The sequence below is a fragment of the Daucus carota genome, chromosome 9, assembly GCF_001625215.2.
Source record: "Daucus carota subsp. sativus chromosome 9, DH1 v3.0, whole genome shotgun sequence".
In the NCBI taxonomy this organism is placed as follows: Eukaryota; Viridiplantae; Streptophyta; class Magnoliopsida; order Apiales; family Apiaceae; genus Daucus; species Daucus carota.
This window is the reverse complement of record NC_030389.2, coordinates 31,797,797-31,927,187: the sequence shown is the minus strand read 5'-3', so window position 1 is coordinate 31,927,187 and position 129,391 is coordinate 31,797,797. Positions and strand designations below refer to the sequence as shown.

Genomic DNA, 129,391 nt, shown 5'->3' with positions numbered 1-129,391 from the left:
TTAGAAAGAATCCTGATAGATAGAGTGGGATTAGTTCGACTGATGTTCTCTTCAATACATTTAAGTGCCCATATCAATCCTCAGGATTCAGCCTTGTGCAGTGAGGCCTAGAGCAGTAGAGCTCTTTGCGTCTCAACACTTATGATCTTTTGTCGCGATCAGTGACCATTATTTTTTTTACTTGACTCATTTCCTAGATTGCCAGCAGTCATGGCGATCGCCAACAAACTTGAGACAAGATTAATGTGTTTGCATAAGTGAATATGCAGTTGCTCTTCCAAGTTTGATGCAGAGGTAGGTAAGGTAATTTCCAAAAATGACAAAAAAAATATCTATGAGCTTAAGTTTTTGATGAAATTAAAAGATGATTCAATTTTTTTAACTTTTGCGAATTTTTTTAAAATTTTACATTAAAAATATAATCAGATTCTGATATAAGGATCCGCTCCAATTGATTTCCAACCTGAATGACTTGTTTTTCAATCTTTTCGGTCTTGGTTCCGTAGTAGCAAATCAAAAAGATTGAGAAATAGAACCATCTGATTTGATTCGTTCTCAATAGCCATTAGATGATATGCTCCTATTATACTCGTAACCAACTATGTAGCATTTACACCGAGAATTAAAGTATTGTATACGTCATTAGTCCGATCCTTTATAGGAACTACCCGTAACAACAGACTCGCTATTGATCCTGCTTTACCTTAATTGTTATTTGAACAAGTTAATGCATTATGTACTTTTAAATAATTATGTTCAATAATAAATAATATAAGAAGTATGATATATAAGTTCCTCCATTATCTTACGAAAAAAATTATAAAAATTTAAATCAACTCCGATAAGTAAAACTTAAATCAATTCCGATGAGTGTTTTCTAAGAAACCATAGCATTACTTTTTGTTGACATATATAATACCGGAAGTCATGTATGCTTTGCCACAGCAGCAAGTGCATGCAAAGCGAAATGTTGGTGATCAAGCTCATGCATAAATCGTTATTGCAGATTTCCTATTTTAGTCTGAACTCTGAAGCTTAATATATTAATACACAGATATGAGATTGTGAGAATGGTGTTCATGGTTGCTCATCATCTGTTGATTTTGTAGGTGACAAATTGATGCCTTGAGGAGATTTGCTACATTTCTCATTATTTACCATTATAATGTGAGTACCCATGCCCATCCAAAACACAATGTCACCTTAAATCATTCCCTTTAGATTTCCCATCTCTGAAGGGATACTTCAATCAAGATTGTTACTTGAGAGATCAAGTATTCGAAGGTCACTTTGGTTGCAGAATGAGGTTGATGCTAGTGAGCCAATTAGAGAGTTGTTCAAAAGACGAGCCACCACCAAATGATGGACAAGAAGAGGATGAGGATGACCTTGATGAAAAAGAGGAATGGTTCTTGTGGACAGGAGTGTGGATTGGATTCCCACTGGGCTTGATTTCATCAGTATTAATAGCATTTCTTGGTGGGTATTTTGTTATACCGATAACAAAGTACCACTCGATTCACTATAGGCAAAGATGAATGCAGTGTGTCATCTAGCACTGGAAGCTCTTGGATTACATTGCTCAGGTTGTTATCTTTGTTCCAAAATAAAAACATTGTGGGTTGTAATTATATTATTGTAGTTTTCCGATTATATTTTCAATGTAGCTAAAATATTTTTAAAAAAAACAAAAACAAGTAACATCATTCTTGTCTCATCTCATTTGTGATTTTTGTTGTTTCAAATTAGAACAATGCATTCAAAGAAAATATTAATAATTATGTAAAATATAGAAATTAAATATTATTTCTTTCATTAAAATAGATTGATATTATTTATTAAGAACATAATGAACTTGGTTATTATAAATAATTTCAACAATCTAAGAGTCATGGCTAAAGTTCCGCACTTTAAAAGAATTGTATAGTATGATTCTCTATCTTAAAATTTATTTAGCATTCAATAGATTACGCAAAAAAATTATCTAAATTAAACCAATATAAGACAATGAATATATGCCTATATGATAATATTAATTCTAGCACATTATCATAAAGTGTCATTAATCTAAAAAGGGTCAAAAAATTTTACTAAATCTCTATCGACATTATCAAACTCACAAATTCCAATGTACAACTGTACGATTAGCATCAACACTATTGATGTTCTTAATATTAGAAATTATCAAATTGGGATTTTGGGTTTGATAATTCATGAAGAGTGTCTGTGTAGTGTAGTTTATCATCTTTTTTTAGAGGACAAAGAGTGCTTGGATTATTCATCTTCACAAGCCTGGTTGATATATATAAGTAGCGGAGATAGTGAATTAGCTAATATATCCTTCTTTCACTGGGTCCAAATGGTTATCATGTTCTCTTTATTAGCAATTCAAGGTTGGCATGTTTGATGCAATGAAAGATGTTATATTGGTGTTTGTGTGAAAGTAGATAAGTGAGCAAATATAGTAAAAATGTAAGATGTAATATAGGTGTGTGGAAACATGTCCTTTTATCGATCAGTTTTAAACAGATCGGTATTATAATTGATGACGAAAACAATATTCTTATAATTGCCAATGGAGTATACTGCTGAAGAATATATATGTATGGTATCATTGCTTAAATGAATCAAATTTAATGACCACAATAATAATTATACAACATCAAACCTCAAACTAAAATAACCAAAAAAAAAACTGAAATCAATTGCATTGTAATCTTGCATCTAGAATATTAAAATGTTATAACATAGATATAATTTGCAACAAGGTGAAATTCTTATTTTTATAGAAAATGAAAACATAACAATGATAAAGATATTAATTTCAATCCATAATTTGAAGAGATATAGATCTCTCTCCAAAGACAACAAAATATGGGAACGACTAAATAGATGGAAACATAGTCAATTTAGAATCTTGAATCTATAGCACTCAAACAAAAGGTGCCTCAATGAACAAAAGGATTTTTATAAATTACTACATCTAGAACCACATAACTTACGGTGGTCATTGTCCGCACTGTCCCATAATTTATGTCGCCGTTCCATCTGCGCACCATGGCGTTGAAAAGGGTAGGTAATGAGATAGGGGAAAAACAAGCCCCTGAAATAAAAATCAAGTCAAGAAATTCTTCGGATCTTAAAAGTCTATTCGGAACTTCCGAATACAGATTGATAAGATCTACCAGCGCGACCGTGCCAAATCCACGAAGAACATTAACACAAACACGATTCAACATTGAAAAGCAAATTATCCAGTTTATTAATTCCACTCCGGGTGGAACATTTAGTGAACCCACAGTCGGGACAGATTGCCCTCTATTGGGTCTATTTCTCGACCCACGACGATGTCCACGACGTGGGGCTGAAGAAACTCCTCCGCTGTTACCCATCGCAACATTAACATTTGACATATTTGATGAACACGAATGAAGTTGGAAAGTAATTTGGCAGCGGCGGATCAAAATAAAAATGCACTTATATAGACAGAGATTTAGGGCAGGGTGTTTTTACGGTTCCTTGAGCCTAAGATTTTAAAATTTTAATTATTTATTATGTATTCATTTTTAGTTTAATTTTTTAATTGCCCTATTTTGTGGAAAAGTGAAAGAAAAATAAAATTAGTTTAACTCATTGAGTCATGTCTAAAATATAATATTTACATACTTTTAAAACTATTTAATATAAAATGTGTGTAAATTGCTAGATGATATGTAAATATGATATGTATAATTGTACTCATAAATGTATTATCTAACAATTTACACATTTTATTTAAAATAATTTTTTAAATATGTTAAAATTTTATTCTTAAGCATAACTTTATGAGTTAAACAAATTTTATTTTTCTTTCATATTCCCATTAAATAGAGCAATTAAAATATTAAATTAAAATTGAATATAATAAATAATTAAAATTTTAAAATCTGAGGCTCAAGACATCATGAAAACACCCTCCCTTGTATCTATTTTTTATATATGTCCATTTTTCTTTTATTCTGTTGCTGCCAAATTACTTTCCAACTTCATTCTCATCCATCAAATATGTCAAATACTAATATTGTAGTGGGTTCAGAGGACTTTCTCAATCCAAGCGTCGTTGACATTCTCGTGGGTTAAGAAATATACCCAATAGAGGCAATTTGTCCCGACATTGATGTAACTCAATGTTCCACCCGAAGTGGAGTTAATAAACTGGTTAATTGGCTTCTCCATGTTGAACAATGTTTATCTCAATGTTCTTCAAGGATTTGGCAGGTTTGCACAAGTGGATCTAATCTATTTTTATTCGGAAGGTCCGAATAGACTTTTAAGATCTGAAAAATTTCTCGATTGATTTTTATTTCAAGGACTTGTTTTTCCCTATCTCATTACCTAGCATTTTCAACGCCATGGTGCGCAAATGGAACGGCGACATATATTATGGAACTGTGCGGACAATGACAATTGTAAGTTATGTGGTTCTAGATGTAGTAATTTATAGAAATTCTTTATTCATTGAGACACCTTTTCTTTGAGTATTATAAATTCAAGATGCTAAATTAACTATGTTTCCATTTATTCAAGCCATCCTTGTGATTTTGTTGTCTTTTGAAAGATTTATATCTCTTTAAGTATAGACCGAAATGAATATCTTTATTATTGTTATGTTTTCATTTTCAATAAAAATAAGAATTTCAGCTTGTTTGCAAATTATATCTACGAAATAAAATTTTAATATTCTAGAAGCAAAATTACAATGTAATTTAATTAAATTCATTTTTTTGCTTATTTTAGTTTGGGTTCAATGTTGTATAATTATTTTGTTGCAAACAATGATACCAAACATATTCTTCTGGCTACTCCATTGAGAATTACAATAATATTGTTTTCCTCATCAACTAAAATACTGGGCGTCAACTGCAATACGATCAGTTTAAAACTTTACTGTATATATGCTCATTGTATCTGCTTTCACAAAAACACCAATATAATATATTTGATTGTTTATAATAACCAAGTTCATTATTTTCTTACTAGATAATATCAATCTATTTTAATAAGATAAATCATATTTAATTTCTATAATTTACATAATTATTAATGTTTTCTTTGAATACATTGTGCTAATTTGAAATAACAAAAATCACAAATGAGATGATACAAAAATAATATTCCTTGTTTTTAATTCTTTGAAATATTTTAACTACATTGAACATAGAATCAAGAAATTACTATTATATTTGAATAGACCCTTTGATTATTCGAAAATAAAGTTTTTATTCTCTAAATGCAAGATTGCAATAGAAATTAAATTAAGTTTTTTTTTACTTATTTTAGTTTGGGATTCAATATTTTGTGATTTTGTGGTTACAGAGAATGGTTGCTAGCCTAATGACACACGTAATGACAAACAAGATATATCTTTTTTTACATTAAATATTGTTTATATTTGTTAATAATTACTTATATAACTTGACCTTTGACAAATTAGATATATCTTTTGTTTACATATAATATTGTATATATTTGATAATAATTATATGACTTGGCCATTTATCAAACCTAGATATTTTAGTTAAAAACAAAAATCCTATAAGCGGCCCAACTAAAAGTCTGATAGCCAGTTCTAGACTTCTAGTATCCAGATTCATTCAACTTGAATTTTAATCACCTAAAGCATGCATGCAGATGGCATAACATATATATTAAATTTTATTTATGAGATCACGGAAAAACAAACAAACAAACCACATATTCCCATTTTTGTTTATTCCAAACCAATTGGGTACCAAATAATAACTCTGCTTATGCATGTACTAATAGGAGTGAAGTTGATTTTCACTAGGACAGAAACAAATCATGATGCAATTAGTATAATAACACAATGATTTAACTCTGAATTAACAAACTAAGGAAAACAAACAAGATAAATGAAGGAGCAAAAACATGTTACAATAGTAGCATGTTACGATAGTATTGTACTTACGTAATAGAAGAGGAACAGTGTCACAAGCTTCCAAGTCACAACCTTACGATAGCTTTCTTTCCATGCAATAACAAATACAATGTGTACTTTTATAACCATACTAATCTGTTGGACTTAAGTTACATGTCGTATGATTTCACATATGGCTTATGTCTACATAGTACCTTAGTACCAATACTGATTTTCAACTAACTGAACTCCTTACTTGTCAAGTCAAGTCCATGTTTTCACTACTATATTTATAAGCACCTTAGTTCATAGGACATGACAATTAAATATAGTTCCCTCTATGCTGTACAATAAAACATGTTCTAAAGCAAATAAACCACTCAGTTATAAAGAGGAGATTAAAATAATTTTATTTTTATAAATATTTGTGTGATCCAAATGTGCAGACACTAAATTCTTTAGAAAGTTTTTTATGGGGTTTGAGCATGAACTAATTTGGGAAAAAACATATACTGGCTGCCAATATTTTATAAACAACAATATGATGACAAGGAGTATATGAAATACAATTACTCTAATTTATTCCAGAACAAAGACGAACACATTTGGGATTTATCTATACACATTACTTGTGTTCTTGATGATTCTTGAACATGCACTTTATTTAGGACAAAGAGTATACAAGTTATCAGTTTTATTAATAAATTCTGAACATATTACTCACTTATGGGACAACAGTTGCTAAATATAATAATTGTATGTATAGAGAGTATATGAAATCTGTTACCTTAAGCCTGAAGGCCGAGTGATGGCAGCACAGTTATCATCCAACAGATTAGTACATAGGCTTAACATCCCTGTGAATAAAAAGTGTTATTAGCTTTAGTAATGTGCAGATAAGGCATCCATCTTGCTGCACCAATAAAAATATGAAGTAATATTAAATTTTGTACAAAATGCCCCCTTGCAGTTCCAACACAATATACATTGATCAAATAAGCCAGGACCATTTCATTATCCCCTTCGCGCAGTAAACCAATTAGTGACACGAAATGTCTGTGCCTAGAAATCATTAGGATAAAAAATTTAAGGATCAACAAAGAAACTAAGAATCATTAGCTTCAAACTAAAAACCACCCAGGTTCAGTCATTCCATCACAGCATTACAAACAATTCTCTATTCAACACCAATCATTGGGTAACACTCAATTTTACCAAATAATTTCCAGAAACAATACATTACCTACCAACCTAATCAAACAATCACATTAATATATATCTAAAGAATATAACCACTTACAATACTACCAAAAAAAATGAAAATGAAGAGCACGACAATACAGTATTACATGGGTTCTGTATGTTGATTCGATCACATTAAATAGGCTTAATGACCTTTTAACCCTCGAAGTATGGGGTGATGTACCGATGCGGCCTCAAAGTTTGAAAGCGTACCTTTCGACCCTCAATGTTTGTACGTCGTACCTTTTAACCCTTTTCGATTATACCGGTATAAATCGGAGGGGTAAAGTAGAGAATTCCTAATTTGGGTTAAGTTTCAGCGTACCATTTAAACCCTAAAGAATACAAAACCACTAAACACTAAAGTGAGCTCGAGCTGCTGGCGATTAGAAGAGACAAGGTGCGATTTGGTGTGGATCGAAGTTGTAGATCGTGATGGCTAGCATTAGCAACAGCTCCTCTGGTAATTTCTTAACCCTATTTTGAACTTGAATAATCTGATTACCCCCCTGTAGATGCATCAATATCACATAGCTTTTGTTTTTTCTTTATGATTATCTTGCAATGTTTATCTCGTGGTTTTGTGATTACAAGGTGATGATTGTATATCGTTGAGTCTGTTCCATGGGGGGTGTTTAAATTGGGTTCCCGTCACCGAATATGTTGGGGGAAAAGTGACTGTGTACCATTTTAGAGACCAAGATGATATTAACATGGAGAGTCTGAGAGAATGGAGTAAAGCTCTGGGTTACGGGGGATTGAGGTGTCTTTATTATAGGATTCCTCAGAGAGAGATGGATGGGGGGTTGGTTTTATTGAAAGAAGACAAAGACGTAGAAGATATGTTGTCATTTGCTATGGAAAATGACAACAAAATAGATGTTTATGTGCAACATTCTAATCAGGAGTTTGAGGAAAATTTTGGAGGGGTGAATGATGTAGCTGAAGATAGGGTGAGTGGGGATGAATTAGATGACTCTGATTTTGCTGAATCAGATTACTCGATGACTGATGATGACATGCTATACAATGATAATGTCGATGGTGGAGTAGAATGGGTTGGTGCATTGAGGGCTGGTTTGGGATTAGGAGAAAAAGTGGTGATGCATCCTGAAAATGAAGAAGAGAGTGACAAGGACAGTGATGAGCTTGAAAGCTTGGATGGCAATGATTTCGAGGATGAAGTTGGTGGTGAAGGCAGTAGAAGGAAAACATTTCCAAGCTATAGGGATACAGAAGATCCAAAGTGGACAGTTGGGATGGTCTTCACTGATCACAAGCAATTCAGACAAGCTATAGTGAAGCATTCAGTTAGTGAAGGGAGAGTGATAAAGTTTGTTAAGAGTGACAGAACAAGAGTGAAGGCTGTGTGTAAAGCTCCATGTCAGTGGACTCCTTTTGCCTCTCTGAACTTTAACAAGACCATGCAGATTAAGAAAGTGGGACCAGGTAAATTTTGAGGTTATTTCTGTCTTTTTACAATGCCAACTGTTTCACTGCATATTATATTGATGTTGCTCTTCTCTTTTGACAGAACACACATGTACTAGAGAGCAGAGGGGGTTACCTCTAATAAATTCAGGATTCTTAGCAAGGGAATATCTTGGAGAATTCAGAATCAACCCCTCTTGGCCAATAAAAGCCTTCCACAACAGAGTTTTGAAAGATCTGCAGCTGGATGTCAAGCATCACATCTTGAGAAAAGCAAGGAGAAAGTGTATGAAAATCATCAATGGCACCCTGGAAGAGCAGTTTGCAAAGCTGTGGGATTACAAGACAGAGCTTCTCAAAAGGAACCCCAACTCAACAGTTGTGATTGACATTGAGCCAGGTATTGTGTTTAATTAGTTGACTTTAGAATGCTTTCTGTACAACTTTTTGTAATTCCAGATCTGTGCTTGTAGGGGCTGCTGGAGTGTTTAGAAGGATGTACATATGTCTAGGAGGACTGAAGCATGGCTTTAAGCTTGGGTGCAGGAAGTTCATTGGCTTGGATGGCTGTCACCTAAAAAGTGCTTACAAAGGTCAGTTACTCTGTGCTGTGGGTTTAGATGGGAATAATTGCATGTTTCCTATAGCATATGCAGTAGTAGAGGCAGAGAGACTTGATTCTTGGAGATGGTTTGTTGCTTTACTTGCTGAAGATTTTGAAATAGGTCTAGGTGATGGTTGGTCCTTCATTAGTGATAGACAAAAGGGGCTATTGACTGTAGTTGAGGAGATGTTACCCATGGTTGAGCATAGGTACTGTGTTAGGCACCTACACAATAATTTTAAGGGTAAGTATGGGGGTAGAAGTTTGAAGGACAAACTCTGGGCTTGTGCTAGGGCAGCTAACATTGAGGCTTTTGAGGTTGTTATGACCAATATTAAAGAAGAGAATGAGGGTGCTTGGAAATGGTTGACAGAGGTCCCATTTCATCATTGGACTAGGTCCCATTTTAAAACAGAGTCAAGATGTGACCTTCTGTTAAACAATATGTGTGAGAGTTTCAACAGGTGTATTTTGGGGGCTAGGGAGCAAGGTGTCCTAATCATGTTAGAAATGATTAGAGAATATCTAATGAGGAGGTTGCAGTCCAAGAGGGATGACATGGTTTCTTGGGGGGATAACAGATTTACTCCAAAAATCTACAAAATTATTGAGAAAAACAAGAAACTGAGTGGATCTTGCTACTCCACATATGCTGGTTATGATGAATTTGAAGTCACCACATTTACTGGTTCCAAGTATGTTGTCCATCTAGGAAACAGGACATGTGGATGTAAGAGATGGGACTTGTGTGGCATACCTTGCCAACATGCCATAAGTTGCTTGAATAGGCTGGGATACTCTGTGGAGGACTATGTTGACAAGGTGTATACCACAAACAACTACAAAAAGGCTTACTCTGGAATTATCTATCCCATGAATGGTCACATGATCTGGGAGAAGAGTGGTTTAGTGATGAAACCACCAACAGTTGAGAAGCAACCAGGGAGGCCCAAAAAAAGGAGAAGGCCAAAGATGCCAGACATGGTTGAAAAGGAGAGTCAAGGTGTGAAGAGTTTAAGCAAAAAGACTCAGTTGACTGTGAGGTATTAATTTTCTGTATTTCTTGCCATTTCTGTATTTTATGCCAATTTCTGTATTTTTTGCCATTTTCTGTATTTTTGCCATTTCTGTATTTTTTGCCATTTTCTGTGATCTTCTGTGATTTTTAGGTGTGGGAATTGCAAGGCAATTGGCCATAACAGAAGGACTTGCCCAGAGCTTCATCCAGTTGAGGCAAATTTTGAAGCTGATGCTGCAACTGAGGAGGCAAATGTTCAACCTGGTGCTGCAAATGAGGAGGCTACAGATGGGGAAGAAGATGTGGGAACTGCACAGGAGGCAATGGAGTATCCTGACCAAGGACCACCATTGACTCAACAAAGTCAAGATCTTGAGGCAAATGAAGCTGAAGAAGAGGGTGAGGCTGCAAGTGAGGAAAGTGAGGATGATGAGACCCCTCTGGCAGTTGCAGCAAAGAAGATTAGACAAATGAAGTTGAGGACATTGGGGTTGACTACAACCAAAGATTCCCCTGTCATGGTTGCAGCTGCAAAGTTGAAGACCCTCAAACAGATTATGGATTCAGAAAAGCAACAAGAAAAAACTGTTGCTGAACAACAAGCTCTTGAGATGGAGGATGCCAGGAGGAAGACTGTAAAAAAGGAGATGCAACAGAGGATTGACAAAGGGAAAATGCCAATGCAAACCTCTCAGGTTGAGCCAAGGAGAAGCACCAGATTGTTTCAGAAAACTGCTTTCAGCAAATTCACAAACACAGAGGATAATCCAGTTGTCCTTGATGAGCCTGAGGCTGAGGCTGAGGAGGATACTCTACAAACCAAGGAACACTCTCCACCAGTGCAGATAAATTCTTACACAGGCCCTATGAAATTGGGGAAGAAAAAGCCTCCACCAGTGAAGCAATTTAAGACAATTGTTGGTCAAACAGAGCTGAAGTCTGCACCCTTCTTATCACATGGAAGAAATGTGATCACAAAGAGTTCATTGGCCAAGGCTCTCAGTAATTTGAAGAAGACTTATCTCCCAGGTTCAACAACAAAGGAGAAGGATACACAGCAGCCTTGATTTCTTTTAAGTTTTCCTCTATGATATTAAGTATGTAATGCTATGACATTTGCTACTTTGACTGTTTTCTGGACTATTTTATGTAATGCTTTTGGGGATGTTTTTTAACTTCATCTTTTGCAAGTAATTTAATGTCAGACAATGATTTTCATTCTACTTCTTTTGTTTTTTTTTGCACAAGAAAGACAAACACACACAGTTATGATACATATATATACATATAAAACATCAAGGGCAAAGGGGTGTGGCGGGAGTCGTCCAGAATTTTGGAGGGAAACAAGGGGTATAATGTCATCTCTGTCCCCTCCAATTTATACCGGTATAATCGAAAAGGGTTAAAAGGTACGACGTACAAACATTGAGGGTCGAAAGGTACGCTTTCAAACTTTGAGGCCGCATCGGTACATCACCCCATACTTCGAGGGTTAAAAGGTCATTAAGCCATCTAATTATTATAGCTACAACTTGCTATAATTCTATAAGAACGAAGATAACAAACTACACAAAGTATTTTATGAACCGTGCTAAATATTTGTAATAGTCCAGGGGCTTTAAGTGCCAGATAACACACTGCATTTATCTATGCCTATAGTGAAGTGAGTGGTTGTTGGATAAACTAATATTATGGAAGTTGAGGAGTGCATAAAGTATGGTTCATAGAATTAAGGAGATGTATCTGAACATGTATCTTTTATCATTCATGTATTTGGTTTGTATTCTCCTATTATATAAAGGAGACAAAAGATTGAACAATGATAACAGAAATTTAAAAAAAACCTCTTGTTCCTTATGCTGTTCCACACCTCACACACTGAAACATATACACAAACTCTGATATACACAAACTCTGATTTACATAATTACAACAGCTTGGTATCAGAGCACTACAAACATGAATAACTCTTTTGCTGTTCCAAAACTTACCAAAGAAAATTATAGCCACTGGTGTATTCGGATGAAAGCTTTGCTTGGATCACAGGAGGCATGGGAAATTGTTGACAAAGGATACGAGGAACCAGAGAATGAAGGAGCGTTGAATCAAGCGCAGAAAAACAATCGGGTTTTATATAAAAATGCCCACCCATTTCGTCAAAAAATCTCACCTGACCCACCCAAAAAATTTTGGACTCATGTAAGCCACTATAAACAAAATATATATCATCACTATTCATAGCTCTTTACTTAAACATTTATAAAAAATCAACCGTTTGTTTTTTTACTACAAAACCACTTTGAGTACTTTGATAATAGTCCCTAGTATTTATCAAAATAATTTGGAAATTTCTAAAGCAACATAGCTAGGATGATCATATAACTATATCTATAACTATATATTTTATTTAACTACATGGCTATGTTGCTTTAGAAATTCCCAAATTATTTTAATAAATATCAGGAATTATTATGAAAGTACTCGAAGTGGTTTTGTAGTAAAAAAATAAACGGTTAATTTTTTATAAATAATTAAGTAAAAAGATATGAATAATGAAGTGGGTAAAATGATATATATTTGGTTTATAGTGGCTTAAATGAGTCCGAAATTTTTTGGGTGGGTCAAGTGAGATTTTTTGACAAAATAGGTGGTCAGTTTGATATAAAACCCAAAAACAATCTGGCAAAATCTCGAAAACAAGATCAGCAAGCTCTGTCTATTATACATATGGGCCTGGATGAAGGCATGTTTGAGAAGATTGCATCTGCAACAAAAGCAAAGGAGGCCTGGGAGATTTTGCAGAACAATTTTAAAGGTGTTGACAAAGTAAAGAAGGTACGATTACAAACTCTACGTGGTGAATTTGAGTCTTTACATATGAAAGATACGGAATCAGTCCTGGATTACTTCACGAGGGTTTCCTCTGTTGTAAATCAAATGAAGAATTATGGAGAAAAGATTGAAGATGCACGTGTGAATGAAAAAATATTAAGATCTTTGAATACAAAATTGCAACTTGTTGGAATCTCTATTGAAGAGTCAAATGATATAGAGACCATGACTGTTGATCAACTGATGGGATCTCTGCAAGCATATTCAGAAAGATTACTAAAGAAGGAGGAGACAGAATCTCAAGTATTGAAAACTGATGTCTCAGTTGAAGACAAAGATAAAGTCCTATATACGCAATACAGTAGAGGAAGAGGACGTGGACGTGCAAAACAGTTTTTTACTCGAGGCAGAGGACGAGGTCCTGTAAACAACAGATTTGAAGAGAAAGTGCAGACAAATCAACAAAACTGGTGTGGTCAAGGACGTGGCCGTGGCAGAGGTGGAAGATCATATTCTGGAAGAGGAAGCAGATCTGTAGAATGTTACAATTGTGGAAAGTTTGGACATTATGCCAAAGACTGCTGGTTTAACAAGAAGGTTGAGGAAAATGCAAATCTAGTCGAAACGGAGGAGCAACAAGACAAAGGTGTTCTACTAATGGCCTGCAAAGGTATGATTCCTGAAGATGATATTATGTGGTATCTTGATAGTGGGGCCAGCAATCATATGACTGGCCTCAAACATCTCTTTACTAATCTGAAGGAAGTAAATTCTGGAGTTGTGTCATTTGGAGATTCTTCGAAGATAGAAGTAAAAGGAAAGGGTGAAGTATGTTTTACTAGAAAGGATGGCAAACGAGGAAAAATTGAAGATGTGTATTATGTCCCTGACATGAAGAATAATATTCTGAGTCTTGGACAGCTAATTGAAAAAGGATACTCAATTCTTATGGGAGATAAAGTCATGTGCTTGAAGGACAAAAATGGCAGGACAGTTGCTAAAACTGAAATGTCTCCAAATCGAATGTTCAAGCTGAATCTGAAGAACATACAGGAGAAATGTTTACAAGCAAAATCAGAAGATACAGCAACTTTATGGCACAAGAGACTTGGCCACTTACACTATGGTGGTTTGAAGGAGTTGGCCAACAAAGGAATGGTTCATGGACTACCAAGCATGGATCATACAGGCGGTTTTTGTGAAGATTGTGTGCTGGCAAAACAAACAAGGAGTTCATTCCAGAAAAAGGCGACTTATCGTGCTTCAAAGCCTCTCGAGTTGGTGCATACGGATATATGTGGTCCTATCACACCTGGATCATATGGCTCCAAGAGGTACTTCATCACTTTTATTGATGATTATTCTCGAAGAACTTGGGTTTATTTCTTAATTGAAAAATCTGAGGCATTAATAGTTTTCAAGAAATTCAAAGTGCTGGTTGAAAAGAAGACAGGAATGCAAATCATGGGATTGCGTTCTGATAGAGGAGGAGAATATACTTCAAATGCTTTTACAGAATACTGTGAAGAACATGGCATTAGAAGGTTCTTAACAGCCCCTTATTCACCACAGCAGAATGGCGTGGCTGAACGGAAAAATCGAACAATTCTAGACATGGTTCGATCAATGTTAAAGAGCAAGGAACTGCCAAAAGAACTCTGGGCAGAAGTAGTGCAGTGTTCTGTTTACATTCAGAATCGCTGCCCACATTCAAACTTGGGGAATAAAACACCTCAAGAATTATGGAGTGGAAGGAAGCCTACTGTCTCACACTTGAAAGTTTTTGGGAGTGTGGCATATTCACATGTTCCTGATCAGAGGAGAACAAAGTTGGATGATAAAAGCAAGAAATATATTTTTATTGGCTATGATGAGAAAACAAAAGCCTACAGACTACTTGATCCAGTTGCTATGAAGGTTGTTGTGAGTCGAGATGTGAAGATACAAGAAGATGATGTATGGAGTTGGAGTAAAGCACATGATAAGGAAACAACAGAAGATGATATTCAGATTTCTACGATTTCAGCAACAAGTTTTGATGCTAAAAATGAAGAATCAGATGAGGATGAGCCGAGAAATCCTAGAACTTGAAGTTTACAAGATATATATATGAACATGGTGAGGTGCACTTAGTATGTTTGGTGGCTGATGCAGAAAACATAGATTTTGGAGAAGCAGTAAAAGATAAGATGTGGAAAGCAGCAATGGATGATGAAATTAAAGCTATTGAGAAGAACAAAACCTGGGAACTGGTGGAACCTCCAGAAGGATGTAAACCTATCGATGTTAAATGGGTTTATAAGAAGAAACTAAATGCACAAGGAGAAGTAGAAAGATATAAAGCGAGGTTGGTAGCAAAGGGCTATCGACAGAAGGCTGGAATAGATTATGATGAAGTTTTTGCACCTGTAGCAAGGATGGAGACAATAAGGCTGCTGATCTCTCAAGCTGCTCAACACAAATGGCCTATTTACCAGATGGACGTAAAATCAGCCTTTTTAAACGGCAAGCTAGAAGAGGAGGTGTACGTGAACCAGCCACCTGGATATGCAAAACCAGGTAAAGAAGGAATGGTGTTGAGATTGTTTAAAGCACTATATGGTTTAAAACAGGCGCCACGAGCTTGGAACACTCGCATTGATGCCTACTTTAAGAAAAATGGATTTGTTCAATGTCCATATGAAGCTGCTCTTTATGTCAAAGAAAGACGAGGTAATTTACTATTCGTTGCACTTTATGTTGATGATCTTATTTTTATGGGCAACAATGAAGAGATGATTAAGGAGTTTAAGAAGGAGATGACCCAAGAATTCGAGATGACAGATTTGGGTTTGATGAAATTTTTTCTTAGAATCGAAGTAAAGCAAGAAAAATCAGGAATTTTTATATCTCAAGAAGCGTATGCTAATTCTATATTGAAGAAGTTCAGAATGGAGCACTGTCATCCAGCAGCAACACCCATGGAATTGGGTACAAAACTTTCTAAATTTGAGGGAGGAAATTCAGTGGAGGCAAATTTATATCAAAGTTTGGTTGGAAGCTTGAGATATCTTACATGCACAAGACCCGACATTGCATATAGTGTTGGAATTATGAGCAGATTTATGGAAGATCCGAAACAGTCACACTGGAAGGCAATTAAAAGAATTCTACGTTATATCCAAGGAACAAAAACTCTGGGATTGTTTTATTCCAGAACTGAGGACTACAAATTGCAGGGATATTCTGATAGTGATTGGTGTGGAGATGTGGATGAAAGAAAAAGCACATCTGGTTACTTGTTTTTTATGGGAAACACTGCCTTTACATGGTATTCTAAGAAGCAGCCGATAGTGGCATTATCAACCTGTGAGGCAGAATATGTAGCAGCCTCTCACTGTGTTTGTCATGCTATTTGGTTAAGAAGGTTACTTAGTAATTTGAGAATTCCACAACAGAGATCAACTGAAGTTTGCATCGACAACAAGTCTGCAATTGAGCTTGCCAGGAATCCAGTGCATCATGAAAGGAGTAAACACATTGATGTTCGATTCCATTTTATTCGGGAGCATGTAAAGGAGAAGAATGTGCATTTACGTCATGTTGCTAGTCGAGATCAGGTTGCAGATGTGCTCACTAAACCAATGTCCAAAGCCTTGCTGGATGCTTACAAAAGGATGATGGGAATGAAGGATCGCAAGGAATTAGTTTAAGGGAGGAATATGTTGGATAAACTAATATTATGGAAGTTGAGGAGTGCATTAAGTATGGTTCATAGAATTAAGGAGATGTATCTGAACATGTATCTTTTATCATTCATGTATTTGGTTTGTATTCTCCTATTATATAAAGGAGACAAAAGATTGAACAATGATAACAGAAATTAAAAAAAAACCTCTTGTTCCTTATTCTGTTCCACACCTCACACACTGAAACATATACACAAACTCTGATATACACAAACTCTGATTTACATAATTACAACAGTGGTACTTTAATGTTGGTATAACAAAATATCCACTAAGAAATATTGTCGACACTGATGCAATAAAGCTAAGCGGAAATCCAATCCACAGTCCTGTCCACAAGAACCAGGGCGCTTGTTTACCATCACCATCATTATCTTCTTGTGCATCACCTGGTGTTGGCTCATCTTTCCAACATTTCACCCTGATTTGCATCCCACATAATCCACTATTGTTAGCGAAATGACTCAGATCATTCATCGTGTCCATTTGTCCACCCCGTGGTATCTGGCCACTTAGCTTGTTGTTACTCACATCTAACACAGATATCTGCTTTAGCTTTGTAAACGATTGTGGAATTGTACCAACGATATTATTTCTTGATAGGTCCAAGGTCTCTATACTCTCAAGATCCCCAAAACTTTGTGGTATGTATCCAGAAAGTTTATTATTGGAAATATTGAGTAACTTAAGGCCCTTGAGATTCCCTAATGAAACTGGAATGTCACCTGACAGCTTATTGCTTGACAAGTCCAGGAAAGAATAGATATGACGGCTACGACTTGAGATACCTTGTTCAGCATTTTTCCAGTTCACTGTCAAGTCATTCATCTCAATTACAGAGGTAAACATGCCAGTTAATAATGTAACTATAGACTCAATCCAGTTTACCTCTATTTCATCGATACGCATACTTATTAGAAAGAAAGAACCGATGTCAGTCATTTCTACTAGATTTCCCAACTCCGAAGGGATACTTCCAACGAGATTGTTACTTGAGAGATCAAGAATTCGGAGGCTACTTCGGTTTTAAAAAGAGTTAGATGACAGCGAGCCATGCACAGAGTTGTTACGTAGACTCAAAACTTGAAGATAGGATAGTTGGGAAATAAATTCTGATAAATCACCGATAATGTTGTTGTTATGGAGATCAAGATACTGAAGTTGATTCATATTTGTGAGATTTTTAGGCAAATTGCCAGAGAACTTATTTTCCCCTAGTGCAAGAATAGTCGTTTGTGCACAAAATGACTGGGGAAAATTACCTGATAGTTCATTAGAGGAAAGATCAGCATAATATAGTGAACATTCAGGATCAAAAACTGGGAATGTGTCGGTGTTTCCAGAGAATCTGTTTCTTGACAAGTCCAATATCATTAACAGAGGCATATCTCCAACTGATTTTGGGATGGCCCCCGAAAAATTGTTTCCCGAGAGCATCAGTACCCGGATCTTATTAGCATCACCTACATTTTCTGGCAACTCCCCTGAAAAATTATTTCTCGAAAGAATCAAAATTGATAAACTTGTAGATTGGAAAAGGCGAGATGGAATTTTACCACTAAGCTTGTTACGTGACAATAATATACTTCCAATTTCCATCTCAGCAAGCCAAAGGGGGAATTTTCCAGTGAGTTGATTGTCGCTCAAGTCCAGATATCAAGATTCTTTTGAGTGGAAATCCATTCAGGAATGTTTCCAGAAATTAAACATGATCTGAGAGAGAGATGAGAAAACATATAATTGGGAACTAGCTTGAGGTTATTCCAATTCAGTAAGTTTCCTCCTAGATATAAATTCTTCATACTCTCCATATCAAATAACCAGGAAGGAATATCTCCAGAAAGCATATTATCTTCCAGCTGAAGTGTTTCCAATCTGCTCAAGTTTCGTATCGATGGCGGGATTAATCCTGTGAAACTATTCTTGCTCAACGCCAAAGTGAAAATGTTGGACAAGCTTCCAATCTTACTAGGAATCTGGAGTTCCAAATAATTATTCCTCAAATCCAATAATTCCAGTCCCTTCAAATTCAAAACTGAATCTGGAATAGGACCCGAAAATTTGTTTTGACTGACAGAAAACTGCCTCAATTTTGTTACATTTCCAATCTGTACAGGAAGATTTCCATCAAGAAAATTGTGATCCAACATCAGTGTCTTCAGATTTCCAAGCTTGCCAATTTCACCACTTAAACCACCCTGTAATAAATTTTCACTTAAATCAAGAAACTGCAGAAACCTCAAGTTGAAAAGTTCTGGTGGAATCGAACCATTAAAGTAATTGCGACTCATATCAAAATGAACTAGTTTTGTGAGGTTAGCCAAACCGTTTCCAGGGATTTCACCTTGGATATAACTGTAAGAGATATCAAGAAACGTTAAGGATCTAATGCCATAAATGGGGTCCCAGATTTTTGTACTTGGTAAGAAGTATCGAAAAAGCAAGTGAAGACCTAAGGTGTAGAGCTGTAATTTCATGTGAATGCAAACTACAAACAACTCTAGTCCAATTACAACAATCAGAGTTGGAATCCCATGACTCCAAGCCTAAGGATGACGAGTTTGAGGTGTGGTACATATCGAGCAAGTTGGATTTGAACTGCAGAAGGGATTTTTTTTGATGAGCAGGACAAGACAAGCATGGAACAAACATGAAAATCAAAGACAAGAGTAGTTTGATCATGCTTAGCGGCTTGGCCATTAGTTTGATCATGCTTAGCGGCTTGGCCATTATTGTGCTAGTTTTACTTGTTCTGGTGAAATGGAGCTGGTTGTTCTAAATTATAAGATAGAATGTATGAAGTTTCTCAGATGCCTCAGGTATTATTCTTCTCTTAATTAAATCATTATTACAATCTATAACCAAGTAGATTTTGATTCAGCAATCTTTGGAAACATAATGACTGAGAAGTATAACTTGAAAATCTGTACAGAAGTGAATTAAAGTACTCCTGTCATTTTCATTGTTTCATCAGAATTTCAGTGTATACTCTTCGTAATTTTATATCCTGCCTTTCTTCTTCAATAATTCATTAATTGAAGTGGCATGTCACTGCCGTGACAAACAAGGTACTGGAGGCAATTAACAAGTAACACCTTCATCTGTATCTGCTTGAATGAGATTCAGAAGTCTACTGAGGAACTAAAATTAATAGAACAAATACAATAATTTCATTCACTATTTTTTAATGTAGCTTTATTGTGCGTCCCTGTACGCTACTATAACATTTTTTTGTATTTTTTTTTGAATATAATCGAACTTGCATTAACGAATCGAATCCAACTCTAAAGCATGAACAAGGAAATTAGGAGGAGTAACGCACCACTCCCCTACGTCTGACATAGAACAAGTAGCTTGTGCGAGCACATGAGCTACATTATTCGCAGAACGATAAGCGAAACTAAATAGCACCGGACTTATTTGCTTACTTAACTCGGCACAATCTATAACATTTAATTAGGTGATAATCAGTTAAATCGGTGAATCTTAGAACGGTGCCTTTAGAAGCTCTCCTTTTCTCGCTGATTCCGATACATCCCGACGTTGTGCCCTTGTATACGTTCTGCAACATATATAATGCAGTGCCTCTATTTCTGATGTTACAGCAATTAAAAGAAGTATATATACCGGCTTTGCGGTTTGTATTTCTTTTTCGCAATGGAAATAAATAAATGTATCACTATCGAAGGTAGCATATAACATCAAAACCTGAGTATATATACTTACAATTTCATTGCTATGTTTTTATCTGAACTATAACAACTTATGTAATGTGCAGGGGCAGAATTAGGAATCTAACATGAAGGATTAAAATGAATAAAAGTAGAAGCATACCGATTTATTCGAGATATGCTCAATTTTCTTTGATTAAATAAAATGAGTCAATAATCTCTGCAACATCAATGGTCTCCACAATCTCTTTTTTGATATACACTAACAAGTAATTCCTGAGAAATTAATCTTCCATTCCTCTTTAGAGACTTGTTTTCACAATTTTCATAGCCGAAAAAACTTGTCCAGATGTTACAGTAGTAGATGCAGGAAGAGTCAAGACAAGCCGCAATAGTCCATCAACTAATGAATACATGTTCCGTGACATAAATTACCAAGAGTAGACAAATTCTTCAAATCTAGATGTATAGGAACATCTAACCTATGTTACCATTCTTCATTCTCATGCTCATATTAACTGATGAGATTGAGAAGACTTGAATAAATTAAGATTTAAAGATTGTAAATAGTGTGTATTAGTATTTAGGAAATGGGTTGTATAAATTTTCAACGTTCTGCATTTGCTACTTTGATAAAACAATTTTTGTTTAATAATTATTAAACTATCTTATATATCTATTTTATTAACTATAAAGGTTAATTAATTAAATGAAGAATTTACATCTAAGTCTAACCAATATCACCTCTTATATACAGTGGAATGACTTGAAGACGCAGAATGATTAGAAGAATTTTCTTCTTCATACTGAAAATTTTCTTAAACTGGTGAGCTAAGCAGTGTTCCTTTTAATCTTAAAGCTCTTTTCTTGATGATTTAGAAACTTCAGGTTCTAGAGCTGTAATTATTATCAATTTCGGCTTCTTATTTTTAGTGGGATGACTCCTGGAGAATGATTTGAAGAAACTTCTGCACAGTGCTACTCACTATGAAGGTTTTCATAAATTGTTAAAGCCAAAATTGACAAGGTAAAAGAAGATGCCAGATTTTGATTTTTTTTTAAAAAAACCATCAATGTTTGGCGGTTATTCATAAAAAGTGCTATGCGTAGAAATTGGTTCTTAACATATAGAATATTAAGATTTTGAATTCGGCGAATAACATTGTACTTTATTTCTTTAGTTACAACTTAATTACAATGTTATTTTTGTAGAAAAATTACATCCCAAGCAATATAATTTATTAAGGGTTCTAAAAATTTATAGTGATCTAAGAGCATCTCCAACAAGCTCTTTAAACAAGCTTTTAAATCAAAAAGTAGAGAGCATTAACAAAATTGTAGCTCCAATTGACTCTTAGAGGCTCTTCAAAATCTTAAGAGCCTCTTCTCTCTCCTCTCTTTTAGGAGTCTACAACCCACTCTTAAGTTATATTTTATTATAAAGTAATACAAGGACCCACTTTCTCTCTCCACTTTTGTATTGTACTCCTATTTAATAAAAGTAATTTAATAGTAAAATATTGTTTAGAGAATGAATATAAAGAGTGTTGTTGGAGATGAATGTACATTAAATTGTTAAGAGTCAATTTTTTATATTATATTTGAAGAGTGGTTTAAGAGACTACTGGAGATGCTCTAAGCGCTTTATGTGCTCGACAACACTCTGCTTTATTTGTGCCTCTATCGGATAAAGTGGTACTTACGTGTTAATATAACAAAGTACTGACTAGAATGAAATGAAACCAAGGGGGGGGGCCAGTAATCTATTAGTGTAATGACAGTTAAGGTGCGAGCTAGTAACAGATTTAATTAAAAGTATAAATAGATAAATAATTATTAAAATCAACATTATATTACATTAAAGGGTATAAAAAGATTGTGAACAACAGTTTGGTTTCATTGTGCCTATAATGAATTGAGTAATTTTGGTGTTGGGAGAACAAAGTAGCCACTAAGAAAGGCTGTTAATACTGATGAAATGAAGCCTAGAGGGAATCCGATCCACACTCATGTCCACAACAACCATGGCTCATCTTCATCATCATCCTCATCCTCTTCTTGTGCCTCTGGTGTGATCTCATCTCCTGAACATTTCACCCTGATTTGCATCCCACATAACCAACTGTTGTTAGCAGAATAAGTCGGATCATTCATCGTGTCCATTTGTCCACCCCTCGGGATTTTACCACTTAGCTTGTTGTTACTCACATCTAATACTGATAATTGATTTAGCTTCTGAAATGATTTTGGAATTGTACCAGAGATATTGTTGTTAGAAAGGTCCAATGTCTCTATACTTTCTAGATCTCCAAAACTTCGTGGTATATATCCAGACAGTTTATTGTAGGAGAGGTTGAGTAGCTTCAGTCCTTTGAGGTTTCCTAATGAATCTGGAACATCACCTGAAAACTTATTGTTCGACAAGTCTAGTAAAGTATAAATATGTCGGTTATGACTTGAGAGACCTTGCGCAGCATTCTTCCAGTTCACGGTTAAGTCATTCTTTCAATAACAAGTTTTCCAGTTGAAGAATCTGCAATTTCTTGATTTATCTTATAATTCACTGAAGGGTGGTTTAAGTAGTGAAGTTGGCAAGCTTGGAAATTTGAAGACTCTAAAGTTGGAAGAGAATCGGCTTGATGGATATGTTCCTGAGCAAATTGGAAATCTGACAAAGTTGCAACACTTTTCTATCAATTACAACAAATTTTCGGGGCGTATTCCAGATTCAATAGGGTATTTGAAGGGATTGGAAATATTATACATGAGCGAAAACAGTATCAGTGGTTTTATACCTCCATCAATAAGTAACTTGATCAGGTTGGAAACACTTCTGTTGGAAAATAATAGGCTTTCGGGAGAAATCCCTTCAAGTTTATTTAACATAGAGAGTCTCAAGATCTTAAATCTTGGAGGGAACACATTAACTTGGAATAACAATGTCAAAATAGTTCCTAAGTGTATGCTTTCTCAACTCTCTCTCAAATCATGCAAATTTTCTGCAGACATTCCTGAATGGATTTCCACTCAAAAGAATCTTGATATATCGATCTGAGTGACTGTAATTTAACAGGAATATTTCCTATATGGCTTGCAGAAATGGAAGTTAAAAGTATACTTCTGTCGTGTAACAAGCTTACTGGTTCAATACCATCTCGCCTTTTTCAATAACAATTTTTCAGGAGAGTTGCCAGAAAATATAGGTGATGCTAATAACATCAAGGTACTTATGCTGTCTGCAAACAGTTTTTCCGGGGCCATTCCAAGATCCATTGCTGATATCCCTCAACTAATGCTATTAGACTTGTCAAGAAACAAATTGTCTGGCAACACATTCCCAGTTTTTGATCCTGCAGATTGCTCACTCTTTTATGTTGATTTGTCCTCTAATGAACTTTCAGGTGACATTCCAGTGTCATTTTGCGGAGGAACCAGTATTCTTGCACTGGGGGGGAATAAGTTTTCTGGTATGTTGCCTAGGAACCCAACAAATATGATAATGCTTGAATATCTTGATCTCCATGACAACAACATTACAGGTAATTTGCCAGAATTTCTTTCCCAACTATCCTACCTTCAAGTTCTTAGTGTACGTAACAATTATCTACATGGCTCACTACCAACCAAGTTGTTCTCCAACCAAAGTAGCCTCAAAATCCTAGATCTCTCAATTAAAAATCTTGTTGGAAATGTCCCATCGGAGTTGGAAAATCTATTTGGAGGTTGGGCTTTATATGTAAGTGGACCTGATATTGATAATGAAATGGAGCTGAGCTGGACTGAGGGCACGATTAAATCCTACAGGGGCATGTTTACTTTTACAATAGAAATCAATGACCTTACAGTGAACTGAAAGAATGCTATACAAGGTCTCTCAAGTCATAACCAGCAGTTCTATTCTTTGCTAGACTTGTCGAAGAATATGCTCTCCGGTAATATTCCATCTTCATTAGGAAAGCTCAAGTATCTAAAGCTACTGAACATCGCCAACAACAGGCTCTCTGGATGTATACCACAAAGTTTTGGGGATCTTGAGAGTATAGAAACATTGGACCTATCCAACAACAATATTTCTGGTACAATTCCACAGTCATTTATGAAGTTAGATGAACTCTCTGTGTCAGATGTGAGCAACAACAAGCTAAGTGGTGAAATCCCGCGGGGTGGACAAATGGACACAATGAATGATCCGAGTTATTTTGCTAACAACAGTGGGTTATGTGGCATGCAGATCAGGGTGAAATGTTCAAAAGACGAGCCACCACCAAATGATGGACAAGAAGAGGATGAGGATGACCTTGATATTAAAATATTTTTAAAAAAAATAAAAACAAGAAACATCATTCTTGTCTCATCTCATTTGTGATTTTTGTTGTTTCAAATTAGAACAATGCATTCAAAGAAAATATTAATAATTATGTAAAATATAGAAATTAAATATTATTTCTTTCATTAAAATAGATTGATATTATTTATTAAGAAAATAATGAAATTGGTTATAAATAATTTCAACAATCTAAGAGTCATGGCTAAAGTTCCGCACTTTAAAAGAATTGTATAGTATGATTCTCTATCTTAAAATTTATTTAGCATTCAATAGATTACACAACAAAAAATTATCTAAATTAAACCAATATCATAAAAGACAATGAATATATGCCTATATGATAATATTAATTCTAGCACATTATTATAAAGTGTCATTAGTCCTTAAAGGGGTAAAAAAATTTACTAAATCTCTATCGACATTATCAAACTCACAGATTCCAATATACAACTGTAAAATTAGCATCAACACTATTGATGTTCTTAATATTAGAAATTATCAAATTGGGATTTTGGGTTTGATAATTCATGAAGAGTGTCTGTGTAGTGTAGTTTATCATCTTTTTTTAGAGGACAAAGAGTGCTTGGATTATTCATCTTCACAAGCCTGGTTGATAAATATAAGTAGCGAAGATAGTGAATTGGCTAATATATCTTTCTTTCACTAGGTCCAAATGGTTATCATGCTCTTTTTATTAGCAATTCAAGGCTGGCATGTTTGATGCAATGAAAGATGTTATATTGGTGTTTGTGTGAAAGTAGATAAGTGAGCAAATATAGTAAAAATGTAAGATGTAATATAGGTGTGTGGAAACATGTCCTTTTATCGATCAGTTTTAAACAGATCAGTATTATAATTGATGAGGAAAACAATATTCTTATAATTTCCAATGGAGTACATTGCTAGAAGAATATATATGTATGGTATCATTGTTTAAATAAATCAAATTTAATGACCACAATAATAATTATACAACATCATACCTCAAATAAAATAAGCAAAAAAAAAAAACTGAATTCAATTGCATTGTAATCTTGCATCTAGAATATTAAAATGTTATAACATAGATATAATTTGCAACAAGGTGAAATTCTTATTTTTATTGAAAATGGAAACATAACAATGATAAAGATATTAATTTCAATCCATACTTTGAAGAGATATAGATCTCTCTCCAAAGACAATAAAATATGAGAAAGACTGAATAGATGGAAACATAGTCAATTTAGAATCTTGAATCTATAGCACTCAAACAAAAGGTGTCTCAATGAACAAAGGATTTCTATAAATTACTACATCTAGAACCACATAACTTACGGTGGTCATTGTCCGCATTGTCCCATAATTTATGTCGCCGTTCCATCTGCGCACCATGGCGTTGAAAAGGGTAGGTAATGAGATAGGGGAAAAACAAGCCCCTGAAATAAAAATCAAGTCAAGAAATTCTTCGGATCTTAAAAGTCTATTCGGAACTTCCGAATACAGATTGATAAGATCTACCCGCGCGACCCTGCCAAATCCACGAAGAACATTAACACAAACACGATTCAACACAGAAAAGCAAATTATCCAGCTTATTAATTCCACTCCGGGTGGAACATTTAGTGACACCACAGTCGGGACAGATTGCCCTCTATTGGGTCTATTTCTCGACCCACGGCGATGTCCACGACGCCGGGCTGGAGAAACTCCACCGCCGTTACCCATCGCAACATTAACATTTGACATATTTGATGAACGCGAATGAAGTTGGAAAGTAATTTGGCAGCGGCGGATCAAAAGAAAAATGCACATATATAGACAGAGATTTAGGGCAGGGTGTTTTTACGGCGCCTTGAGCCTAAGATTTTAAAATTTTAATTATTTTTTATGTATTCATTTTTAGTTTAATTTTTTTTGTCATAATTTCTAGTTTAATTTTTTAATGGCCCTATTTTGTGGAAAAGTGAAAATAAAATAAAATTTGTTGAGCTCATAGAGTCATGTCTAAAATATAATATTTACATACTTTTAAAACTATTTAATATAAAATGTGTGTAAATTGCTAGATGATATGTAAATATGATATGTATTATTGTGCTCATAAATGTATTATCTAACAATTCACACACATTTTATTTAAATAATTTTTTAAATATGTAAAAAATTTTATTTTTAAGCATGACTTTATGAGTTAAACAAATTTTATTTTTCTTTCATATTCCCATTAAATAGAGCAATTAAAATATTAAATTAAAATTGAATATATAATAAATAATTAAAATTTTAAAATCTGAGGCTCAAGACATCATGAAACACCCTCCCCTATATCTATGTTTATATATGTCCATTTTTCTTTTAATCTGTTGCTGCCAAATTACTTTCCAACTTCATTCGCATCCATCAAATATGTCAAATACTAATATTGCAGTGGGTAACGGCGGAGGACTTTCTCAATCCAAGCGTCGTGGACATTCTCGTGGGTTAAGAAATAGACCCAATAGAGGCAATTTGTCCCGACATTGATGTCATTCAATATTCCACCCGAAGTGGAGTTAAGTAATTGGCTTCTCCATGTTGAACAATGTTTGTGTCAATGTTCTTCAAGGATTTGGGAGGTTTGCACAAGTGGATCTTATCTATTTGTATTCGGAAGGTCCGAATAGACTTTTAAGATCTGAAAGATTTCTTGATTGATTTTTATTTCAAGGGCTTGTTTTTCCCTATCTCATTACCTAGCATTTTCAACGCCATGGTGTGCAAATGGAACGGCGTCATATATTATGAAACTGTGCGGACAATGACAATTATAAGTTATGTGGTTCTAGATGTAGTAATTTATAGAAATTCTTTATTCATTGAGACATTTTTTCTTTGAGTATTATAAATTCAAGATGCTAAATTAACAATGTTTCCATTTATTCAAGCCTTTCTTGTGATTTTGTTGTCTGTTGAGAGATTTATATCTCTTAAGTATAGACTGAAATGAATATCTTTATTATTGTTATATTTTCATTTCAATAAAAATAAGAATTTCAGCTTGTTTGCAAATTATATCTACGAAATAAAATTTTAATATTCTAGATGCAAGATTACAATGTAATTCAATTAAGTTCTTCTTTTTTTCTTATTTTAGTTTGGGTTCAATATTGTATAATTATTTTTGTTGCAAACAATGATACCAAGCATATTCTTCTGGCTACTCCATTGAAAATTACAATAATATTGTTTTCCTCATCAACTAAAATACTGGGTGTCAACTACAATACGATCAGTTTAAAACTTTACTGTATATATGCTCATTGTATGTGCTTTCATAGAGACACCAATATAATATATTTCATTGCACCAAACATGCTAACCTTGGATTGCTAACAAAGAGAGCGTCATGACCATTTAGACCTAGCGAAAAAAGGATATATTAGCCAACTCGATCAATTATCTTCTACTACTTATATATATCAAGCAGGCTTGTCAAGATGAATAATCTGGACACTCTTTCTCTTCTACAAAAGAAATGATCAACTACACTTTACAGACACTCTCCATGAATTACAAAACCCCAATTTCTAATATTAAGAACACAAGTTCTCTGGCTTTGATAATGTATATAGAGATTTAGTAAAGAATTTCGACCCTTTTTAAGATTAATAGACCAATGACACACATCTTATAATAATGTGCTAGAATTAATATTATCATATATTCATCATCTTTTATGATAATTGTTGAATTCATATTTTGCGAAATCAAATGAATGCTAAATAAACTTTAAGACGAGAATCAAATTCTACAATTCTTTTAAAGTGCCGAACCTTAGCCAAGCTCCAACATTCTTGATTGTTTATAATAACCAAGTTCATTATTTTCTTACTAAATAATATCAATCTATTTTAATAAGAGAAATAATATTTAATTTCTATATTTTGCACAATTATTAATGTTTTCTTTGAATACATTGTGCTAATTTGAAACAACAAAAATCACAAATGAGATGATACAAAAATGATATTCCTTATTTTTAATTCTTGGAAATATTATAACTACATTAAAAATAGAATCAAGAAATTACAATTATATTTGAATAGACCCTTTGATTATTCTGAAATAAAGTTTTATTCTCTAAATGCAAGATTGCAATGGAATTAAATTAAGTCTTTTTTACTTATTTTAGTTTGGGATTCAATACTTTGTGATTTTGTGGTTACAGAGAATGGTTGCTAGCCTAATGCCACATGTAGTGACAAACAAGATATATCTTTTCTTACATAAAACATTGTTTATATTTGTTAATAATTATATAACTTGACCTTTGACAAACTAGATATATCTTTTGTTTACATAACATATTGTATATATTTGATAATAATTATATGACTTGACCTTTTATCAAACCTAGATATTTTAGTTTAAAAGAAAAAAATCCTATAAGCGGCCCAACTAAAAGTCTGTAGCCATAGACTTCTAGTATCCAGATTCATTCTACTTGAATTTTAATAACCTGAAGCATGCATGCAGATGGTATAACATATATATTGAATTTTATTTATGAGATCACAGAAAAACAAACAAACAAACCACATATTCCCATTTTTGTTTATTCCAAACCAATTGGGTACCAAATAATAACTCTGCTTATGCATGTACTAATAGGAGTGAAGTTGATTTTCATTAGGACAGAAACAAATCATGATGCAATTAGTATAAACACACAATGATTTAACTCTGAATTAACAAACAAGATAAATGAAGGAGCAAAAACATGTTACAATAGTGGCATGTTATGATGGTATTGTACTTACGTAATAGAAGAGGAACAGTGTCACGAGCTTCCAAGTCACAACCTTACGATAGCTTTCTTTCCATGCAATAACAAATACAATGTGTACTTTTATATTAACACTATGGTGCTGATAGCATGTTAGAACAAATATACTATACTAGTTCAGATAGCATATAAGAGTAGTGAAGTTGTAATATTTTTCTCTTGTGTGTTATACAAGCTCAATGTTCATCCCTATTTATGTGAATACAAGATGTAGGTTACATAAACTTGACGAGCCAAAAGTCGTGGACTTGTAACTTGTAAGGACATGGACTTAAGTTACATGTAGTTGAAAGATCAAAGGGTAGAGCTTTGAACATTCTAGAGTCATCCCCTTGTATACATAATAATAAGTAGAGTCATACGACATGAGAATTAAATTTAAGATAGTCTGTATAAGCACTTGGAGATAATTTAGCCTAAAGTAGGGGGTTTTCGGGGTCGGGGGGGGGGGGGGGGGGGGGGGCAAAAGACAATTAAGTATAGTTCCCTCTACACTGTACAATAAAACATGTTCTAAAGCAAATATTAAATCAAATAAACCACTCAGTTATAAAGAGGAGATTAAAATAATTTTATTTTTATAAATATTTGTGTGATCCAAATGTGCAGACACTAAATTCTTTAGAAAGTTTTTTATGGGGTTTGAGCATGAGCTAATTTGGGGAAAAACATATACTGGCCGCCAATATTTTATAAACAACAATATGATGACAAGGAGTATATGAAATACAATTACTCTAATTTATTCCAGAACAAAGACAACACATTTGGGATTTATCTATACACATTACTTGTGTTCTTGATGATTTTTGAACATGCACTTTATTTAGGACAAAGTGTATACAAGTTATCAGTTTTATTAATAAATTCTGAACATATTACTCACTTGTGGGACAACAGTTGCTAAATATAATAATTGTATGTATAGAGAGTATATGAAATCTGTTACCTTAAGCCTGAAGGCCGAGTGATGGCAGCACAGTTATCATCCAACAGATTAGTACATAGGCTTAACATCCCTGTGAATAAAAAGTGTTATTAGCTTTAGTAATGTGCAGATAAGGCATCCATCTTGCTGCACCAATAAAAATATGAAGTAATATTAAATTTTGTACAAAATGCCCCCTTGCAGTTCCAACACAATATACATTGATCAAATAAGCCAGGACCATTTCATTATCCCCTTCGCGCAGTAAACCAATTAGTGACACGAAATGTCTGTGCCTAGAAATCATTAGGATAAAAAATTTAAGGATCAACAAAGAAACTAAGAATCATTAGCTTCAAACTAAAAACCACCCAGGTTCAGTCATTCCATCACAGCATTACAAACAATTCTCTATTCAACACCAATCATTGGGTAACACTCAATTTTACCAAATAATTTCCAGAAACAATACATTACCTACCAACCTAATCAAACAATCACATTAATATATATCTAAAGAATATAACCACTTACAATACTACCAAAAAAAATGAAAATCAAGAGCATTTACATGGGTTCTGTATGTTGATTCGATCATATTAAATGTGTAAAGCATAAGAAGCAGATACATAAAGATTTTGCGATTGGAGCAACCCAAGCCAATTACCTGCAATATCAGAAAGGCGGGGGTTTATGTGTAGATATACAAGGTAACCGGCGGTTTTTGTGATAAAATTTGAAATAGGCGCCCATGCATATCTGGAGGGTAGACAAAAAGGGTAAAAACAAGGACAGAAGTGTCATTATATACTGAATGAATTTGCTCAACCTAACAGTCTTGTTCTCGTATAATAGAATTAAGATTATAGATCCAGATTGTAAACAAGTCAAACAAATTTGGGGTATTAATTGTTAAATTGATATAAACGGCTCATGACATAGTTGACAGGTTTGCTTGCTTTATTTACGAATCTACAAGCTCAAGTAACTCAAATATCCAAAAACAATTGTGGCAACTTCAGTAATGACCCCAAAAATTTGCTGGTGTATAAACTTAAGCTCATTAAGACAACAAAGAGAATGAAACTGAGACTGCAAAGTTACAATGTAAATATTGCAGTAAAAATGAAACAACAATGTGAAAAAATTATAAAGGCCGAGCCACAAAACCTCTAATGACCATTTTCTCTACCAATTCTTCATGTTTCTTTATCTGTCCTGCTTTTCTCAGCTGCTGCAAAACCATTTCATACACTGCCTCACTAGGCTTCAAGCATTTTTCTTCCATCATTTCTCTGAAAAACTTGTAAGCATTATTCCAGTGTCCCATCCCACAATATAGGGATATCAGAATCCTGTAAGTATTCACATTAGGCTCAATCTCACCCTCGTCCATCTCTTCTTTAAGCTTGATAACCATGTCAGCAGACTTAGAATCAGCAAACATCCTCATCAGTATATTGTATGTCACTGTATTAGGCTTACACTTTATCTCTTTCATCCTCGCAAACAACCTGTGAGCAGAATTAACATCCCCTGCTTTCAAAATACACCTAAATATCGGGTTAAATGTAGAAGCATTTGCCTCACACCCTTTTCTGACCATTGTATTGATAACCTTAACAGCCTCATCCCGATTCTCATCCCTACAATGACTCTCTATAAGAAAATTATAAGTAACAGTATCGGCAGCACAAGATAGCTTCCTCATCTGATTATACACCTGCAAAACCTTCTCTGTCCGTCCAGCCTTGACATGCACCCGCATCAAATTATTAAATGTAATAGCATTCGGCTGACATCCCGCATCAATCATCTCCGCAAACACATCATGAGCTCGCGTAATCTGCCCACACCGACACAACGCATCAATAACAATACTATAAGTGTAAACATTCGGCTGAATCCCAACCTCCTTCATCTCACTAAACACCCTTTCAGCCTCTGAAATATTCCCCGCCCTGCACCACCCATTAACCAAACTAGTATACACCACAACATCCGCCTCAAACTTCCCCTTCAACCCATCAAAAAACTCTTGAGCCTCAACCGCCCTCCTCTTCTTACAAAGAATCGAAACAACATTAGTAAACGCAATCTTATCAGCCACACACCCATACTCCCCCATTCTATTAAACGCAAGAATCGCCTCACTAGCCAACCCCGCCCTCACATACCGCCTAATCAAAACCGAAAACGTCGAATTCGACACCTCAATTCCATTCTCCTTCATATCATCAATCAAACCCCACGCCACATCAAATGCGCGCACCTTTCCACAAAGGTCAATCATATCATTATAAGCATCACTACACTAATTTATCAGCCCAATTAAAGAACGCGAGAGTCTGGCTAAAGGGGATACCGTGGCGGGGGGACCCGCATTTGTGGATGACATGGCGAATGACGTTGGGAGAGAGAGAGATGGGAGAGATTTGGGAGAGATCGAAGGAGAGAGTGGGGAGAGAGAGATTGGAGGTGGGGTTGGGGTTGTTGCGGTGGTGGGTTTTGATTAGGGAGTGGAGTTGGTCTGAAATTAGGGTTTCGGATGGGGAGAGATGGAGGATGGGTTTGATTAATTCGGGTTCTTCGAGAGTTTGTAGGGCTGGAGAGGTGAGTGTGGAGAGAGGAGAGATGAGGTGGGAGGGGAGACGTAGGCATTGCTTTGACTTGATTATCATGGCCGCCATGGTAGTAGGGGGAGGAAGCTAGCAACCAAAATGGATACCAAAAATAGTGTTAGGATTGGCGCAAGGTTTATGGTATAAAACTTTTTTAATATTTTTTTTTTGTTACGAGGAACATAATTCATAAAAAAAATTATCGGGGTCTTTTAAGTAAATTTAAAATAAGTATTTCTTGCATAATGTAAAAAAATTGAATATACCCTTTTCTTGAAAAAATTATATAATTCTGAATATAAGTATTTTTTGGATATTTAGACAATATCATATTTAACGCCTAAAAAGATAATCAACTAAAAAGATCTCGTTAAAATTTTGTAAGAGTAAAATTTAATGAGAAAAAAAATCTAAGAATAAAAAATAATGTCTTGAAAAAATAAATACATCGTTTATAGTCAAAAGATAAAAGTGGAAAATGGCCGGTTTGGTTCGTGAACTAATACCGGTTTTGAAATGAAGAATCGGTTTAGCGTCTTATGAGATTAAGGAGTATATTAGATTGAGATTTTAAAAGATTTTAATTCATTTATGAAATCAGAGTGTATTCAGCTTGGATTTTATAAAATGTATCAAGATTGTGGGATATTCAATTTAGATTTAAATTACACATAAAATTTGGTGGTATTTCATTAGAATTTCAAATTATATTTTAAAATTTGCTGACATTCAATTGATATTATTTAAAATTCACTAAAATTTGATGATATCAAATGTTAATGTATCTTTTTGGAATTTACAAAATAATAGATTTTGTGAGATTGTTCAATGTATTTTAAGAATTGTGCTTAAATTATAAAAACTCTCATCAACTTTGCGATATTTTATCAAGATTCCGCATAAAATCATAATCAGATACGATCCATTAAAAAAATTACTATATAAAATTTATTAAAATTCAGGTTGAATACACCCCTTAAAATATTATTTATGTGTTTGATGGTGTTGTAATGACTTTATTTAATTTTAAACATTGTTATGTTATTAATTATTTTATTATATTATATAGAAGTTTATAGATATTTTTAATTATTAACATTTATTTGTACATATAAATATTCGTACCATTTTTTCATACTATTTTTCTATGAGCATTTATATTTGAGCAAAAAAAATATATAAAGTATTTTTTCATAAACATTAAATGATACTCTGTCCGTTCCTTTTTATTTGTCATATTTCTATTTTTGTTGGTCAAATTGACTAATTTCTTACCAATGATTATAAGTCACTCTTTTATTATTTTCAAAAAATATTTCTGGTGACATTTTTTTTAAATTTTTTCAATTTGATAAATTTTTATAAATTTCAGTCAAACTTTGGTCAGTTTCACCGGTACAAAACCAAACGTAACAACTAAAAAGCACCGACATGATTGTTATAATCTTAGAAACTTAAACTTTCAACATTTTATGAGAGTCGGCCGCTCCATCTTCTTCTAACCCTAGACGCCTCCATCTCCTTCTCCGCCTCTTCTATCCATTCCTATCTGTCACCTTTCATCTCATCTCAATTCTCTAGCCGCTCATTCTCCATCCACACAACACCTCTTCTCTTCTTTTCAATTTTCAATCGGTATGTTTTTTCTTCAATAAAATCGAGTTTTGTTCCACAAAATTCGGAAAACTCATTTGGGTTCTTCGTTGTTTTCTGTCTGAGTCATTATTTGTGTGTTTGAGAGTCTCGCTTTATGCGACGTGTTTATGTTGAAAATGAATTTTACGGTGTATTGGGAGATCCGGAGGACTCGCATCAACAACACTTTCGATAGGTCGATAGCTGGTATCCGGCAGGTAGACTCAATCCAAGAACCACCAATCTTGTGACTCTTATACCGCCGCGACTCATCAGTTCCTCATCTTGCGGGACACGCCGTCCGACCACCTTTGTCACTTTGTCAGAAAGACTTTCGACACAAGCCGTCCAAGACCTCCAATCGTAGTTCTGGAGAGCCTCCCCACATCACACAACTGCAGCCCGCAACCCCAAGACCTCCAATCGTAGTTCTGGAGAGCCTCCCCACATCACACAACTGCAGCCCGCAACCCCGAGATCAACTTCTTAACCTGGCTCTGATACCACTTGTTGGGCCGCGCAACACCCGTGAACTCCGCATTAGTATGATATTGTCCGCTCTGGGCCGTGGCCAAACCCGCACGGATTTGCTTTCGGGCTCCTCCCAAAAGGCCTCATACTAATGGAGTTCTTTGGCTGCTTATATTCAAGATAAATCTTCTTTATCTTTCCGATGTGGGACTTGGGTTGAACCCACTCAACAGATAGCTGGGGTGCGTTTGGAAAGGTAGTGAAAATCGCATGTACTCACCTCTCACAAAATATATCTGTTCATAACATGAGGCCAACCGAGTCCTCTGAACATTGTACTATCTATGAAATTATTGTGAGGGTCAATAGTGAAACTACTGATTTCAGAGGAGATGCAGGTTGGATTGCACAAGAAACCATCATCTTAATTTTAATTTTCAGAATATTTGTATTCAGTTAGTTAAGCAATCTGAAACAAAGCGCCTGGTTGCATGATCAATTTGGAGTTTGTCCCGATTGAGTCTCTTTCGTATTAATGAAATCTGCTCTAAATTTTGGGGGGCAAAAAAAACTTTCTAACGTTTTTCCGGACAAGAACACGATTTGTTAGTACACCTGATGTGGTGAATGGTGATGCATGCCTCACCATTCTTATGTCTGATTTTATGTACGGGTTCCTTCAGTTTTCTGGATTCATCTACTTGCGTAATTTCGTCTACTTTGCCTAATTCATTTAACGTATAGCTCCCCGAGGCATGTTAAATCAGTTAAACATGCATGAAATAGTAATCTACTTGTAATGTGATAAAGCCAAATTTGACAACCTAACCGTTAGTTAAACCTAATTTATCAAGTCCGATTTTCGCAAACCATGCTATAAATACTTCCATGGTCTATCTCTAACATCATCCTCAACATCTTTACATATTTGGTAAGACTAATGGCAAAGGTTGCATACTTAGCAGTGGTATTAATGGTGGTGGTGGCGGCTCTTATGCTGGTGAAGCCGGGTGAAGCTCTAACATGTGGTGCACCCGAGGAACAGAGAACAGGAGCAGTCTGCAATGTTTATACCAGAGGTGATCAACCAGAGCCATCTGGTGAGTGCTGCAATGCGTATAGAGCACTACGTGCAACAGCCAAGACACGAGCAGAAAGGAGACAATTGTGTTCTTGCGTCCAGGAAGCAACTTCACAGAGCAGATATAATCGTGGTGCTCCTGCTAATCCTGCTGCTCGTATTCCAAGATTTGATTCTCTGTCAGAAAAATGCGGACTTCCTTTTCTATTCTCTGCTGATCCTGAATTCGATTGCAAAACGTAAGTGTCTCTGATCTGATCGTTTCATTAGCTTCCCATAATATAGGCTAAGCTTTTTATCTGTAAAAGCTATCCACAATAATACAGTAGTCGATATGCTCTCATGGATTTTTATTTTGCTTTCTTATGCAGAGTAAATTGAGGTCACTTTCTTGCATGGAAAAGCAGTTGGAGGACAAACAATAATGCTATAAGTCTATAACTACTTGTATTTCTGCGCTATTCATAAATAAGAGATAACTATATGTACGCGGGTGTTACAACACAAAGAAAGAGTACTCAACCAAACTATTCAAATAGCTACATGAATAAAATATATATACACACATTGCTACATTTCTCTGTGCTCGACGGTATTACTATCATAAACTCTAACTAAATAACTGTGTATATATACAATGGGGAAGATTCTGTTATATATTGTTATTTGAGAGATCAAGAATTTGAAGTTTACTTTGGTTGGAGAATGAGTTGGGTGCTAGTGAGCCATGTAGAGAATTGTTATGCAGACTCAGAACTTGAAGGTATGATATACAGGAATGTCACCCCATAGTTCATTAGATGAGAGATCTACATATTATCTTCTAGCTCAACACCAGAGTGGAAATGTTGGACAAGCTTCCAATCTCACTTGGAATCTGCATCTGGAAACGATTATTTCTCAAATCCAATATTTCCAATCACTTCACAACTTGAGTATCCTCAAATCTTCGAGCTTGCCAACTTCACTACTCAAACCACCCTTTAACAAATTACGACTTAAATCAAGAAACTGCAAGAACATTAACTGAAATAGTTGTGCACGAATTGAGCCATTAAATATGTAGCTTAAGTTCTTAATTGAACAAAATTCAACTTAATATGCAATGCATACGTAGGTAAAATAATTTCCAAAATAACAATAATATTTTTATCTGTGAGCTTAAATGTTTGATGAAATTAAATGATCATTCAATTTTGTAAACTTTCCCAAAAAATTTTAAAATTGTACATTAAAAATATAATCAAACACCAATATACACCTTTTGGAATTTTCATAAAACCACATCTCCTAAATCTCATAATATACACTCAATTAATCTGATAAGATCCACACGTATTGATCTCCAGCTATCCAATCGTATTGATTTTCCATCCTCAAGTGCATCATGTACTTTTGGATAATTATGTTTAAATATAAATAATATAATAAGTGTGATATATAAGTTCCTCCATTATCTTACAAAAAAATTTATAAAAAATTAAAAGTTTTTTTTTTGAGAAATCATAGCATTACTTTTTACTGAGATATGATATTGAAAGTCATGTATGTTTTGCCAAAGCAGCAAATACATGCAAAGCCAAATGTCACTGATCAAGCTCATGCATAAATCGTTACTCCAAATTTCCTAGTCTTGTCCGAAGTATATTATATTAATACACAGATATATATGAGATTGTCATAATGGTGTTCCTGCATGTGCTCATCATCTGTAGATTTTGTGGGTGTAGATTTTGTGAGTAAAAAGAATTATTTTAGAGGCTATATGCATGCATGATATTCTTACGCTCATCGATCACGACCCAAAAGGTGAAGACATGGAAACTTTGCTCCGGATGGCCTGCACCACTGACAAGCAATCAGCTTCAACTATCACCCGGTTCCATCTGTTTGACTTGATCCAGCTTAGGGCCTCCTTCATGGCCATTGCCTCTGCCAACTCTGGAGAAACAACTTCGTGTTGCAGCAACGACCTGTCCTGAATCAACTCTCCCCGATAATCTCTCGCAATCATTCCCATACCAAAAGCTAACTGATCTGTGAAAGTTGCCGCATCAACTGTTACCTTGATATTATCCAACTGTGGTTTAACCCAAGAAGTAGCCTCGTCCCCGACAAACTTCGAGAGCAGTGCGCTTTAATGAATATTATAAGTTCAAGATAACCAATAATTAAACATTCAAACGAAAAAAATAAGTTTGAAATTATACACAGGGTTGATATGATAAAATTACTCGGCCTTTCCATTTTTATGCACTCTAGAGTCTGGAGTTTGGAGAAACATGTGCTTATCTTTAGTAATACCCAACTCTACTTCACAAAATTAAGTAAAACAGAATGATGGCCAAGCCACTAAGTTTTATCAAACTTGTGCCTTTCATTTTCATGTTAATGTTCATTCCATGTTTATCTTGTCCTATTCATCACAAACAGTCCCTTCTCCAATTCAAATAAGTTTTTTACAGTTCACATTCACGTGAGATAATAGCTCTCTGCACCTTGACAGCATTATTGAGCCTTATTTACACTTCAATAGTGTGGCAAATCCAAGAATCTTTAACCACATTAGCATCAGATCCTTGATGATCCTTAATATATCCTTTAATGGTATAGAAGGGGACATTTCAGGAGAAAAGTTGGCTAATCTTATTAGATTAGTTCACCTTGACATGAGTAGAAACAAATTTAATGGCTCCATTCCTGCAGAACTATTCCAAATAAGGTTTCTGCAGGTTCTTGATTTAAGTGGAAGTCGGAAAGCTTGCAGATTTGAGGACATTGAAGTTGGATAAGAATTTTCTTGATGGAAATATTCCGGAACAGATGGGGAATCTCACAATTAAAGTTGCAGCAACTTTCTATTAACCAGAATAAATTTTCGGGACCAATTCCAGATTCAATTCTGAATTTGAAGGGGTAAGAAAGCTTGGATTTGAGGGATAATAATTTACGGATGCAGATGCCAAGTGGGATTGGAAACTTGTTAAACATTTCCACTTTGGCATTGAGAAAAAACAGTTTCTCAGGTGTGATCCCTCGATCTTTACAAAACATGAGCAAGTTAGAAACACTTATGCTCGAAAGTAATATGCTTTCTGGAGAAACACCCTCCTGGCTATTTGAGATGGAGAGTTTGAAGAATATGTACATTGGAGGAAATAATATGATTTGGAAAAACAGTGTTAAAATAAATCCAAAGTGTATGCTTTCTCAAATGTCTCTAAGATCTTGCAAAATTGAAGGAGACATTCCAGGATAGATTTCCACAAGAAAGGATCTTGATATTCTCGACCTGAGTAATCATCAGCTCACAGGAAGATTCCCACAATGGCTTGCTGAGATGGATGTTGGAAGTTTACTACTGTCAGATAAAAACCTTATAAGGAAATTTGCTACATTTCTATGTGCTTGACAGCATTACAATCATAGAAAGGTCTAATGTCTAAGGACTCTTATAAGGTGTAATATAGCTGTTAAAACTACGGCTTACTCTTTGCCTATGGTGAATAGAGTGGTGCTTTGATGTCGGAACAAGATATCACTAATAAGATGAAACCAAGTGGGAACCCAATCCCCCCGGCCTGCCCACAAAACCCATGATTCCTGTTCACTGTCGTCACCCTCTTCGTGTGCATATAGTGTTAGCTCATCTTGTGAACATTGCACCCTGATTTGCATCCCACATAATCCCCTGTTGTTAGCAAAATATCGCGGATCATTTATCCTGTCCATTTGTCCACCTCGCTGGATTTTACCACTTAGCTTGTTGTTACTTACATCTAATAGGGATAGTTGCTTTAACTCCATAAATGATTGCAGAATTGTACCTGAGATATTGTTGTTAGATAGGTCCAAGGTCTCTAAACTCTCTAGATCCCCAAGATTTTGTGGTATATGTCCCGAGAGTTTATTACTGGACACGTTGAGTAGTTTTAGTCTCTTGAGATTTCCTAGTGAAGCTGGAATAGCACCTGACAGCTTATTCTTCGACAAGTCAATCAATGAGTAGATGTGTTGGTTATGACTTGATAGACCTTGTGTGGCCTTTTTCCAATTCACCATCAAGTCATTGATCTTGATCGAAAAGGAGAATCATTCCTTTTATATTTCCCGACTCTGAAGGGACACTTCCAACAAGATTGTTATTTGAGAGATCAAGAATTTGGAGTTTACTTTGGTTGGAGAATGAGTTGGGTGCTGGTGAGCCATGTAGAGAATTGTTACGCAGAACTTGAAGGTATGATAATTCAAAAAAAAACTCTGGGAAATTACCTGTAATGTTGTTGTCATGGAGATCAAGATATTCAAGACTCGTCAGATTCATTACGTCCTCAAGCAAGATAATTAACTTTCTGGAATCAATACACTCCTGTTAGAAAGAATCTTGATAGATAGAGTGGGATTAGTTCGACTGATGTTCTCTTCAATCCATTTAAGTGCCCATATCAATCCTCAGGATTCAGCCTTGTGCAGAGTGAGGCCTAGAGCAGTAGAGCAGTATACAGTGGCGGAAGGAGCCATGTGGTTGGGGGTCCGCTGCCCCAGCTTAACTCAAATATAATTTTTTTTATAGGTCTCTTGTGGATTAATGTTGTTTGTTACCCCTTCTTTAAAAAATAAAACAAATTGCGTATACATTTATAAATCGTCGCATAAAACTGACCTAGACCTGCTGCTTTATTCACATAAAACAAAAGTAATACACACTAGAAAAAGTAATACACTCGGTGAAAAATGAACAATATACTGAAACATAAAGAGGTCGATTAATTAGTAGTATAAATTTTCATCTAATGAAAGTTAGATCATTACAATATTATGTGTTCTCCGTACTACCGGATAGTTTACGTTCACTATTTGCACCGATTTTGAGACTCCCGTAAAGTATAGTTTCATAACGTTTTTCTAATTTATTTATTTTTTTAAATAAAAGTTTAAATATCAAACTTTTATTCAGGAAAAAAATTTAAAAAAAATATTATAGAACTAATTTTATAAGAGCCTCAAAATGTGTGTCAAAAATTAACGTAAAGAACATGCGGTATAGAGGGAGTATTTACATAGCGCCCCTTTCTAGTTTTGCCACTGGCAATATAGCTCTTTGCGGCTCAACACTTATGATCTTTCGTTGCGATCAGTGACCATTATTTTTTTTACTTGACTCAATTTCCTAGATTGCCAGCAGTCATGGCGATCGCCAACAAACTTGAGACAAGATTAATGTGTTTGCATAAGTGAATATGCAGTTGCTCTTCCAAGTTTGATGCAGAGGTAGGTAAGGTAATTTTCAAAAATGACAAAAAAAAATATCTATGAGCTTAAGTTTTTGATGAAATTAAAAGATGATTCAATTATTTTAACTTTTGCGAATTTTTTTAAAATTTTACATTAAAAATATAATTTTCTAATATAAGGATCCGCTCCAATCGATTTCCAACCTAAATGACTTGTTTTTATGTAACATTCACACTGAGAATTAAAGTATTGTATACGTCATTAGTCCGATCATTTATAGAAACTACCCGTAATAATAGACTTGCTATCGATCCCGCTTCACCTTAATTGTTATTTGAATAAGTCAATGCATTATGTACTTTTAGATAATTATGTTCAATAATAAATAATATAAGAAGTATGATATATAAGTTCCTCCATTATCTTAAAAAAAAAGAAAAAAATTTAAATCAACTCCGATAAGTAAAACTTAAATCAATTCTGATAAGTGTTTTCTAAGAAACCATAGCATTACTTTTTGTTGACATATATAATACCGGAAGTCATGTATGCTTTGCCACAGTAGCAAGTGCATGCAAAGCGAAATGTTGGTAATCAAGCTCATGCATAAATCGTTATTGCAGATTTCCTAGTTTAGTATGAACTCTGAAGTTTAATATATTAATACACAGATATGAGATTGTGAGAATGGTGTTCATGGTTGCTCATCATCTATTGATTTTGTAGGTGACAAATTGATGCCTTGAGGAGATTTGCTACATTTCTCATTATTTACCATTATATTGTCAGTACCCATGCCCATCCAAAACACAATGTCACCTTAAATCATTCCCTTTAGATTTCCCATCTCTGAAGGGATACTTCAATCAAGATTGTTACTTGAGAGATCAAGTATTCGAAGGTCACCCTTACAAAAAAAAAGGTATTCGAAGGTCACTTTGGTTGCAGAATGAGGTTGATGCTAGTGAGCCGATTAGAGAGTTGTTACATAGACTCAGAACTTGAAGTTCAGATAATTGGGAAATATATTCTGGGAAATTTACCTGTAATGTTGTTGTCATGGAAATCAAGATATTCAAGATTTGTCAGATTGGTAGGCCCTTAGGCAGCTTGACAGAAAACTTATGTCGCCTTGTGCAAGGATACCTGTTAGTGTGGAAAATGACACAGGATGAGAGATCTACATAATAAAGTAAGCCAAAAGGATTAAAAACTGGAAACAGACTTTGGAATGAGCCCAAATTTGTTTCCAGAAAGCATTAGTACCTTGAGTTTCTTAGCTTGGCCTATATTTCCTGGCAACTCCCCATCAAAATCGTTTCTTCGGGGAGCCAAGAATCATAAATTTAAAGATTTAAATAGGTGATAAGGAATTCAACCAGTAAGGTTGTTATCTGACAGTAGTAAACTTCCAACATTCATCTCAGCAAGCCATTGCGGGAGTCTTCCTGTGAGGTGATTGTTACTGAGGTCGAGAATATCAAGATCATTTCTTGTGGAAATCCATCCTGGAATGTCTCCTTCAATTTTGCAAGATCTTAAAGACATTTGAGAAACAATACACTTTGGATTTATTCTGGTTAATAGAAAGTTGCTGCAACTTTGTGAGATTCCCCATCTGTACCGGAATATTTCCATCAAGAAAATTCTTATCCAACTTCAATGTCCTCATATCTGCAAGCTTTCCAACTTCCACTTAAATCAAGAACCTGCAGAAACCTTAAGTGGAATTATTCTGCAGGAATGGAGCCATTAAATTTGTTTCTACTCATGTCAAGGCGAACTAATCTAGTAAGATTCGCCAACTTTTCTCCTGTAATATCCCCTCCTATACTATTAAAGCAGATATTAAGGATCATCAAGGATCTGAGCTGTAAATGTGGTCAAAGATTCTTGGATTTGCCACACTATTGAAGTCTAAATAAGGCCTGATGATGCTGTCAAGGTGCGGAGCTATTATCTCACACGAATGTGAACTGCAAACAACTCGTTTCCAATCACAGCAATCAAAACTGGAGTTCCATGACTCCAAGCCAAAAGCCGTCGAACATATTCAGCATAGAGAACTTAAACCGGAGAATGTACTGTTTGTGATGAGTAGTGCAAGATAAACATCGAACGAACATTAACATGAAGATGAAAGGCACGACTTGTTTGATCAAACTTAGTGGCATTGTTGTGTTTTACTTAATTGTGAACCGGAGTTGGTTATTTGCAGAGGGAAGAATGTGTTTCTTCAAACTCCAGAGTATATAAAAATGGAAAGGCTGAGAAATGTTATCATATTAACCATGTTGAAGAAATTTAAACAAGATAAAATCTGAGAAAAATACTAAGCTTTGTATTAATCTCTTTTCTCTCTCAAACTGAAAAACTATGCAAGCTATCACATATATACCAAGTTATACTATCCTACCCTCTGAACTTGTCAACTAGTAGAAACAAAACAAAGCAACTGCCTAAAGACAAAAAAACTGCAGAGTCAAAGAACAGCTCTGCAAACAAACAAAGAAGGCTAACATACACTTGCTACAAATATACAAACACAAGACAAAAGCAACTAAGTAACTATGCTATTTTCTACAGCCCCCCCTCAAGTTAGACTTGGGCTGGCAGGAACAAGTCCTGACTTGAAGGATAAGAATTTGTGAGGACCTTCTCCAAGGGGTTTAGTCATTATATCAGCAAGATGGAGAGAGGTTTTGATGTAGATAGTAGAAATGAATCCTTATCAAGTTGTTCCCTCACATAATGACAGTCCAGTTTAAGGTGTTTAGTTCTTTCATGAAATACTGGATTCTGTGCTATATAATGTGCTGCTTTATTGTCACAAAAAAGAGGGATGGTTTTAGGTACAGAAACATGCATATCTTCAAGAATCCCATCCAACCAGACTAATTCACTAGTAGTGTGAGACATACTTCTGTACTCTGATTCGGTTAATGACTTGGACACAGTCTTTTGTTTCTTAGTCTTCCATGAAATTAGGCTCTCTCCCAAGAAAATACAATAACCTGTAAGAGATCTTCCACTACAGGCACATGTTCCCCAATCTGCATCACAAAATCCTGTGATTTGCAATTCTGATGTTGCTGAATAAAATAAACCCCAATCACTTGTTCCCTTTAAATAGCTAATCACATGTAAAGCAGCTTGTAAATGAGGCTTCCTCACAGCTTGCATGAATTGGCTGAGTTGTTGTACCGAATAGGAAATGTCTGGCCTTGTCAAATTTAAATATAACAATCGTCCTATAATTCTTTTGTACCGCTCCGGATCTGTTAACAATTCTCCTGTAGCAGTAGAAAGTCTAAGACCCTTTTGCAAAGGGAATCGACTTGCTTTGCATTTATCTAATCATGTATCTTCCAACAAATCAAGTATATATTTTCTTTGATTTAACATTGTTCCTTGAGGGCTCCTGGAGACTTCAATTCCCAAAAAATATCTCATCAGCCCCAAGTCTTTGATTGTAAAAGCTCTATCAAGTTCTTGTTTCAATATTGTTATGCACTCCTCATCATCACCGGTGATGATTAAATCATCTACATAAACCAACACCATGATTGTTTTTCCATTCTGAACCTTTCTAAAGAAACAATAATCTCTCTTGGATTTTCATTCCAAAATTTCTTAGAAACTTCGACAGCTCCATATTCCATTCTCTGGAGGCCTGCCTAAGCCCATATATACTCCTCTTTAACTTGCACACTTGTCCTGGTTTGGCTTTTTTGTATCCTTCTGGTGGTCTCATATACACTTCTTCCTCCAAATACCCATGTAAAAACGCATTATTAATATCGAGTTGATGCAAATTCCAAACTTGTGTAGTAGCAAGAGCTATGAGACTTCTTACGGTGGTGAATTTTTCCACAGGTGAGAAGGTGTCCGTATAATCTTTTTCTTTGATTTGTTTGTCTCCCCTTGCCACGACCCTTGCCTTCAATCTTTCAACTTCACCATTTCTTTTGTACTTGGTTTTGAACACCCACTTGTTACTAATTGCTTTCTTTCCCTTTGGCAAATCTGTCAACTCCCAAGTAGCATTTTCTTCAAGAGCTTTCAACTCTTTATCCATTGCCTCTACCCAACCTGATTTTTTACTAACTGCTGTGTAGTTACATGGGTCTTTTATTTGAAGACATTATTAAGAGAGCTGATGTATTCTTCTGAATAGGCACTTCTGTCATATTCAATCAAATCCGTTCTCTTTGACATGTTAGCGGATTCTTCTTTTCCTGGAATCTTGTAGACAAAATCCTTGAATTTATTCGGAACAGATGATATTCTTGTGCTCCTTCTTCTTTCATGTTGTTGTTCAACTGGTATATCAATTAAAACTGGCTCTTGTATTTCTTCTTCTTCGATCAATATTTCCCTTTCATCTGAAGTTCCTTCATCCAACAAATCTGAATTTTCCCAAAACATCTCTTGTTCCAGAGCTTCTTCTTGTTGCTTCTGTTTCTCAAGTTGCTCGTTATTCAGTGGTTCATCATCTTCTTGATTGCTATTGATTTCTTCTATGGGTTAATTATCAATTAGGGCACTCGCTTCACATCAATATATCATTCGGGACACTCTCGAATTTTCGGTCTCATTTGAAATACTATTTTCAGAAATTGTATCAGTCTTAAAAGTAAAAAGTTAAATTCGAAAACAAATCGATAGTTTGAGATGCGTTTCTCATGGGGATTTAACACAATAGGCTATAGAGATTATGTAGGCACGATTAATTGAATTTCTGCGTTCAAAAATGGCTATATATGTATTATTAGGGTTCCTCATAACCCATCTTTTTCATCATCAATTTTACCCATTTTTTTGACACGGAAATTCAATTAATTATACCTACATAATCTCTATAGCCTACTGTGTTAAAGCCCCATGAGTAACACTTCTTAAACTGTTGATTTGTTTTCAAATTTAACGTTTTATTTTTAAGACTGATACAATTTCTGAAAATGGTGTTTCAAATGAGACCGAAAATTCGAGAATGCCCCCGATGATATATTGGTGTGAAGTGAGTGCCCAATTTGATAATTAATTATTTCACAATTAAAACTTCCCAAATCCCTTTTTTTCCTTCCTTATTTTCATCTGAGATGAGAAAAGGAAATATTTCTTCCTTAAAAACTACATCCCAGGTCACAAATATTTTTCTTTTCTCTAAATCAAATACTCTGTAACCCTTCTGATCATTTGCATACCCAACCAGCACACATCCTACTGCCTTATCTCCAAATTTGTCCAATTTTCTATCTGTATTAAAAGCATAACATAAACAACCTATTATCCTCTGGTGTTCATATTCAGGCTTCTTTTTCAGTAATCTTTTATAAGGTGTTTCCCAACCTATCACTGCGCTAGGCATTAAATTAATCAGATGTGTTGCTGCCTTCACACATTCTCCCCATAAATATTTTGGAAGTCCAGCATATATCCTTAAAGTTCTCGCAGTTTCTATCAAGTGCCTATGTTTTCTTTCGACCCTTCCATTTTGTTGCGGCACGCCTACAATACTTCTTTGATGCATTATACCCCTTTCATTGAACATCTTTCTACATTGTGATTGTAGCACTTATGTTCTATTATCACTTTTTAAAGTTTTAAACTTTACTTTAAAATGATTCTCCACATAATTGAGAAATGTAAACAAGATATCCTTAACTTGTTCCTTACTAGATAACATGTGAGTCCAAGTGGCTCTAGTATAGTCATATAATATAGTAAGAAATTAATTTTCTCCTGTAATACTTGGAATCTTATATGGCCCCCATAAATCCACATGAACAAGATCAAATATATTTTTAGCAATAGCATTACTAGGCTTAAATGGCAGTTTATGATGCTTTTCTACACAACATGCATCACAAAAGAAATTCCTTAAACCATCTGAATTACAAAACTTGATGTGCCTCATTTTGGAGACCGAGCTATGTCCTAATCTAGCATGTACAATATAAAGTTTTACAGCTGCATTGCACATAACTACATTATTACTTTGTCTCCAAAATCTCATTACTCCAACTTGATTCTCTTCATCTTTTGCAGCTTCTATTCTATAAAGCCCATTTTCCTCCTTTCCTCTCCCAACTATCTCCTTAGTTGAAGGGTCCTGTAAGATACAAATTTTTGTATCAAACATCACATTAATTTTACTTGTCTTGATTAATTTACTAACTGAAAGTAAATTATGATTGAATTCATCAATATAGAGCACATCGTAAAGTGTCAATCTTCTAGATAATTTAATATCACCCATCTTATCAACAATCTTAACACTTCCATCCGATAATCCTACCTTTACAGGTAAATCCAAACTTCTTAAATTATGAAAGATAATCGTATTTCCACACATGTGATCAGATGCCCCTGAATCTATGATCCATGTATTTTTATCATAAGATTTGACTATACTGACTACATTAGAGGCCAAGATTATACCTGCAAAACTAGCCATTTTGTTGTTGTTGTTTCCTCCTGATGCTTGTTGTGTATTGAACAGCTTCATCATTTCCTGCACTACTGCTGAGACTAATTTGCCATCTGGTTTCATCTCTTTTCCGCTATCACTTCCATATCCCATCTCCAACGGATCATCTTGTTCATACTCAGGCTCTTCTCTTCCTACATTAGCTGCATATTTCATGTTTCCTCCGTTTGTTTTTCCTTTTTCAGGGTTTCCAAACCATTCCGGGTACCCTATGAGCTTGAAACATTCATCAACAGCGTGCCCCGTTTTCTTACAGTGGTCACACTATTTCTTCATTTTCATTTCTTTTGTCTCTCTTTTCTGTGAGTTCAAGATATGTCTCCCTTGACTCATTCTTCCAACAGCAAAAGCGCTAGATTCTCCAACACATTGATTTTCAGCTACTTGTTTTTGCTTCTCAGCTTGTTGCACAAGGTGAAAAGCTCTATTTAGAGTTGGCAATGGCTCCATTGCCATAATGTTCCCATCTATATTTTCATTTTTCTTATTTAGTCCCATTACAAAGTCTATAACTTTGTTCCTTTCTTGTATTTCTATGAACTTTTTCAAAAGCTCACATGTGCATTTCTTCATTGCCTCACATGTGCATTCTGGCAGTCCATCTACATCTTGTATTTCATCCCAGATCTACTTTAGCTTGAAATAATACTCGGAAACATTCATGTTTTCTTGCTCTAAATTTTTAACTTGTTTCTTCAAAGAATACAGGAGTGGAGCATTTGTCTCTGCGTACCTTTCCTTTAGCTCATTCCATAGCCTCTCAACAGAGTCTATATAGGTGAAACTATTAGCAATCTTCTCATTCATAGATCTGCAGAGCCAACCTCTTATCATGTAGTCATTCCTTATCCAGAGTGGATATTTTGCATCATCTGCCTGTGGTTTCTTCACTTTACCATCCAAGAAACCCAACTTGTTCTTGGATCCTAAAGCAAGCTTTATGCTCCTGCTCCAGTTGAGAAAGTTATCACCATTAAAGATGACATTCCCCAACGGTATATTTGCATTATCTGAGTTTGCCAGAAAGAGTGGATCTGAATATCCATTCTCATTTCTTACTTCGTTATCTTATGTAGCCATCTTGTTTCTTCAATCAATTATCAAGAAATTTGAGATATACTCAAGTCATTGAACCTCGCTTTGATACCATGAAGAAATTTAGACAAGATAAAATCTGAGAAAAATACTAAGCTTTGTATTAATCTCTTTTCTCTCTCAAACTGAAAAACTATGCAAGCTACTACATATATACCAAGTTATACTATCCTACCATCTAAACTTGTCAACTAATAGAAACAAAACAAAGCAACTGCCTAAAGACAAAAAAACTGCAGAGTCAAAGAACAGCTCTGCAAACAAACAAAGAAGGCTAACAGACACTTGCTACAAATATACAAAGACAAGACAAAAGCAACTAAGTAACTATGCTATTTTCTACACATATGTATAATTTTAAACTTTTTCTTTTCATTTGAATGTTAAATTATCGGTTATCTTGAATTTATATTATTCACTAAAGCAAACCCATACCATAAACACGTTCTGAGGCCTCCAAAGAAACAAGATAAGTAAATTTCAAAAGTGAAGATAGGATGTTGACAGAAAATTAAAACAGAGTGTCATTTCTGAAGTCATGACTACTAATATTCCTAAATCAGGTTGGTTAATAATTATCACATATGTCAAATACAAGATTTAAACTTTTGATGTCAAGTAATAAAGACGAACTAGCGTAGAAGCCCGTGCGAGGCACGGACCGGTCATTTATAAATTGATTTATTATTATTTTTTGGATTAATAATTTAATTTTTTTTATTATATATCAATTTTATTTGATTTTTAAATATCTCTTTTAAAATAAATTAATAATATCCATGATATCTGATTCAGCATGACACACAAATATTCATATAACTTGAATTGGCATAATAGAATTGGCACATGAAAGAAGTTTACACAATCATTTTTTCATTATGTTATTCAACTAAAACACATTTGAACGTGTCCGTAAATGATAAAAATTATAAGCTCTATTCGCATGAATCATATAAGCAACCCATTGAATGGTAGGATGGCTAAAATTGATTAATATTTTCATATGCTACTATGATAAAAAAAGATATAAGATCGAACACCGTGAGACATGCACATATGAAAAGATATTTATATGATACAGTTTTGTAGCAAAAATAAACATAATACTTGGTAGGCCTTCCTCCCTCTCACTTCCTCCAGTAAATCTCTTCATATATATATATAGGCTAATGATCAAATAGAAACCACTCTTAAAATAAAAACTAGAAACCAGTTTCCCTACCACTATTTATAACTACGGATATCACTAATTTATACTGCACTAATCACTGTTTTTATAAAGTATGCAAACAACGATTTTTACTATCAAAATTGAGAAAATCTACTTATCTAAACTATTGATAATCGATTATAGATGATCAATTTCATCCGTAGGAAGGTTCTTGGAGGTAGGAAGCCGCAAGAGAAGTTGTATGATGATGGTAAGTAGTCGTTAGTTTTGTAAGAAATGATGGAAAGTGTATGTGACTATTGGTGATGATAGACAATGGTGGTTAGTCATAGAAACGTCTGGTAATGGTGGTAAGAGGTCCATTATTACGATTTGAGTGAAGATGATAGTCAGATACGTTGCATATATGTGTATATATATATTTATATTTGCGAGATATGCTATATATAAATTAGTGATATGTTATGTACAAATTAGTGATTTCTGTAGTTAAAAATAGTGATAAAAAACTGTCCAGAAACTGGTTTCTAGTTTTTAGGCTAATTTGGTTTCTATTGGAGTAGGACTCTATATATATGTATCTTATTCATTAGTATGTTACAATAACTATCTATCAATTATCGGTTAATGATACATTATTATAAGGTCGGTCGATTATTTATCAACTGTTCATTTATTATCTTATCAATGGGTGTTTATTGATATTTTAACAGACTATTTTTAACAATTTATATGTGATTATTTGTTTAATAGTCGACTGTTAGAGTATGTTGTCTAAAATCCATTGGCTTGATCGATAACTTGGTCGAGTACTCGTGCTTTGGATGCTAACTCGATATTTAGCCTAAGTCGAATAAAGTTCGACATAACTCGCGTAAAAATTGGGGCAACGTGGATTATATATTAAAAAAAAACAGATTAAAAAAAAAAGAGAAAAGATCCCAGATAACCTGTAAAGTTTTTAATGAAAATTTATCATATAATACACATCTTTTTTTAACAGTTTAATCTCTAAAATTAGTTTATAAATACATGCAAACTGTTTAAGTAAGTACTTGTCGATTATTTTGAGTATTTATTACTGATAAGATTATCGAGTCAAATTAAAATTCACTTTTTAGAACATTAGTTAGCATTTAATGACTTGCCACTCGAGCGCCAGAGTTTAGTTTGAACACCATCACTCTGATGATAATATTTGAATCACATGATATACTTGGTATTTTTTTTTACTCCCACTTTTTCAATACACCATGTAACAAATCTATGATTTGTTGTAAAATTTCGTTATTACAAATTAAGATAAAATTTCAACTTAATAAATATGGTTGTACCATTACATATATGAAAACATATAAGTACGTACATACATATTATATGTACATAAATAAATAAATAAATACATACATACATACATACATGTAATTAAAAATAAGATTCGTAAACAAAATCACTCTGCAAAAAGTATAAGAGCTAATTAATTACTATATTAGAAACATTAAGTTAAATCATAAATAATTTAAGATAATCGCACATGTAAAAAATTTATAATTTTTTTAAATAAAATGGGAATCAAGATATCTTAATTTATCAATTATGATTGTAGAGAGTTTACATGAGAGTTTAATCATATATCTAAACTCCAACTCACATAAATTTATTTTGTGTAAAGTAAATAGCTACATTAACATCTAATTTAAGATAATCGCACATGTAAAAAATTTATAATTTTTTTTAATAAAATGAGGATCAAGATATCTTAATCTATCAATTATGATTGTAGAGAGTTTACATGAGAGTTTAATCATATATCTAAACTCCAACTCACATAAATTTATTTTGTGTAAAGTAAATAGCTACGTTAACATTTACTATTTCAATTCGTTTATAATGAGTGATCATAAATAAAGGACAACTGTAATTAAAATGGATATTTACTATGTAAATGTGTTAATTACTAACACTTAATGTTTTAATACAATAAATGACCCACCACTTGGTAATCTTGTAATTACATGTGACACAAGGGTATAATGGAGATTTCATCACCATTTTATTGGCTCATTTTGCCCTTGGTTGCCATTTAATATATAGAAGTAGATTTACCAGTGAATTGAGAGGTCACTGGCGAATTGTATAAATGATACTGAGAAGTGAATGGGTTTACACTTAAACTATAATCTACTACGTTAACAAGCGCTTAACTAGTTGAATTATGTACATTATCATCATAATACGCCTTTAAAAAGCAATCATTATTCGTATTAAATTTTGTTCACTTCTTGAATAACCCTCGGTGTTTTTTGGTAACACCACCGCCAATATTTCTTCAGACAAAAACTCTAAATAAAATTTTGAAAATATGATAATTAATTTCCTCCATTATCTTGAAATAAAGATTAAAAAAAAACTAAAATCAACTTCTAAATGTTAAGAGATTGTATAGGATGAATTGCACTCCATTTTATCTATTTTTCTACGATAAATAATATCTAAAGTCATGTATAAAGTATACTTCATGCAAAGCGAAATGTTAAAAAACACCGTTCATGCTCACGCATAGTCCGTTGGTGAAGATTTCTGTAGTCTGAAGTACGATGTATTAACTAGTCTTAGCCTCTTAGGTGCCTTAGAAGTCGAGAAATTACTTCATTTGTACTCTCAATTCTTTACATTATTTTTGATACGTTTTTTAGACTCATTTAAAAATATAGTTTCATAATATATTTTTTAATTTTTTTTGCTAAATAAAAGTTTGATATTTAAACTTTTATTCAAAAAAATATATAAAAAATGTATACTTTATAAGAGATTTAAAATACGTGCAAACGCGCGGCAAAAAAAAAAAAAATTACGTGCAAACGTATACATAATCTACCTAGGTTCCAGAGGGACGGAGGGTGTATATTTGTAGTCTGTGTGATTGCTATTTGCTACTGTCCGTGTAGGCTGTAGCTACAGAACGTGGCCTCTTGTCCAGTTGTTCTAATGGCATCACTCTCACTAACATATCTAGGGTTCGATCCAGTCTCCAGATTTTGAAACATTATGAAAGACTTATGAGCTGGAGTTGGATCTCTACGTTTTAGTTTAGTTATATCATTAAGCAAATGTAACACCGGTCTGCCGAAAATGGAGAAGTTGAAATGGAACTTCTGTATTTGCATCAACAACCCCAATTAAACTCACCACATCATTATGTACGAATTTTATGTACACAATTTTGTGCACCTACCACTACTCAGTATATTAATACACAGATATGAGATAGTGAGAATGGTGTTCATGGTTGCTCATCATCTGTTGATTTTTGTAGGTGACAAATTAATGCCCTCGAGGAGATCTGCTACATTTCTCATTATTTACCATTATATTGTCAGTACCCATGCCCATTGAAATCACAATGTCACTTCGAATCATTCCATTTAGATTTGCCCTCTCTGAAGGGATACTTCCATCAAGATTGTTACTTGAGAGATCAAGTATTCGGAGGTCACTTTGGTTGGAGAATGAGGTTGATGCTAGTGAGCCAATTAGAGAGTTGTTACGTAGGTTCAGAACTTGAAGTTCAGATAATTGGGTTTCTTAGCTTGACCTATATTTCCGGCAACTCCCCATCAAAATCGTTTCTTCAGGGAGCCAATAATGATAAATTTAAGATTTAAATAGGCGAGAAGGAATTCAACCAGTAAGGTTTTTATCTGACAGCAGTAAACTTCCAACATCCATCCCAGCAAGCCATTGTGGGAATCTTCCTGTGAGCTGATGATTACTCAGGTCGAGAATATCAAGATCCTTTCTTGTGGAAATCCATCCTGATATGTCTCCTTCAATTTTGCAAGATCTTAGAGAAATTTGAGAAAGCATACACTTTGGATTTATTTTAACACTGTTTTTCCAAATCATCTTATTTCTTCCAATGTATATATTCTTCAAACTCTCTATCTCAAATAGCCAGGAGGGTATTTCTCCAGAAAGCGTATTATCTTCAAGCATAAGTGTTTCTAACTTGCTCATGTTTCGTAAAGATCGAGGGATCACACCTGAGATTCTGAGAAACTGTTTTTTCTCAATGCCAAAGTGGAAATGTTTAACAAGTTTCCAATCCAACTTGGCATCTGCATCCGTAAATTATTATCCCTCAAATCCAAGCTTTCTTACTCCTTCAAATTCAGAATTGAATCTGGAATTGGACCCGAAAATTTATTCTGGTTAATAGAAAGTTGCTGCAACTTTAATTGTGAGATTCCCCATCTGTACCGGAATATTTCCATCAAGAAAATTCTTATCCAACTTCAATGTCCTCAAATCTGCAAGCTTTCCGACTTCCACTTAAATCAAGAACCTACAGAAACCTTATGTGGAATAGTTCTGCAGGAATGGAGCCATTAAATTTGTTTCTACTCATGTCAAGGTGAACTAATCTAATAAGATTAGCCAACTTTTCTCCTGAAATGTCCCCTTCTATACCATTAAAGGATATATAATAAGGATCATCAAGGATCTGATGCTAATGTGGTTAAAGATTCTTGGATTTGCCACACTATTGAAGTGTAAATAAGGCTCAATAATGCTGTCAAGGTGCAGAGCTATTATCTCACGTGAATGTGAACTGTAAAAAACTTATTTGAATTGGAGAAGGGACTGTTTGTGATGAATAGGACAAGATAAACATGGAATGAACATTAACATGAAAATGAAAGGCACAATTTTGATAAAACTTAGTGGCTTGGCCATCATTCTGTTTTACTTAATTTTGTGAAGTAGAGTTGGGTATTACTAAAGATAAGCACATGTTTCTCCAAACTCCAGACTCTAGAGTGCATAAAAATGGAAAGGCCGAGTAATTTTATCATATTAGCCATGTGTATAATTTCAAACTTATTTTTTTCGTTTGAATGTTGAATTATTGGTTATCTTGAACTTATATTATTCATTAAAGCGCAGTTTTCTATTGACATATTTTGAGGCATCTAAAAAGACAGACTCTAGAGTGCATAAAAATGGAAAGGCCGAGTAATTTTATCATATTAGCCATGTGTATAATTTCAAACTTATTTTTTTCGTTTGAATGTTGAATTATTGGTTATCTTGAACTTATATTATTCATTAAAGCGCAGTTTTCTATTAACATATTTTGAGGCATCTAAAAAGACAAGATAAGTAAATTTCAAGAATCAAGATAGGATCTTGTCAAAAAATTAAGATAGAGTCTCTGATTTCTTAAGTGTTGAGTACTTATAATCCTAATTGCCATACATGCGATCGAATTGGTTAATAATTAGCGCACACGAATACTGTGCCCACTGATGATGGTTTTGAACAACACTGAATAAACGAGTTTACAATATTTTATATACATTTAAGGAGGGACTCAACTAGTTGAATTATGTACGATATCATCGTAATATGCCTAAACAATGCATTCAGATTTGGAAAAACGCTTCAAAAGAATTTGAAAATATGATAAGTAATTTCCTCCATTATCTCAAAATAAAAATAAAAAAACTAAACTCAACTCCCAAATATGTTTTTAAGAGATCATATGATATGAATTACACTCCATTTCATCTATTTTTCTACGATATATAATATCTAAAGTCATGTATACAGTATTATCATGCAATGCGAAATGTTAGAAAACACAGTTAGCGAAATGTTGGAAAATACAGTTATAGTTCATGCTCATGCGTAATTCGTTAGTGAAGATTTCCAGAGTAGAGTCTGAAGTACGAAATATTAGTCCTAGGTACCCTACAAGAGTAGAATTTGAGAAATTATATAATCTGTGCGATTGCTATTTGCTACTGTACGTCCATGTAGCTCTAGAACGTGGCCTCTTGTCTGATAGCATCACTCTCACTGACATATCGAGGGTTCGATCCATCTGTGAAACATACTAGGATGAGCTGGAGTTGGATCTCTACATTTTAGTTTTAGTTAGTTATATGATCTGCCGATCGAGCAAGGAGAAGTTGTATAAGTAAAGGTTAAAATACAACTTCTTATTATTCCCTTCAAACAATAGAATCAATCTCATAAGGAAAACATTTTTTATATTATCATTTTTATTATCGCTGCACTGTAAAACCTAGTTTGCTGAGCAAAATCCTACCATGGCTTGCAGTACTGATCGGTGGAAATGTCCGCTTTGTAAGGAACTTTTCCAAGAATGAGTTCACTCACCAACCTAAAATTGAAATACATTATCAATGACGATATTTCCAAGTCAACTAACTAAAATCAGTATCAGTAACAAATAACACCTAGCAGTATGTACTAGCAATGAAATGCATTGATATTGTGTTTTTATTTAGTATAATATTGTGCTTGACACTTGACAGTATTACAAGATTTACAACAGTAAACTTCACAGTTCTGGTGTCTTCTACAGCCTTGGAACCATCTGCGGACTCATACCTATAGGAGATATTAGGAATCATCAAGGATCTACTGTTAAGGTGGTCAGAGATTCTTGGATTTGCAACACTATTGAAGTTTAAATAAGGCCTGATGATGCTGTTAAGGTGCAGAGAGCTATTATCTCATGCAAATGTCAACTGCAAACAACTCTAATCCAAGCCAAAAGCGATGAGATTAAGCCGTCGAACAAATTCAGTATAGAGGATTTAAATTGAACAAGGGACTGTGTATGAGACAAGACAAACATGGAATGAACTTAACACGAAGATGAAAGGCACGACTTGTTTGATCAAACTTAGTGGCTTGGCCAATGTTGAGTCTTAGTTAATTTTGTCAAAGGGCTTAATCCCCTTTTAGCTTTTAAACAGGGTGTGTACCAATTGGGTCTCAATATATAATTCTGCCGATTTAATTCTTCAAATATCCGATATATTCTGATTAGCCATCAAGATGAATCAAAAGGTATATAACGGAAGAATACTATTGAAAATAAAGTTTGCTCATTCTTTTTAACTCCTAAATAATATATTTCATGTTTTTTTTAAGCCTAACTAATATATTAGAGGTTCTTTTAAACCATCGATGTTTAATGCCTTTTTAACCCCTGTCATGATTGTTCATCCGTTATATGTCCTTTTTTGGTACGAGAACTCATCGAAATATATCGGATATATACATGAAGTATTGAATTGGCCGAATTAAAATATTGAGAATATCGATACCTTCCCAAACATCGAGAGTTAAAAAAATATTTAGTCTAAACTAGGGTTGGGTAAGGCATAAGTTTCTCCAAGCTCGAGAGTACATAAAAGTGAAAAGGGCCGAGTAATTTTATCATATTAGCATGGGCATGACTTCAAATTTATTATTTTGAATTTTTGATGTAGTATTGCTACGTATTCAAATTCTATTTTCAGTTTTTTTTAAATAATAAAACATATGAATAATTTTAATTACAGATGTCTCATTATTGTTAGTCTCAATAGAATCAATCATATTCTATTAACTAGTTTTGAAAAAAAAAAATAGAGAAGTAATTTGAAAAATAATTTTTAAAATACATAACATTTGGTGATTAGTTATTTTGAACTTATAATATTTAGTCATATAACAAACACGTTGGAAATTGCTTTTCTAGCATGGAAAGAAACAAGATAAGTAAATTTGAATAATCAAAACCGGAAATGTTTGGAAAAATCTGTAATTAATTTAGCTAATGTTTTCTCTGTTTTTAGTCTTACATTTTTTTAAGTGGCTAATCCAATTATAATTAGCCCACACGCACCCATGTGTGGTTTTAAGCACAAATTTTTATCTATTATACGTAATTTTCTCCATTATCTTAAAATAAAGATAAAAGATTTATATATCAACTCCTAAACATGTTCTTAAAATCATATAATTTGAACTCCGAAATTATATAATATAAACTCGGCTCCATTTCACCTATTTTCGTAAGATATATAATATTGCACTTCATGCAAAATGAAATGTTAGAAAACACAGTTCACCCTCATGCATTATTCGTCAGTGAAGATTTCTGAGTAGAGTCATGATACTCCAATAATAGCACAGGGGTGAGGAACAAAATACAGCGAATCTACGAAAATTTGAATAAATACTATTTATAATTAGAACAAAGTTCCATGTAATCCACATGTTTACTGTAGTACCGTAGATCACGTATGTTCTGCAACTATAGAATGGCATAAAAACATTGCAAAATATGTTATTTTGCAAATCATGTTCTATAAACATCATTATTTTGTTAAAAATTTTGACAATCCTAAACATTCTACAAGTTAAATAGTGAAAAACACATTATTCTGCAAAACATGTTAAGTTTGCAGAACATATTTACATATTACAGAACATATGTGTTCTACTTGTCGAACATAAATGATTTTCAATATTTTTCATAAAATAGTGATATTTATAAAATGTATTTCACAAAACAACAAGTTTCGTACATTTTGCAATGTTTTTATGTCGTTTTATAGTTGCAGAACATACGTGGTCTACGGTACTATAATAAACTAGTATTTAAGCCCGCGCTGCTGGGCATCGACATAATAAATATGTTTGTAATTGATAAAATTCTTAGTTTCTGCAATAATACTGCCAAGAGAGATATTGGGTCATATCCGATAAACACTTAAACTTGAAAATGATGAGTACATTTAAACGAAACGTAGCATGGTAAAGTCCCAAGTGTTAATACTTGAATATAGATTGCAAATGACATAAGAGTTACAGAGCTCTTCATACAGAGTTCTTAAAACAGAGTTATAAAAACCTACGGCACCATTATCTTAAGAATAATACAAAGTTTTTAATCTGGCTTGCAAACCATACATGAAATAAGATAAGTAGGACGATTGAATAATTGGAATAGCATGATGGAATGATGCAGGTAGTAGAATCCTCTTGTAGGTGTCTTTCATTTCCGAGCATCAATGGAGACGCCAATTTGCCAATCTGTACCATTCAATCGGTTCACACTTATTTACAAAAACATGCATTACATAGGAGAATTTACTAACCTCAATGCATCTCTCAGATCCTCCACAGCTTCATGATGAAGATTTATGAAAAACCTCGTCGCAGGATAGTTTGTCAACTTCACCTCACCTAAAACATTTAGTTGACAATGTGTTTATAAAGATAGTAATAAACAGGAATGTAATTTTTTGAGGACTACCTTGGATCATGCGAGCTTTAACACTGGAGATGATAAGGATTACTGGATGCTGGCCAGCATTGTGGAGTTCCTGATCAAAAGATCGCGCCATTTCATCATAGAATATTACTTGCGCAGGACTGCTGTTAAGAGATAGATACAAATATTCAGTGGGTCAACATGCAATAGTTCTATTAAAGCATAGATTTAAAAGTTTAACAAAAACTTCATATCGTTGATGGTAAACTGAATGCTGTTTTTGAGCTGGTTATATTTGTTCCTGTAGGTAGTCATAGGCTGCACTTGTTGTAGAACTCCAACAACATCTACATAACAGAATAGGCAGTTACAAAAAACTACACTGGCTTCAAGGAACTCTTGTAGTAAACCAAAAAAACTGACCGATTAGAAAGTTGTTTTCCCTTGCAGCATCGATTATAGCTGATAAGTTAGTGAACTGAAACACATGACGCTGGATATAATCCACATCTTCAGCTACAAAGATGTTAGTCATATGATACAATTGGATGAAGAAATCATTTTCAAAGCATCTTTCAGTTTGCATGGCACCATATTGCCTAACAACAAAGTTATGGACATTATAGGTTTCTCCCTCCGTAATCAAACTCTGAAGTTGATTCATGTTTGCAGCAGCAATCCAGGCACGGATACGGCCTCCCTATTAGTGCAGAAATACCATTAGTAATCTAATAAACCCTGAGAATGAATAGTTGGTAGCTCAAGAATTGGTTTCACTTACCAATTCATCGACGAAAATACAGTTTATACCAACTGTATCTCCCTGCTGAGTAATGGCCTGCCAAATCCTCGTTACTCGGACTTTTAGCCTCCAAGCAGTTGTTATTTGAGGCCGTAGATTTGATATCATCTGGTATGGGATCTCAGCCATGTTTGTGTGAATATTTTCTTTGAAGCGGAGCTGGATTTAAAGGCCCAGGTGATTGCACTTCTTTCCAAGTTTTACTTGTCCTCACAGTATTTTTGTTGGCTGGTAGCTATTATTGAAAGGAATCTTGTTACTTTACCTCAGGATTCCTGTTCATATATGCAGTCCAGTATGAGTGCCCTGCAAAGCCTATGCTACAAATTTAGCTTTTTCTATGGCACCTGCAGAATTCTATTAGAGTTTTTTGGCATATATATTTGGTGCTTTTCAAAAGTCGAATGTGCAAACTAAGAATCCCAAAAGATTTTTCACTTGATAATTTCTGAATAATAAAATTTCAGAAGGGTACAACTCCTTATACAGCAAGGTTAATTGTTCTTTGATGCTAACAGTAGCCCAAAAGTAATCAGTCTTTTGCATTAGGGTAAATTTACAGTTTGTGAAAATTGCAACTTTGCAGAGCAGCAGCATACAGCAGTGTGCATTTGTTAAACTGTTAAGCTGGAGTTTAAGTCCACAGTTGAGATTCCTTGATCATTGTCAGTTGATTCGGCTGCCTGTTATTATAAAAGTATGTTTATCGTCCATACTAATTGACAGGATGTTGAGTTGTAAACTAATATACCTGTGATGTTGGTGCACGACTACTGGAAGCACCTTCGTCTGCCTCTGCTGGAAGCTTGACAAAACCTCTGCAGATGTTAGTAGCCCAGTAATACTTGAACTTGTTCAAAACGTTTGCCTCCCTAATCTGGATCACTATACTGTATTCCTTATCTGTAATACCAAGCACACATCCCGGAAAGGCTTGCACACTGAAAATCTGGTGTGAAGAACTCTTAGTTTGATTTCTACAGTGAATTGAATACGTAAAAGATGACAAATACCTGATCAGCAAAATCAGAAGCTCTTCTCCCAGTTATTGCACGCACTTCTCTGTCTCCTAACACTACTGGCATCTGGCCGGTTTGGTCCTCAGCAACAACATGAATTTTAAACCTACATGCAAATGGTGGGTGTCTATCATAAGGTACTCAACATATAATTGAGAAAATTTGTTAATGGAAGCACTAACTTTTTCTGGGGATACGGAACGTATCTGTTGCAAGCTTCACATATTGGACATGGATTTCCAACTGTGACCTCCATGTCACAACTTGTGCAAGCATTGTAAAACCAGCTAAAAGTTTCATCAATCTTAGTAATCTTCACATGTGCCATGAAAAATCCCTGAATAGATCATTTATATTATAAAGTTTAAATAGGAAAGATACTACAGTCATGGTTTAAAGGGAATAGACAAAAGCTTCTAACTGGTTCAATTTAATAACCTCAATGTCATCTTTTCCCAAGTTTTCAAGTTCTTTCACTGTTGCCATAGCCATTGACTTGACTTTTGGTTTTCCTAAAGCCTTCTTGGCAAATTCAGGGTTTGTCAACCTAAACAAATGAGTTGTATGTGTTAGGTGGACATAAAGAGCAGCCAGTTATATGGAGATACAAAAGTTTAGAGTTTCACTTACAATTTCCTTAGTGTCACTACACTATGGTGCTTGTAGTTGAGATATACAGTTGTCGCTGTGTTGTTTGATATGTCTACCTCACCTGTAAGTCGATGTAAAATTACATAAACCATATAAGGAGTGTTAATGATCAACTACAGATAGTAAAGTGTTTACCATTCCATTTCCCAACCCTGCATCCTGAAATGATGATAATAACTGGCTTCTCCAAACCACTTTTCATCAGCTGATCAAAGTTTTGGCCGAAATTATCCCAGAAAGTAACACTTATGTTTGAACTACAAATAAACAAAGAGATCAAAACAGGGTAACTGGGTAGGAGGAGTATAAAATTAGAATACACAGAAAAAAATTTACTTTCCGTCGGTTATATAAAATTTTGCCTGCCTTTGACTCTGTCCATGTCTGTTTGTTAGATCTCTTATATTGTCATAGTCCTTAATGATTCCCACCACATCTGCATACCACAAAATGAGCTTGCACCAGATATCTTATTTTAAACACAACAGTCTCAAGAAATGTTAAATCACCTGCTAGGTAAGTAGTTTGTTTAGACAGTTCCTCCAGCTGGCTGTGATCGTAGAAGTCGAAAGAATTTGCTGGTATTGTGACACCATCATCTGCAAGCTGCTGGCAAATTGTGTCTTGATTAAACACCAGCTGAGTAGCATTCCTTAACACTCTGAACTTTTCAGTTTGCTTGTAAATTTGGACATCAAAGTTCTTAATACTGTACACTCTTCCAACAAACAGTATAAATTGAAATTCCTCAGCGCATTTAGTTGGTACAAATCCATGAATCCTATGTCCCTGCATTAGGTTACAATATTAGTGTTGCAAAAAGTTTTCAGATTCAGATACCATAAACATCATATAAAAAATACCTTCTGGTCTATAACAATGACATTGAAACTCTTGAATTCCTCTCCTGATTTTGTAGCTCCTCTCCATAAACGGATGACTCGGACCTTAATTTTGTACTGATCAACTCCAGGTTTCAAGTTCTCAACTGCAGTATAGTGATTGCTTGCCATTGTTTTAACTTGCTGTGGTAAATAAAGACTGCATGTGTGCTTATATACATCAGTTAATTCCTTGTTTGAATTAAATTTTTACACCTAACAGAATATGCATTTATGTGACAAACTGAACAGTAGTGCCAATAGAACCATATAGTTCAAACATAACCATGTAGTTGTGACAGCAACAAAAATATGTTCACAATATTACAGACCTTAATAGTTGAAAATAAAAAGTACAGATAGTGACCAAATTAGTTTGTTCTAGTACATGAGCTGAACTGAAATAAACACAAAAGATGATGACCACCATTGAACTTGTTGGATGGCAACATTGATGACCGAGATTCTCATTTAGAAATCTGAAACAAAACAGAAGATTTGTTGTTGTTTTTTTTGTCATTCAAAAAAAATCATTACTAAATGGCCAGCTAGGCATACCTTCTCCACTTTAATTTTCTTCACCAGAGGAGAAACGGATGCATCAGTAGGATTGAAAGACAAAGATTCGGAAATATTTCGTGGTCTCGTTTTCATGTTGGTTGACTTCTCAGTGTTTGGAGTTTCATTTGCATTTTGCTCCGTCCCAGATTCCTAAAAAAACACGTCTCATATTACAATATTTAGTTTTAAATTTGACAATACTATAATTAGTCACATACATTGACCAAGGAAATATCTCCGATTTCAACCACAGTTGCACTATTCGGATCAAAGCTGTCCCCTTTTTCCTGTGCCTGCAGAATTTCCTTTGCATGGAAAACAGTCGAACCTTTTTCAACATTTTCCAGGTTGACAGAAAGGTTGATGGTATATTTCTGCTTGAGGAACATGTTCAGAATTTCTGGAAATTTTTCCTCCTCGGCTTCCTATGTACAACACTTTCAAGTTAATAATAATAAAACAGGGGGACATTATTTACCAAATAATTAGAGCAATGGAAGAATTACGAACATCACTACAATCAGCATGTAGGTCAATCACTGTTTTATCAATCAGTTTTGTAATCTCGTGATCTAGGAAGATAATTGCAACCGAACCACTTTCGTCTGAGCATAGAGTGCACAACCGGAACCTAACAAATGTTGGTTTTAGACATGTATTAGTAAAAGGAACATCATAAATTAATTTTGTAGCAGTTGGTAAGATTTATGTGCAAAAGGTAGACCTCTTATCTGGGTATGGGATTATTCGACCACAACCATTAGGACGTGAACATATGAATTTTCCATGCTCAAGTTCCAGTTCTAAATCACAGCCTGTACACTTCCTGAAGTACCAATTTTTGTTATCAGTAATCCTTTTGACCGTGACTTCACAAAAGATGCTATCCTGTAAAAACAACACTGCATTTGTAAATACGGCTTAAATAGTTTTTTTCCATTTATATAAAAAAAAATTAAAGAAAGACAACCTCTCCGAAATCTTTAGGTAAGGATTTTATATCCTTAACTTTGAATATTTTCCTTGGCATTTCAACAACGACCTCCTCCTCCTCTGGTATCTCAACCATCTCAACCACAACAGGTTCATTTTTTTTCTCAGAAATACTATAATGCATTGAAATGCGTTATACTTTTGGAAAAAGAATACATTCTATATTTATTTAAATAAAATACATAACTATAAATCAAGTTACCACCTTCTTTTCAACTCATTTATGCAATAGTGTTTAGGATTGATATAAACTCTTGTGGCAGGGTAGTTTGACAAATGTGGCAGACCTGTGAATTTGAATAATATCAAGTATGGTGAACTGCATTAAGGAGCTGAAATAGTACTTATTCCAATTTAGACAGAACCTTCATAGCGACCAACTTTCGCACAGGATATTATAACATAAAGATTCCTGCGGTCCGCGTTGCCAAAATCCTTCTCCGCTAATTCTCCAAACTGATCAAAAAAGGTGACGTGCACAGTAGAGCTGTAACAGTAGAAGAACATTTAGTTGATCTTCGAATTAGCAATGAGCTGCCTAGTTGTCATTACTGTTTAAATTATTTTTACCTTCCATTGGAGATTTGAAACTTGAAGAGAGTTTTTTCTTCATCATTTTTTTTGATTTTGATTAGGTCTTGCACATTTATCACCTTGCCAGCCATATCTGCTAAGAAAAGGCTTTGTTACTAAATAAGGTCGACATATTTTTGTGCGAATATGTGACTCGGAAAATGTATTACCAATTAAAAACCGATTGTCGTCTGCAAGCTTTTCAATTGCATCATAATGGAATAAGTCAAAAGCATACAACTCAATTGGTAGTCCAACATCTGTGGCTTTCTTGAAGAGTGTGTGAGGAGTGAAAAAAATATGTTTTTTGCTGCGTACAGCTCTGTATTTCTCATCTCCCAAATAATCTTTTACTTTAAAATTGGAGATAACATAAATTTCTCCTTCTTTTATCTCCTTCAGCAAGTCACCACAGTATTTGGAATTGGCAAAAGCATGAACTCTACCATTCTATATTCACAAAGCAAGGCAAATTTTTAAAATCAGATACACAAATATTTTCTATATAAAGTATTATGAAATAGGCACATATTTAGAGGACTGTACCGAGTCATCAATTAGTAGCATGTTAACTCCCCAAAATTCCTGTTTCTCTCTGCTCAGGCTCTTCCAGAATGATTGCACTCTTACTCTCAGTTTCCAGTCATAAGTTGTTGTGTCGACACTGTCTATAGGACTGTAGGGGCTCAAATCATTCATAATAAACTGCAGGTAGGAATATATTTATTACATAACAGATAGGTTTACAGTTACAGATTCATTCAATACACTTAGTTGAACAAAGGGAGTGAATTATAACTTACAGAGGAAGTTGTTTTCTCCGACATGGTCTTCAATTCGAGAGTAGTTGGGCTGTAAGGAGAAGTTAAAGTTCAGAGTACTTCGTTTCTCTAAGGCGGCTTCTTCTTAATCGAGTAGTGGAGAGCTTTGCTTGCTTCGAGATGAGTGTGTGGTTTGAGATTCAGACACGGATTTTGTCTTAAGGGTTTAGATTGAGTTGCCTAGCTGTAGTCATTTGCTACAGTAAAAGAAGACGCGAACAGTACACGCGCCATTTCGAGAAGTTATTGTCTTGCAGAATAAAAATGCAGTGCCCAGTTTCTCGATACATCCGTTAAATCTTTGATATATGAGAATTTTTTATTTGCCGAGGAATACGTAGTAAACGATGTTGCAATACTGTTTAGTAAATTATCTACAAAAGAAATATATTGTTTAGTAAATTATGTACAAAATAAATATATCATCAGTCCGGTATATATCATTATATTATGAAATGAGGCAAAAATATTATTACAATGAGTTTGGTATAATCGTAAATTGCCACTGTATAGAACAGAAAAATTATAAAGAAGATTATTAATTGATAAGTACTCCCTCCGTTCGAACAGATTCTTTACGTTATTTTTTGGCAAGCTTTTTAATAGTACGATGAAGTATACTTACATTTTATATATAAATTTAAAAAAAATGTAGAAAAAAAGATTGATATCTAAATTCTTATTCAGAAAGGATTTTTTTATAAAAAAATAAGTTTGATGTCTAAACTTTTATTTAGAACAACAATAATTTAGAGAAATATTATTGAACTATCTTTTGCAAGAATCTGACAATGCGTGCAAACAGTGAACGTAAACAACCTGGTGGGACGGAAGGGAAATTTTAGTATTTAAAAATAAAAAAAAGTCAAGAGAGCAACAGATTTTTATAAATTTAATTAACCTATCATTAAATAAAGTTTTAGCAACTTAAGAAGAAGATTTTTGGCACACACTTTTAAGTATATTGACCGGAAACTTAAAAGAATTACAAATAAGAATTTTTTTTTTCTGATTAATAATATATAATCAAATTTTGTATTCTAGGAAAAAAAATTCGAAACAATAATTATTTTTACAACCAAGTCAAGATACTTAAGAGTAAGTATTAAAATAAAATTTTTAGGAAAAAAAAGTACAATTTTCTACTCCGTTTCAAATTTAAAGAATTCGGACACAACATATTCGCACGGCGGATAGTGTTCCTTAATTTTATGCAGTTAGTCCATATGGTATCTTTCATAAGAATATGCTATTCTTCTCAAATTCTCAAGTTAGGATTCATATGATTTTTGAATCACCTATCATTACTTTTATGAAAGAGTTAGAAAAAAGCATATATTGATATGACAACAATATTAATTACCTAATCATTTTTTTATCATTTTAGAAATAATATATAATATTTAAAGTATATTATTACTCTAAATTAGATCACTAAGAAGATAATTTTTTTCTAAAATACAGATATGAAGACATCAATAGGTATTTTTTTTAAAATTTAAGTCTACACAACATTTTTAGTGATCTATACGTTTGTACTTAGAATACAGCAAACAACGTTTGTACTTAAGAAGAAGATTTTTTACACCCAATTTTAAGTGTATTGAGTGGAAAGTCCAAAAAAAAAAACAGAATTTTCTTTTTCTCATTAATAATATATAATCAAATTTTGTATTTAGGAAAAAAAAATTCAAAACAATAAATTTTTTTACAACCAAGTCAAAATACTTGAGAGTAAGTGGTAAAATAAAATTTGTAAGAAAAAAAATGGACAATATTGTACTCCGTTTCAGATTTAAAGAATTCGGACACAACATATTCGCGCGGATAGTGTTCCTTAATTTTATGCGGTTACTCCATATGGTATCTTTCATAAGAATATGCTATTCTTCTCAAATTGTCAAGTTAGGATTCATATGATTTTTGAATCAACTGTAATCACTTTTATGAAAGAGTTAGAAAAAAACATATATTGATATGACAACAATAATAATTACCTAATAATTTTTTTATCATTTTAGAAATAATATATAATATTTAAAGTATATTATTACTTTAAATTAGAACTTAAAATAAGCTAATTTTTTTTCTAAAATACAGACATGAAGTTAAAACATTAATAGGTGTTTTTTTTTTTAAGTGTACACAACATTTTTGGTTCTCTATACGTTTGTACTTATAATATAGCAAACAACGTATAGAAGAGAAGTAAGCAATTTTCGTATTCTCCTTCGTTTCCATTTACAAAATTCAAATTGTATAAAAAAAGTCAAGGTGCCTTATATAAAGGACCAGAGGGAGTATTATAGAAAAGTTGTTGTTTTATAAATAGAGAAAAATTAAGATAAGAGTGTGTTTAAGTTGTAAAATGAAATGTAGCTTCAATTAATATTCTAATTGCAAATAATATTACTTGATGTCGGAATCACATATTAATTTGTCTCTAAAACCAAGTCAATCAATTTAAATAAGTGTTCTATATGAACACATTTGAACTGATGCGGGCTTAATTATCATTTAGTTTACAGTTACACCACAAACTTGACTTTTTTGACTCTGTAATGAAACATATATATTACTAAGCAGCTGAAACGTCTTCTTGGTGCTTCCACTGTTCTTGCAAGAGAGAAAAAAGTGATTTCCCAAAGCTGTCAAAACCCTAAACTCGACCTTCAACAACAACTGATCAAGGTATGAAATCTCGACTTTGTAGCCTTAACTATTATGCATGTTTACCACAACTGATTGCACTTGCCTTTGATTTCACAGGATGTCTATTCCGAGTAAGAAAGGTGAGAGCTCTTTTCAGTCCATATTCTTTGTACATTGATGCTATCTACTCGGAATGCAATTGATGTATTATTGTTTACAGCCTCTATTCCATTGACCAAATCAAAGGATGAAAAGGTGTTCCTTTGCCGTCTTGTGGAAGGAAGAAATCAGAATGGTGTTCTGGTATGATATATCTCTCTATATCTCTCTATATTATATGTTGTACTGCCTTTCAAGAGAATACATAATATAGATAGATTTATCATGTGTTCTGTATCAATGTTTAACAGAAAATTCCCTCTGCATTTGCTGCCTTTTTTGCTTCACTGAACTCGAATATTGTTGGCCTGCATTTATCTTTTAATAAGACATGGCTTGGTCGTTACGTTAGTGAATCTGAAACAATTGAAGGAATCGAGAGTTTAATGGAGTACTTTGATGTGAATCCTTGCTATTCGTTTTCACTTGAGTATATTGGTGGTACTGAATTCAAAGTTGAGATCTTTAGTGAGTATGCTGTTGAAATCGAGTACTCACGTCGAATCATGAGAGGCGTTGATAGGGATCCGGTGTTTCATCAGAGTGAATTAGACAAAGATAAAATTAGATCAGCTTACTCCTATAGCTCTGCATGTGAGTTTGAAAGGGAATTTGACTTTGTCATCACTGACAAACATTTGGAGCGCAAAAGATGGATCAAGGTATATTTAAACTCCATGAGAACTTTCATATAATTTCTATATCTGCAGTGTATGATTACTCTGGATTGGTTGTATAGGTTCTGCCAAAGGACGAAGCATTGGACGTTGGTTTGGATCCCGAAATGAAATGGTTTCATCTGGGATTTCAGAAAATCACATGGAGAATTCATTTGAAGTGGACTGAAGATGAAATTTTATTTGACAGTGAGTGGAATGAGTTAACAAAAGCATGTAAGTTGGCTGTGGGCGACAGATGTGTCTTCATATGTACATTCTCCTGTCAAAGGTTCAAGCTAGCTGTGTTCCACAAAGATCAGGCGATGAATACTTACAAACACGGTATGTTTTCCCTCAATATGTCTACTTCTTAATGTTTTTCTTTTCACTGTATATAAAAACTTTATCTTCATACTGTAACGTGTCAAAATAGATGTGACATTTACTCTGTAAATGAATAGGTGCGGAGGAAGGGAAGGGTTATCTGAAATGGTTCAAAGTTTTGCACTGGATGAATTTGCTCACTGGAGAAGTGGTAAACAATCAAACAATATAGTTTCTATGTTTGATTATTATATATAGTATTTATTGGGCATCTTATAATATGAACTGTATAACGCGAATTAGGAAATTCCAACTGTATTTGCTGAGAAGTACGGGTCTGGTTTTAAGGACTCTGGTACAATTTATACACCTGATGGCATGGTGTACAGCTGTTACTTGTCCAAGACATCTAAATTACTGTATGGTATTAAGGATTTGATGGCCAAGTACACTATTCGGGCGGATAGTACGGTTTTCTTCGAATACATTGGCAATTCAGTCTTCTATGCAACAATCTTTGATGAACATGGTCTGCATATATTTAACAACTTGCCATTAAAGTTGATTTTAAGTTCTGTGGTAGATTATATGACTGCAGATCTTTATGTGATATCAGACAGCGACTCGGAAATAGGTATGCTCACCTTCTCTTATATTATCTCTTCAAATGTTCTTACAAACCAAACTTGTAGCAAATATCTTCAAAATTGCAGGAATAGCAGCTGTGGGAGTTGAACACACAACTCGAAACAATTTAACATCTGGACAAAGCTCTGGTATTTCTAACGCAAAAAAATTATAAACTGTTTGGATTTTATTATGACATGTGATCGGAAACTGAAGCAAATATTATAAATATGCAGGAGTAGCAGAGGTGGGACATGAACAAACAATTTATGCAATCTCAACATCTGGACTGTACTCTGGTATTGCTCAGAAACAAATACTATAAACTGTATTGCCGAATTTGTAATACTCTTGTTCACATGGGTTTAAGTCTTCTGAAACATAATACGTAATTGATTCAAATACTATAAATTTCCACTCGTAGCAGATGTGGTGGGCGGGCACACAATGGGAAACAATTTAGCAAATGAAGCTACCTCTGGTATTGGTCAATTTAAGAAAAAATTAAATTGAATCTGCTAGATTGTAAAGTAATTAAATTTATGTGATTTGTTGTTGCAGTAATAGCAGACGAAACAGAGCAACATGATCAGACCTCTGCAGATAATATTAGTTTCATTATCAAGCTCTTGAGGTCACATGTCGATCAGAACTACCATGGAGTGGTTAGTTGCGTTTTTAAGTCTCTTAACTAAGGTGGTATTATGCATAAACGACTCTGACTCCTTCTTGTTTTGGATTTAGTTTCTTCCCAGGTTTTTGTTTGAAACATATAAAAAGTGGAAGAAAGGAACAATTGTAACACTAATCATGGATTCAAAGTCTTACAGAATGGGCATTCTGAGGAGGAAGAAGACATGTCGCCTCGGAGTTGGCTGGAATGAGTTCACCCTCAAGAACAAACTGTATGAGGGTCAGAATTTGGTGTTCACTTATGGTGGGAATGAAACATTTCAAGTGACGGAAACCGTGTAGTTGTCATTAATCTCGATTGTCACCTATTACTTGATTACGTATCAATATCTTAGCTGAATCTTTAAAATTGTTACTGACTTTTGTTGAATGGTTAGCTTTGGATGTCAATGACTGTAATCTTTTGCTTTTGTAAGAATCTTCAACTTGGCAGTATTTGGTAATGGATTATTTCAAAACAGTTACCTATTGCATTCCTAAGTACTTTGCTTATTGCTGATCTAATATACATAGATAGCTACATTCACATGAAGTAAAAATGAACTATGCATCATTTTGAAATTTAACTGGTGAACAAAATAGCTGCCTCATCGAATCATTCACAACCAATGATATAACTTCTATTTCTGAGAAATTTGGTGTGTACTGTAGTAGTTCTACGGAAAAAGTCCATTCTTTCTTAAGTCATGAACGATAAACATGGACTGATATCTACGTCATCTTAACTGCAAAGCATATCACAGTACTAACCAACAACCTTAAGAATAGTATGGGTTAAAAAGCTGAGAAATGCATACTGATAGTAAACACAATATTTTCAATTAAAAGAGTAGTAAACACAATATTTTCAATGAAAAGAGTAGTTAACAAAAGACGGGATCACATTGCCTTGACAGTCTAATTGAAAATAAATTAAACCATACTGCATTCCTGTGTATGCACAGAGCAATCTAAAGTTCTACCTAGGCAGCGCATAGAAGACTTCTTTGTACACTACATTTTGGGTAATATTAGTTGGAAAACCACGGTCGTCATCAATAAAAATCTTTAAACCTCCAGGAGATGTCACACGACTAATAGCAACATAGAACTGACCATGTGTGAAGACAGGTTTTGGAAGAAATAGACCAACTGTTTTTAAGGATTGTCCCTGAGATTTGTTTATAGTCATAGCATAGCAAATTTGCAGGGGCATTTGCTTCCTTACCAGCTTGAAAGGCAGTACAGAATCACTTGGACATAACTCCATTCTAGGAATAAAGTGCCTTGTTCCGATGAAGGTCCCAGATATCACTTCACACTCTACATAATATTTCAAACACTTGGTCACAATCATTCTAGTTCCATTGCAAAGTCCAAGTGTCTGATTCAAATTCCTCATCAGCATCACAACTACACCAACCTTCAACTTCAAATCATGAGCAGGCATACCTGGAATGCTAAGAGAGTTCAGATACTCAATAGGAAATGCAGACTGTAAATCATCCTCTGTGCCAGCAAATTCTTCTGCATTATCAACACTATAATAAGTCACTGCGTCGCCAGGTATCATATCCACAATGAGAGAATTTAGGTGACCAACAGTTTGGTTAGTAGGAGTCAAAATGGCCCTATCACTCAAATACTTTGCATTGCTTGAATTCTCAACAAAATCTGGATATATGCTGCGAATCATGTTCTCGACAGAGTTGTCATTTTCCAAATCACAAAATTTCATAGGCACCTGAATACCATCCTCCTTAAAAGATTTTTCAGCTTCCTCACCACCTTCCAAATTTCCATCTCCTACTTCAAGCACCCATTTGGCAAATTCATTGACTTCATCAATTTCAGACTGAGACGTCCCTTTATTCAGTCGCATGTTTCTTTTTAGAATGAAGATTTTACATATATTCCAAAGTCTTGACCTTGTTATACACGCTCCCAAAATCTCAGCCCTGTCTCCATGAGGTATGACCGGAAGAATTTGCCGAAAATCTCCTCCAAGTACTACTGTGATTCCTCCAAAAGGCAGAGCTGCGCGCGCTGGGTCAGACGACTTCATAATATCTCTCAGTGAGCGATCCAAACATTCAAAAGCAAACCTGTGTTGCATCGGAGCCTCATCCCAGATAATAAGTTTTGTATGCCTAATCAACTCCGCAATGTCTGATTTATTTCCTATAGCACAAACAGATAATTCGTCAAGCACAATAGGTATCTTAAACCTCGAATGCGCAGTTCGACCTCCTGGCATAAGTGTGGCAGCAATCCCCGAAGAAGCAACTGGAAGAACAATGTCACCTTGTGACCTTAACTTGGAAATCAAAGTTCTCCAAAGGAAGGTCTTGCCACAACCGCCGCTGCCATGAACAAAATACAGACCACCTTCATTCTTCCCCACAGAATCTAGAATTGCATTGTACACGTTTAATTGTTCCTCATTCATGGTAGACAGCAATTTCTGGTTCTCTCTTTCCATTTCAGTAATATTGTAGTTGGTTTCTTCTAGAATCAGATTATTAGTTCCATGGTTGAGATAGTTCTCTGGTGGTTGGGGCAGTTGAGGAAAATTTTTTAATGACTTGCCTATGGAACGGAGCAAATCATCAATCTCTGCAAAACAAACATAGTACAAACTGTAATGTCATGCTAACATGCTTCTGTTAATCATAAATTAATTGAATTTGTAATTTATAAAGAACTGGAAATAATTAAAAATGAATAAGAGCTCTACTACCTGCAAGGGCATAAAATTGCAGCTGCTTGTCATCCAGCATCAAACTATCATCATTATTTAAACGCCTCCTTTTTAAAACGATATCATCGACCATTTGCTTCCAGTGCATACTCCACAATTCAGATAAATCAGTGACCTTGCAGTTGACAATAATGTGAACAAAAAGCTGCCTGATTTGAGGAGGTAAGCCACCAGACGAACATTGATTTAACACCTCATGCCATTCCCTGTCATCATCAAGCAATCCATACTCTTTGCAGGCATCACGAAAAGAATCATACTCTTTTCCATTGACAGTCCTAAGACTTTTGAAAGAAGTTGGACCACGTACTTTGGTGAGCAAAAGCCGCATAAACCACACCTCACCACTGCTATGATGTGTGTAGGAAAGTCGCCCAATTTGAAATCCTCTCTTCCTTGGATTCCATTTCCTGTGGCCATCATCCCAAACGAAATGCTCGGGTATTTCTTGATACGTATATTGCTGAGCAGCCACATTGTTAGGTCCTGGAACGATTGTAGAAGGGGGGGGGTTGAATACAATCGTCACTTAAAATAATTCGCGGCGGAATAATCTGATTGAATATAAAATTGATAATTAGATTTTAATTAATTAATATAACAATGTGGAAGTCGTTATATAATTAATATGGTTCGTTTTAATGTCCACTAGTTCGTAGAATAAATTTGACAGAAAGTATTCTAACTCAGCGGAACAAAACAACCGAATGATCAAAGCACAGTAAACTGTGGATTTAACGAATAGCAAGTTTAGCACAACTTGAAAGCTTTACAATACTTTGAACAAGAACAAATGAATGAGGGAGAGCCATATTTATAGGCAAAACCCTTGAACTAGTAAGACAATGGTGGCAAAGACAATCCCTAGCTTGCTAAGACAATTTGGCACTTTGTCTTGCTATTTTAGAGCTTGTAAGACAATTAAATTAATTGTCTACAACTAGTAAGACAATGAAATCCGTGGGCAAGACAATCTAGGGGTCGGTAAGACAATTGAGAAGTGCGGTAAGACAATCTGGGAGATTGTCTTACTGTTCTACAATCGGCAAGACAATCACAAGGATTGTCTTGCAAGCTACCAAGGCAAGACAATTGCAACAAGCGGTAAGACAATCTCTGAGATTGTCTTCCCGTGTCAAGGAGGGGGAGAAATGCGGTAAGACAATCTAGGAGATTGTCTTGCCGTGTTGTGAGAGGGCAACAGTCGGTAAGACAATCCTTTGGATTGTCTTACCTTGCTTAAAACAGCAAGACAATCCACTGGATTGTCTTACCTTGCTTGTTTTAGCAAGACAATGCCTTGTATTGTCTTTCCTTGTGTTTTAACACTTTAGACAATCAATTAGATTGTCTTTCCTTCTTGTTTTTCAACTAGACAATCAAATAGATTGTCTTTCCTTGTGTATTTCAAGTAGACAATCCATTTTCCCTTTAATTAATTAACCAATTAATATTCACTTAATTATTTTAAATGCATAGATTCATAAATTAAATTAATTCGAGATAGAATTAATTTAATAAATAAATTACACATCCAATATAATTATTTTGAGAAGTGAAATAATTAATTAGATAATTAATTATTCTTTTCCTTCTTCAGCAGAGTCTTCAGTCTTCTTTAAATAATTATGATCTTCGACTTGATTGAACGACCACCTTTTCTTGACTCAGAATATTTAACCGGATGAGCTGATACACAAATGTACTGTCTGGTTCATCTGTAACTAGCTGAATTAAATATTCCTTGTCAATTAAACAATTAGGCAGTGGCTTGTTCGTCGATTCTTCGTCTTCTTAGTTCATCTTCATTTGTAGACACAATATGGAATCTTCTGAATAAATAAAGTATTTAAACTTTATACCTTCTGATCTTCTGGACGTGCTACAAAAGATTATTTGTACACTGAGGCTTGATCATATTAATGATCTTCTTCCAGTGGTTTGCAGCAGCATCCTGAAATTCTTCTGACATAAAATCTTCAATAAATCATTTGACGTTCTTCGTACGGATTCCGGATAACAGTACTTGCTATTTACTTGCTTTCTTATCAGAGTTGAGTTGATTCCTCTTAATTACAAATAGGCTTAACATATGCCTTTCAATCTCCCCCTATTTGTTTGTTAACATAACATGCAAATTATCGAGAGGATAACTCAACTAACTGATAAGACAAAGGATTAAACATTAAAAGATAAATAGCAAAAGTTTCTGGTATTCATTAGACATTCACCAGATTCAAACATATAAGTAGATTACAAAAGGGGTGTTCATTTAGAACATATATTACAATACCCTATATAAATCTACAGATCAACTTCTCCTTCTTCAGTATCAGAACTGTGAAGAATAGGAGTTGAAGGTTCTTCCCTGGATGGCTTTTCTGCAGTAGTGGCTTCACCACGTTTCTTCCTTTCGTTAGCCAGAGCCAGTTGGTGCATTACTTCCAGATCCACCGGGTCCTCCTGAAAGTCAGCAGGCTGAGTCTTCTTGACTTGCTTCATCTTCCTTGTGTATTTAGAAATACCATTCCGAAGACAATAGTCAGAGATAACACTATCAGCATCAGCCTTCTCTTTAGAAGCGAATCCCTTGGTTCGTAGGAGAGTAGATGCAAGGATCAGTTGGTTCACAGGATACTTTGGGAATGCTTCATCATTCAAATACACAGTATTTATGACGTCGTCATTGATGAACTTCAAACAATAAGGTTTCTTGACAATCTGAGGACTATTGAATTCAGCATGTTCCATCAGCTTGTCTCGAAGGAGTTCATTCAAATTAGAGCTTCTTTTAACTTTGTTACGAAGCACCCAGAGCTCAGTTACTGTAAATGACTTTAAGAATTCAACTGAGAGTCTGAATGTCCCGTTCCTCCTGGTATAAATGATAAGCTCCCATTCATCTAGCAAGTTCCTGACAGCAACTGTAATGTACCACAGTTCAAGAGATAGGGCATGCATAAATAAATCCTCATCAGGGTTTACCTCCCTTAGATCATAGATCAAAGACATGAACTTCTTGTCGTCGAAGGGTTCCCTTTGAGGTCCATTGATGATTCTCCGTGCAATGTCCCAACTCTTACCAACTTTGTGCTTAATATCAAGATTCTTCTGCACACAGGCAGCATCATAGATTTTCTGCTTTTCCTTCTTGATTTCTTCTTCAGTAATCAGCTTGTCTTCTAGGAGCTTCTGAAAGTCCCTGAGCTTTCGCTTCCTAGCTTCATTTTCCATCTTGAACTTTTTCACCAACTCTTCATGTTCAAGATCTACAGCTTCCTCTTCGGTCTGGAACAGATAAGCTTCATCAAATACACCATCTTCTTGATTTTGGCAGTAAGTGGCATCAAACACATCATCATCATCCATTTCCTTAGGAAAGGCATCATAATTGTCTTCCTGTTGATGCATGGGTTGCTTGCCTTTAGACTTTTCAGTTTCTCTGCCAGGTGCAGAATCAGAAGTATTGGTGTTTGTGTTCCCTTTGTTGCTTTGATTGGAGCTGTTTCCTTTGTCTTCTCCTCCCTTGTCTCTATTCTCCCCCTTAGTTGAGGGATCCTCTCTGGAGGATGGATCATCAGACTTGGAGTTACTGAGAAGTTGATCCAGTTTACTTTCGATTTCATCAAATTTAGACATATAGAGCTCATGGTTAGATCTCATCTCGACAGTTAAACTCTGGATATCAGCTCTAAGCTCATCCCTGTAAGTACTGGATGGCTCCTCCTCTACTTTCTTCTCTAAGGTGACCAGTTGTGCACCTTTCAACCTTTCATTCTCAGCAATTATTCTTGCAAGTTCAGCTTGTAACCTTGCAATCTGTTCCTCAAAAATAGCTGTGTTAGTGTGTGCACTCACCTCACGTACACTCAAAGCTGTTTCACTAGCCTCTCGTGCATGTGTATCGCTCGGTGTTTGCCTTTCATCACTCGATTCACTCATAGCTCCAGATGTACCTGTATATACTACCAATGTTCCCTGAGATGGGTTCAAAGGTAGTGGAGGAACAAATTGTCCTCCGGATGCCATTGACGGCAGATGTACTTGCATATTGCCAAGCAGCTCCTGATCATTAAAGAAAGAATGATCAGCAAATTTTTCATACATAGTAAATTGGTTTTGAAAAACTGTGCTCTCAGAAAGTGTAGTAACCTGTGTATTGGCTTGATTTTGCACTAGAGTGAGTGCTAGATCGGTGCTTGACTCTGTACAGATTACCGTGGCTGGACGGTCAACTTCAATGGGTTCACTCTGTTGAGAGAATGACTCCAGAGACTGTATTGCCATATCAGTGTCCAAGCCCTTTTGAGAAGGCGAGGATGAGGCTGCAGTTGTCTTAGAGGTTTCCACCATTTGCTTCTTTAGAGAAGACAGAGCTGCGGGTTCAGACACAAAAGCACTCCCACTCCTTTTCCGGGCTACTTTACGAACAGGTTTCGTAGTAGTGATGTTTGTTGTGTTTGGAGAAGAGAATATTTGTTGAAGAGAATCTTCAGCGGGGTTATGAACCTGTGTGTTGTCAGGTTCATTGCTGGCAGGCTGACAAAACAAATCAAAGTTACAACCATAATCAGATATATCAACATTAAAGTTAGATGAGAAGTCAGTAAGTACCTGAGCTACCTGTAAGTTATCTCTGAATTCCTGAAGTCCAGGGTTGACAGCAGATTCTGATGGTAGTGGTTGTGAGGTTGATTGTGTTTGTGGAGAGTATTGTGTTTGAGTGAGGGGTATTATAGGTTCAGATGAAGATGGATGATTTTCAAAGAAGTTGTATTGTTGAGGCTCATCTTCAACTGAGGGGAATTCTTGTTGGTGGTGGATAGGTGATTGAGTAGGTGATTGTTGAGGTGATGATTGAGGAGAGTGTTGTTGTTGTGGTTGAAATAACTGTTGCAGGGGTTGCTGTTGATGCTGGTGAGGTTGTTGTTGTTGCAGGGGTTCAGGTTGAGCCACATTAAACTGAAGAGGTGCCAACGGAGCGTTGAACATCTCTGACATGAATGGAGTGACTACAAGTGGAACAGAAAGGTGCTTCTTAGATTTAGCGAGCTTATTCACCAACTTAGTACTGGCCTTCTTGACCAAAGCTCGTTCACTGTTGAAGTAGAAGTTCTTATCAGCTTCCGTCATCTTGTCATTCAAAAGCAGCATAAGAAACCGAGGGTAGAAGCATTCAACTTTATCATTGTTCTCCACTGATCGACTCATCAGTGGTCCCATTTTCCTTAGAATCTCCTTCAGAATTATCTTGCCAAAATCAATTGGACGATTATAAGCAATGCAAAGTCCAAAAACCTGAAGGATGTTGGAGATGTTGTGGAAGTTTCTGCGATCTGTAGGAGAGAACACCTTAGCCAGGGTGTCAAAGAAAATCTCCCATTCAGGCTTCAAATGACCCTTAGACATCTTGGGTAGATTGATATCTCCTTGGTACTGTATGGTCTGAAAGAACTGTACCAACTCTGGTTCTTCAGGAACTTCAGCAAAGTTCCCCCTAGGAAAACCCAAAACACGATTAACATCATCAGATGTAATCAAAATACTCCTTCGGCCGTTCACATCACCAAGCCTTATATCTCCGATCATCCTGTACTCTTCTAGCAGTGTAGAATTCAGCGCGGTTGAGTAGAAGTCGTAGAGAGGATGTATCTGTAACTCTGCAGATGCGGTGAGGGCAGTACTGGCGATACATTGTTCATTCAGAAATCTCACCCAGTGCTTGAACCGGCTCGGGCATTCCTCAGGATCCAGATAGGCATTGTAATTGGTCTCTTGGATTATGAATTTTCCAGCCATTTGTATAATTATAAAATGAATTAAGCGAGAATTTATCAAATTAAACGATACTTCTCAAATTTCTCGCAAATTTCACTTGATAATTAATTAATTAATTAATTAATAATTCGAAATATTGATTTAATCTTGAATTAAAATGTAATTAATATAATGTATGAAAAATCAATCCAACTTGAACCAAAACTCCAAAATCAGTCCAAAATCTCCACAAAAGCCTCAGAAATCGAAAACCCCAAATTCAAACAAGAACCCGAAAGAGGGTTTTTGATCCAACACATTCAAATCAAAAAGCCAAGGGTCGATGGTCCTCAAATCAGTGTAAACACCCACAAGCAATCAAAAACCAGTTCGTATAAGCCACAAATCGCAGCAAACAAGGTCGAAAATCACGAGATTTGAGTCGAAAATCCGGCAGAGTTCCGTTTGTTTTTAGGCAAATAAACCAAACCAGCAAGTTTATTAAGCATAAAACTTGAAAAACCAGCCGAAAAACGCAAGTTTTGAGCGAAAAACTTGAAAAATCGAGCTTCAGTGCGTGTAGGTGTGTGTGTAATGGTAGATATGAATGAAGAAGATGAATGAGGGGAGTAAGACAATTAAAAGAATTGTCTTGTGCAATTTGAATCTCGGTAAGACAATCTCGTCGATTGTCTTGCCGTTTCAAAGCACGGTAAGACAATCGACTTGATTGTCTTGCCGTCCCGAGAGGCGAGGGGTGATGTATGATGCGGTAAGACAATCGACTTGATTGTCTTGCCGTGTCTTGAGGCGTACAAGAGAAGCTATACTCGGTAAGACAATTTTCAGAATTGTCTTGCCGAGTTAAAGAAAAATCGGTAAGACAATGATGGAAATTGTCTTGCCGCGTGGAAAATAAAGAAAATAAAGGAAATTGGTTTTAAAAACACGGTAAGACAATTAATCGAATTGTCTTGCCGCGTTTTTCATCCAGAAAATAAAAGAAAAAAAAATAAAAATATGATTTTTTGATTTATTTTAAAAGATAAAATGTTTTGCACATTAAATCAAAAATCTAAGTTAAAAACAATATTATATAATACACAAATATTTTGTAAAATTCAACTTTAATTAAATATAAATACTTATGAACTTAACTTTAATTCATAAAAATGAATTAACTTAAATTCAAATATTTATGCTTAATTAATTTTGAAAAATACAAAATAAATACAAATAATTATCTAAATGCTTAGAGAATAATACAGGGGAGTAATCAGGCATTTAGAAAATTACAGGTAATTACATAGACATGCATAATTACACAGATAATTATCAAATAATATACAGACAATCATATAAAATCCAATAAAATACCTATAAATACACAGAAAATTCACAAAATTATATAAAAATATATAAAGCATATTAAAAATATATACAATGAGAATCATGTCATATTTAACATCCCTAGCTCACAAACCAACTTAGAGAAAGTGGATTCATCAAGTGGTTTAGTGAAGATGTCAGCAATTTGATCAGCCGTGGGCACAAAATGTAACACCACTGTACCATTCATGACATGTTCTCGAATAAAATGATACCTGATATCTATGTGCTTGGTTCTGGAATGTTGAACCGGATTGTTGGAAATGGCTATGGCACTTGTGTTGTCACAAAATATTGGAATTTTGTCGACAGAAATCCCATAATCATTCAATTGGTTTCTGATCCACAGTATCTGAGCACAACAGCTTCCAGCAGCTATATACTCAGCTTCAGCAGTAGAAGTAGACACTGAATGCTGCTTCTTGCTATACCAGGAAACCAACCGACGTCCTAGAAATTGACAGCTTCCAGACGTACTTTTCCTATCAATCCTGCATCCTGCATAATCGGAATCTGTATAGCCGGTTAAGTCAAAACCAGTATTCTTAGGGTACCAAATACCTAAACCAGGTGTACCCTTAAGATATCTAAAGATTCTTTTGACGGCTATAAGATGTGATTCTTTAGGATCAGCTTGGAACCTAGCACACAAACATGTTGCAAACATAATATCTGGTCTACTAGCAGTGAGATAGAGTAAAGAGCCAATCATACCTCGATAGCTTGAGATATCAACTTTCTTACCAGATTTATCCTGGTCAAGCTTTGTGGCAGTGGCCATGGGTGTCTTTGCCGGAGAAGAGTCTTCTAGATTGTACTTTCGCAGAAGATCTCTGACATACTTTGACTGGCAAATGAAGATGCCATCTTCCTTTTGGCTTACTTGAAGACCAAGAAAGTAGGACAGCTCACCCATCATACTCATTTCATAATTGCTCTGCATTAACTTAGCAAACCTCTTGCACAAGTTATCGTTAGTAGAACAAAATATAATATCATCAACGTATATTTGAACAAATATCATATTATTATCATGCAATTTGTAAAAGAGAGTTTTGTCTATGACACCTCTAGTGAAATTGTTTTCAATTAAAAACTCAGAGAGAGTGTCATACCATGTCCTTGGTGACTGCTTGAGCCCATAGACAGCTTTGAATAAGAAGTAAACAAAATCAGCAAATTCTGGATTTTCAAAGCCAGGGGGCTGTTCCAGATATACTTCTTCTTCTAGCTTTCCATTCAGAAATGCACTCTTCACATCCATCTGATAAACTTTGAAGTTGGAATGTGCAGCAAATGCAAGGAATATTCTGATGGCTTCAAGACGAGCAACTGGAGCATAGGTTTCATCGTAATCAATTCCTTCTTCTTGAGAATAACCCTTTGCGACCAGTCTAGCTTTGTTTCTTACAACAATGCCATCACTATCTAACTTGTTACGGAAGACCCATCTAGCTCCAATTGTAGACTTTCCTTTTGGCCTTGGAACCAGGGCCCAGACTTCTTGTCTCTCAAATTGATTGAGTTCTTCTTGCATGGCAAGAACCCAATCAGGATCAGCAAGTGCTTCATCTATTTTCTTTGGTTCTAGTTGTGAAAGAAAACCAGAGAATAGACATTCATTTGTCGTAGCACTTCTAGTCCTTACACCAACATCAGGATCACCAATTATAAGATCAAAGGGATGATCTCTGCTCCAAATCCTTTCCCTTGGAAGTTGTGTCCTAGATGATTCAGCTGTATTGTTAGTAAGCTGAAGTGTATGACTAGTTGATCCACCAGCTCCCCCTGAGTTGTTGCCAGGTTGACTTGATGATCCACCACTAGCATCAGTGGAATCTCCAGCATTATTGCCATTTCCTCCACCATTGCCTGGATCATTATCATCATTGTTGTCATCACCTGTTGCAACCTCAGGTGGCACATCATCATCTGAATCAGAATCTGGATAGTTGTCAAACTTCAGAGATTCAGATGGATCATCAGATTGTAAACTTGGTAGTTTAGTGTCATCAAATGTTACATTGACACTAACTTTCACTGACAGAGTATCAATTACAAAAACTCTATAAGCATTATTTGTATAACCAACAAAAATTGCTTCAGATGCCTTTGGCTCAAACTTGTTCAAGTTCTCTTCACCATCCTTGAGAACATAACACTTGGCTCCAAAGACATGAAGATGTTTGACATAAGGTTTCTTGTTGTTATACAGATGAAATGGAGTTTTCATATGATCCTTGTTGATCAAAGTTCTATTCTGGGTATAGCAGGCAGTAGACACAGCTTCAGCCCAAAAGTACAGAGGAAGCTTTGCTTCAGCAATCATTGTTCTTGCAGCTTCAATCAATGTACGATTCTTTCTTTCGACGACTCCATTCTGCTGAGGAGTCCTTGGTGCTGAATACTGCCTTCTAATTCCCTTTTCAGAGTAAAAGTTGATTAGAGTTTGATTCTTGAATTCTGTGCCATTGTCTGACCTTACAGCTTTGACTGGCACACCTTTATCCAATTCAACTAACTTTATATGATCAATCACTGTCAACGGGGTTTCATCCTTAGAAGCAAGGAAGTAAACCCAAGTAAATTTCGAGAAGTCATCCACAATAACCAAGGCATATCTTCCTCCATCAATGGATGCAACATTCACAGGGCCAAACAGATCCATATGCAATAAATGAAGTGGATCTGTAATGGTATTGATGGTCTTGCCTTTGTGAGATGCTCTCTTCGCTTTTCCTTTCTGACAAGCTTCACACAGATCATCAGATGAGAATTCCAGGGAAGGCAAACCTCTCACTAGATCTCTCTTGACTAGAGAGTTCAAGGTTTTGAAGTTGAGGTGTGAGAGCTTCTTATGCCATAACCAACTATCTTCAGCAGACGCTTTGGCGTAGAAACAGTGAACTTCGTTTCCTGGTCCTGAAGACAAATCAGCTACGTATATGTTGCCTTTCCTTACGCCACATAGTGAAGAACGCTTATCCTTGATATGTTTGATGATACATATCTCCTTTTCAAAGTGAACATAATATCCTTTGTCACAAAACTGACTGACACTAAGGAGATTATGTTGAAGTCCTTCAACTAAAGCAACATCCTCTATGATGATTCTTCCAATTTTGTACTTGCCATATCCCACAGTACGACCTTTGCTATTATCAGCAAAACTGACTGTTGGGCCAGCTCCTTCTCTTATGTCTTCTAGCAGGGATTTATTGCCAGTCATGTGCATTGACGCTCCACTGTCAAGCACCCAGGTAACACGAACAATTCCACTGGCACCCTGCAAAAGACAACTTGATTAAACATTCTTTGGGACCCACACTTGATTGGGTCCAGCAAACTTAAAGAACTGATTTCTATCAGGTGTAACAACAGAGCCTCTTGGACTGATACTTGGTTCCGATTTGACTGAACTTACTTCCTTAACAACAGCCTTATAAACCTTGGTTTTAGGCTTCGGAACATAAGTCTCCTTCCTAACACGAGTAGGACTAGCAGTCTTTGATCTAGCATGCTTGTTGTTTGTATGTTGTCTAGGTGATGTGTTTTCATTTTTAGCATGCAAATTTCTAAAATAAGCAGACATCAAATTGAAAGCACAAGTCATACAATTATCAACACTACAAGATTTATGACATGCATCAAAAGCAGAAACAACAGGAGTATCAGTCATAGTAGTAGGAACATCAATAGATTCTACTCTAACCTTGTTATCAGATTTAAAGTTTTCAGTAGAATGACATCTATTGTTCTTGTTCTTACTATTCACAAAATTATTAGGCTTGTTGAATTTAGTTCTCTCAGAGTTGACACCTAAACCAGCTTTAGGCAACCTAACATTGCCTTTCACTTTGATTGGTTTCAATGATGTCAGGATCTCATCTCTCTTCTTATTACTCTCTTTCATTTTAAGGTCTTCCTGTTTGAGTTCATATCTAATGACAACAGGAGTCTCTAAAAGAGGTTCAGCTTCTGAGGTTTTAAACAAAGGTTTAGGGGAATCTTTCAAAACAAAAGGAATCCCTCTCTCCTCAGCACTCTTTTTAAAAGGAGTAATGTTACTAGCCTTACCTACAGATTTGTTATAGTCAAAACCTATTCCAACAGTTCTTTTGATCTCTTGTTTATCATTAAGTTCTTTGACTATCATGGAGGCATCCTTAAAGGCTTTACATTTCACTTTCTCTTCGTCTAGCTGAAGTCTTAAAGCAATCTCACCTTTCTCTAGAACTTTGACTTTAGCACATTGTAATCCTAAATCCATAGTCAATTGTTCTATTTTAGGTTTTAATACTTTCATCTCATTCATCTTATAAGCATGAATTTCTAAGACTAAAGTATCAACTTTAAGATTGGCAGCTTTCATCTTCTTAATAGCATCATCTCTTTCAAGTCCTAATTGCATAAAAAGTTTAGGGCATGTAGGATCTACCTGAAAGCTTCCAGCAGGAGGAGGTGAAGATGATCCAGCATTAGCCATGAGAGCAACATTCCCTATCTGCTCTTCTTCATCACTGTCTGTATCATCCCAGCTTTTCCCTTCTGCCAGATAAGACTTGCTCTTGAAACTTTGACTTCCAGAAGTACCCTGATGCTTTCTCACTAGTGCATCATACTTCTGCTTCAGCTCGTCGTACGAATCCTTTCTCTTTCCTTGAACCTTGGGTTGTTTGCATTCAGTTGCAAAGTGTCCCGGTTCACCACAGTTGAAGCATTTGAATTTGCTTCTATCGACCATCCCAGTCTTGTATCCTCCTTTGCTCGTAGAAGATGAATAACCTCCTTTCTGAAACCTGTTCACAGTAGGTTTGTACTTGTAGGAGGGGTTCTTCTTGAATCTCATGTTTCCAAATTTCTTGGCAAACAGTGATAGAGATTGATCTTCTAATTGTTCTAGCTCTTCCATTGTATAGAACTCTTCGTCACCACTGGAAGAGGCAGTCTGACCCATCTCAGGTACAACAAATTCCTGAGTGGTTTTAGAAGGAACAACAACATCCTTCTTTTCTTCCGGTGCAGGTGACTCAACAACTAGAGCTCTCGAATGGTTCTGTGTTTTACCCCAGCCATATCTCTGTTTACTCTGAACTTGCTCCAGTTCATAAGTTTTCAAAACTCCGTAGAGTCTTTCCAGAGAAATCTCATTCAGATCTCTGCTTTCCCTGATGGCAGTGATTCTGTGTTCCAGATGTTCGGGAAGTGTTAACAGAAACTTCATGTTGACCTCTTTCTTGTCATAGAATTTCCCATTCAGATTTAAATTATTTATCAAATTATTAAGTCTGATAAACACTTCTGAAATCCCTTCACCGGGATGGGAACCAAACTGTTCATACTGAGCCATCAGTATCTCTTTCTTGTTTTCCCTAACTTCCTCTGAGCCTTCATTGATAATCTCTAAAGTATCCCAGATTTGCTTGGCGTTCGTACAATTTACAACAGCATTGTACATCACTGGATTTAGAGATTCAACCAATATTAGTTGAAGAGCGTCATCTAAGTTCATCTGTTCACTCTCTTCATCTGTGTACTCAGAAAGTTCTTTCGGAATGACCTGATGAGGTATTAACACACCATCCTCTTCGTGTGCTAATATGACATTCATCGGAGTAGTAACACCTTTGTCCAAAATCCCGATGTATTTTCTGTTCGCTGTTCGGAGGAATAGGAACATGTGCCTTTTCCATAGGCCAAAGTGTTCTTGGCTGAACGGTGGGATTTTAATGCTACTGATCTTTTGGGTACTCATTTTTAAGGATTTAAAGTGAATAGTGTTTGGATGAGAAATGGATTTTTGAAAGAAAAATATTTTAAATCAAAATTAATTTTTTTTAAAAAAAAAAAAAAAAAATTAATTCAAATTAAAAATATTTAAATTTGAAGTGAATAGTGTTTGGATGAGATTTGGATTTTTGAAAGAAAAATATTTTTAATCAAAATTAATTTTTGGAATAAAATTAATTCGAATAAAAAATATTTGGACGTTACAGAGTTTGTATAGGATCTGATACGGTAAAATGGTATCAACCGCTCTGATGCCAATTGTTAGGTCCTGGAACGATTGTAGAAGGGGGGGGTTGAATACAATCGTCACTTAAAATAATTCGCGGCGGAATAATCTGATTGAATATAAAATTGATAATTAGATTTTAATTAATTAATATAACAATGTGGAAGTCGTTATATAATTAATATGGTTCGTTTTAATGTCCACTAGTTCGTAGAATAAATTTGACAGAAAGTATTCTAACTCAGCGGAACAAAACAACCGAATGATCAAAGCACAGTAAACTGTGGATTTAACGAATAGCAAGTTTAGCACAACTTGAAAGCTTTACAATACTTTGAACAAGAACAAATGAATGAGGGAGAGCCATATTTATAGGCAAAACCCTTGAACTAGTAAGACAATGGTGGCAAAGACAATCCCTAGCTTGCTAAGACAATTTGGCACTTTGTCTTGCTATTTTAGAGCTTGTAAGACAATTAAATTAATTGTCTACAACTAGTAAGACAATGAAATCCGTGGGCAAGACAATCTAGGGGTCGGTAAGACAATTGAGAAGTGCGGTAAGACAATCTGGGAGATTGTCTTACTGTTCTACAATCGGCAAGACAATCACAAGGATTGTCTTGCAAGCTACCAAGGCAAGACAATTGCAACAAGCGGTAAGACAATCTCTGAGATTGTCTTCCCGTGTCAAGGAGGGGGAGAAATGCGGTAAGACAATCTAGGAGATTGTCTTGCCGTGTTGTGAGAGGGCAACAGTCGGTAAGACAATCCTTTGGATTGTCTTACCTTGCTTAAAACAGCAAGACAATCCACTGGATTGTCTTACCTTGCTTGTTTTAGCAAGACAATGCCTTGTATTGTCTTTCCTTGTGTTTTAACACTTTAGACAATCAATTAGATTGTCTTTCCTTCTTGTTTTTCAACTAGACAATCAAATAGATTGTCTTTCCTTGTGTATTTCAAGTAGACAATCCATTTTCCCTTTAATTAATTAACCAATTAATATTCACTTAATTATTTTAAATGCATAGATTCATAAATTAAATTAATTCGAGATAGAATTAATTTAATAAATAAATTACACATCCAATATAATTATTTTGAGAAGTGAAATAATTAATTAGATAATTAATTATTCTTTTCCTTCTTCAGCAGAGTCTTCAGTCTTCTTTAAATAATTATGATCTTCGACTTGATTGAACGACCACCTTTTCTTGACTCAGAATATTTAACCGGATGAGCTGATACACAAATGTACTGTCTGGTTCATCTGTAACTAGCTGAATTAAATATTCCTTGTCAATTAAACAATTAGGCAGTGGCTTGTTCGTCGATTCTTCGTCTTCTTAGTTCATCTTCATTTGTAGACACAATATGGAATCTTCTGAATAAATAAAGTATTTAAACTTTATACCTTCTGATCTTCTGGACGTGCTACAAAAGATTATTTGTACACTGAGGCTTGATCATATTAATGATCTTCTTCCAGTGGTTTGCAGCAGCATCCTGAAATTCTTCTGACATAAAATCTTCAATAAATCATTTGACGTTCTTCGTACGGATTCCGGATAACAGTACTTGCTATTTACTTGCTTTCTTATCAGAGTTGAGTTGATTCCTCTTAATTACAAATAGGCTTAACATATGCCTTTCACACATTAACAGTGCATAACTCGAAAAATGCTTCCAACTTGCTGAGCTTATTCTTCTCACGATCAACAACCTTGTCTAATGGCTGGCTAGAATGGAATGTGCAGTTTTTTTGACCTGGTAAGTGGAATGGCAGTCGCTCAACAGATATTGTGCGATGGTGTATAGGAAAACCAAAAATCCGGTAAGCCGACTCTGCACCACAGATGTAGCGACCATCAAAGTATGCATCAATTTCATCTAGGCCTTCACCGGGATTCTGGACTGAGCTTCGCTTCTTCCTTCCAGTGACATGTACAGTTGCAGTATCGTGGCCCTTTAGGCAATACTTAAAGAGGTATTTCAGACTCCGAGCATGGCAGCAAATCTCAATGTTCATGTGGCATTGATACTTGACCAACAAATCTCGATTGTAAGGGACGACCCATTGGTTATCCAACTCTGCATTACGAACTTTAACAGTAATGTTCTGTCTTCGCCTCCGGTAAATAGGAAACCCACTTTCATCAAATGTCGTCCTGGCAGCGTACCTAATACCAAATAAAATTTATACATGAAAAAAAGAACATTAGAAAACCGGAAAATTAAAAAATGATCCACTACTCACTTCTTAGGGAAATGCCTGATACATTTCAGACCTTTCATGCAGGGAGATTTAGTGTTTTGCAGTCCGCATGGCCCATGCATCATAAAAGCTTTCACTGCAGCATATCCAACAGGATCCTTAACAGGATCAGGTATCTCCGCAGACACGAATTTGTCAACATTGTTTTTCAGATAAATCTTGGATTTACTGTCGAGCCAAATTAGCATATGCACATGGGGAAGACCTCGTTTCTGAAACTCTACAACGTACATAACTGTTGAAACTGTGATTAGAAAGGTATGTAAATAAATTATCCATACTATCAAGACAAAGGTAAAAAAATAGTACCTCCAACACAAACACCAAAATATGCTTTCTTCTTTATATCTGTGGTGAGCTGGTCTAGTTTTAAGCGAAACACTCGAGATATGATATCCGGTGAATTTTCAGACTTACAGCCCGGAAGAAACTGCATCATCTTTTGAATTTCATCCCACAGTGGATTAGTTGTCATTGTCAGGAAGATATCAGGGTGACCGACATGGCGGCACACAGCTAGCGCGTCCTGAAAGTTTTGTTGCATGTATCGTTTTGATCCAACAAATCCAGATGGTAAGATGACACCTTTGCCGACATTAGATGAAGCCAAATCTCCTTTGCGAACAGAATCACAAATATGACTGTATAGTTCATTGCGCAGAATTGTTTGATGCTTCCGAAACCACCATAAACGTGTTTGTTCAATGGAAGAAAAGGCATCAACAACATACTGCTGGAATAACCTCCCTCCTAAACGGTCTGTCAAAGCTACATATTTCATAGGCAACATTAAGTTATTAAGCCATGGAATAAAGTTATAAAATTTAATACAATTACATGCAACAGAGCTGACACTTACACTGATTAGGCCTGACGTGGAACCGGTAAGCATAATAATCTTTCATTGATATATAATCTCGCTCTTTAAGATTAGACAAATCAGCACTCTGAAATGGAATCTTGTCATGGTATCCGTCTTCACCATTTGGGAAAAGGAGAGGATATTGTAGTGCCATCAGTTTTGGATGAATGTAGGATACCCGTTGTAGCTTTCCAAACTTCGGCTCAATGATTATATCACGATCTGGAGTAGTGTTTGAGCTAGAACCAACCATTATGCCAGCAACTTCGTCGGAAGCAGATATATGGTTCTCCCTGCCATTCTCAGCACGACATACTTTAAGTTCAACTTTCAAATCGCAAATATCGTTATTCTCCCAACGATCACGTGCACTTCGGAACTTTTTCGCCAATTCATTAGTATCATCAAGCATCCTAATCAATCCTTCAACAATCTCCGCATCCACAGGCTGTTGATCAGAAACATTCACCCAACGCAGACGATTATTAACCTCATTTGTTGTGTCATATATGTAGAGCTGACAGAATTTGGGAGTGTCCCCATCATCAGGAATTAAAGAACCAAAAACGTGGTGATTTTGGCCATTTAGACGATATATGTAGGGTCCCCTTCCTTTGTTTATGGAATGGTCAACATTCCCACCAGCAGAAGTGAAGGCAAACATAGCATTGTAGATCCTGATGCTTCTTTGGAAATCTGGGCCTCTAGTTAAATCTTTATAAAGATTATTCAGATAGCTTGGAGTCGGCAATGGATCTGGTAATTTCACTTCTCCTTTTCTGCAACATATGGAGAACAGTGGTTTGCCTTTTGTCACGTTCTTGTTCACACGCTCCTCATGCCACATCATAGCATTGCATGAGCTGCATTTTTTTGAAGGGCCACCAAGGGTAGCATATTCCTCAGGTATAAGGTATTTGGAACCACGAGTACACCGCTTCTGGGATTTGGTTTCATTCGGATTGTTATTCTCTGCGAGGAAAAATTTATACACATGTCAAAAAGTAAACAGGTGTGTTTGAGAGGGTTCTGCTTAAAATTTATTTACAGACCTGTATCATTTTCTACTTCACTCTCATCATCAAACAACTCATCTCCGTAATCAACTTCTGGCCACAGTAAATATAATTAGAAAGTCAGAATTGCATCAGCCCAAGTGTATAAGTATAAGCATATAAGTATAAGCAGTGCATACCGTGTGAACTTTCCAGGTCAGTCTCGGAATCATCTGATAAAATTTGTGCTTCATATCTAGTCTCTTCTACAATAAGATTAAATATATAAATAGTTAATCAACTATATATTCATTACGTCGTATGCTAAAAAAGAGAGTGTTTACATAATCCACATCACATCACAAATCTATAAGAATCTGCAAGATATCTTACCCAAGTCCTCATCATATAAGACTGTGTTACTGCTAGGATTAGTACTAAATTCCTCCTCAAACAGGTTTCGACTACACTCTTTTTTAGTTGCATCCTCCCATTTAACAGATTTGCCTTTCCCTTGGTCTATTCCATTATTGCTCCGCATTTCTGCATTTTTCCCTTTCCCTTTAACTCTGTCACATTTGGTATGTGATGTATTGCGTTGCACCATGTTGGTTATGTCAGCAAAGGGAGTTCTACTTGATCGATCATGTCTTTGGAATTTGCTATTGCAAGAATCACTTCTCCCTGCATCAATTGACAAATAAATCAATGATTAGTTGAGGAAGCTACAAAGATCAGACAAAAACATATTTTTATGCGAAGTTTGAGTTATTACACGTCTCGCGCAGAGATGTTATTGTAGACTTTGGTGTTGCAGATGGAATGTCCATATCTACTGCAGCTGACCCTAGCAATCCAGAGTTGTCTAAAATGCCAGTAGATGGACTATTAACATGGCGATTTGCTGCAATTTTGTCAGGTACTATATTGTTCATCAGATCACATAATTTGCAGTAAACAACATTAATTAATCGCTCTTGGCAAATAGCAACAAATAAATTAAGGCAGTCATCTTGTTTGAAGTGAAGAGGTAGTTATTACACGTCTCGCGCACAGAAGTAATTGTAGACTTTGGAGTTGTATTTGTAATGTCCATATCTACTGCAGATGAGCCTAATTCATTGAATTTGTGTATAATGCCGGCAGATGGACTATTAAGCTGTTGTTCCTCTGCAATTGAATAAGAGTGCATATAGTATATAAGACCGTATACCTTTCTCTTTAAACAACAGAAAATCAATCACAAATCTTATTAGAAAAAATGATTAAATGAATGACACTCATTCAGATATTTCACAGACCACAAAGTTTGACAACAACCATAAAAAACCAAACTCAAAACGTGCATCAACAACTACACTAACACATATCATATTTCTTGACACAGCTGAAAAACAATATTCAATAATACAACACATCACAGCTAGCATCACAACATACAAAAAAAAGTGAATGGACAAAAGCACTTACTTGTTCCCCTGACAGAAGACATGGTTGCTTCTCCAAGTGTTTCCGTGAACTGAAAATCTGCATTGTTCTTCACAATCCTAGCCTTCTTTCGTCTTTTAAGTGCTTTGTAACCTAAAACCAAGTAACATAGAGTGTCTTCACAAAGCCAAGAGGAGAGGCGCCATTTATCCATAAATTAAAACACTGAAAACATACATACCCTGCACCATGTCTTCAGAGGTGAACAATCTCCAGGAATTGTCTTGATCATCCTAGACACACAGAAAACAGATTGAAAAATGTCAATATGAAGCTCAGCAAAGATATAATATCATAGAAGCTTGATAAATCCATCTAAAGTAACTAAACAAACATTGGACATTATGCAAGTTAGGGAGAGAATAAGGTGTTCCTTTCTAATTTTGACAAAATTAGAGAAGAAAGACTGTGGTGGTGAAATTAGAAAGCATACTCACTTGAGTTGAGTCGCCGAGAAGCTTTGTGCGGAGAACCCAGCTTGTCCGAGAAGCTGATTCAATTGTATGTGTTTGTATGTCTCTGTAAGTGCAAGGACCGTACACAGCTGTAGCTAACGTGGCAAGCCAGGATAAAACGGTGGCATTTTTGCAAATAAGTGGAAAGCTGGGGTCATTTTCTCAGCGGGTATTTACTGTACAAAACACGCAGCAGAAACTATAATATAGAGAGATATGTGGACTACAAACTTAACTCTTTGTAATTATATCATAATTATTTAATTGATTACATGCTCATATATTAGAGATTAACCGTGGGGAAAATGCTAGAGACCCCAAAAAAAATTCCCAAAATTTTTTCCCAAATGACGTGTCGAAGTGTGATTAGTTGTTTCACTCCCATAATAATGAGACCCCCCTGCAGATTCATCAATCACCCAATTATAATATTCCAAATGTGTGCCACGTCATTTGGTAAAGATTTTTGGGGAACAATACCAGTAGCTGAATTTATAATTGGGCGTGTTTGGTTCAAAGAAGCAGAAGTTGCTTCTGGCTTCTGCTTCTTTTGACCCGTTTGTGTAAAGAAGTAGAAGCACTTTTAAGAAGCTGAGAATGCTAACTTCTCTCTCACAGCTTCGGCTTCTTTTCCAAACACTTTATTAACTTATTTACTTTTCATTTCTATTCCACTTCTTTACTATAAGCAAGAAATCACTTCTTTTAAGCTAACCCAAACGGCCCCAATGTGTTTCAGCTCCATTATTTAACATGACGTTTGCTCACCAACTAAACAACCAAATTTGAATAATTACCCTTTCACTGTCTACAAAAATACTAAAATTTCTGTTTTGGTGTGCTAACTATGTGTCGTACATATTAATGCAATCTAACTGGACCTTGACCTTGATCCAGTTATTAATTTAACAACTAATGTGCCATTTCCACGTCTCTTTGTTCAGCAATTAGGATTTCCCGGAAACCTATCGAAATACTTCTTCTGTTTTTTTACATGACATTTTTGATTTGGGCACTTAATTTTAGGTGAGTTGACCGTATATTAAAAATTAATATTTTTGATTGATTTTTTTTATGAATTAAAATTTTGATTACATAGTTTTATTCATAAAAAAAAATTTCAAAAATAATCTTTTTAACTAACCGGTCAAAGCACTTAAAGGTATGTGTGAAAAAATCAAACGTCATATATTAGAAAATAGAGAGAGCATATAATTCAGGTTATGAGTCGGCTTAGTTTATATAAAAATAACAGTTTACCTCTTCTGACCCCCTTACTGTCTGAATAATATGGTTCTCACTGACATTTCGTAAAATATTCCACCCCTACAACTCATTTGTATTTTTCCATCATAAATTGACAATTTATGATGAATTAAAGACTAAATTCCATCGTAAAAAAGAAAACTAATCAATCTCGTCCAGTTTAGTTTCAAACATCAAAAGTTAGGGAGATGGGGATCATGGTATTGTTCTTGTAACAAATCTTCGGCGCGCTTTTCATATCAGATAGGTAGAAATCTAACGTTTGTATATAAAATGCGGATACATTCAAAAAAAAATCACTGCAATCACATAAAAATTTATTAAAAAAAAATTGATTGAAAAAAATCACGAATAAAAGATGTATAAAGCGATTTTTATGGACCGGACTCTAAGATTATATATTCTCTCTGTCTCTTGTAATAGTATTCTTTCTAAATTTCACATATATAATTAAGAAATATTAAATATGATATTTCGTTGTTGTTGTTATCACTCAAATTGCATCCATTACATATATATATAATCAAATTTACATTCACTATATTTGAATTTTTAATTATTTGTTTAATAATTTCTGAAAGTTGTATGAATCAAAGAAAGTATATATTAAAATTAATATTAAAATTATGGGGTAATTATCAAACTCATCACTGAAGTGGACAAATAGTATCAACTTAATCACTGATCTCCATGGGGTCTCAAGTTGCTCACTGAACTCGCTTAATGGTATCAAACTCATCACAGCCGTTAAAAAAAGTAACGGAGGTTAGACGGAGTGAGACGTGGACCGAAGAAAAACAAATGAAAGAAAATAAAAAAAAATAGAAAATAGAAATGCCACATAATTTGAAGTATATATGGAAATAAAGTATGCAAACTTTTTTTTAAATTGATTTTAGGATATAATTATCTAAATAAATGTATGGAACTAAATTTTAATATATAATTAACTAAACAATTAAGATTAACTTTTATGTTTTTTATTAGATTATAATTTTTTTTGAATAATATTGAAATGTTTTCTCTTTTAATAAATTTTATTTATGTGAATATTATATTTGGCAAAAAAATATTTTTAAACATTATGTGTTGTTTTTGAAGATTTTGGACAATGTGTGTTGCTTCATATGTTAAATTTACATATATTTATTTTCATGTTTTTGTTTGGTACAAGAAACTCCAAAAGAAATATATATAGGTGTTAAAAATCGAAATGAATTTCTTTATGTTTAATCTCTAGATTTTTCTTAAAATTTTTAAAAAGTTGGTGATATAAAAAAAATTTGAAAATATTTTTTTGCCAACAATAATATTCACATAAATAAAATTTATTAAAAGAGAAAACATTTCAATATTATTCAAAAATAATTATAATGTAATAAAAAATATAAAAATTAATCTTAATTGTTTAGTTAATTATATATTAAAATTTAGTTCGCTACGTTTATTTAGATAATTATATCCTAAAATCAATTTAATAAAAAGTTTGCATGCTTTATTTCCAGATAAACTTCAAATTATGTGGCATTTTTATTTTCTATTTTTTTTATTTTCTTTCATTTGTTTTCATTCAGTCTTTTTTATTAATGTGTCACGTAAACCGCCAATCTGTCACTCCGTCTAACCTCCGTTACTTTTTTAACAGCAGTGATGAGTTTGATACCATTAAGCGAGTTTAGTGAGCAACTTGAGACCCCGTGGAGATCAATGATGAAGTTGATACCATTTGTCCACTTCAGAAATTATACTAAATAAAGAAAAATTTAAATATTATATGACAGTTTATTTTGACAATTTTTATTATTAAAATGAGAAGAAGGGAGTAATAAAATAAATTTACTCCGTCTTTCTTTCTATTATACAATAAAATAATACTCTCATTTAACACATTTTTCTCCCATTACCATATTTTAATTATTTTCCAAACACAATTTCACCTTAGTTTTTTAATGGGAACACAAACTAAACTCAAAAGTACAAGATTCACAACAGAAACTTCCAACTCGAGAAAAATCTTAAATATTGAAACTTCAAACTTCCATTCTAGAGTGTTCCACTTTCCTTCCTCACAATCCTATATTTCCATTACAATTCACAATCCTTTATTTCCATCTCTCTATTTTTTTCCCGCGGAATTCAATAAATTTATTACACAAAATAACATATTTTATCTGTCTGAAGTCTGAACACTCTTTCCCTGTCCGTACATGGAAATTTACATTCTTGAATTTTCAAGATTAGAAAAAAAAAACATTTCTGGGCCTTGTTCTCATGATCTTGACATGTTAATCAGTCATGCTAATCCGCGTGTATCTTCCTGTTTAGCGTTGGTACAGTCAAACATTAGAAAGGTTTCACTTGTCTAGATCTGTTATAAATACACAAACACATGTTTATTATATTGTGCGTGTTGTTTGGTTGAATTGATTGTTGTAATTACTCTTTTTCAGCTGCCTATTATTTGTACAATCTCTATGTGTTGTGATAAACAATAAAGATTGTATCTTTATTGAAATTCAAGAATTGTGTCACTAGATTCTTGCCGTATTGATTGGTTTTTGTCCTGTTTTTTGTGTCTTTTTCTTTCTAAATTTGTGCCCTCTAAGTGTTTGTGGGGTTGTCTCATTGTGGAATTTTTGTTTATTTAATATATATAAGCATTACCTGGTGAAACATTGATAGTTTTTCTCGAAAACCCTTTTTGGGTTCTTGAAAATCTGCTGTTTTGAGTGTGAAGATTCAAACTTTATGTTTGTGGTGGATTGAATTTGGGGTAAATTTGTGTTTGAGAGTGAAAAAATGGCGAATGGGAGAAGAAAGTTGAGGTTAAGTAAGATCTACTCATTCAGATGTGGGAAAAAGAGTTTTATGGATAATCAGTCTCTGATTGGGGAACCTGGGTTTTCGAGGGTGGTCTATTGCAATGATCCGAGTTGTTTTGAAGCTTCGATTAGTAGATATCCAGGCAATTATGTTAGGTCTACTAAGTACACTCTTGTAACTTTCTTCCCAAAATCATTGTTTGAACAGTTTAGAAGGGTTGCCAACTTTTTCTTTCTTGTTGTTGGTATCTTGGCCTTTACACCGCTCGCTCCTTATACTGCTGTAAGTGCTATTTTACCGCTGACTATTGTGGTTGGGGCAACTATGGTGAAAGAAGGTATTGAGGATTGGCGGCGAAAAAAGCAGGTATTAGTCTTATCCCTTGTTTGGTAGTTTTGTTTCGTAGTACCTTAAAATAGTTCGTGAGCTTATGAAATGAAAGGGTGCTAATCCTACCACATAGTTCATCACTTGTAGGGTTCACAGGGATAAATTTGATATTGTCAAGTAAATAAAATATTGGTGGTTTTGCCTGCTCAGAAGTGTTTGGTGTTCCAGATTCTAGCGAGTTTTTTCTATTAGACAAAGACAGTTCTTTCCTACGATTTGTATATTAGAAATAGTTTATTATGTTTAGCTCTTTGGTAACCAATGGTGCAAAACTGCAAATATGAAGTACTTGGTTGTGTTAAAAAATTTATTCTTGCTAATTAAATTGTTAGATTTGAAATTGAAAATTGTGATTAATACTGCTGTAGCCTTGATGTACAAAATCAGAAGAGTAGCAACTTCACAACCATACTGATTTACATCAAAGGCTAGCCTAATTTGTGAATTTGTGATATTTTAAAGTATGTGTAGAAAGAAATTTCTTTATAAATTGTTTTTTTGACGACTCATAGTTTAAAATCCCTTACATAAGGGATTTGATGCTTGGTCTTTTCAAATCATACCCCGCTTTAACTTCGAGTGCATCTTCAGGTTTACCAAAATATTATTCTGATAATGTGTATAATTTTGTCTCTGCCTGCTTGAATATAATTTTTGAGGGATTTGATTTGTGAAAAAAATGGTAACAGTTTGCCTGTTTATTTTTATTTCTAGCAAGAGCGCAAGACTTTAATACAATATTTTTATTGCTATGAAATTTCTCAGGATGATGATGTCAACAACAGAAAGGTTAAAGTACATAAAGGCAATGGAGCATTTGAGCATACTGAATGGAAACATCTACGAGTTGGTGATATAGTCAAAGTAGGGAAGGATGAATTCTTCCCAGCTGACCTTATCTTACTTTCATCCGGCTATGAGGATGCAATTTGCTACGTGGAAACCATGAACCTCGATGGAGAAACGAATTTAAAACTTAAGCAGGCATTAGACGTAACTTCCTCCTATCGAAACGACGGTAGTTTTCGGGATTTTAAGGCCCTCGTCAAATGTGAAGATCCAAATGCAAATTTATACTCGTTTGTTGGAAATATGGAGTTTGAAGAACAACATCATTCTCTTTCTCCTCAACAAATTCTCCTAAGAGACTCTAAACTTCGAAATACAGAGTTCATATATGGGGTTGTTATCTTCACAGGTCATGACACAAAAGTCATCCAAAACTCGACCGATCCTCCCTCAAAAAGAAGCAGAATCGAGAGGAAAATGGATAAAATAATATACGTTCTGTTTGGCATATTGTTCCTAATGGCTTTTACTGGATCAATCATCTTTGGTATCAAAACTAAAGATGATCTTCATGGAAGCCGTATGAAAAGATGGTATTTAAAACCTGACGATGCTCGAATATTCTTTGATCCAGAAAGAGCTCCATTTGCCGCTATATATCACTTCTTGACTGTCCTGATGCTTTATAATGGCTTGATCCCAATCTCCTTATATGTGTCAGTAGAAGTTGTCAAAGTGCTTCAAAGCATGTTCATTGGTCACGATATCAATATGTACTACGAGGAAACTGACAAACCTGCTTATGCCCGTACTTCAAATTTGAATGAGGAACTTGGTCAAATTGATACAATACTTTCTGACAAAACAGGAACATTGACTTGCAATTCAATGGAATTTATTAAATGCTCTATAGCAGGAACAGCCTATGGCCATGGTGTCACTGAAGTTGAGAAGGCTGTGGCCAAAAGGAATGGATCTCCAGTGCGGGTAAATGGTAATGATCAGAAAGAGAATTCTGCCAATGTTGATATAAATTCCTACATCAAAGGCTACAATTTTATAGATGAAAGGATAACAGGTGGGAGCTGGGTTAATGAAGCACAAATGGGAATCATACAGAAATTTTTGCGTCTATTGGCAGTTTGCCACACAGCCATTCCTGATTTGGACCCCAAAACAGGAAAGGTGTCATATGAAGCTGAATCACCGGACGAAGCTGCTTTTGTCATTGCAGCGAGGGAACTTGGATTTGAATTCTACAAAAGGACCCAGACAAGTGTCTCACTTATTGAGTTAGACCCTGTATCTCGGGAAAAAACTGAAAGGTTTGTCTCTATCAAATCCATAGTGAAATCAATCTTGAAGTTGTTTCATATGAAATTATACTCTTTAATATTAATTATTTTCCATTTACATACAATTTTCTTTTCTTAATTGACTAATGGATATTTATATATAGAAAAGCACTAAATAAAAACATTAGTTGAATTTGGTTAACTTAGTTTTTACGTGAACACGATTAATAGGTAAAGAACAACTTGCCAACAAGAGCACTGCCATCTTGTATATCATGGATGTGTATTTATTCTTTGAATTGCTGTCTGCATTAATGATGCGGAATAGGATCCTGCACTGCTATATATGCGCAATTTGCTAAACTGATTATATACGTTTTTGAAGGTCAGTATGACTCATTTTTAAATATTCTTCATTTCATACAATCTTAGCCACAATGGTTTATATTTACATTATAATGGTTTATACTACCATCAAACATCAGATAACTGAGCGAATATTTATATTACACGCAGTTTATGTTCTCAAATAAGTAAAAATCTTCTCAGGTAATTTGGCACTTATTAATGTCATGTTGAAGTTATAAATAGGATCCATATGTTTTTTTTGTCAGGATCCATACGTTTAACGCCTCCTGTTTTTCTTATTTATTGTGTTTGAATATATATTAATATATTTATATTCATTACATAGAGACCATGATTAAATATTTGTTGTCTGGGGGTATAGAAGCTAGTTACCAGTATTCATGTGTTTTTCTTTGTTATATAACAACAATATAACAACAACGTAAATCATATTACAATATCGTTTTCCAGGGTGTATGAAGTTCTAAATGTTTTGGAGTTCAATAGTTCACGCAAGAGGATGTCTGTTATTATTAAAGATGAAGAGGGAAAGTTGTTATTACTCTGCAAAGGTGCTGACAGGTTGGTCAAATTTTCTGCTTCTATCACATCACGACTACACAAACATAAGTACTATTGACCTTGTATATTACTTCTGTACTGTTTTGATATTGCTTTAAATCTTTACTTCTGGTTTCATGAAGTGTCATGTTTGAAAGGCTTGCTGAAAATGGGAGGGAATTTGAAGATGAAACTAGGAAACATGTGAATGAGTATGCTGATGCAGGCTTAAGAACATTGATAATTGCTTATCGTGAAATCAGTGCTGAAGAATATGAAGCATTTGATAAGAAGTTTAAAGAGGCTAAGAATCTTGTCAGTGCAGACCGGGAAACAATAATTGACGAGGCCACGGAGCTGGTCGAAAGGGATTTGATTCTTCTTGGCGCAACAGCAGTTGAGGACAAACTACAACAAGGGGTTGGTTTAATATTCCACTGTTGCTAAAAGCTTACCTTTCTCTACTTCTGTGTGTCTGTAGGATCTGAAGTTGATGTGCTTTATCATTCCTGCAGGTCCCTGAAACCATTGACAAACTTGCCCAAGCAGGAATTAAAATATGGGTTTTGACTGGAGATAAGCTGGAAACTGCAATAAATATTGGGTATGACCATTTTGACTGATAACTAGGTGCACCTTATTTGATACTCAAAGTATGCTTCTCTAGTCCTGTCTGACCTTCAAAATATCTACTCTTTAGCTTCGCCTGTAGCTTACTTAGACAAGGAATGAAGCAGATACTGATAAACTTAGATGCACCTGGAATCAGAGAATTGGAGAAAATGGGAGATAAAGATGCTATTATTCAGGTGCATTCTGATTAGTCTTCTTCTTCTTCTTCTTATTTGCGTGTTTAGTGATTATAGCACATTTGATAGTCAGATGTGATATTATAATATTTCGTATAAAGATGGACCCTATCTTTCTTCTTCTCTTGCTGCAGTGAGTGAAAGCGTATACACGTTGATAGTTGAACTTGATATGCAATCTTAATATTGTAGTTGTGTAACGTAATGCACTTAACAAATATTGACCAGATTTCTTATTTTTGCTACAGTCAGTATAAGTGTATAACTTGTTAAGTATTGACCAGTATTATCTTATTATTGCCACATTGAGTGAATATGTATCAGGTGTATAACACATTAATACTTGAACTTAAAATACTATCTTAACTTAATATACTATCTAAAGTGCATGATTTTGATTTGTGTGAGGTAACACAAATATTAGGTATTGACTGGTATTATGTTATAGCCTGTATGATATTGATAGAGCATTTTGATCTCTTTTTTTAGGCCTCAAAGAGCAGTGTCCTCCAGCAGATACATGATGGGAAGAATCTGATCAAGTCATCAAGCTCTGAAGTATTTGCTCTGATCATTGATGGTAAATCACTTGTGTATGCTTTGCAAGATGACATAAAGGATATGTTTTTAGAACTTGCAGTCAAATGTGCATCTGTAATCTGTTGCCGTTCATCACCTAAACAGAAGGCACTGGTAAGTTGTCAAGTCCTCTCCTAAAATGCTCTACACTTCCACGAGGACTTTTTTCAATGTTATATCTTGTTTCTATAGAAGTTTCCTATGGTACATGCATTGCAGGTCACAAGACTTGTTAAGTTGGGAACTGGAAAGACAACACTGGCAATTGGTGATGGAGCAAATGATGTGGGAATGCTTCAAGAAGCTGATATTGGGATTGGAATTAGTGGTGTTGAAGGAATGCAGGTGCTCAATCATTTCATGTACTTAATAAGTGTAATGTTTATATTTCGTTTGGTTTATTATAACCTTTATGTGTTTCTGTTACATCAGGCAGTCATGGCAAGTGATATTGCCATAGCGCAGTTTAGATTTTTGGAGCGGTTACTGTTGGTGCATGGGCATTGGTGCTACAGGAGGATTTCATCAATGGTAATAATGTAGTAACCCAACAGTTCTGTTTAAAATGTTCACCTCGATGCTAAGGTCAATATTCTTGTTAGTCACAAAAGGTGGTATACATCTCGTTTTTGTTTAACTATCAAAAAAATTAATAATAGTATGTAATTCAGCTTATGGGGAAATGAAGGTCAAAATGTGTGATTGTTCAAAGTTCAAACTTTCATGTTTAATTATGTTGAATTTTGAAATCCCATGGTTTGACTTGGCAAATTTCTTTTCTGGCAGATATGCTACTTCTTTTACAAGAATCTCACATTCGGCTTCACTGTTTTCTTGTATGAGGCATATACCTCATTCTCTGGGACACCAGCGTATAATGATTGGTATTTGTCCCTTTACAATGTATTGTTCACATCACTTCCAGTGATTACTTTGGGGGTTTTTGACCAGGATGTATCAGCACGATATTGTCTAAAGGTATGCTTAAACCTCAAATCACTAAAGCAGTAGACATGTCTCTTATAACGCATAGACTTATCCCATGCACTTTTGTTAAATCTTTCTATTAGTATTATAATTTATTGACATCCGCACCACCTGAAAGTTTTTACTTTTTCTTTCATTATACATTTCTGGCATTCTCTGATGAGAAACTAAAGGAGTATAATAAGTGTGATATTTACCATAGAAAATTAGCAAGTATATCGTTTCTATTGTCTTTAAAAGAACAAAGTATCTTTTGATCAAGCCAATAATATAAGAAGAACCTGGTTACAGTGTGCGACTAGCCAATTAAATGAAAATCTGCTGACCCATATACGATACTTACAAACTTTCATGTTTGACTTCTACTGTTCTTCAGAAGTGCGAAGATATATTATAGATATAGCTATGTCTTTGCGGCAACTATTTGAGATTCTGATATACTTTCTTTTCCTCTTTTTTAACAGTTTCCCTCACTGTACCAAGAAGGCGTGCAAAATCTCCTCTTTACTTGGCGGCGGATCATTGGCTGGATGCTTAATGGAATTTGTAGCGGTATTATAATTTTCTTTCTCTGTGCAAGTGCATTAGAACCCCAAGCATACAACAATGACGGAAAAACTGCAGGGAGGGATGTATTAGGCCCCATAATGTATACATGCATTGTTTGGGTGGTTAACTGCCAGATGGCTCTTTCAATTAGTTACTTCACCTTATTCCACCACATAGCAATTTGGGGTGAAATAGGTCTCTGGTATGTTTTCCTCTTGGTATATGGAAACATGTCTTCAACCTTTACAACCACAGGTTATAAAATCTTCGTAGAAACTCTAGCTCCGTATCCATTTTACTGGCTGATCACACTCTGTGTAGTGATAGCATCCCTGGTCCCTTATATTTCATACAAGTCGATCCAGATGAATTTCTTTCCGACATACCATGGAATGATACAGTGGATAAGGCATGAAGGTCATCTAGATGACTCAGAATACATCAATATGGTGAAACAGAGATCACTTAATCGTTCAACTGTAGGCTTTACAGCCCGGACATTAGCAAGAACGAATCCCTTGATTGGAAGTACTCATCGTAGAAGATAGGGTATGTTATACTGTACTATACCAGTGTGGGGTGACGAAAGTTCTTCCCTTTTGAATGGCTGAATAGGAGCTGTAGATATTATACAGAAACATAGGTTTATAGTTATGTTAAGGTCCGTAAGTTTGTATACTTTGTCAGATTTTTCGGAGGCATTATAGCTTTTCTGTAGCAGAAAGGGTTCGTAAGTAGAAATAAAATGTAACCCGTTTTTGTAGTAATCAGCTCTTCCTGGCTTACCATATTCTTGTACTGTCATTTGGTTCTCTGTGAATGCTACATACATTCTTGTAGAATTTGCCTCAAAAGATTTCAGGAATCGGAAAACGTATGAATCCTTTAGATAGAATTGGACAGCAGAAACGAGTTTTTTTCGTATATCTTGGTTGCATCTCTGCAGTTTCAGGCTTATATGTTCATACATTCGTAGTTCTCTCTGGTTTTTTGACAAAATATTGAAAAATCGTACAAGGATATATTAAAATTTTCTACGAAAATCTTGAACAAATACATGAACATGAAACCTGGATCATATATTAGAGTTTCAGGCAAATTGTCAAAAAATCATACAAAAAATGCTAATAGATATCACCACATTGATTGAAATGAAAATGCTGCTTTTCTCCTCTGGCTGATCATACAAGAGCACTGAGGAATTCACTCGCAGATTTTCCCATAAGGGTGGCGAATTCGTTGAAATTAAGAACGCCATCGCCATTAGTATCGGCCTCCTTCATCAGCTCGGATATCTCAGCATAAGTTAATGATTGTCCCATCTTAGCCATTTGTTTCGCAAGCTCAGCTGTGGTGATATAGCCATTTCCATCGCGATCAAATGAGCGAAAGACCTCCAGGAGTTGATCCTGGGTTATCAAAACCTCCTCATTCATATTCGGTAGTATGGCTTCAACCAGTTCATCAAACTCAATGGATCCATTGCCATTTGCATCCATGTTGGTCAGCAATGCATGGATTTGATCACCCTTAGGCTTGATGCCAAGGGACCGGAGAAGGGCAGCTAGCTCGAGCTGGGTGATGCTTCCGTCTTTGTCCATGTCGAAGCGTTGGAAGATTTCTTTGAGTTGTTCAAGCTGTTCAGATGCTAGCTCAGGCGCCATGGTGTCGAATTGAGGAAGATCTCCAAGAATATGTTGGGGGATGATTACCCAGGAAAATTTGTAAGATTTTGTGTTCTTGAATATTTGGATATTAATCTACTTTGTTTCCTTTTTCATTAGATAGACTTTTGAGAAATGTGCAATGTAAAATGTGTTTGTCCCTTATTCCTATTCTTGATATAATTGAACAAATATAGAAAGCCAAATTTATCAGAGGTTTAAGTTTATTTACCCCTATATTTTAGCTTCTCAGATTTGGACATTTTTGCAGGCTATGTAATCATTTTTCTGGTTTGGGGTCACTGACATTATCAAGCAAATCTGTTTCTGCAAAACGGCATGTAAAAAATGTATATATTAGCGGTCGGTTTTGTTTCAAACTCGACCATAAGCAGGAACAGTCTAGTTATGTCATTCTAGAAACGACTGTCGGTTTTGACTCTGTTCTTGTAGTGGATGGTTTTGACTCTGTTCTTGTAGTGGATCTGGTCCAAAATTCAAGCTAATCCTACTTCTATTAGCTCCGAATTACTTTTGCAGCTACTCAGCTTTGCTGCGACGCTCTTTGAATATATAAAAAATTTGAGCTATACGAAAAATGTATATCAAGGTCTTTGACTGTTATTACTACTCTGACTAAAATAATCTGTACTGTAGTTCTGACTACCAAATGCCATCCTCCGAAACAATCTAATTTCTGCTGATTGTTGTGCAGAGTTGTATATTTCACTTTCACCAACTTTCATCCCGTTGCTTAAATCTGCTGTGACCATACTATCAAATGCTCTCACAACCTGATAATAATATACTAATGATGATGAGAACTCCTTCAGAATAATTACTATTGCATTTCATGGAACAGAGAGTGAGAAAAGGAAAGTATTACCTGTCCCATTTGTGGTCTCTTTGCAGCTGAATGTCGCACACAAGCTGCAGCAGCTTCCATCAGTCTAAACATTTCAATGTCGACATATTTATTTTCAAGCCTTGGATCTGCCAATGCTGTAAAATCTTCGGTCTCAAGTGCATGACCAAGCAAAGGTCGAGCCTAAAAGAAATATCAAAGTTTTTAAAAAAGAAGGATAAGAGAAACTGGCTATACACAGGAAATACGATGGTTCATAATTTGATTATTTATAGAAGAGTACGTAGATTTTACTGATTCTTATAAATTATAATAAACATGATATATGCATTATAAAAGCAATAATCAATCATTAAACTGCAACAATATATGTTCTTGGACCAAACAAAAAAAAAACAAAATAGTGTTAAATCACTTTTGACAAACTGCATAAGCGAGGACTGTGATTGTTTTTCACAAGTTGTGTAATGATACACTACCTTGTAATATGTAAATAATCAAGTAGTAGTCAGTAGTTACATATCTTACATTATTGCTAATATAATGTGTTAATATTCAAGGACTACTGTTTTGAGAAGGTTTACATTGTAGAGTTGAAGAATGTCCAGTTTTGTTCTATATACTAGGACTGGTTTAAGAATTTGAGTACAAGCAAGGCCGTCTCGACCAAATTTGAGGCCCTAGGCTAATGAAAATCATATCATTTGTGCTGAGATAGTGCAGCAAAAATGTCCCAGAGAAAATGTAAAACTATCGCCTTGATCTTTCATTTTACTACATCCAATTTTGGACTCTTTTTTTGCTAAAACAGAGATACTTCGCCACTTTTTGCAGAAAAGATATTTATTTTGAAATCAAGAAATAAATATTATGATATAAATATAATTTAACAGGACAATATCAGGTTTTCTAAGCTATTGATAATTTTATATATCGATATGCAGAAATATAATTAGCTTTAACTGCATAATGCCTAACAGACAATCTCAGGTTTTCTAAGCTTTTCTAGACAATACAATACAAATTCCAAACAGTCTAAGTTTTAAATCAGAGAGGCAACTAAAACAACTAACAAGGAAACAATAAAAATGTTCAACGAGTATAAGACCTCCATAAGTTTTTATTATTAGAGTAAGAAAGTGGTCGAATACAGAGAACTTCTCCTAATACAAGTGCGAAAACACCAGAGGAATACTATATGGAAACAATTGACACAGCCAAGCAATGATGTTGTGACCAGCTTGTACTAAAAAAATTATGAGGCTAAAGACACTGATTGATACAGCACAACTATGTTTCAGAGGCACAGTATTGGGCCAGCATTTAGAGAACTTACCCATTCAACTAAGCTTTCATCTCCCAAAGGCTGAGAAGTATCCACAGGTTTGCGTCCAGTGATCAGTTCCAAAAGCACAACACCAAATGAATAAACATCGGATTTTTCAGTCAATTTGCCGCTTGCCGCATATTCAGGAGCCATGTATCTAAAAATGAAACTGATGTTATACTCTCACAGAACAAGAATTTCTGCAGTAACTTACCAGTCACTGACTCTGTTCCTATCTTGATATTATATTCAAAAAAGTCAGATAATTAAAATACCCAAAGGTTCCCATCACACGTGTTGTTATATGGGTGTTCGCATCCAAAGCTAGTTTCGCAAGCCCAAAATCAGAAACCTGTTAAAGAGGAAAAGTAATATGTTAAAAATTCAAGCATGAACTCAGGAATCAGCTAAAGGAAGTCAGTCAAGAAGTAGCATACCTGCGACTCAAAGTTGTTATCTAAAAGAATATTTGATGACTTGATATCTCGATGGATTATGCGAGGATGGCCTGTTGTAGAAAAATAAACCTGATTAATGAAAAACCAATTAAATAAAAGAACGTTGCAGACAATTGTCTCAAGCTGCAAGTACGTGAGCTGCTGATTAAGGGGCTATAACATGGCTAGGAAATTCTGGTTGTTTATGACTGATGACACAGTATTTTATGTAAATGTCTATTACTATTTTTTGCTAAATAGAATATCTATTACTTGTATCCCTCTATTTCTCAAAAAGTGTTCACTATAACTATCACAGCTATGAAAATTTTGTGAAATTTGTCATAATACAATGGCAGTGCTCCTGTAGACGTGCATTTTTAATACCGATAAACTCATCAGACAAACACTTAGCAAAAGCAGAGATGAAAGTTGTATCAGAAAAACTAGAAAATTAACATGCTACTGAGGAATGTCGTAAGTAGAGAAGTGCTTATGAACACATTCCAAAAGCTGCTTATGCAAGTATTGTAAGATGTACCCTCTAAAATGTAAAAACAGAAAATGAAAATGTAATTACAATCTTCATGGAGATAAGCAATTCCGCGAGCTGCGCCTATAGCAACCTTTACGCGTTTTTCCCATTCCATTACCGGCCTACCTTTTCCTATAGAAGACGAAGGGTATGATCATATTACGCACAGGAGCCATAAAACTATGCAGCAATTCTTTTTTTACATGTATAACACTATCATTTACCATGCAGATGAAAGTACAGGTTGTTGTTTGGAACGTAGTCATAGACAAGCATCCTTTCATTTAGAGAAATGCAGTAACCGACTAAAGAAACCAAATGGCGGTGGTGAACACGGCTAATAATCTCAACTTCTGCCTTGAATTCTCGTTCTCCCTGCCCACCTCCAATCTTTAGTTGCTTTACTGCTATCTCCCTTCCATCTGGCAGGTAGCCTTTGTACACACGACCAAATCCACCTTCACCTAGTAAATTTTGCTCTGAGAACCCATTTGTAGCATCCAAAAGTTCTTCGTAACTATACCATGCTCTTGAATTAGACAATCCACCTGGCTCTCTTGGTGAATATACATATCTACTGTCATTACCACTCCCACCATTGACTACCGATGCATGTAGTTTTAGTAAGCCTGAATCTGTTATCAGAAAACTGAGTTACATACACATAAAAGCCTCTAGTATGATTATGCTAATAAATTGTATAAAATTTCATAAATGTGTAGAGGCCATGAATTTAGATATAGAAGTTTCAATTTTAGAAATGATCAAGTCCTTTTCTTCAAGTTCAGTCTTATAAAATTCTCTAGATGGACATGCCCGATCATATACTGCAATAATAAGATGCAGTGCCGAAGAAAAGAAATTTTACTTAGAGGCACTACCTGATTTTGGAGAAGAACTTTGTGAGGTTGGTATTATATGACCACCACTTGATCCAGCAAATTTCTTCTTTCGCTTTCTGACACACCATATAACAGTTCCAAATAAACTAAGCAGTACAAGACCTAGTACCAAAACAATGGCTACAGTCCCTCCAATACCAATGCCACCATTGCCTTCTGATTTTGAGGTCGAAGGAGTATTAGAGTTGTTGGTAGATGGGTTACCTGATGGTTGTATTTGTACTCGAGAAGGTGAAGGAGGAGAAGGTATTGATGGAGGACCAATGGAAGGTGGTGGAGTTAAGTTGGGAGGAGAATTTAAGGATGGCGGAGGTGATGGATTCTTTGGGGGATCTGAGGGTGGTATAGGTGGAGGTAATGACGGAGGGCTTTCAGGTTTCGTAGGGGATGAAGGTGGACTTGCTGCCGATTTAGGTGGACTTGCTGCCGGTTTAGGAGGACTTGCTGCCGGTTTAGGAAGACTTGCTGGCGATGTAGGTGGACTTGCTTGTTGCGGAGGAGGGCTCGTTGATGGCAGAGGCGGACTTGCTGATGGCCGAGGTGGACTTGCTGTTGGCGGAGGAGGACTAGATGGTGGCAGAAGCGGACTTGCTGCTGGTGGAGGTGGACTTGCTGGGGGTCTAGGCGGGCTCAATGGTGGCGCAGTAGGTGGACTTTTAGGTGGTGTGGGTGGATTTCCCGGAGGAGTAGGCGGAGGAGCAGATGGGCTTGGTGGTGGTGTACTTGAAGCACTGGTCGGTGGCAACAGTATAGGTGTAGGTGGGCTTGCTGAAATCGGTGTCGGTGGAGGAGAATTGGAGGACGGTGGTGGGGAATCAGCTGGAGGAGGTGACAAAGCTGGTGGAACCGCTTGCAAAACCGGAGGAGAGGATGTCGAATTGGTGGAAGGAGGAGGGGCTTGAGTAGTAGGGGTAGTAGAAGTTGCATTAGGCTGAAAAGAACTCGGAGAAAATGCTTGAGGCGGTGGCGCAGTGGTCGCTATAGGAGGGTCAGCAGAAGGCGAAGAATTCGGAGACGGTGATGTTGCCATCAGAAGATCACTACTCAGTACTCACTCCCCTGTAACACACAAAAATCCACAGAATTCACCTCTACTAATATCACCAAATTTCACAAACTTCCACCATTATTATTTCCAAAATTTCCTTTTATACAAATAAAACCAAAATTTACCCTTAATTCATGTAAAATCACAAAAGGGTCTGCACAATTTAATCTCTCTTAATCATCCAGAACTTCATCTACTAAACCCTTCCCTTGTCAGCTTCAATCAAAATTCACCACAGGATCACCTAAAAACAAATCAGCCCATTTTCCAGTTTTTCATATACTCAAAAGCCCAAATCAGCAACCAAGATTCTTAACTTCATAAAAAAAACCCAGAAAACATAGTTCAGCTAATCACTTAAAAACTCAAATACCCAAGTCATAAACACACAAATTCCAAAGCTGATCAAAACCCAAATGCAAAACGCCACAAAACATCACATCATAATCATTATCATCAACATCAACATCATAATAATATTTACCTTTAGCATGGATTGTACAAAAGGTTGAAATATTCAATTCCAAATATTCGAGAAGAATGAAACTTGGTAATACACGCTTACTGGGGCCTCAAAATCCAAGCTGACAGCAACCATCCTGACAAAATACACAAAAGAATTAAAGGATACTCATGTGTCTGTTTGAACAGTTTGAACACGAACATAAAATAAACTAGTTTAGGGAGTCCTAACATTAATTAACTAGGTTGACCCAGAGTTTTGTCAACAAAGTGAAAGTACTTGTTGTAAATAACAATGAGATATGTTGCTTGTAACTAAAGTCAAATAAAAGAATGTGTTGGAGCATGGGCTTTTTATCCTAACTCTGACGGCCCATTTAGTTCGGGCTGAGCAAAACGGAATGCAATTGAGAAACGAAGAGAAATAAAGAGATCAGCAAACAACATTAAAAATTATATGATTATTATATATTTAATTTATTATCATTAAATATATATTAACTTCCTTCTATTTCTATTCAATTTTATCTCATTCTCTCTCGAATTTTTTTCTTAAATAATAATAAAATATGAATATTTAAGAGCATCTCCAAAAGAACTCTCTATACAAGCTCTTAACTTCAATTTCAAAGAGTCAAGGTGAAAATGAGAGCTCTAATGTACTCTTAAAAACTCTGTAAATATTTAAGAACTCATCATCTCTCCGATCTTATAAAAAGTCTCTAGTAGCTCTTTCTTTTTATTTATGAATATAATATTAATTATTCTCCAACATTTCTTTGTTTTTACTTTTCCCTATCATTTATCATTTATATGAATAAAATATGAATAAAGAGCAAGTATAAAATGTAGCGTTGGAGTTGTCATCTTTTACAATGTCTCTTAACCGACTAAAAGTCACATACAAATTATATTTTAGCGTTGGAATTGTCATCTTTTCCAATATCTCTCAATTCATATGACCCAGACTTTGAGTTTTTAAATTACTTTTGGTGACTTAGTCGACCATTAAGAGCATTTCTAATGGGCATATAGTATTTCCTCCCCTCTCTTTATCTCTTAACTACTGCAATTTCTGAAGCAAAGTTCTGCAATTTGCTTGTTATTGAAGCAAAATGATTAACCTTGAGGCATCATCCATTTTACAAAAAATTGTCGGTGAAGAAAGCCCATTTAGATTGAGAAGCAGGTCCTTGCTCGTTGTTACTCTCTGTCCGCCTAATTCTAGAGTCTTTAGGTCGAAGAACTAACACACATTATATTTTATATAAATATAATTTCATAAATCATTAAAAATACTTCTTTTGAATAAAAATATAATTTTAAAAATTTATAAAAAAAAATTTAAAAATAAATTGTCAAACTATATTTTATTACAATTCTGAAATACTTATCAAAGTAATCCATCTTAATATACTTTTCAAGTCAATAATTTATCTTTAAATCGGTAATTATGTCATTTCACGGTCTTGACTCTTATAAAGATCATGTACTTAATAATCTTTTAATTATATACTCCCTCTCTTCCATTAGATAAGTTGTTGAAGTTTTACACGTATTTTTAGAAAGTTTGATTACATATTTAAAATTGATATTTTAAAAAGTTCTCACAAAAAAAATATTATTTTAGAAAAAATAAATTAAAAAAAATATTAATTTTTTGATATGGTCACAACACCTAAAGTTAGGTGCAAATAATCAAATGATTATAAATAGGTTCATATAAAGTACTCATGTCAAAAAAAAATATAGAGTACACTAGTCACTATATAAAGCATCTTCATGAATCAAAACGATTTAAATAAACCATGAATTGTAAAATTTAATCCTTGATCAAAAATCTAACAGGTCAGAGTGTCAGAGTGTACAAAATTCTTCATTTTTTTAGGGTTTCACTCTGAAGTCTGAATAGTGAATCATAATGGAGAAGTAGTAGGTAAGAGTTTCCAAAGGCGAAATACTGTTAGCCCTTGCAATGTATACAGAGAGAAGTGCAAAACTAATCTGAGACTTGTGTAGTGAAATAAGAGCATCCATAATTGATTTTGTCAGGACTTTTTTCCTCCAACGCTGGTGGACAGTCGATGGTCCATTTGGGCAAGATCAAAAAAAGTGACTTCTTGCTTAAAGTGTAGAAGTGGATCAGAAATAAAAAATAAATAAGTTTGTCAAAACTATGAAGCAGAAGAGTAGAACATATTCTCTCATTGAAATGAAAAGCTATATACAAAGTTTGTTATGAAGTTGTTATTTACAGAGCACTACTAAAGCTATATTTATACACAACTGAAAGCATCAACTTGCACTATATTACAGCTGGCACTTGCATAGTTGACCTTATGCTGACTTTATATATGTGTAACAGCCCCCCTCAAGTTGGATGGTTGGAACATATCACAAACATTCAACTTGGAGCTAAGTTCAAGCAACTGTTTAGCACCAAGAGCCTTAGTGAACATATCTGCAGGTTGAGCAGATGATGAAATATGTAATGGTTGCAGGAACCCTTTCTCAATGTTCTCTCTAACCAGATGACAGTCTATTTCAATATGTTTGGTGCGCTCATGATAAACTGGATTAGAAGCAATGTGAATAGCAGACTTAGAGTCACAATGAAATGCAATAGGCAATGGAGGAGATACCAGCAAATCTTTAAGAACTGCTACCAGCCAGATTACTTCACAACAAGTATCAGCCATTGATCTGTACTCTGCTTCTGCAGAAGATCTGGCTATAGTTGTTTGCTTTTTGCATTTCCAGGAAACCACAGATTTTCCCAATAAAACACAATAACCAGACAGTGAGTGTCTAGTGATGGGATCACCCCCCCCAGTCTGAGTCACAAAAAGCTGTTAAAGTGAGAGGTGAGGTGGCAGATATCAGCAGACCCTGACCTGGAGATTGCTTTAAGTATCTGAGAACCCTGAAGACAGCATACAGATGATCCACTCTTGGACAGTTCATAAACTGTGACAGCACATGTACAGAGTATGATAAATCAGGTCTGGTAATGGTAAGATAAATGAGTCTACCCACCAGTTGTCTATATGTGGAAGCCTCTGAACATTTGAGCAAAGCAGATTGATTATCCAGTAAATAATCATTTTGCTCAATTGGAATAGTAGAAGGCTTAGAAGCTGTCATGCCAGTATCTCTGAGCAAATCCAACACATATTTTCTTTGATTCAAATAAAAACCTTTAGCAGATCTAGCTACTTCAATCCCAAGAAAATACTTCAAGGGACCAAGATCTTTAATCTTGAATTTTGTTAACAGATATGCTTTTACTTCAGCAATCAAATTGTCAGAAGAACCAGACATCAAAATGTCATCAACATATACCAAAACAGCCACAAACTGATTGTTCTTATGCAGAGTGAATAAACTGTTATCACTGTGAGATTGCTGAAAATTGTATTCCTTTAGAGCAGTAGAGAATTTAACAAACCACCTTCTAGGTGCTTGTTTGAGTCCATAAATGGACTTCACTAACTTGCAGACATATTCATGAGAATTAGATGGACACTGCTCAGAGAGAAATGCATACCCAGGGGGAAGTCTCATATAAACAGTCTCAGGCAAATCTCCATGCAGAAATGCATTGGTCACATCAAGTTGAGAAACTGACCAATTTCTCACAGCAACAACTGAAAGAAACAATCTGACAGTAATCATTTTGGCCACAGGTGCATAAGTGTCAAAGTAATCTACTCCATAAGTCTGAGTGAATCCTCTTGCCACCAATCTAGCCTTGTATCTTTCAACTGAACCATCAGGCAGATACTTCACCTTAAACAACCATTTACAATCTACAATGTGCTGATCACCTGGTTTTAAAACCAAATCCCAAGTATGGTTGGATTCCAAAGCAGAGATTTCAGTTTTCATGGCTTGAAACCATTCAGGATGTGGAGCAGCTTGAGAAAAATTGTATGGAGTTGGAATCTTATCAACAGAGGTCAGAAAAGCTTGATATTTAGGAGTAAACTGTTGATATGATAAGTGAGATTGCAAAGGATATAGAGTACCTGAAGAAGAAGAGCAAGCTGGCAGCACTGCATGTGTAGTTGGAAGGCCTGTATAGTCCTTAAATTTAGCTGGCAACTGTTTGACTCTAGTAGGTCTAGGCACAGTAGGAGACTCTACAGGAAGAGATGTGTTTGAATTTGTTGACTGTTGAGGAACAGTAATGACAGTTTCTGTAGACTGATTGGGAATCACAGGTACTGCAGGAAATACAGTAGTATCCACTGGTAAAGACAAAGAACCAGAAGGATGTGCTTCTTTGTATGGAAATACATGTTCAATGAACTGAACATCTCTAGAATAGACACATTTTCTGGTATGTAGATTAAATATTTTATACCCTTTCTTCCCAAAAGGATATCCAATGAAGACTCCCTTAAATGCTCTAGACTCAAGTTTGTCTGAAGGATTGACTTTTGTTACATAACACAGACAGCCAAAAGTTTTGAGAGTTGAATAATCAGGAGGAGTGTTGTATAGAACTTCAAAAGGTGTCTTGAAAGAAAGGCTTTGCACTGGTAAAAGATTAACAATATGTGCAGCAGTGAGAATGAAGTCCCCCCAAAAAGAATTTGGTAAATGTGACTGAAATTTCAGAGCTCTAGCAATATTTAACAGATGCTGATGTTTTCTTTCAGCATGTCCATTTTGCTGAGGTGTAGAAGGACAAGATGTTTGATGTACAATCCCCAAAGATTTTAAATGAGATTGAATATCATGATTTGTAAATTCAGTCCCATTGTCAGATTGTAAAGTTTTAACAGAGGTGTGAAATTGCTTATCCACATAACTGAGAAATTTTTTAATCAGAGTGGGAACTTGAGTTTTGTGAGAAAACAAAAAAACCCAAGATGCTTTAGAAAAATCATCAACTATAGTTAAAAAATAACTAAAGTTGTTATGTGTAACTTGTCTGTAAGGGCCCCGAACATCTAAATGAATCAAGTCAAAAATAGCAGATACTTTGCTAGTACTAACAGGAAACACAGTCATGTGTTGCTTAGCAAAATGACAAACATCACAATCATTAAAAGAAACAGTGTGAGGTTCAACAACAGAAAGTTTGTTTAACACTGTGGTAGAGGGATGCCCCAGCCTATTATGCCATAACTGAGCATTAGGACTATTAGAAGTATTACAAACTTGCACTGTAGAAGTGTTAGAAGTTTGAAACTGACTACTGATATTACATGAACTCAAAGAGGAACTAGAGTTCACATGAAGTTTATGCAGGCCATCCTGCAGTCTACCAATCTCTTTCTCCTTCTTCAAAGTAGGGTCCTGAAGAAAACACATATTGGCAGAGAAAACCACACGTGAAGAAGGATGAGATAACAGTTTAGAAATGGATATAAGATTGCAAGTAAATTGAGGAACACAAAGAACCTCAAGTAATGTCAAAGTTGTACCCAATTGGATATTCCCAATATGAGTAATTTCAACTGATTTCCCATCAGGGAGATATAACTGAGCATGAAGTGGTTTAGAGTTTGACAATAAGTGTTTGTGACATGTAATGTGATTTGTGGCCCCTGAATCTAGAATCCAGGTATAACCATGATTATTAGTACTGTGCAATACAGAATGAACTGTAGAGCATGAATGCACATGAAATGAGGAAATACCAGACATTTGAGAACTGGTAGATGGCAAGTTCTGTCTAAGTGTGTCTTGAATCATTTTGGAGAGCTGAGCACATTGAGCATCAGAAAAGCCAGTGACATCCTTGTTACTCTCAGCCTGCACAAGATCAGAGTTGGTAGTAGATGTTACATTAGAAGCAACAGTAACCTGAGCAGCTGATTTTGTAGCATTAAGTTTCCTTGGCTTAGGTTTAGGCTTGCCATGCATTTTATGCCACTCTGGATACCCATGTAAACAGAAACACTTGTCCCTAGTGTGACCAGAATTTTGACAGTAATCACAAAATGCTGCAGTGTTATCATTAGTCTTTCGAGAACTGGTAGAAGCTGTATTTTGCTTGAACTTAGACAAGGCATTGTATTTGACATTCATGGCCATGCTCTCAACCAGAGGAGTCTGAGCAGTTTTAGCAAACTCTCTTTGAGATTCCTCTTGCAACAACAGAGAATAAGCTTGAGTAAGATTTGGAGTAGGTTGCATCATAAGCAATTGACCTCTAACAGCAGTGTATTGATCACTTAATCCCATAAGAAATTGACCTAGTTTGATCTTTTCTTCATATTTGTCCAGCCTGAGAGCATTCTCACAGGCACACTTAGGCAAAGGCTCCATTCTATCAACTTCAGCAATCAGAGTTCTGAATTTGGTAAAGTAGGCAGTAATAGACATATTGCCTTGACTTACAGATGCTACATCTTTTCTTAACTGAAACACTCGAGGCATATTTGACTGTGTGTGTGAAAAACGCATAGTAAGATCATCCCAAACCTCTCTGGCTGTTGAGAAATGAGACACACTGTCTCGAATTTCTTCAGTCATAGAATTCAACAGCCAGGACAGGACCATATCATTACATCTTGACCACAACGGAAACTGAGGAGCAGTAACCAGTGGTGTAGGGAAGGTTCCATTGATTAAACCTAATTTCATTTTAGCATTAAGAGCAATTTTAACAGATCTACTCCATTGATGAAAGTTCTGATCCGTAAGTAGCTGAGTAACTAAAGGAATTCCAGGATTATCAGAATTTTGCAGATAAAGTGGACTGTGTGTGTGAAAAACGCTCGAGGCATATTTGACTGTGTGTGTGAAAAACGCATAGTAAGATCATCCCAAACCTCTCTGGCTGTTGAGAAATGAGACACACTGTCTCGAATTTCTTCAGTCATAGAATTCAACAGCCAGGACAGAACCATATCATTACATCTTGACCACAACGCAAACTGAGGAGCAGTAACCAGTGGTGTAGGGAAGGTTCCATTGATTAAACCTAATTTCATTTTAGCATTAAGAGCAATTTTAACAGATCTACTCCATTGATGAAAGTTCTGATCCGTAAGTAGCTGAGTAACTAAAGGAATTCCAGGATTATCAGAATTTTGCAGATAAAGTGGATGATTAGCATCAATTGCAGATGCAGCATTAGATGTGTTACCAACAGTAGCAGCAGCATAAGTCATGATAACACAAAATAGATGTAATTGCAAGTAAGAGATGAAACAAACTTGTATCGATGTGATGAAGCTCGAAATCAACACCAGATCTAGAATCAATCAGCAACTTGATGAAGCAGAGACGAAGAATTAGCGATGAATCAGCAAACTGAGCGAGAAATCCAGAAGATCGGCGAGAATAACAACGATGAATCAAGGTGACGAGCGAGAAGAGCGAAGATCATAGCTCTGATACCATGTCAAAACTATGAAGCAGAAGAGTAGAACATATTCTCTCATTGAAATGAAAAGCTATATACAAAGTTTGTTATGAAGTTGTTATTTACAGAGCACTACTAAAGCTATATTTATACACAACTGAAAGCATCAACTTGCACTATATTACAGCTGGCACTTGCATAGTTGACCTTATGCTGACTTTATATATGTGTAACAAAGTTAATAAAGTGTCTGGAAAAGAAGCAGAAGCTCTGAGATAGAAGTTAACATTCTCAGCTTCTTGGAATTGCTTCTACTTCTTTACACAAACGGGTAAAGAAAAGCAGAAGCTAGAAGCATAAGCTTCTTACTGACGTAGAAGTTGGGCGCTAAAAAGTGCATCACTGCAGTTGCTCTCGAGTCGATTCGAACTGACATGTTTGTGTCTTAACTATCAGGCCTATAAGTTCAGCAGCGGTTGAGCCATGTTATGCAACATCGTATGGAGAATGAAATCCAGAGAACATGTAAAAATGATTTCTGATTTCCTAGCTACATAATTTAAACATTTCTGGAAGCTAGAAAACTTAAATATATAAGGTTAAATATGCAATGAAGTAGGAGTATATTTTATGCTGATTTGCATAAGAATACTAAAGCAGAGAAATTCATGGTAATTAACTTCTTAGGAACAATGGAGCGCATTAGATTAGTACAAGAGGTTGGGATAATATCAAGTTATTACAAGAAACTGGTGCAGAAATTATTACAAGAAGCAGCATTGGATCGATCGATTAATCTTTCTTCAGAGCCCTGTGTTGAAATATTGAACGCAAACCTCATAATCGGTTCTACATTCTCGCTCATTGATGCTCATCTAAGCCTTTGACACAACTATGTCTTCTGCCTACACATTATAATTCTGATGGCTCTGTACAACTATACCATATACATGAACGCCTCAAAAGGTGATTATAAGGAATGTCAGTAGTTTCGAGATCATCTGCATGTTGACATTATAAGAAACGCCGATAATTTCGACTAAAATTTCTGTTGAAATTAGTTAATTTTTGACAGAATTATATCGAAGTTGGCTAATTTCGACAGAATATTGTCTGTTGAGAAGAAACACATCGAACTTCTGTCAAAACATTAACCGTTTTTCTAATAATGTGATTAATATAGTCCTCCATCGATTCTCATATATTCTTTGCAAGATTGGTTTTTCAACTGGGTTGCTGCAAGCCTGCAACCTTCTCCGGAATTTACTTTCAGAACTCGGAGCTTAAGCGCATCTCCAACTTCAAAAATCTAAATTTGGAGCAGTTTTGCCCCAAACCACTCCAACCATGGACTAAAAAGTGATCCAAGTTTGGATCAGTGAATAGTACTGGTCCAAATTTGGATCACTACTACTCACTGAACCAAATCTTTTTAACATTAAAATATTATTATTTTTATTATTTGATGATTTTCTTAATGTTATTAAAAATAGATTAATTAAAATTAGAATATAATTAAAACAACAATTAATTATATATTAAAATTTCAAAATACATAAAAATTCAACAATTTAACAATTTCTACAGAAAAATCAAAGATAAATATTGCCCATCTTGAAATTCGAAATGCACTAATTGAGCATTTGTAAGAAAAATATACTAATTCTGAGAATTAGTATTTTAATGTAATATTTTAATGCTTTTAATATATTTTTATGTACCGGTTTAACTTTTTTGAATTATTTTGTAATATTTTATCTTTGTCTAGTCGTTAATTAATGTATTATTATAATTAATGATGAAATTAGTTAATCATTTTTTAAAATATTTAAAATCGAAGTATATGAATATCATAAGGATGAATAAATTTAGATATATATTTGGATCACATGGTTGGAATATGATTTGGAATTTTGGATACCGCCCTAAATTTGGATCATTTGATGATCCAAATTTAGATTTATGGTTGGAGTTGGCCTAAGGCATCTCCTACCGTGATCCAAAAATTCAAATTTGGGGGCAAAACTGCCCAAACCACTCCAATTATGGACTAAAAAGTGATCTAAATTTGGATCAGTGAATAGTACTCGTCCAAATTTGGATCACTATTATTCAATTATCCAAATCTTTTTAACATTAAAATATTATTACTTTTATTATTTGATGATTTTGTAAAACACAAGTTTTTTATAATTGTTTCTGACTTATTTGACTTCTTTACGCAAACGGGTCAAGAAATGTAGAAATTGACTTCTTATGAAAAGAAGTGCTTTTATTTGTGCACGTAATTTGACTTTTAAGGATGTCGTTGACTTTGTGCGCGTAATTCGAGGTGTACAAAAAACATACTTCTACTTATTATTTTTAAAAAAATTCATTTTATGAATTAAAGTTTAACATTTATATTTTTATTCAGAAAAAAAAATAAAAAATAATGTATAGAAATACATTTTTATTGCAACTCAAAATACGTGCAAGAAGTCAAAGTGACTAATATAAAAAAACAAAGCGAGTTTTGCATATTTTGATTATATAGTATTTTGCCACAAATTTCAAATATTAAATATATTTTTTTTCAATTTTTAAATATATAACAAATTTATAAAAACTAATAAAGAGGCTGATTTGATAAAAACTCGAAAGCATGAGTCGGGTTTCAACCTTGAGCCTCTGTGGTTCGGCTTCTCCTAACCATAGTCCTAACATTTTTATATTTATTAATTTATTATACATTTAATTTTAAAATATGCAACTTAATTAAACTTTAATAACTGAATCCACAAGGGATCTTGCAGCAATTGATCAGGTACTGGTCAATTATATAGGTGAATTTTTAGAACTAGAGTAAACTTACAATGGATGACTTCCAAGTTCCACATGATAACAAGGATCTCTAAACTAAACTACGATACACAGCATCCGACTTATGTCTTAAAAATCCCCGATTTAACCGATTAATTGTTCGATTAACACAAGTTCATTAAACTTCTAAACATTCAAGATTTGAGTTGCATCTTTTTTGCTTGAGCTCCTCCAACCATGTTGATGTTGATGACTCAAAATCCATCTCCAAACCTTCTTTCCTTTGCTTCCTTTTTTTATCTCCTTGTCATTTACAGTGATTCTGCATGATCCCCCATGCCCAAATAACCTATCTTGAACACTGTCAAAATGGTTTGACACTGGAACAGAGTCCTCTGTTTTAGAACTCCTTGACAAACCAAGATTCAAATCAATAAACTCTGACCCATCATCATCCACTTCACTCAAATCATCCTTTAAACCACACTGTTTTGCACCTAGTGATTCACCACCGCATCTCATCTCCTTGTGATTCCTCATATTTTTGGCTTCGAATAAAATTCTTCTGAGAAAACTACTTTTTCTTGGCTCTGCAGCTTCATTAACATCAGAAACCTTAGCACTTGACAATGCAAATTCAGCACTTTCTTGATCTGGGTCATTGAAAGAACTGCGTCTGAAACTACATAAAGACTTAGATCTTGAAATACCTTCACAATCAGCCATTGAAATCCCAGGCTTCATTTCATAAACCTCACCATTTTTACTCTGTTTTCCTCTGTTTTTCCTAAAAAAATGACCAATCTTCCAAAATCCACTACTTTTCTTAGCCTCAACACAGCAACTACTACTCCTCTTGAGCACTTTCACATGTGATCTAATCTCCGGGAAATCCTCAAATCTCTCACTCTCAATCAAGAAAGAGATTCTGCCAACACTTCCCACCTCAACAGCACTGCAAGAGTTCCTGTAAGAAGAAACCTCAGAGCAAGAACATGAAGACAGCCTCTGCTCTCCACAATCTGGACAAACCAGCTTCAACAATCTGTCCTTGAGACAATAAGCACAGATTCCAACAGAAGAGGCATTTGGGTGCCTTCTGCAAGGCAGATCACATGAAGAATCTGAGAAGTTTTGGTCATTCTCTTTCATGATCAAGAAGAATAGTACAAGGAGGCTAGCAATCAACTAGGCCTTATATGGGGAAAATGGTTCTGTTTTTTATGCCTTGGGTGAATAAAAAAGAGGGTTGTGTCAATAGACTGTGAAGCTAGGGGATTGGATTGAAGATCTCAAATATCTTGGTAGATACAGAGAAATGAATGATCAAAAACATGTGTAGGATAGGGGATTGATGAGGCATAGGGAGAGAAGCTATATCATTTGCTAGAGCAACAAGTTTGAGTGAGGTTTACGTTACCTCTCAACTATGAAGAAACAGTGATGATTTATATTTATGTCTCGACTTGGGTTTTAGACCATAGTTTCGACTGAGCCGCTAAAATTGCAAAAACTAAAAAATAATGAAAAATATTTATCCCATTAATTTCAAGTAAACAGTCGAAACATCAATTTAAAAATTATCACTAAATTTCATAATTTATTAATATATTTTGGTTTTAACATTTTCAGAATTATGTTTAATCACCATAAACAGTGCTCTAAAATTTTTTGATTCATTTGAAAATTTTCAATAAGTTTTTGATTAAATTTTAAATAATATTTTGTTTAGTAATTATATTCTGATTTGACTAAAATTTCTGATTTAGCAAAATAAATTTTGATAAATTATGAACTTATAAACTAACTTACTCCCTCCGTCCCCCTGAGTAGTATACATTGGGGGACGGGGACGCGGCACGGACTTTAATGCTCCTGTAAAGTGCAGTTGTTTAATTTATTTTTAAAATTTTCTTTTTCTGAATTAAAGTTTGGATGTTATATTTTTATTCAGAAAAAGAAAATGTCAAAAATAAGTTACAGAAATATATTTTATAAGAGCATTAAAATGCGTGTCGAGCAGTTGAAAAGAAACGTATACAATTAAATAGTAAGGAGGGAGTATTAATTTCGATTTTCCATTTTATTAATCATGCTGATAAATATGAATGAAATTATGACTGAAGTGGTCTATCAAAATCAAACCATCACATACTGTCTGTCTCTGGTTGTGAAAATATGATGGCGCTAGGGAAAGTATAGATGAATTGAGTGAAGAAATGGGCCAACTTTCTTTTCTCCCTTTTGATATTACTCCCTCCGTCTCTTAATACTTTTCCTGTTAATCATGTGCGCGTTTGCCAACACACATTTCTTATCTTTAATATTTTTAATTTCGTATTAGTATTAAATATAAAAATTTCACTGTATTAAAGTACTCATAAATACGAATCAAACAAGATCACTCATGACTATATTTTATCTTATAAATTATGCATAAATTAGTAGTCAATTGCTTACAATAAACAGTGCAAAAAATCAAAACAGGAAATGTTTTTTGGTACAGAGGGAGTATTATTTAAAATGAGATTGACATGTACTGTATTATGTACTCCTACAAAAATAGTGGAATGGATGGTTTTATAATATAATACATCCAAATCAAATCTAACGTGAATGCAGTTGGGAGTTTGTCTATATTTATGGTGCACCCACCGGTTCATGCATGTGTTTCATCTCAAAACTCTATACTCCCTCCGTATCTTTTTTCTTTTCCTATTTGTAATGTCGGTACTGTTCATAACATGAGACAAATTACTAATTTACATCTAATCTATAAAACTAAATATAGTCATGAGTGATCTTGTTAGATTCGTATTCGTATTCGTATTCACGAGTACTGTAATCATCAAAAAGGGGGAGATTGATACTCTCAAGGTTTTGATGATGACACTAACAGCAAGCTAATAACATGAAACTGATATGTGTAAGCATGCTATCAAAGGTTGTTTATGCGGACTAACAGTATTTCAGGATGTTAGCATGATTATAGCTGTCAGCAAGCTTACAGGGATATTTACAAGCTATCAGCAGGCTTACAGCGTGAACAGAGAAACAATCGGATAAAGATCAAAGTCTATTTTCAAGGAGATTTAATAGGAAACGACTTTGTAAGGATTCTAATATTTGTATATATCTTATATAAATATTAGAGCTCGGTTTTATAAAGAGTTTTCATTCAAAAACGTTTTCCTAACAAATAGGAGATTTTCTCTCAAATCAATCTTATCTTTAACAAACTCCTATTTAGTTTCAAACGGGTTTTATTTTAAATACTTTACTGAGATGATTTCAAACGTGACTTATCCTTTACTCAGTAATCTTACTTCATTCAAACGTTCATCATTCAATTCAAATTTAAACGTGAGGTTGTTACCAAGATCGTTGGGAAATTTGTTGGATTATGACCGTTGGTATGATGTATATAAATTTGTGTGTGCTTTCATTTTCGAGAGAGAACAAGGAGAACACACCAAGCTTTCTGAAATACAACTCTTTACATTGCTAAATCTTTTATTGAGCTCTAGTACTTATATTTGCATATATATCTATATTGAGAGTTCATAGTTTCGGTTGTATTACACTTATTCATTGTATTGTTCAAGGTGTAATGTTTTGTTGCTGTGTATCGAGCTTGTGAAACAAGGGAACAAGGGGACTAGTTAGCTTGGAGAATATACTTGGGAAGTATAGGTCTTGGTAGGCTTTTGGTTCGTGGTTCAGGGGTTTCAGCAGGCTGATAACAGGAACAAGGGAGAAAGGGAGTTATATTATTGAATCTTGTAATCGTTGTTATTATTGATTAATAATATAATCTCTTACCAGTTGGTAGGGGACCAGGACGTAGACCATTAGGGTTAGGGGTCGAACCTGGCTAAAATTCTTGGTGTTGCTAGCATACTGCTTTACATTATCTGCATTGCATTTATCTTATTAGCAGGCTAACAGTTTACTCTGAAAATTAACAGCAGGCTGTCATTGACAGATTAATTATTCGGTAACTTATAAAAATCGGGTATATTAGCCATAACACCTATTCACCCCCCCTCTAGGTGTGTAATTTCAATTGGTATCAGAGCTGTGTTTGTACTAATACTTCTGTAACAGGAATAGTATCGATCGATATGGCTGATAACTTTCAGGGAAAGTCCGATTTTAGAGCTCCTCTCCTCACGGGTTCTGACAACTACAATTGGTGGAAAGGCCAAATGGAGGCTCATCTATCCAGAGATCCCCTAATGCAAAGAGTTGTGCAAAGAGGTCCTTATGAATATCGTGATAGCGAGGGCAAAGTCAAGGACGTTGATGTTCTCACAGCGGACGAGCTATCAAAGGTTGCTGCCAATGGAAAAGCTAGGAGTACATTAATCAATGGGCTGAATCAAGCTGAATATGACAAGGTCTCTTCTCTCAAATCTGCAAAAGAAATTTGGGATGCATTGGAGACATATCACGAAGGCTCAAAGGCATTAAAGAAAGTCAAGCTCGGAAAGCTTATGAAAGAATTTGGAAGCTTTGCTATCAAGAAGGGAGAATCCATTCGAGAAAGCCAAGCTAGATTCCAAGTCACTCTCAACAGTCTTGAAAGACTTGGCAAAAAGATTCCTCAATCGGAAATCAACATGAATATTCTAAATGCTGTTCCATTCGAATATGGTGCCAAGGTCACAGCATTAGAATCAGCTCTCAACATTGATACTATGGATCACCTGGCTATATTTGCTGAGTTAGAACAATTTGAAGCTAAGATTGAAGCTAACAGCTCAGAAAGCAGCAAGCTGCCAACAGAGAAATTGAAGAATCTTGCACTTCACTCCACTACCAGCAGGCTGGAATCAGATGAGGAAACAGAATCAGATGAGGATCTAGCTCTTATGTCCAGAAAAATCAAGAGAATGATCGAAAAGAAGAATAAGATGAAAAGAGAAAAGGGGAAAGCTTTTGGTGCAAAGAAAGATCTAAAAGATGATGCATGCTTCGAATGTGGCAAGAAAGGACATTTCAAAAGGGATTGCTACAAGCTGAAAAACAAGTCTAAGCCGCCTAAACAGCAAGCTGATTACAAGAACAAAAAGAAATCAAAGGCACTTCTCACATGGAGTGATGATGAAGATGAGTCAGCTTCTGATGTTTCAAGTGATGAGATGGTTAACTTGGCTCTTGTTGGTCTCGATGGTTCAATAGAGACAACTGATTCAGATTCAGAGACTAATAGTGAGGTACATTCTATTAATTCTGAATTACATTCTATTGATACAACATCTTGTGAACTAACCATGCAGGATAAGAGTTGTCTATCAATTATGGAACTCATTGATCTAAAGAATGAGAACTATGAGCTCGAGAAAGAAAATGTTCATTTGAAGAAAGTCATAGGTGATTTCTTGAATGAAAAGAGTGCCAAGGCAAGCAGTGGAATCATTGCTACTCTCAAGGAACAAATCTCACAACTTGAAGGGAACAACATGCAAATCCAAAGAAGGAATGATACACTCATGAAGGAACTCAGCTCGCTGAGAGCAGATCTTAAAGCTAAGGATGCAAGCTTGGAGGCGTTCGAGTTAAGCAAATCTCAAAGCTTAGCCGAAATCTCTATTCAAGTTGAAAAGATCAAATCATTGGAGCAAGAAGTCAAAGATCTTCAGAAAGCCATGGGAAAGTTTGTTCAAGGAGAAGAAAGTCTCAAATCTATAATGAAACAAGCTAAAGGTTCTCATGACAAAGGAGGCATTGGTGCAGCTTCTACATCCACATCTTCAATGAGATATGAAGGGAAAAATGGCATTCCATATAATTATGCCATGCCTTGGGTGACTTGTCACAAATGTGGAAAGAAGGGCCATCTTGCTAATAATTGTCCAATGAAGAATACTCAATCAGCAAGCTGGGAAAGGAAGTCAGCTCACAGGCAGTATGCTGACAACATAAACAGACAGAAGACAGCTCCAAGACAGTATGCTGATAAGACCGGCAGAACATGGAAGAAGAGTTCTAAAGTGGTCCAAATGTGGATCAAGAAATCTGATCTTAATGTTCTATATGTTTTATCAACTAACACTGTTGGACCCAACAAAATTTGGGTACCAAAACGTTGAGTTGTTTGTGTTTGTTTTGTAGGTTTGTCTCGTGTCTAAAGTAAAGCCAAATCAATGGATATTGGATAGTGGATGCACTAGGCACATGAGTGGAGACAAATCTCAGTTTCTAAGCTTGAAGATGAAGAAGGGTGGTCGTGTCACAATTGGTGATAGCAAAACTCTTCCTATTCTTGGCAAAGGAACTATAGGTAATAGTATCATTTCTATCAACAAGGTACAATATGTTAAAGGTCTTACTTATAACTTGCTTAGTATAAGTCAGTTATTTGATGATGGTCATATTGTTAACTTTGGTAAGAATGAATGTACTATACTTGTTGGTGCTAACAAAACTCCTCTAGTTGCAAAACGGGAAGGAAATATATATGTTTTGAACTTTGAAGAACAGGAGGCAGGCGTTTGTTTAGCAGCTGTGGATAATAATCCAGAAATTTGGCATAGAAGGCTTGGACATGCTCATATGGATCATCTCAGCAAGCTGTCAGCAAAGAAGCTTGTTCGAGGACTACCAAAGCTTAAGTATGTCAAGATGGAGACGTGTTCTGCTTGTCAATTAGGAAAGCAAACAAGGACTCCACATAAGGCAAAGAAAATGGTATCTACTTCTAAACCTTTAGAGCTTCTTCACTTGGATCTTTTTGGTCCCGAAGCTTATAAGAGTATTGGAGGTAAACAATATGCCTTTGTTATTGTTGATGATTATTCTAGATTCACTTGGGTATTATTCTTGCGTACTAAAGATTGTGCTTTTAGTGAATTTGAGAAACTAATCAAGTTGCTTGAGAACAAGCTAGATACAAGACTTGTAGGTATTCGAAGTGATCATGGTGGGGAATTCCAAAAAGACTTCATTACTTATTGTGAAGAAAGAGGAATCTCACATGAGTTCTCAGCACCTCGTACACCTCAGCAAAATGGAGTTGTAGAGCGTAAGAACAGGTCCTTACAAGAAACAGCTAGGACATTGCTGCAGGAGAGCAAGCTGCCAAGAAGTTTTTGGGCAGAAGCTGTCAACACAGCATGCTATGTTCTTAACAGAGTACTTATCAGGCCAATTCTCAACAAGACTCCTTATGAATTGCTAAGGAAAAAGAAGCCTAACATCAGCTACTTCAAAGTTTTTGGATCTAAGTGCTTCGTACTCAAAACCATTGATAGGGATGGTAAATTCGACTCTAAATCTTATGAAGCTATATTCTTGGGTTATTCTTTAACAAGTCGTGCTTATAGAGTGTATAATCTTTCTAAACATACTGTTGAAGAGTCTATTGATGTTTCATTTCAAGAGTCTACTGATGATCTTGCAAGGGATGAGGAAGAATGTGCAGGTACAGGTACTAGCAGCAAGCTGACAGTGAAGGAAACTGGAAATCAGCAAGCTGACAAGTCAACTGCCACAACTTCAGAAGGCAATAATGCTACTGAATCCACTCCATCTCTTGAAGAAACCTTGGATAAGATGTCAAAGCTTACATTGGATGAATCCAGAGGTCAAACTTCATCAGCAAGCCAAAATGTTGTTGATCAGACTCCTCCTAGGCAGACTACAAGGAATGAAGAGGTCATAGCTCAACATAATCTTCCAAAATCAACTAGAACAGTGAAGAATCATCCTCCTCAGTTGATCATTGGAGATAAATCAGCTGGAATCAAGACAAGGAAAGCTCAAGCCAACATTTGTGCTTATGTTGCCTTCATAGCTCAAGAGGAACCAAAGAATGTTCAAGAGGCTTTACAAGATGAAAATTGGATCATGGCAATGCAAGAAGAACTCAATCAATTCGAAAGATGTGATGTTTGGGAACTTGTTGATCCACCAGAGGATGCTTCAATTGTTGGAACCAAATGGGTGTTCAAGAATAAAGTTGATGAATTTGGTACTATCACTCGGAACAAAGCCAGACTTGTTGCACAAGGATACAATCAGCAAGAAGGAATTGATTTTGATCAAACATATGCTCCGGTTGCAAGATTGGAATCTATTAGGATGCTGTTATCATTTGCATGCTACAAGAAGTTCAAGCTACATCAAATGGACGTCAAAAGTGCATTCTTAAATGGATATCTAAAGGAAGAAGTCTATGTCAAGCAACCACCAGGATTCGAGGATGAAAAATATCCCAACCGTGTCTACAAGCTCAAGAAGGCACTTTATGGATTAAGGCAAGCACCTCGATCATGGTATGAAAGGTTAAGTGAATTTTTGATCAAAAATGGTTTCATTAGAGGTAAAATTGATCCTACTTTGTTTACCATTATTAAAGGTCAAGATATATTAGTTGTTCAAATATATGTAGATGATATTATATTTGGATCTACTAATGATTCTTTGTGTAAGTGGTTTTCAAAGTGCATGCATAGTGAGTTTGACATGAGCATGATGGGAGAGCTCAATTATTTCTTGGGGCTCCAAATTAAGCAAACTCCAGAAGGAATTTATGTGCATCAATCAAAGTATATCAAGAACCTACTCAAAAGATTTGGATATGAGAATATCAAGGCGAAATCAACACCAATGAGCGTTGTCAGCAAGCTGACAGCAGATGAGCAAGGTAAAGATGTTGATATTCGAATGTATAGAGGTATGATTGGTAGTTTACTTTATCTTACAGCCTCTAGACCTGATATTATGTATAGTGTTTGTGTTTGTGCTAGATTTCAAGCAAAACCAAAGGATTCTCACTTACAAGCTGTTAAAAGAATATTTAAATATTTAAGTGGAACCATTACTTTGGGCTTATTCTATC

The 129,391-nt window shown here is 35.0% G+C and overlaps 15 protein-coding genes and 1 long non-coding RNA gene across 21 annotated transcripts; 4 read left to right on the top strand and 12 right to left on the bottom strand.

The window, feature by feature from the left end:
* Positions 1 to 16,928: 16,928 nt before the first annotated feature.
* Positions 16,929 to 17,714, bottom strand: LOC135149618 (receptor-like protein 46). The gene has a single exon (XM_064085373.1). It carries the CDS (start codon positions 17,712 to 17,714, stop codon positions 16,929 to 16,931), a length of 786 nt encoding a protein of 261 aa, XP_063941443.1.
* A 701-nt stretch (positions 17,715 to 18,415) lies between these two features.
* LOC108201448 (receptor-like protein 46) lies at positions 18,416 to 22,597 on the bottom strand. Its single transcript, XM_017369729.2, has 2 exons — positions 22,467 to 22,597; positions 18,416 to 19,127 (listed from the first exon to the last, which is right to left on the bottom strand). The coding sequence occupies exons 1-2, from the start codon at positions 22,595 to 22,597 to the stop codon at positions 18,416 to 18,418; spliced, it is 843 nt and encodes a 280-aa protein (XP_017225218.2).
* Positions 22,598 to 22,728: 131 nt separating this feature from the next.
* Positions 22,729 to 24,809, top strand: LOC108201449 (receptor-like protein 46). Its single transcript, XM_017369730.2, has 4 exons — positions 22,729 to 22,764; positions 23,013 to 23,393; positions 23,541 to 24,249; positions 24,352 to 24,809. Exons 1-4 carry the CDS (start codon positions 22,729 to 22,731, stop codon positions 24,807 to 24,809), a joined length of 1,584 nt encoding a protein of 527 aa, XP_017225219.2.
* Positions 24,810 to 28,022: 3,213 nt separating this feature from the next.
* On the bottom strand, positions 28,023 to 29,980 carry LOC135146812 (uncharacterized). The gene is made up of 2 exons (XR_010287740.1): positions 29,552 to 29,980; positions 28,023 to 28,151 (listed from the first exon to the last, which is right to left on the bottom strand). It is a non-coding gene; the product is annotated as an uncharacterized LOC135146812 (long non-coding RNA).
* A 1,464-nt stretch (positions 29,981 to 31,444) lies between these two features.
* Positions 31,445 to 33,254, bottom strand: LOC108200571 (pentatricopeptide repeat-containing protein At1g20300, mitochondrial). The gene is given in 2 exon segments (XM_017368775.2): positions 31,445 to 32,820; positions 32,822 to 33,254. Coding segments are annotated over 2 exon segments (1,542 nt in total). The 5' UTR covers positions 33,196 to 33,254; the 3' UTR covers positions 31,445 to 31,652.
* Positions 33,255 to 36,129: 2,875 nt separating this feature from the next.
* On the top strand, positions 36,130 to 36,888 carry LOC108200573 (non-specific lipid-transfer protein 1). Its single transcript, XM_017368776.2, has 2 exons — positions 36,130 to 36,552; positions 36,685 to 36,888. Exons 1-2 carry the CDS (start codon positions 36,173 to 36,175, stop codon positions 36,692 to 36,694), a joined length of 390 nt encoding a protein of 129 aa, XP_017224265.1. The 5' UTR covers positions 36,130 to 36,172; the 3' UTR covers positions 36,695 to 36,888.
* Positions 36,889 to 48,668: 11,780 nt separating this feature from the next.
* LOC135149617 (LRR receptor-like serine/threonine-protein kinase RGI1) lies at positions 48,669 to 54,324 on the bottom strand. The gene is made up of 4 exons (XM_064085372.1): positions 53,994 to 54,324; positions 53,674 to 53,828; positions 49,312 to 49,424; positions 48,669 to 48,987 (listed from the first exon to the last, which is right to left on the bottom strand). The coding sequence occupies exons 1-4, from the start codon at positions 54,322 to 54,324 to the stop codon at positions 48,669 to 48,671; spliced, it is 918 nt and encodes a 305-aa protein (XP_063941442.1).
* A 4,618-nt stretch (positions 54,325 to 58,942) lies between these two features.
* LOC135149730 (uncharacterized) lies at positions 58,943 to 61,529 on the bottom strand. 3 transcript variants are annotated; one of them, XM_064085551.1, is made up of 8 exons: positions 61,393 to 61,529; positions 61,205 to 61,316; positions 60,943 to 61,140; positions 60,171 to 60,874; positions 59,813 to 60,089; positions 59,637 to 59,736; positions 59,432 to 59,553; positions 58,943 to 59,361 (listed from the first exon to the last, which is right to left on the bottom strand). In XM_064085551.1, the coding sequence occupies exons 4-8, from the start codon at positions 60,318 to 60,320 to the stop codon at positions 59,252 to 59,254; spliced, it is 759 nt and encodes a 252-aa protein (XP_063941621.1). In that variant the 5' UTR covers positions 60,321 to 60,874; positions 60,943 to 61,140; positions 61,205 to 61,316; positions 61,393 to 61,529; the 3' UTR covers positions 58,943 to 59,251. The 3 variants fall into 3 exon arrangements, with proteins under 3 accessions (XP_063941621.1, XP_063941623.1, XP_063941622.1); XM_064085553.1 differs by having other exon boundaries at positions 60,171 to 60,466; XM_064085552.1 differs by having other exon boundaries at positions 60,943 to 61,094.
* LOC135149616 (replication factor A protein 1-like) lies at positions 60,806 to 62,874 on the bottom strand. Its single transcript, XM_064085371.1, has 10 exons — positions 62,725 to 62,874; positions 62,371 to 62,650; positions 62,228 to 62,297; positions 61,997 to 62,118; positions 61,841 to 61,922; positions 61,649 to 61,757; positions 61,393 to 61,547; positions 61,205 to 61,316; positions 60,943 to 61,140; positions 60,806 to 60,874 (listed from the first exon to the last, which is right to left on the bottom strand). The coding sequence occupies exons 1-10, from the start codon at positions 62,872 to 62,874 to the stop codon at positions 60,806 to 60,808; spliced, it is 1,347 nt and encodes a 448-aa protein (XP_063941441.1).
* Positions 62,875 to 62,942: 68 nt separating this feature from the next.
* On the bottom strand, positions 62,943 to 65,932 carry LOC135149361 (uncharacterized). The gene is made up of 12 exons (XM_064084958.1): positions 65,673 to 65,932; positions 65,416 to 65,574; positions 65,040 to 65,319; positions 64,867 to 64,963; positions 64,662 to 64,783; positions 64,502 to 64,583; positions 64,274 to 64,409; positions 64,028 to 64,191; positions 63,814 to 63,934; positions 63,522 to 63,728; positions 63,301 to 63,453; positions 62,943 to 63,221 (listed from the first exon to the last, which is right to left on the bottom strand). Exons 1-12 carry the CDS (start codon positions 65,694 to 65,696, stop codon positions 63,210 to 63,212), a joined length of 1,557 nt encoding a protein of 518 aa, XP_063941028.1. The 5' UTR covers positions 65,697 to 65,932; the 3' UTR covers positions 62,943 to 63,209.
* Positions 65,933 to 68,311: 2,379 nt separating this feature from the next.
* On the top strand, positions 68,312 to 69,716 carry LOC135149615 (uncharacterized). The gene is made up of 6 exons (XM_064085370.1): positions 68,312 to 68,381; positions 68,460 to 68,482; positions 68,563 to 68,645; positions 68,753 to 69,163; positions 69,241 to 69,502; positions 69,622 to 69,716. Exons 2-6 carry the CDS (start codon positions 68,461 to 68,463, stop codon positions 69,714 to 69,716), a joined length of 873 nt encoding a protein of 290 aa, XP_063941440.1. The 5' UTR covers positions 68,312 to 68,381; position 68,460.
* An 18,644-nt stretch (positions 69,717 to 88,360) lies between these two features.
* On the bottom strand, positions 88,361 to 93,529 carry LOC108201451 (uncharacterized). Its single transcript, XM_064085369.1, has 13 exons — positions 93,500 to 93,529; positions 92,511 to 92,562; positions 92,312 to 92,422; positions 92,172 to 92,228; positions 91,883 to 92,011; positions 91,617 to 91,763; positions 91,235 to 91,525; positions 91,042 to 91,107; positions 90,899 to 90,955; positions 89,844 to 90,818; positions 89,294 to 89,752; positions 88,982 to 89,228; positions 88,361 to 88,889 (listed from the first exon to the last, which is right to left on the bottom strand). Exons 1-13 carry the CDS (start codon positions 93,527 to 93,529, stop codon positions 88,361 to 88,363), a joined length of 3,150 nt encoding a protein of 1,049 aa, XP_063941439.1.
* A 2,539-nt stretch (positions 93,530 to 96,068) lies between these two features.
* Positions 96,069 to 103,947, top strand: LOC108202662 (putative phospholipid-transporting ATPase 9). The gene is made up of 11 exons (XM_017371159.2): positions 96,069 to 97,239; positions 98,029 to 99,377; positions 100,167 to 100,277; positions 100,400 to 100,676; positions 100,772 to 100,860; positions 100,957 to 101,065; positions 101,555 to 101,758; positions 101,864 to 101,989; positions 102,077 to 102,175; positions 102,431 to 102,622; positions 103,096 to 103,947. Exons 1-11 carry the CDS (start codon positions 96,850 to 96,852, stop codon positions 103,726 to 103,728), a joined length of 3,579 nt encoding a protein of 1,192 aa, XP_017226648.1. The 5' UTR covers positions 96,069 to 96,849; the 3' UTR covers positions 103,729 to 103,947.
* Positions 103,948 to 104,204: 257 nt separating this feature from the next.
* On the bottom strand, positions 104,205 to 105,267 carry LOC108203103 (probable calcium-binding protein CML16). Its single transcript, XM_017371843.2, has one exon. It carries the CDS (start codon positions 104,842 to 104,844, stop codon positions 104,362 to 104,364), a length of 483 nt encoding a protein of 160 aa, XP_017227332.1. The 5' UTR covers positions 104,845 to 105,267; the 3' UTR covers positions 104,205 to 104,361.
* Positions 105,268 to 105,414: 147 nt separating this feature from the next.
* Positions 105,415 to 110,735, bottom strand: LOC108203102 (proline-rich receptor-like protein kinase PERK9). 4 transcript variants are annotated; one of them, XM_064084710.1, is made up of 10 exons: positions 110,653 to 110,735; positions 110,443 to 110,557; positions 108,890 to 110,202; positions 108,233 to 108,643; positions 108,054 to 108,140; positions 107,474 to 107,544; positions 107,312 to 107,388; positions 107,046 to 107,193; positions 105,731 to 105,892; positions 105,415 to 105,638 (listed from the first exon to the last, which is right to left on the bottom strand). In XM_064084710.1, the coding sequence occupies exons 3-10, from the start codon at positions 109,938 to 109,940 to the stop codon at positions 105,450 to 105,452; spliced, it is 2,196 nt and encodes a 731-aa protein (XP_063940780.1). In that variant the 5' UTR covers positions 109,941 to 110,202; positions 110,443 to 110,557; positions 110,653 to 110,735; the 3' UTR covers positions 105,415 to 105,449. The 4 variants fall into 4 exon arrangements, with proteins under 4 accessions (XP_063940780.1, XP_063940781.1, XP_063940779.1 ...); XM_064084711.1 differs by lacking the exon at positions 110,653 to 110,735 and having other exon boundaries at positions 108,890 to 109,969; positions 110,084 to 110,202; positions 110,443 to 110,646; XM_064084709.1 differs by lacking the exon at positions 110,653 to 110,735 and having other exon boundaries at positions 108,890 to 110,274; positions 110,443 to 110,646.
* A 9,756-nt stretch (positions 110,736 to 120,491) lies between these two features.
* On the bottom strand, positions 120,492 to 121,988 carry LOC108201893 (uncharacterized). Its single transcript, XM_017370229.2, has one exon. The coding sequence runs from the start codon at positions 121,696 to 121,698 to the stop codon at positions 120,733 to 120,735; it is 966 nt and encodes a 321-aa protein (XP_017225718.1). The 5' UTR covers positions 121,699 to 121,988; the 3' UTR covers positions 120,492 to 120,732.
* Between the last annotated feature and the right edge of the window lie 7,403 nt (positions 121,989 to 129,391).

Bases quoted from the DNA above. Each gene is read 5' to 3' on its own strand.
- LOC135149618 (XM_064085373.1), bottom strand. From the start codon at position 17,714: ATGACTGACATCGGTTCTTTCTTTCTAATAAGTATGCGTATCGATGAA.
- LOC108201448 (XM_017369729.2), bottom strand. From the start codon at position 22,597: ATGAATGATCCGACTTATTCTGCTAACAACAGTTGGTTATGTGGGATG. The intron at 19,128-22,466 runs GTTGTTGTGGAC...TATCTCTTACAG, and splicing joins GATGATGAAGATGAGCCATG to TTATATCCAAGGTGAAATCC.
- LOC108201449 (XM_017369730.2), top strand. From the start codon at position 22,729: ATGTCTCTATACTTTCTAGATCTCCAAAACTTCGTG. The intron at 22,765-23,012 runs GTATATATCCAG...AATTCACTGAAG, and splicing joins TAGATCTCCAAAACTTCGTG to GGTGGTTTAAGTAGTGAAGT. The intron at 24,250-24,351 runs GCATGTTTACTT...ATTCTTTGCTAG, and splicing joins CACGATTAAATCCTACAGGG to ACTTGTCGAAGAATATGCTC.
- LOC108200573 (XM_017368776.2), top strand. From the start codon at position 36,173: ATGGCAAAGGTTGCATACTTAGCAGTGGTATTAATGGTGGTGGTGGCG.
- LOC135149617 (XM_064085372.1), bottom strand. From the start codon at position 54,324: ATGAGCAAGTTAGAAACACTTATGCTTGAAGATAATACGCTTTCTGGA. The intron at 53,829-53,993 runs GTTGAATTCCTT...TTGGCTCACTAG, and splicing joins GTCAGATAAAAACCTTACTG to CATCAACCTCATTCTCCAAC. The intron at 48,988-49,311 runs GTAGGATAGTAT...CAACTGGAGCAG, and splicing joins TTAGTTGACAAGTTTAGATG to GAGCATAAAGCTTGCTTTAG.
- LOC135149730 (XM_064085551.1), bottom strand. From the start codon at position 60,320: ATGGCTGAGATCCCATACCAGATGATATCAAATCTACGGCCTCAAATA. The intron at 59,554-59,636 runs GTTTTTGTTAAA...ATCTCTTAACAG, and splicing joins TTTACCATCAACGATATGAA to CAGTCCTGCGCAAGTAATAT. The intron at 59,362-59,431 runs GTAGTCCTCAAA...TAAATGTTTTAG, and splicing joins TAAAGCTCGCATGATCCAAG to GTGAGGTGAAGTTGACAAAC.
- LOC135149616 (XM_064085371.1), bottom strand. From the start codon at position 62,874: ATGGCAAGCAATCACTATACTGCAGTTGAGAACTTGAAACCTGGAGTT. The intron at 62,298-62,370 runs GTGATTTAACAT...TGTGGTATGCAG, and splicing joins ACAAACTACTTACCTAGCAG to ATGTGGTGGGAATCATTAAG. The intron at 61,548-61,648 runs GTTATTAAATTG...TGATCTATTCAG, and splicing joins TGGGAAAAGATGACATTGAG to GGATTTTTCATGGCACATGT.
- LOC135149361 (XM_064084958.1), bottom strand. From the start codon at position 65,696: ATGTCGGAGAAAACAACTTCCTCT. The intron at 65,575-65,672 runs GTAAGTTATAAT...TCCTACCTGCAG, and splicing joins CGGAGAAAACAACTTCCTCT to TTTATTATGAATGATTTGAG. The intron at 63,454-63,521 runs GTATGTGACTAA...GTGTTTTTTTAG, and splicing joins GAGATATTTCCTTGGTCAAT to GAATCTGGGACGGAGCAAAA.
- LOC135149615 (XM_064085370.1), top strand. From the start codon at position 68,461: ATGTCTATTCCGAGTAAGAAAG. The intron at 68,646-68,752 runs GTATGATATATC...AATGTTTAACAG, and splicing joins GAAATCAGAATGGTGTTCTG to AAAATTCCCTCTGCATTTGC. The intron at 69,164-69,240 runs GTATATTTAAAC...TTGGTTGTATAG, and splicing joins AGCGCAAAAGATGGATCAAG to GTTCTGCCAAAGGACGAAGC.
- LOC108201451 (XM_064085369.1), bottom strand. From the start codon at position 93,529: ATGGAGCTGAAACACATTGGGGCCGTTTGG. The intron at 91,764-91,882 runs GTAATAACTACC...TGAACAATATAG, and splicing joins TACTTCTGTGCGCGAGACGT to TACCTGACAAAATTGCAGCA. The intron at 88,890-88,981 runs GCATTTCCCTAA...ATTTGGTATTAG, and splicing joins AAAGGTCTGAAATGTATCAG to GTACGCTGCCAGGACGACAT.
- LOC108202662 (XM_017371159.2), top strand. From the start codon at position 96,850: ATGGCGAATGGGAGAAGAAAGTTGAGGTTAAGTAAGATCTACTCATTC. The intron at 100,278-100,399 runs GTTGGTCAAATT...GGTTTCATGAAG, and splicing joins CTCTGCAAAGGTGCTGACAG to TGTCATGTTTGAAAGGCTTG. The intron at 102,176-102,430 runs GTAATAATGTAG...CTTTTCTGGCAG, and splicing joins ACAGGAGGATTTCATCAATG to ATATGCTACTTCTTTTACAA.
- LOC108203103 (XM_017371843.2), bottom strand. From the start codon at position 104,844: ATGGCGCCTGAGCTAGCATCTGAACAGCTTGAACAACTCAAAGAAATC.
- LOC108203102 (XM_064084710.1), bottom strand. From the start codon at position 109,940: ATGGCAACATCACCGTCTCCGAATTCTTCGCCTTCTGCTGACCCTCCT. The intron at 107,389-107,473 runs GTATGCTACTTC...CCTCTTTAACAG, and splicing joins ATAACAACTTTGAGTCGCAG to GTTTCTGATTTTGGGCTTGC. The intron at 107,194-107,311 runs GTATTTTAATTA...TTTCATTTTTAG, and splicing joins CGTGTGATGGGAACCTTTGG to ATACATGGCTCCTGAATATG.
- LOC108201893 (XM_017370229.2), bottom strand. From the start codon at position 121,698: ATGAAAGAGAATGACCAAAACTTCTCAGATTCTTCATGTGATCTGCCT.